Source organism: Onychomys torridus, chromosome 3 (genome assembly GCF_903995425.1).
Source record: "Onychomys torridus chromosome 3, mOncTor1.1, whole genome shotgun sequence".
In the NCBI taxonomy this organism is placed as follows: domain Eukaryota; kingdom Metazoa; phylum Chordata; class Mammalia; order Rodentia; family Cricetidae; genus Onychomys; species Onychomys torridus.
The window spans coordinates 125,822,081-125,966,259 of NC_050445.1; the positions used below are offsets into that span (position 1 = coordinate 125,822,081).

Here is a 144,179-nt window from a genome sequence, read left to right on the forward strand (position 1 = left end):
AAAAATTAATAATAATAAAATAAAATAAAAAATTAAAAAAAAACTATTTCTATTTTATTTTCTTACTCTTTTAAAAATTGTGCATGTATTTATTTATGGGACAGGGTGACTCGAACACAGGATGCCATGCATGTAGACGTCAGAGGTCACCTTGCAGCAGTCCCTTCTTCTACCACGTGAGTCCTGGAGACTAAACTTAGGTCATCAGACTTGGCAGCAGCGAGTGCCTTTACCACCTGAGCCATCTCAGGCCCATTTTCCTGCCTCAGTTGATCCAATAGCTAATTGTCCAAAGTCATAATAACAACAATATCAACAGTCCAACAATGCATCTGTCAGCTACCGTGCATGGTAAGTGAAGTAAAGGATGCTAACGTTTATAAAAAGGCGCCAAGTCCCCATTAACACATGGGGAGGTGATAGCAGCTGTCAAAAACCAAAATGTCTCGTCTTGGCTTCCAAATCAAACATGATGCTGAATCTGTCTAGGTAAGGTTTTCTCTTTGGGAAGTAGAGGGGGAATGTCAGAGAGTTAGGGGAGAGAGATCTGAGGAGGAACTGGGCAGCTAGAAAAGTCAAGATATGGTTGGGGATTTAGCTCAGCGGTAGAGCAAGGCCCTGGGTTTGAGCCTCAGCTCCAAAAAAAAGAAAGAAAGGAAAGGAAAGTCAAGATATGGCCGAGCAGTGGTGGCGCATGCCTTTAATCCCAGCACTCAGGAGGCAGAGCCAGGCAGATCCCTGTGAGTTCGAGGCCAGCCTGGTCTACAAAGCGAGTTCCAGGGAAGGCGCAAAACTATACAGAGAAATCCTGTCTCGGAAAATAAAATAAAATAAAATAAAAAATAAAGGTATGTCCCAAGCTACAGAAGTGTTGGGAACACAGATGGCAACCTGGAGGCTCACATGAGCTGGGACCAGTGTGGGCCAAGGACCAGCCAGATTTCTCCCATTGGAAAGGAGCCACAGAATAGCAAAGCCACTGGGAACCATGACAATGCATCCAGTTAGAAGTTGCCGTGGCGACCAGGCTGTCCTTGAACTCAGAGGTCTACCGGCCTCTGCCTCCCAACTGCTGGGATTATATGTATGTGCCACCACAGCTGGCCTCTTGAAGCATCCTCTTTGGAGATAAGGAGACTGGGCTAATCAGACACCACCCGATGGGAAGCTTTCCGGTGTGTTTATTTCTGCCAGCCATGCCATTCCAAGCATGCCTTTACTGACTGGCAATAGAGAAGCACCTACATTATCACGCTTTTCTTATCCTGTATAGAGGATAAGCTGTGCGTGTGTGTGTGCGTGTGTGTGTGTGTGTGTGTGTGTGTGTGTGTGTGTGTGAGAGAGAGAGAGAGGAGAGAGAGAGAGAGAGAGAGAGAGAGAGAGAGAAGCACTCTACTAACTGAGCTAGCAATGGGAAGTTTTTCTCATTGCTCAGTTCCCACCGCTGACAACAATAACCAGCACATAGTAGGTGCTTAGTATATATTTGCTGACTACGAAGTCTTTCTGCAGGTATAACTGCAAAATTAAATAGCATTATGTGTATGAAAACCTGTGTGTGTGTTATAATGTATACACACACACACATGCAAGTGCATCAGGTGTCCTGCTCTACCACTCTCTGACCTGTTCCACGAGCTAGCTTTTTTTGTCAACTGGACACAGTCTTGAGTCATCTGGGAAGACATGTCCTCAATTGAGGAAAGATCCCATCAGATTCCTGTAGGAAAGTCTGTGGGTTATTTTCTTGATTGATATTGATGTGGGAGGACCCAGCCAACTCGGGGCAGTTTTAGGAGGTATTAGAATGCAAACTGAGAAAGCCATTGAGAGCAAGCCGGTAAGCAGCACTCCTCCACTGCCTCTCTTTAGTTCCTGCCTCCAGGTTCCTGCCTTGAGTTTCTGCGCTGACTTTTCTCAGTGATGGACCTGAGGTGGAAGTGTAAGATGAAATAACCCTTTCCTCCCCTGAGTTGTTTTTAGTCACACTAGGACACTCCCTTATAGATGAGGGGAGGCAGTGGGGTGTACATCTACAATTTCAACCTCATTTTGTTTCAGGAAGGGTTTAAGGTGCTTTGTAGGTTGGGGAATTTTGTTAGTGGTTGCTTGGTTGGTTTGGGGGTAGGGAATCTAACTCAGGCTCCCACACACATCAGGAGAACATTCTACTGCTAAGCTATGTCTTCACCCTGAAAGTATACTGCAGCAAGGGCTGTGAATGTGGCTCCATTGGTAGAGTGCTTGCCTAGCATGCACAAGGCAGTGGGTTGGATCTCCAGCACTAAATAAATCTATCACGGTCATGCGTACCTGTAATCCCAACACTGGGGAAATGGAGGGAGGGGGGTCAGAAGTTCAATGACATCCTTCATGACATAGTTCTAGTTTCCGGTCCAGCTGCTGGGATAAAATGCAGGACGAAAAGCAACTTAAGCGAGAAAGGATTTCTGGGTAGCCCACCGCTGTGGGGAAGCCAAGGCCAGAGCTTAAGGAAATGAAGATAGTCACATCACATTCACGGAGAGGGGATGGACGCACGCATGCCTCTCGCTTGGCTGGCCTTTTTTAAAAAACTCTTATACAGTTTAAGACCTTGCCCATGCATGACCCCACCCATATTCAGGATGGGTCTTCCCACCTCATTAAACCCAGTGAAGAGCAGTCCCTACAGACATGCCCACAGGCCAACCTGACCTAGACAATCCCCTCACTGAGACTCCCTTCTCAGGCGATTCTAGACTGTGTTCCTTATGCTCAGATCTCGGAGACCCCTAAAAGACCACCACAGAGACTGAATCCAGTATGTAAAGAGCCTTTATTTTTCAAGTGCCAAGCTTAGTCCCTCTGTCTGTCAGCAGTGAGAGCAGAGAGCCCTGAGCTCAGATGGGGATTTTATCATAGCAGAGGTTGGGGTGAGGGGATTTCCAGGGTTCAGGACCCTGATTGGCTGACTTCTGTACAGGGAATGTTTGGAATGTCAGATATTTTCCTCTTAGATGCAGGCCCCACTGGGTGGGGTCAGCTCACAGCTTTTCCTGGGTCCAGGTGTTGCCTGCCAGAAGCTGTCTGGGCCTCTAAGCCTGTCATGGCAGCTGTGTGGTCAAGCTGTTTTAGTCTCCCCCCTCCCCCCTTCCACTTCCCCTCCACGGTGTCAAGCTGACAGTTAAAGCAAACCATCATCCACAGTAAATTGATGACTGGCCTGGGGTCCACGAGACACTGTCTCAAATAAACAAAATACAAATAAACAAAAAAAGCCAAGAAAACCTCAAATTCCTTTGCAATGTCAGCGCTGTAGTCCATGAGGTTAATCGGAGTTGTGATTATTGATAATGGAAAACTTTCTCAATGAGCCCTTCCCCCACCCTGTGAGGATTTGAAATATGGTCAGAACTGGCAGCTTTTTAGTCGCCATGGAGAGAGAAATGGTGGTGGTGCTGGGCCCTGAGATGGGAGGCTGGGAATTGCTGTTTAGGGGGATTCGGTTGTTTGGTGTGTTTTGTTGTTGTTGTTGTTGTTGATTTGTTTGTTTTTTGTTTTTAGAGACAGGGTTTCTCTGTGTAGCTCTGGTTGTCCAGGAGTCAGGACCAACTTGCCTATGTCCCTGTGAACAGGGTCAGTGATACTGTACTGCCAAGGTGAGGTGTAGGGCCGGCCCTCTTTCCTGAGGGCTTCAGCCAGTGAGGGCAGGGCCAACTCTGTGCAGCCCTAGCCTCTCTGCCTTCAACAGGGTCCCAGACCAAGTCATGGCACTTGGCATCAGCCCAGACCCAGACATCTGGCCCTGGTGGCTGCAGAGCATCTGCATCAGCCCATTCCTCATCTCCCTCACCTCTTCGAATCTGCCTCTCTTGCATGCACATAACTCTCTCTCTCTCTCTCTCTCTCTCTCTCTCTCTCTCTCTCTCTCTCTCTCTGTCTCCCCCTTCCTCCCCTCCCTTCCCCTTCCCCTGGACTAGAGTCTTCCTTGCCTCCCCCACCCCCCACGCCTGCCAATTACCTGACATGGCAGGGAGCTGGAGTCCCCAGATGGCTCCTGGTTGATTCCTGCCCCACCTTCGGCATGGCATGGCAGGGGTTGATGATCCTGGGTATCTTAGTAGTGGCTGACTACACCACTGAAGAAAATACCTCTCATCCTCTAGTAGCCACAAACTGCCTGTAGATTTCCAGGGAGAAATGGGGTCTCTCTCCCCTTTGCTTTGGATTTTTGAGAAAAAAACTTCATGGAGCCTGTTAAAAATTATAGCGGCGCTGGTTACCGTGCGGAAAGGCCATGAGGCACAAGTCACAACAAAACCCAATGTCAGAGCTTTATTGGGGGGAGCAAAAGAACCAGGCCTGGGGAAGAAGCACGTGCAGAGAAGAGAGAGAGAGAGAGAGAGAGAGAGAGAGAGAGAGAGAGAGAGTAGGGGAAAGAGAGAGCAGAGAGGAGGAGTCTGTGTCGGGCTTTTTAAGGATTCCCTGCACATGTGCAGGTGGGCTTATGGAGCTACGCCACACATGCACTGATTGTGTGACCACAGTGTGTACATTTGTGCAATCACACAGCACATGGATGATGTAAGCCAAAAGATCCCTTGCTCAGCTCCTGAACTGCGCATGTATGGTCATGCAGCTGGAGTGGTGGCAGGATCCTACAGAGACCAGGCGGTCACTGAACTTTAAAGTCCCTATCCCCACCTCCCAAGTGCTGGAATTACAAGGACATAGTGAATTTTGAAGTAGTAAAGGGCAGAGATGCTAATTAAATAGTAAAACAAGCAAAATAAATGCTGAAGCTCTCAAAATCCAGGACTGATCACACTGATCAAAGAGCCTTTGGGCTACACAAGTGTGAAGACTGCCTGGTACTAGCCCAAGGTCAAGAGCATGCAGCTGCCTTGAGGCAGCTCTGAAGGCTGGGGCTGCAGTGAGCCTGAGAAGTGCAGAGCTTCCCTGGGCGTGTGCACAGAAGGCCCACCCTGGATCTGGGTACTTACTACATTTCCATTTCCATAAGAATGGAGGGGTTGAGGAGGGGTTCGGTTCCAGCATGTGTGAGACCCTAGGTATGATCCTGTCTTAGTTAGGGGTTCTATTGCTGTGAAGAGACACCATGACCAAAGCAACTCATAAAGGAAAACATTTCATTGGGAGTAGTTTACAGTTCAGAGGTCCAGTCCATTATCATCATGGTGGGACATGGTGGCATGCAGGCAGACACGGTGCTGGAGAGGTAACTGGGAGTTCTACATCTTGTGCAATCAACAGGAAGTGGTCCTGGTGTCTCTTCACAACAATAGGAACCCGAACTAAGACAGAAGTTGGTACCAGGAGTGGGGTATTGTTGTGATAGGCTCAACCATGCTTTTATTTGGGACTATAAATTAGAAAAGCAGTTGGGGCAAGGCGGTACAACAAAGCACACCTCCCAATAGTGCCACTCCCCATGAGATTATGGGGGCCAACACATTCAAACTACTACACGAGTCTTGTGATATTTTAGTGAAGAGTGTGGCTGCCTTTTGCCCTTGTCTGAAGAGTCTGTCTGAGGCTAAAGTAAAGAGTTTTGGATTAATTCCATTGGCAGAGGAAATCTCAAAACAGCCCAGTATAGACTGTGATGTGGTTGTTAGTGTTAACTCTAATGAAGATTTATAATGAAAGGAGCAAGCTAAACAGGGTAAATTACAAAATGTAAAATCTGAGAAGAGCTGGTGAGAAGGCTCAGCAGTTAGGAGCACTGACTGATCTTCAAGAGGTCCTGAGTTCAATTCCCAGCAACCACATGGTGTCTCACAACCATCTGTAATGAGATCTGGTGCCCTCTTCTGGCCTGCAGGTATACATGCTGTATACATAATAAATAAATAAATCTTTAAAAAAAAAAAAAAGAAAAGAAAAGAAAAGAAAAGAATTCTAGAGGCTAAAGCAAGAGGAGTTTGTGTTTCAGACTACCAAGACCCTGTCTCAGGACTATAGCCAAGACCATGCATGGTAGCACACTTATAATCAGGAAGCAGAGGCAAGATCAAGAGTTCAAGGCCATCCCTGGCTACAAATGAATTTCGAGCTACCTGAGCGATTGGATACCGTTTCTGAAAACAGACACAAACACAGCCAAGTGTGATGGCAGCTGCCTGAAACCCGGGCACCAGGACACTAGGACTGTCAGGGGTCCTGGGCTGACCTGGGCTGCCTAGGAAAACCTTGTCTCAAAAAAATAAACAGCAGGGGCTGGGGAGACAGCTCAGGAAAATACTCAATACACAAGCATGACGTTCTGAGTTCAGGCTCAGCATCCACGTAAACACCAGGCAAGGCGGCACACTCTTGTAATCTCAGTGCTGGGGAGTCGGACACAGGTTGAGCCTGGGCTCACCGATCATCGAGCTTTGCCTACATGATGACGACAGGAACAAATAAAACCAGCAAGTACAGTTTCTCCAAAGAAAGGACACCCAAAGTTTACGTCTGACCTTCACGCATGCGCGCGCGCGCACACACACACACACACACACACACACACACACACTACCTCCTCTCCTCCCCTCCCCAAAACAAAACACAAAGAAACAAGGAAAACAGACAGAGGCTGGAGAGGGCAGCTGCCTGGTGAGTGGAAGCCAAGTTCTCATAGCTCTCACAGGACCCACCCGGCAGAAAGCTTTCCTTTCGCCTTACCTGCCTGGCTCATGCCTACCCTCTCTTGAGGTTTCCAAAGGAAATGGGGGCAATGCATCTGACTCACTTCCTTTGAGGGAGACAGGATCACCCGCTGGTCCCTTTCACCTTTGAATGTACTCTACAGTATTTGGCTAGATTTTAAATGTGAATGATAAAAAGAAAAGGGCTTGGAAGAGATAGAAAGGCAGAGGACAAAATTGCTCTATAGAGACAAAATTAATCCAGATTTTGATACTGCCAGAAGCTGGACTCCTTGAGTATCTATGGCCTTGAACTTCCCAGGACAGGGTTTAGAAGGAACTGGAACCCCGCAGTTGGTAGAGCTCCGACTTTGTGGCAGCCAGCCGTTAGACTCTGGTTTCAGTTTTAAACTTGTGGCTTTAAAGGGGACCCTCCTCCCCAAGCAGGAAATGCTGATGACGGGCAAAGCCTTGACCAGGCACCACACTTGCCAGAAAACACCTACATCTGGTGAGCCATATTGGCTGAGTCGATGGAGTAGCCACCCAGCTGCCAGCAGCTAGAGAAGCAGGCGACCCAAAAATCGGAGACCCAGGACCTTTTCAGGGGCAAGCCCTGAAGTTGTGACACCTTGAAGGCTCCCTTCTTTCTTAGGGAGAAGTAACGGGGAAATGAAAGCTGGAATGACGGTAAGCAGCTGTCAAAAAAATTTAAAAAAAAAAAAAAAAAAAACCAGAAAATTCATGCCGAGTCAACGTGAGGATAAAGGCCTGGCTAAGGCAGGGCATGGTGAGAGACACCTATAACCTCAGCACTCAATAGGCTGAGGCAGGATCAGTCTGGGCTACTAAGCAACAAAGCAACACCTTTCTCCAAAAAAAAAAAAAAAAAATCCAGACAACAAGGCAGAGCGCAGCACTGTGGTGTGTCCTGTGATCCCAGCAGTCAGAAGCTAAGATAGGCCAACCAATGAAACGGACACCAGACCACAGGAATAAAGCCATGGATTCACAGGAATGGCCTTGGGAGCCAGAGCTGGGTCCCTAAACCAGCTTGGTATGGGGTTCCTTTCTTGGTGGTGACCATTCCTGAATTTTAAAAGTCAAAGACCAAAAAAAAAAAAGCAGGACACCAGCACTTCAGAGGTAGAGAGAGGAGGATCAGGAGTTCAAGGTCATCCTTGGCTACATAGTAAGTTTCAAGCTAACCTGTCTGAGAGAGAGAGAGAGAGAGAGAGAGAGAGAGAGAGAGAGAGAGAGAGAGAGAGGGCGAGCCTGGTGGTAGCAAATGCCTTTAATCTTAGTGCTTGGGAGGCAGAGGCAGGCAGTTCTCTGTGAGTTCGAGGCCAGCCTGGTCTACAGAAGGAGTTCTAGTACAGCCAGGATTGTTACACAGAAAAATCTTGTCTCTAAGGAAAAGAGAGAGAGAGAGAGAGAGAGAGAGAGAGAGAGAGAGAGAGACCTAGTTTGAGGTCTGGCATACCTTCCCCCAAGTAATCCCCATCTAGAGAGAATAGACAGTGAGTTTGGGACCAGGGACTGTGATAGAGATTGAACCCAGGGCCCCATTCTAAACTACTGTGTTCTCTATACATACATTATACGTGCATGCGAAGAAGTTTCCTCTTTTTTCCTACAGTGTACTATGACATAGATCCTATCAGTGTGCCTGAGAGGATGTCCCATATTAGTTCATCACACGTCTCCTCGTTCCCACATCTGCACAGTGTTCTATGGACTGGTGGCACCATCCTCACTGTGTTGAGCGTTGGGCTTATTTCTGATCTCAGAGGTTACCGACACTGCTGTAGCAATAAACTGGGTGGGGCAGAGGAGGACTTTTCGTGAGAGAAGTGTAGTGTCTAGGATAAAAATAAATGGCGGCCTATCTTTACCAGTTGCTGCCAAATTGCCCTCCTTATAATTCCTGCGGGTTTCACTGTCCCACCTGGAGCGCTCCAGCTGCCAACGGAGCCATCCTGGCCCTTGTCTGGGAAAATAGCTTTGCAAAGGCTCCTGTGTAGCTGAGTTGGCTGCACAAGAGGGCGCAGTTCTGGTGGAAGAGGCACTTCCTCCAGCCAAAGCTCTTGCCGGTCAATGCCCTCTTACCATGGCCATTTGTGTGGTTAGCACATTCTAAGACATTCTCTTGATCAACGGTTGATGGAGGAGGTCCCCGTCCACAGCTGGTGGTGCCATCCCTGTGTTGTAAAAAAAAAGGTCCTGGGTTGTACAAGAAAGCAGGCTGAGCAAACTATGGGAGCAAGTCAGTAAGCAGCACTCCTCCACGGCCTTTGTTTCTGTCCCTGCCCCCAGGTTCCTTGGCTGCTTGAGTTCCTGCCTTGGCTTCCCTCCATCATACAGACTGTGATCAGGACATGGAAGACACAGACCCTTTCCTCTCTCTCCTAGTCTCCTCTGGTCATGATGTTTATCACAGCAATAGAAAGCAAAGGAAGACATGGGGGCTGGGAAGGGCGCTCAGTTGGTAGAGTGCATGCATGGCATACACAAAGCCCTGGGTCTGATCCCCAACATTTCACAAACCGGATGTGGAAGTGCACACCTGTGAGTCTATAAATCGAGCACTCCAGAGGTAGAGACAGGAAGACCAGAATTGGAGGTCAGAGGCTGGGCAGACAGCTCATTAGGTAAAGTGTTTGCCTCACAAGCATGAGGATCTAAGATAAGTGGGAGATGGTGATACACATAGAATGCTGGCACTGGGGAGGCAGAGATGGGAATGTCCTTGCTGTGCCGTGGCTGGCTAGCCTACCCTAGTCGGTAAGTTCCAGGTACCAGTGAGTGTCCTCGTCTCAAAAACTAGATGGATACCTTCTGAAGAAGTTGATTTCTGGACTCCATATATACACACATACAAATACAAATTCATATATACACACATAGATCATGCATAAATAAATGAACAATCACGTAAACAAATAAAAATAGATTACCCTACTAAAGGATGTGTCTTGGTGGCATATCTTTAACCTGAGCATTCAGGAAACAGAGGCAGGCAGAGTATGAGACATCCTGGTCTACAGAGTGAGTTCCAGATTAGTCAGGAAGTGGTGGCACATGCCTTTAATCCCAGCACTCAGGAGGCAGAGGCAGGTGGATCTCTGAGTTTGAGGCCACCAGCCTGGTCTACAGAGCAAGTTCCAGGACAGCCAGGACACACACACACACACACACACACACACACACACACACACACACACACACACGTGCGCGCGCTAACTAATTGTTTATCTGGAACCTCCAGCTTGCCCCTGCATGATCCAGAAAGCCTCATTCCTGTCTCTCTCCAAACCCTGCCCACTGCAGAGAGTCTCCAAACAAAGGACAGGCACCAGAGAGGCCAAATCCACCTCCTTGGCGGCTACTGCAGCTCCTCCCTTGAAGCTGCCAGCCGCCCAGGTCCCCACCTAAAGTGCTCAGCTTTTGACCATAGTTGGCCCCAAACCCAGCTTGTGACGGATACATCGTCACCTCTGGCCTACAAGCTATAAAGTTTCCCTCCTTTTCTTTGTGGATGAAGCTTCTCAAGCCTCAATCTCTGGATCTAGAGAACCCACCTGGGAGTTGCCTTGCTCAAATAAACCAGGTATTATTACACTTTTTAAATTTGGCTTGATCTAGCTTACTACATCAGTAGAGGAACTAATTATGTGGGGGGGTAGAGGGAGGAGAAAACCTATTACTAATAATTAAAATTTTAAGATAAAGTTTAAATTTAACAAAACAAAGAAGGGAGGAAGGAAGAAGTGAAGCAGCTGGGCCTCTAGGTTCCGCTGCACAAGAACCCAGGCTACCATAATCTGAAGCAGTCCTTAGACACTGCAACCTCACCATGCTGGGTTTTTTCCCCCTCCTCTACCCCACATTTCCCAAGAAAGATTACTTATTAACTATCTAAAACAAACCAGGCCTGTGCTTTGAAGGCATTCCCAGCATCTTGACTCAGCCACAGGCATTGATAGCTCCTTGTGCCCACGCCGACCTTGTCCCGGAACACAGCTCCTGTCTCTGCATGAAGGCTCAGCGGGGCCATATTGTCAGGTAACATGGAACTATTTCCCCCGGGGGCCGAGATGTGCCAGGCACTATGCTGGTATGTATGATTTCAGAGATATGAAAACACCCACACCCACCCATATTCCAGTAAAAGCCTATGACTTGCCTCTCTGCCCAACCCCAAAGCCTCCAGGTTCCTGAGCTCAGGGATCATTCAGGAACCAACAACTTTGGTCCTGGTCCCATCAGAGTGGTTCCAGAAACTATGCAGGCACTTGTGGGCAATGAATCTTCTCCGTGAGGCTTGACTTACCCATGGAAGGACCAAGAAGAGACTTTTGGCCACGTGGAAAGAATCTGGAGAACAGGAAGTGAGACAGGGTCACCAGGGGGTGACAGGAGGTCAGACACAGTGTGGACAAGCTGCACAGGTGGTGAGGGGAACTTTAGAGGAAGTGTTTAGGAAGCCCAAAGTACCAGAAAAATCTGCCACGGCTCTCACCAGCATCCAAAAGAAAGAAATAAAAGAAAAAAAGGAAAAGTTACACCTTGTTGAGTCAGGACTCAGAAAAACAGAGACACCCAGCTCCAAACTCAGGGCAACTCGTAGTTTTTTGCTGTTGTTTTAAAATTATATTTATGCTAGATATAGTGGCATTAAGCCTTTAATCCCAGCACTCAAGAGTCAGAGGCAGGCAGATTTCTGGGAGTTCAAAGCCAGCCACAGCTACACAATGAAACCTGTTTCAGAAGTAAATAAATAAATAAGAAACAATAAAATTAATTTATCTGTCTGTTTCGTGTGTGTGTACACTTGATGCAGAATAAGTGTGGCAGGCAGAGACAACACTCCCCTGTCCCCATGGAGGACCCAGAGGTTGAACTCAGGTCATCACACTTGGCAGCAAGCACCTTCCCTCACTGAGCCATCTGGACACAGGCAAGAACCTGTGAGAGATCTCTAGGTGCATTGATAGAACTCAGGTACTCTGAGAATGGAGTCCACCAAGACGCCTTGCCTGCTGCACAGATAAAGCAGATACATCAATATGTGGAAGACAGAGGTGATAGCCAGGGACAGCCAGGCCCTGGGAGTGCCTGGGGATTATCGACTGAGTTTGGTGTGGAGCAAAGAGTACTAACTGTCTTGTCTCCATGAGTTGTAATGAGTAGCTGCTGGCTTCTTGGACCATACACACTAGTTAGCTGAAATACTTATTACATATTGTATTTGTCTCTAGAGGAACAGAATTCATAGAATGCATATTTTAAAAATTCATTATGAATTCTACATAATTAATTGTATATAATTGGTAATATATATAATTTAAAACGAATTGTGTGTGAATATATATAATTTATAATGAATTGTGTATATATGTGTGTGTGTGTGTGTGTGTGTGTGTGTGTGTGTGTGTAAAGGAGATTGGTTAGGATTGCTTATGTGCTGTAGCTCAGCTAGCCCAACAGTGACTGGTCCAGGAATCCAGCAGTTGCTCAGTCCACAAGGCTGGATGTCTCAGCTGCTCTTCAGTCTATCCTGGAATCCGGAAGAAGTAGATGTCAATGTCAGTGAAGGAATGGACTTAGCAAGCGTTTAAGCAGGGGCGGGTGGGTCTCTGTGAGTTCGAGGCCAGGCTGGTCTCTAAATAGAGTTCCAGGAAAGGTGCAAAGCTACACAGAGAAACTCTGTCTGGGGGGGGGGTGGGTGGGGGGTTTGGGAGTGAAAGCAAGCAAAAAGAAAGCAAACTCCCTTCTTCCATGTCTCCATGTCCTTTATAGAGGCAGCCACCATAAGGTGTGGTCCAGATTAAAGATGGATCTTCCCACCTCAAAGATCCAGATTAGAAGTAGGTCTTCCCACATCAAATGATTTAATTAAGAAAAAAAATCCCTCACAGATGTGCCCAGTCATTTGTGATTTAGTTAATTCCAGATGTGGTCAAGTTGACAACCAATAGCCCTCCCAGGTATTTTTTTCTGTTTTTGTATCTGCCACCTTTTTTCCAATAACACCATCACCTGCTGTGAGAAAGATGGATGTGTCATTTGTCCTGACACACAGCTCCTAAAATCCTGGAAACCTCTGGAGTGATGAGTGACTTTTGCCTTTGAATGATGGATGGCTCTTGGATGGAGGCCCTAGGTAGTTTCAGGATGGAACAACAGCGAGGAGCTTGGCTCACACCTAAAATTCCAGTGCTTGGGAGGCTGCCACAGGAGGCAGGGGTAGGGAGTTGCAGAAGGTTTGGACTAGCCTGAGCTACTACTGTCTTCCTTAGAGTTCCTATGATAAAATAATATGGCCAAAAGCAATGTGGAGAGGAAAAGGTTTATTTTGCTTACACTTCCACATCACTCTTCATGGTTGAAGGAAGTCAGTGCAGGAACTCAAGCAGGGCAGGAACCTGGAGGCAGGAGCTGATGCAGAGGCCATGAAAAGGTGCTGCTTTATGGCTTGCTCAGCTTGCTTTCTTATAGAACATAGAACCACTAACCTAGGGTGGTAACACCCACAGTGGGCCAGGCCCTCCCACATCAATCACTAGTTAAGAAAATTCCCTACAGCCTTGCTGGCCAGCACCTTTACCTGCTAAGTCATCTTGTCCACCATGGTTTTTGTTTTGTTTTGTTTTTATTTTTATGAATATCCAAGGCTGTCTGGCTTCAAACGTACTGTGTAGCAGAGGCTGATCTTGAACTTCTTATCCTCCTGCCACGGCCTCCTGAGTGTGGAGATCCTGGACTTGCTGATGTATGTGACTCTGGGCTTCAGAACCTAGGGCTTTGCTACCTGACAGGTTTTTGTTTGTGACACAGTCTCACTTGGTAGCTCAGGCCAGTCTGAAATTTACTATGTAGCTGTGGTGACTGAATGAGAATGTTCCCCACAGTCTTAGGACATTCGAATGCTTGGTCCCCACTTGACACTGCTATCTGGGGGTGCTTAGGAGGTGTGGCCTTGTGAAGGAAACAGAACCCAAATAGTAGTTATAAAGCCAAAGAGATACACAGAAACAGACCCTGGAATGCATGATGGGGCTCCCCGAAACAGCTTGGGATGGGGCTGGGCTGGAATGTAGTGGATATTTTCTTGATAGTGGCCACTCCTAAATTTTAAAAGCCAAGGATGGAAAACTCAGGGCACCCCTTATAATCCCAGCACTTTAGAGGAGGAGGCTGGAGTATCAGAAGGTTAAGGATGAGGTTGGAGATTGGGGTCAGTGTTTAAGAGGCCAGCCTGGTTTACAGAGTAAGTTCTAGGACAACCAGGGCAACACAGAGAAACCCTGTCTACACACACACACACACACACACACACACACACACACACACACACACACCAAAGCCAGGGGCTGGGTCTAGTGGCACCTGCCTTCAATCCCAGCGCTCAGAGAGGCAAAGGCAAGTGGATCTTTGTGAGTTCAGGGCCAGCCTGGTCTATGTAGGAATTCCAGTCCAGCCAAAGCTACATAGTGAGACCCTGTCTCAAAAGAAATAAATGAAAGTAAATTTTAAAATGTAGTTAGGAAAAAAAAGCACTCTTTAGAAGACTTAATTTTTTTTTTAATTGGCCAGGCAGTGGTGGTGCACACCTTTGATCCCAGCACTCAGAAGGCAGAGACAGAAAGATCTTTTTGAGTTGGAGGTCAGCCTGGTCTACAGAGTGAGTTGCAGGACAGCCAGGGCTACACAAAGAAACCTGTTGTTTTTCTGCCAGCTTGGTGCCACACCTGAATCTACTGATATTTTCACTACTGCCTGGGGCTTTCTGCTCAGACCACGGCCTGGAGGGATTTCTGGTCCTGCTGGCACCAATTATCCTAGGCTGCCAAATGTAATTTTAACTAAGTCTCTATCATTCTATTTACCAATAAAGACCCGGGAGTCAGATGTTGGAGTGAAAACCTGCTAGCTCAGAGAGGCTGAGAGGCAACTAGCTGACCTTGCTTTTTGGTTGGAGACACAGCAAGAGAGCATCTCTCTACTCATCCCAAAGCAAAAAGACTGAGAATCTCTAAGTCTCTCTCTACTCCTCCCTGTGCATCCTGCTAGCCATCTTCCTGGATCCTCTATCCTCTCTATAGCTAATTCCTGTCAACTAGTTGCTGGCTCTGCCCACAGACCCAAGGTTAATTTTATTAACACAGTCTCAGAGTTTCACAGTCTGATCCGAACACAGAAGTCCTGTCTCAAAACACCAAAAAAATAAAAAATAATAATAAAACAAACAAACAACAACAACAAAATGTATTTGTATGTGTCTTGAGTGTGCACATGAGTGCATGCGATTGCTGAGACCAGAGGTGTCAGATCCTCCTGAGCTGGAGTTACAGGCAGTTGTAAGTAACCTGATGTGGGTTCTGGGAACTAAATTCAGATCCTCTATAATAGCAGTGTGGGCTCTTAACTGCTGCACCATCTGTATCCCCAAAGCATATTTTTTAAAGTCAAAGACCAAAGGAGAAGGTCAAGGAAGATGGTTCAGTTGATAAATTGTTAACCATGAAAATATGAGGGTTTTTTTCCCCTAAAAAAAAAACCTACATCGTTAAGCTGGGAGTGGTAGCACATCCCTTTAATCCCAGCACTTGGAAGACACAGAAAGAAGGGCAAGCAAATTCCTGTGAGGCCCAGGCTAGCCTGGTCTTCATAGGGAGTTCCTGGCCATGGCTACATAGTGAGACCCTGGCATTTAAAAAAAAAAAAAAAAAAAAAGCCATCATAGTGACGTGATCCCAGTATACATCCCCGGGGTTTGTGGAGTACCGGGTTGGGGTTGGGAAACCTTCAGGGGAGCCACTGGCCATACTAGGCATGGGAGGCTCCTTTGGGCATGAGCCAGTAAGGAGCCTGAGGTAGGTGTGCCTCACCTGTGCACTGTGGTCAGCACTCAGGCCTCCTTACTTCTCACCTGTTTCCAGGATCCTTAACTGCCGCCCCACCTCTCCTCCCGCCCTTTCACCAAAGAAAGCTCCCCAGAGCTCAGGTCTGACCTTCTGTCTCCGGCTTACACTGATGTTCTGATGGTTCCTCTCTCTGCTCCACAGCCTCCCCTTTGTTCCTAAACTTCTTAAGATCTGTGATCACGTTCACCAACCCCAGACCCTTATCCCTCCCTTTGGTAGGTCAGCCTGGAATTTCCTGTCCCACTGCCCTCCCTGCGGTGGACTCCATTCCTGTTTCTGAGTCACTCAGAGGTGACTCAAGGGTGACTCATGCGGCCGCGGGCGGACGGCCCCTCCCGCTGAGACCCACCTCTACTGGGTGTGGCTCCTGCCTATTCCGGTTTGTAGTCTCCCTTCTGCAACAACCCAGGAGAGATTCCTCCCTCCCCCATCATGGGGAGCTGGCCTGGAAGGGACCCTCAGCAAAAGAGAATCTAGTTAGTAGAGGCAGCTAGACCAGAGACGATCAATGTTTCCCAATGCTGGACAAGAGTTAGTTGGGCTGATTTCCCTGCCCTCACCCTCCTCAGACCCTGTCTCCAGTTACAATCTAGACTCATCTGGCTTCTCAGCAACCCACCTTTCTGTCTAAATACCTATTTACAGCCAGGAGCAACTGTGGGCCACAGACTGAGCTAACAGTGATTATGATCGGGAAGGTATTCAATTTTAATTAATATACAAATTTAGGTACCAGGAGGACTCGAAAACACAACTCTCTCTTGCTGTGTCTCCAGCCAAAAAGAAAGGGGATAAGAGTTTATTCTGGAGCCAAATCTGAGTGATCATGGCCCAGGAACACAAATTCCATGTTCCAATGTGGTAACAGTCGGGTGAGGTTTTTATAGTAACAGAACAAATAAAGTGTAAATCAAAGGATTTTTAAAATACATTGGGAGAAATATTAAGTGGATGACTAAGCAAAGCAGAGAAGTGTCAACTATAGGTTTAGGATGCTATCTGATGACTCTTAGGCTTTTGATTGGCAGAATCCAGAGTTCTAAAAGGTTTTTTGGTCTTTTGAGACATGGTCTCCCTGTATCCCTGACTGGCCTGGAACTTGCCATGTAGCCCATATTGACCTCAGACTTGAAGCAATCTCCTGCTTCTACATCTCACATGCTGGGATTACAGGGGTGAGCCACATCCAGTTTACTGGTTTTATTATTTTTTTTAATTATTATTTCTGATATATATATATATATATATATATATATATATATATATGTGTGTGTGTGTGTTTGTGTTTCGAGACAAGGTTTCCCTGTGTAGCTTTGCGCCTTTCCTGGAACTCACTTGGTAACCCAGGCTAGCCTCGAACTCACAGAGATCCGCCTAGCTCTGCCTCCCGAGTGCTGGGATTAAAGGCGTGTACCACCACCGCCTGAATTTACTGATTTTGTTTCTTGTTTTTTTGGGTGGTTTTTTTTTTTTTTTTTTTTTTTTGAGACAAGGTCTTGGTATTAGCCCAGGCTAGAACCACAGAGGAATGGCACTTACTGATTTATTTCCTGGCTTACTCTCTGATTGTCAGGCTCATACTTAGCCAACCTTCTTATAACAGCCCAGAACCACCTGCTTAAGGAATGGTCCCAACAACAGTGGGCTGGGCCCTCCCCACATCAATCATTAATCAAGACAATCTCCCACAGACATGCCCATAGGACGATCAGAACTAAGCAATTCCTCAGTTGAGACTCTCCTCTCAAATGACACCAGGCTGTGTAAAGTTTACAATTAAGGCTAGCCCGGACATTTTTCTCGGAGTTTGCACAGCAACAGAGCTGAGGTCATAGCCGAGAGGGCCACTATGATGAAAGAACTCACTGCTAGCTAGTCACCACAGGAAAAGGGTCCCACTGCAGTGGTTTGGACATACGTCCTCCAGGATTTGGGGATGTGCCAGCTGATAAAGAGCTTGTCTAGCATGTGAGAAAGCCCTGGGTTTGATCTTTAGCATCGCATACACCTCACTATCTGTGCACACCTGTAATCCCAGCCCTTGGAAAGCAGAGGCAGGAGGATTGAGGAGGTCAAGGTCCTCAACAATAACACGTCAGGTTTACAGACAGCCTGGGATACACAAGACCTTGCGTCAGGTGCAAGAAAACGGGGGTGGGGAGAGGGCCTGGAGAGATGTCTCAGTGGTGAAGGGCAGTCCCTTGCAAAGGGTCAGAGTTCACTGTACCCAGATAGGACAATTCACAGCTGCTTCAGTGGGCCCCGCACACATGTGGCAGACCACACATATGCATTTTTTTTTTAAAGCCCACTATGTTTTTTAAAGAAAGAAGAAAAGGCACCCCACCTGCTGCCTCTTGCTGTCTTCACTTCCCCTGTGTATGGACACTCAAACCAAGACAGAAGATAACATTTTTAACTCCTTCAACAGTTTCTTGAGCAGCTGGGGAGATAGCTGAGGGAGTTAAGTGCCTGTTCTGTAAGTGTCTGGACCTGGGTTTGGATCCCCAGCTGCCACTCAAGCCCCAGGAGCTCACTGGGGAGACAATCTGGGCGAGATGGAGGCTCCAGGCTCAACTCACTAAGAGAGACTCCGTCTCAAACATAAGGTGGAGAGAGAGAGGAACCTGACACCTGACATCTGTTTCTGGCCTCTGCATTCGCATAGGGAGCACACCTTCACATACAACACCACATTACAGCGGAGAGGAGGAAGGGGCGCGCGCGCACACACACACACACACACACACACACACACACACACACACACACACTTTTTGGTTTTCTGTCATGCTGGTTAGAATCTAGAATCTAAAGTCAGGTGTGGTGGCGCACACCTTTAGTCCCAGCACTCGGGAGGAGGCAGAGGCAGGCAGATCTTGGTGAGTTTGAAGCCAGCCTGGTCTACAGAATGAGTTCCAACACAGCCAGGGTTACACAGAGAAACCCTGTCTCAGAAAAAAAAAAATGAAAGAAAGAAAGGAAGGAAGGAAGGAAGAAGGAAAGAAAGAAAAAAATAATAATATAGGGTCCAGCTTATGCTAGGCAAGTAAGCATCAGTGTGCTACATCTGAGCCTTAAATTCTTAACAAGTATATAATTGTATATTTATAATAAGTACATGTAGTTACTACTTGTTAATAAGTAATATATTATATATAGTTATTATATAGTATATATAGTTATATATAACACATCATTATAATAGTGGTTTCATACCTAGTTATATAATATATAATAACTGTATATAGTTATTACTTGTTAATAAGTTATATATTTATTACATTATTTTATATATATACTTTTTTGTTTGCTTTTTTTTTTTTTTTTTTTTTTTTGGTTTTTTGAGACAGGCTTTCTCTGTGTAGCCCTGGCTGTCCTGGAACTCACTCTGTAGACACCAACCTACCCTTGAACTCAGAGATCTGCCTGCCTCTGCCTCCCAAGTACTGGGATTAAAGGCTCATGCCACCTCAACTGCTAAATAACTATGCATTTATATGTCACAGTGTGATGTTTTAATTTCGGTACATGAGTGCAATATTTACTGTTTCAATCAGGGAAGTTAGCTGCTCCATCACATCCTAGCCCAGGGTGGCCTTGAACATCTGATCTGGCTGCATCTCCTTTCTCAGTGCTGGAGATCAAACCCAGAGCACAGACTCTAGGTAAGCAAGCACTTTACCGCCTGAACTACACCCCCAGCCCCTTAGTGTATAGTATATTTGATTTTATCATGGTGCCAGAGATTGAACCCAGAACCCACTGCATGCTAGGTGTCTTAGTTACTGTTCTAATGCTGTGAGGAGACACAGTGAGTGAGGCAGATCATAGAAGAAAGCATTTAATTGGGGGTTGGCTTACAGTTTCAGAGGGTGAGTTCATTATCATTACGGTTGGGAACATGGCTGAACACAGGCAGGTGTGGTGCTGGAGAAGTAGCTGAGAGCTTTGCATCTTGATCCATAGGAAGCAAGCAGAGAGAGCACTGGGCCCAGCGTGGGCTTTTGAACCATCAAAGCGCCCCCACCCCACCCCTGCATTTGACACACCTCCTCCAACAAGGCATACTCATGCGACGCTTTGGAGCTATGGTGCCCACTCACTGACTGTCCCTGTGTAGCTGGCTCGTGGGACCTGATTATAAATCAGAGGATACAGAACAGCAGCCCAGAAACTGGGGAATCTCTTCTCCAGGTACTAGCTGAAGGAGCTGCAGGGCAGCATGCTGGAGAGGTGCGTGGGGGTAAGGCTACTACTGGTGAACCCCCAGGTGTGCTCCAAAGTGTCAGGCTGAAGTGGCTGGGCAGAAGCCAGAGGCAGGACCAGAACCACAGGTGTCTGGGCAGAGCACATGTGTTCAAAAGGAAAGGAGAGAAACCTGGGGAAACCTCTCTGAAATACTGATGTGCCATCTGGCATAGCTTTGGAGTTCCAATGAAGCTCAGTGTGAGGACATTTGCAGGTACTGCATGAGGCCCGGGGTTTGATCCCCAGCAGAACAGATAAAACAAAACCAAAAAAAAAAACCAAAAACAAAAACAAAAACAAACAAACAAACAAAAAAAAAAAACCAGGCTTTTATGCTCCTTCCCCAGAAAGGTACTAATAGAAACACCAGCACCAAGACAGAGGCAGCGCACGGATATGAAATGAGGGTCTCAGGAAAAAGCCTCACCTGTGCTAAAGAATCTAAGACTCATGAGAACTTGTTGTGGGGTTGGAATGCTGCAGGTTCAGAGTCAAGTTATCTTAGGCGTGTCCAGCCCCTTCCCAGTCCCTTTCACACCTCTGGGTCTGACCTAACATCCTTACTTATCATCTGGTAAAATCTTTTGAGCTGTACTGACAGGCCACCAACTCAAAGGCTAAAAATATCATCAGATAGCTCCTGAGGCCTCGCAGCTTTGCTGTTCGCCGCCATCTCCACTGATGTAGATTAAAAGTGCCTTGATTTATGACTTTCTCTGTTCTGTCCCTATAAAAGCTTGAGGAAATTGGGCTGCAGCCCAGCTGGTAGCATGCTTGCCCAGTGTTCACAAAGCGCTGGGTTCTCTCCCCAGCACCACATAAACTGAGCACGGTGGCACATGTCTGTGACTCTGGCACTGGGAAGGTGGAGGTAGGTAGTTCAAGGCCATCCTCAGGTACGTAGGGAGTTAGAGGCCAGCCAGGGCCTTGTGAGGCCCTGTCTCAATGAATGAATGAATGAATGAATGAATGAATGAATGAATGAAAGAAACCATTACCATCGTAACATAGTATTTGGGGTAACTTAAATTCAATCACTCGCACTTGTCTCCAGAATAAATTCTCTTTAGAAAATATTTATTAATTATTTATGTGCACGTGTGTGGGCCTGAGCTTATGTCTGTGTACACCTGAGTGCAGGAGCCCTTGGAGGACAGAAGAGGGTGTTGGATCTCCTGGAGCTGGAATTACAGGCAGTTGTGAGCTACCACGTGGGTGTCAAGAAGCAGAGCCAGGTCCTCTGCAAGGGCAGCCAGTGCTCTTCCCCGTTGCTCCATCTCTCCAGCCTCCAGAGTAAGTTAGTTGTCTTATTGCTTTGTAAGGAAGAACTGTTTTGTGTGGACACACATTATGCTTCTGCACTGGGCCCAGAAAGCAGCTGAGGGCCCTCCTACCCTGGCCAGGAGCAGCTCAAAGAATAACTTTAAATACAGTTTGTCTTCAAAGACTTCCCAGTCTTTCTTCTTCCACTAAATTCACCTTATACAACAACTTACCAGCCACATCTTCTGTAGCCACAAGCAAAATGTCTGCTAATAAGGCAATTAGGCGCGAGCCTATTACAAAGAAAAGAATAGTCTGGGTTTTTTCAATTAATTTTTCTTTTCTTTTCTTCTCTTTTCTAAGGCAGGGTTTCTCTGTGTAGCCCTGGCTGTCTTGGAACTCAGTCTGTAGACGAGGCTGGCCTTGAACTCACAGAGATACACCTGGCTCTGCCTCCAGAGTGCTGGAATTAAAAGTGTGTGCTTTTTTTCAGTTCTTGAAAGGAAGAAAAACACACATGCTCACTGAGCCCTCCAAGGCACATGGCACAGCAGCTTGCTTCTGACTGGCCCCTAGGTTGAAATGTCTTCCCTTGTGCTGGGTCTTGAACCTGCAGCCCTTGTGCTTGTAAGGTGAGCTCTCTACCATTAAGCCATACACTCAGCCTCTGTATTAGATGTATTTGAGCTTTTAAGCCACTGAGATAACTTCCCTGATATGTAACACTACAGATACAGATCAGGGGAAAAAATGCTTTGGGGACTGAGGCAGGAGGACAGACACAAGTGTGTGGTCAGGCTGAGATACTTATAGAGAATCTGTCTCAAAAATACCATACACAAGAGGCAAAGGATGTAGCTCAGTGGGTAGAGCATTTGCCTACCATGCATAAAGACCTGGGTTCAACTCCTAGTACCACGGGTCAAAAGAACAAAACCCCTGGTGTAATGGTCCGGTTGGGCCAGGTCACTCACTTGGCCAAGGGATCACGCCTAGGAAAGTGGGCTCATTATAAGCCATGCTGAAGAGATGGCTGTGGGGTGCTGTGTTTTTCCTTCCCAGAATCCCCTCCCCTATGCAGCTACACCTCTGCCCACTTTTCTGAATTGCTCAGGAAGGCATGCTTCCCCTTTTCTCCTTTCTCTCTCTCTTCTAACCGCCCTTCCCTAACTTAGGGCTTCCTTACTCTCTCTCTGAACCACCCCCACCATGTGGCGGCCAGCTTCAATAGGATAGCTCTCTCCCTCTCTCCATCCTTCTCCTGCAGGAGGCAACTGAAGTTCACAGCCTTCCTGCCCTGGGGTGTCCTTAACCCCTAACAAAACTGCCCTAATTAAACGGCACACACCTTTAATCCCAGCACTCTGGAGGCCTAGGTAGGCTGAGCTCTGTGAGTTCCAGGCCAGCCTGTTCTACAGAGCTAGTTCCAGGACAGCCAGGGATACACAATGAAACTCTACCTTGGAAAACAGAACAAACAAACAAGCAAAAACCTGCCCTTGGGCTTCCACTTGAGTCCATTCTTAAATTATTTTATTAATAAGACTAAGGACCCAAAAAATTCTAGTAACAGTGTAATACTGCCTGCCTGTAATCCTAGCACTCAGGAAGCAGAGGCAGGAGGGTCAGGAATCTTTGTTTGTTTGTTTGTTTGTTTGTGGGTTTTTGTTTTGTTTTGTTTTTTGAGCTGAGGATCGAACCCAGGGCCTTGTGCTTGCTAGGCAAGCGCTCTAACACTGAGCAGGAATCTTAAGTGATCATTCTTGGCACTTAACCAGTGTGAGAACAGCATGGACTATGTGAGACCATTGTAATGATACAGCATGTGAGACTTTGGCTGATTTGGAGCAAGGTGCCCCACGGTGGGTGAGGCACACCATGCAGGTGCTGCAGCGGGCCATGGCGTGGCGCAGTGGAAAATCACTCATACTGTGCAGACATACATCCACATGGAAAGTTTTATTAGGGAGAGGGGAGAGGGAATAGAGGGATGGAGAGAGAAAGAGGAAGAGGGAGAGAGAGAGAGAGAGAGAGAAGAGAAAGGAAAGTGGAGGGTAAGGTACGCCCAGCCTGGCGGAAAAGAGAGGGAAAGGGGAAGAAGGAGGGGAGGGGTTTTCCTCTTAAAAGAGACTTTACCTCAGGATGAAGGGCGGGTCCCCAAAGGGCGGGCCAGAATGCTAACAACCTTCTTTCAATTTTTTTTTTTAATTCTGAAAAAAGAGGTGAAGGAAGGAAGGAAGGAAGGAAGGAAGGAAGGAAGGAAGGAAGAAGGAAGGAGGGAAGTCTCCACAACAAGCTATCTAAAGCTGAAGAGGTTAGAGTTGTCATTGCAGAGGACCCTAGCTCTGTTCCTGGCATCCACACGGTGGCTCTCTATCATTTGTGACTCCAGATCCACAGGGTCTAAATCCCTCTTCTGACTTCTGATGGCACCAGGCATGCACATGGTGCACATATATACACTCAAGCAAAACATGCATACAAATAAAATAAAATAAATAAATCTAAAACAAATCAAAAGAACAAACAATCCAAAATCCCACCCTACAGCTCTTGAGAAGCCTGTATTCACCTCTTGAGCTTTCACCTTTGCCCTGAAATAAACTTCCTCCAGGTGCCTTTCTTTGTGTCCTCTGTGAATCCCTTCTACTGTGGAGATAAGGATGAGGGCACCCAGGGAGGAACATTCCAGTCTGCCGACTTTGAGATGTGCCAGCTCTCACACACTAGTGATATTCCTACCCCACCCTGTGTTCACTCTGCGGTCCACGACAGTCCATAGGGCTGGATGGTCCGGTCACATGTCTTGATCTGAAACTGAGTCCTCGACCCTTCCCTGAAATGTCCTTTTCTTTGCCCTGCTGCTCCAAATGACTCATCACAGCAAGCCTCCCCAAGCCCTTGCTCCAGACGTGTCTCAAGTAGCCCAAGCTACATTTAATTCTCATCAACCATCAGACACAGTGATCATATTGGCCACTTCCACTGGTTGGCAGGAGGCTCTTCCAACAGTGGCTCCCATGGCTTCCACTGGAGCATTTTCCTTGCCAGATTCAGCTCATTTTCAGCCTGAAGAATCTTCTACTTTACCGCCCTGAAGCAAGGTTTCTAATTTTTTAACATCTGGTTCTGCTTTGACCATATCCAGCTTCTCAGTGGTGATCTGTTCTGTGTATTTTCTGTAGGCTACATGTTTAGGGAACTGCTTCATAATATCAAGAATCTTTGTATACAACATTGTTAGCCTCTCATGTGGAGTGTTGCACACAGCCAACCCCACCAGGCCAGTGATCTTCTTCAACAAACCCGCCATGACAGCACAATACAAGCAACGAACAATACAGCCTGAAGGAAACCTTGGATTGATCCCCCAGCTTCTGCTTCCTGAGGTTGGACTTACAGATGTGTTCCAACATGTTCTAACTACAGACTTTAATGTGGGGAAGGAAGAGTATTGTTCATGAGTTAAGGTGGAAGAAAGAATTCCAAGAATGGGCGGGATTGTCCCAGAATGGGCCTTCCTCCACTTTTCTGTCCTTACATGGCATGTTCTCTCCTGGATGTGGCATGGCATCCTGGTGCATGATGGGAAGGGGCACTTTTGCAAGGTTAAGAATATGGAGCCACCATTAGAGTGAAGACAAGCCACAAGATTAAATCCTGAAAACTACACTAGTGAGGTAGTTCAGTAGGGCACACCTATAATCCCAGCATTTAGAAGACAGGCCAGCCTGGGCTACTGAGGGAAACTGTCTAAACCAATCACCACCCCCAAATACACAGAGTGTACTTAGTTGGTAGAGGCTTGCCTATCATGCATGAAGTCCTAGGCTCCATCCCCAGTATCACAGAAGCAGAGCATGATGTTACAGTAGGACCTGGAAGGCAAGGGGGTCCAGGAATCCAAAGCCATCCTTAGCTAGGTAGCATGTTTAAGGCCATGCCAGATGCATTAGACCCTGTCTCAAAAGAAAAGGAAAGGAAAGAAAGAGAAAAGGGGGTGGTGGTGAGATATTTGCTGCCAAGCCTAATGACCTGAATCAAGCTGGCCTAAGCTACTCTTTATTGAAAGCTACGATGAAAGAGATGCTTCATCGACTTTTCTCTTGGTCCTCATAGCAATCTTGCAGTAAGATGGTATTGGCTCCCTTTTACAGATTAGGAAACTGAGGCAGAGAGATATTAGGTCTTATGGATGGTATTCAGCAAAGCTGGGTTTCAAACTCAGGTTTAAGTCCTCCTCCTGCTAGACATGGTCAAGAAGAAGGGAGTGGGCAGGGATGTAGCTCCATGAACACCAGCCTAGCAAGTGGGATGCCCAGGATACGATCCCCAGCACTGGGAGAAAAGAAGAATTAGGAAGGGACGACAGAGGTCTCGGGACTTCATTATCTCAGAGAACTCACTCATAAACTCACCCACCTGTTCCTTCAACATTTTACTTATGTCACGCACGACAGTACTGATGAACAAGAGGTAGAAGTTGGATCAGGCAAGGCCCCAGTTCTGAGAAGGGCCTTGGCTGGAGGCAAGTGAGAAAGCTCGGCTCTTGTTCATGTTATCTCCTGGAAAAGCTCCTCTGCCTGGAGGAGGCTGTGCAAGAGAAAATGACGGAAACTGCCCCAGGGGCCTCTCATGGCCGGACCAACTGGACTGACCAGCCCATGCCCGTCCCTGAGCTCCTCTTCAAGCCCTAAGTCCTTCAAAAGGCTCCCGGAAGGGGAGCTCAGAGCTACCCTGGGGACAACCCCACCCCAACCCCACCCTAGGCCCCACTCCGGCTATCATGCAGGAGCTCTGCTCTCTTCCTAAACTCCCGCTTGTGAATCTGTAATCAGTTTAATACATTTCTCAAACTTGTCCTTTGTAGTCTATGAATTTCATCCTTTGAATTCTCTAGACAAGAACTCAAAATCCACTGTTTCAGGGCACTTTGGTGGCTTTGTAAATTTCAGGGACCACTCTTGCCCTCTTTCCCCCAAGCCTAGCTCATCAAGAGAAGGGCTCTCACTGTCTCTAAAGACTTTCTAGTATTTCCATATCAGCAATAAGGATTCAAATCCTTCAGCAGTTCAGAATTAGGCATGCAAATCTCTAAGTGCCAGCCTGGAACTCTCTATGTAGACCAGGCCGACCAGGAACTCAAAGAGATCCCCTTGTCTCTGTTTCTGCTGGAATTAAAGGTATGCGCCACCACACCCAGCTGTGAGCACTTGTTGCTCTTGAAGAAGACCCAGTTTCCAGCACATGGAGTCTCACAACCATCTGTAATTCCAGTTCCAGGGGATCTGACATCCTCTTCTGACCTCCAGGGACACCAGGCATGCACATGGTGCGAATATATACATGCAGACAAAATTCTCATGCTCATAAAATTGTTGTCTGTACCTTGTTCCTCCTTTTAGGCATCCAGACTGCACTCTGTGGGTCTTTGGAGAGATATTGTCAATGCTACAGGCAGGTCTTCTGTGAAACTATTGAAACTGTACTGTTGAGGAACATTGGTTTACACTGTGTGAAGATGAGTCACTGTGATTGGTTTAATAAAGAACAGAATGGCCAATAGCTAGGCAGGAGAGAATAGGCGGGACTTCCAGGAAGAGAGAGCGTGCTGCAAAGAGGAAAGGCAGGGGTGTGAGAGAGATGTGGAAGAGGTCAGACACAAGGCACAGAGTAGACATAACTGAGCCACCTGGCAGACCATAAATGAATAAAAACAGGTAATTTAAGTTATAAGAGCTGTGGGACAAGCCTAAGTCAACAGCCAAGCTTTCATAATTAATAATACGTTTCCATGTCGCTATTTGTGAGCTGGCAGTCCCAACAAAAAAGCTTGCTACACTCTAGCTTCACGATACTTCACTTACCAAAACAGGGTTTCAGAGGCCCTCCATCTATTTGCATTTTTCCCCCCGCTCAGGGTCATCAGTCTTGGGCCCAGAGATGGCTCAGTGGGAAAAGGCACTTGCCACCAAGTCTGATGGCCTGAGTTCAGTCTCCAAAACCTAGGGTGTAAGGAGAGAACCAGAAAGTGGTCCTCTGATCTCCACAACATGGCACGTGTCCCCAAACACACAGTAAATAAATGTAATTTAATTTTTTTAAAGGATCACTGGTCTCCATAGGTAAGCTTTGGGCTCTCAAACCTCAAGGCATTTGTACAGCAGGTCCTGGGGATACTGTTCCTGACCCTCAGGCATTTTTTTCCAGAGAAACTAAGAAGTTAGGACCGACCTCATAGTTCGTTACATGTTCAGCCAATTCCAAACTGATGTTCATCTGTCTCCTCTCCTCAACACAGCCCTATCTTCACTCCTCCTTTTAAAACAGAGCCCTGGGCTCTGCATCTTCTTCCGAAATGAGCTCTCTGCAGTGAGGATGCTCAGGCACCAGGGCTCTAAGAATCCTCTCGGCCACTTCCGGGGTAAGGAGCCATTCAAGTAGCAAAGAACACATACAATTTAAATGGAGTCGGGGCTGATGGAGGAGACACAGCCCTAATGGTGATGGAGGCCATGCACTAACTCGAAGCCTGATGAAGGCAGGGTGTTGGTTTGTGCAGCGAGGGAATGTCTTGTTGGCCATAGCAACTAGCCCAGCTTTTTACCCTGTGTCTAAGGAGTCCATCTCCAAGGAAACAAGCTGTAAATGATGCAAACTAGAATGTCATTAATGTGAGGACAGGAGGTCTGGCTGCAAAACAATTGGCTTTGCTTATTGGCTCAACACGCAGTGCCATGTCAGGCAAACCCACGAAGCATACAGAATTACAGGCTGGAAGTGAGCAAGAATAACCTTGTGATACCTCAAGAACAGGGTTTGTGCCTGTTTTTCATCTCTCAAACTGTTAGCTAGTTCAACAAATACATGGGACATAGGATAGTGTAAGCCAATAATCCCAATACCTAGGAGGTAGAGGCATGGAGGGATACCATATAATTGAGGCCAACTTGGTCTGTATAGCAAGTTCTAAGCTGTCCTAAGATACACATGAAGACCTTGTCTCAACCAACAGGGCTGGAGAGATGGTTAAGAAGTTAGTAGCAGTTGCTCCTCAATCATGAAGACGAGAGGTCAGATCCAGGCATCCATGGAACACACTGGGCATCCAGAGCATACCTCTAACACCACTTTCAACAGGGTCAGAGACTGGGGCTTGCTAGCTTCCAGCCTACCCAAGAGAATGCAAACCCCTGGGTTCAGGGAGAGACCCTGCCTCAAAGGAATAGGTGGAGAGTGATAGAAAACATCTGACCCACTCCTCTGGCATCTACATGCAACAGATACATACACAAACACATACATGATCATACACTCGACACAAATAGGTGATAGATAGATAGACAGATAAGATAGATAGATAGATAGATAGATAGATAGATAGATAGATCTATACAAACAACAAAAAGATTTAAATAATTAAAGAGATTAGTGTTGTGGGATATATGATCACACCATGTGAAGATGTGTCTCTGTCTTTCCTTACCTGCCTAAGGCACCTTCTGATTGGTTTAATAAAGAGCTGAAGGGCCAATAGCTAGGCAGGAGAGACTAGGTAAAACTTCTGAGGAGAGAAAAAGGAACTCAGGGAAAGAACCTGAGAGATGGGGGATTCGCCAGCCAGATGCGGAGGAAGTTGGACATATGGTACTAAGGAGAGGTAATGAGCCACGTGGCAGAAACTAGATTAATATAAATGGGTTAATTTAAGTTTTAAGAGCTAGTTTGGAACAAGCCTAAGCTAAGGCCAAGCTTTCCTAATTAATAAAAAGTCTCTGTGTCATTTTTCAGGAGCTGGCAGTCCAAAGAAAGTGGTCCTCTGATCTCCATGTGCACATCATGGCATGTGTCCCCTACCACCCATACACACAGTAAATAAATGTAATTTAAATTTTTTTCTATAGATTAGTTGCTCACAGAGGGAATACCTGTTTTTCCTAAAATGAGCCTGCACTCTTTTGGATGGGCTGTCTCTGAATAAATATAATGGCCAATAGTTTCAGTGCATCTTTAGAGTGTATGATGCTATCTAGGGATATGGATGTGGAGTTTACTGATTTTATGCGGCCACACCCGAAAACCTGGTGTAGTTCATTACCACCTTATTTATTGCTTCCTTCAGGAACCCTTTTCCACTGTTGTAACTTCATGGTTTTTGGCTATCACACTTAGAATAGACAAGAACTGCAGGAAAAGGTTTAGTTCATCAGTTTGCCTAAGTTTGAAAGGCCCCGCTTCAGCTTCCCAGTGACTGGAATCACAGGTGCTTGCCACTGCCCCACTGGCCCAGCTGTTTTGTGTGGCTTCTAGCCTTTCAATTATATGTTGATTTGGTTTGAGACAGAGCCACATGTATTGCAGACTTGCCTCAAACTCATTATGTAGTCAAGGCTGGTCTTCAAATCTTGATCCTCCTGCCTCTGTTACAATAACCTATATCAGAACTCTGCTGGACACCATAAGGGAAAGAAGGCTATTTCTTTCTAGTCAAAATAATCTATGTCTGGCCTGGGTGGAAACACAACATCCCAAGTTCCTCAGGACAGAAGGGTTAATTCAGTTGGGCCTATTGTTCTGTTTTTTGTTGGTTTGTTTTTTGACAACTTGACACAAGCCAGGGTCATTCGGGAAGAGTGAATCTCAAGGGAGCCAATGACTCCATCAGATTGCCTACAGGCAAATCTGTAAAGCATTTTCTTGTTTGATGACCAAAGTGGGAGGTTCTAGCCAACAAGGGGTGGTGTCACTCCTGGGTATGTGGTCCTGAGTTGTATAACTAAAAGCAGAGCAGTGGTGGCATAAGTCTTTAATCCCAGCACTCAGAGGCAGAGGCAGGTGAATCCCTGAGTTCTAAGCCAGTCTGGTCTACAGAGTGAGTTCCAGGACAGCCAGGGCTACATGGAGAAACTCTGCCTCAGAAAGAAAGAAAGAAGAGAGAGAGAGAGAGAGAGAGAGAGAGAGAGAGAGAGAGAGAGAGAGAGAAACAAAGAAACAATGAAAGAAACAAAAAACAAACAAAGAAACAAACAAACTAAGACACTTGCCAATCACCTGGTAGAGACCATGCCTCAGGAAGGCTGATTCACCTTAAGCCTTGCCAATAGATGAGAGGAATAATTATCCCTCTAGAGAGATAATGCACTTCTTTCCAGAAGGCCCAGCCCTGGTGCGGTCGCTACAGAGCTCGCCAGGAGGTGCCACAGCAAAGCTGTGGAGGTCAGAAGACAACTTTTGGGAGTTAATTCTCCCCCTCCAACATGTGGGTCCTGAGGTTTGAACTCAGCTCTTCAGGCTTGACTGCAGGTAGTTTTTACCCACTGAGCCATCTCACCAGCCCTTAAATTCTTTTGTTAACAATACTAAGGAATCCAAAGAGGAGCATCCCAATTTCCCAGTAGCCCCTCTATTTTCTAAGTGCTGAGATTGCACCACCTCACCTGGCTTCAAGCCCTTATGTTTTCTCATAACCTCATTTTTCTAACATCCCTTACAGTAGCCATACACAGTCCTGTTCCTCCAAGGATATGTGTAGATATGTAAGGGTTTTTAAATCGTGATTTTGAAGTCTCAGTTGAAATAGGAACTGGCTTCATGAAGAATTTGGCAGTTAATGAGACAGAGCAAAATGTTGGCATGGGGATAGGGACACCATCCTTCACTCATTTTACAAATCAGAGTTGAAGGGGCACTGTGAAAGTCAAGTGTAAGGTTGAATTGAAGTCTGTAAATGGTAAGTGTATAAATGGTACAGGGCAGCCTAGTGAGGGAAGGGACGGGAATACTGTGAAAGTGGTCTTGAGTGCTTAATGGGGAGTTGTTTTCAACTTATTGCATTATCAGGTTACAGGTGGGGATGTCCTTTCAATTGTGGGTCCTTGGGCCCCACCCTCAGAAAGTCTGATGGAGCTGATCTAAGTGTTCAGGGACATTCAATATTTACTTCCCGACCTCCTCCCTGCTCTAGGTCCTTCCTGAAGGTTATCCTGAAGGAAAAATTGATGAACACAGGAGATAGAAACTGGTCAAGCAGGGCAAGCACCCCAAGGAAGCAGTTCCAAGAATGTCCTTGCTAGAAGCCAGCAATGTCAGAAGAGTTCCAGTTCCTGTTTCCTCTTTATATCTTCATTTCTCCTCATGAGCACGCTGCTTAGGAGCTACACTTAGAAATACTGGAACTGAGAGGGGGCGCTGGACACCTCCTGTTGGCCAACTGGACTGACCAGCTCATTCCCCCATCCCATTCCTTGCCTCAGTTTCCTGGTGACCCCTTTAAAAAGTCTCTCCTCTCCCCCATGGTCAGGTGGGATGTTGTGTGTCCCAGCACTTGAGAGGCAGTTGCAGATAGATCTCTGTGAGTTAGAGGGCAGCCTGGTCTACACAATGAGTTCCAGGTCAGCCAGGGCTACATAATGAGGTCCTGGTGTGGTGTTGGGAGAAGCAAGCCAGTGTTCCTGTGTGGTTCTGCTTCAGTTCCTGCCTCCAAGTTCCTGCCCTGAGTTCCCTCAGTGGTGGACTGTGATGTGGAACTGTAGAACACACCCTTTCCTCTCTAAGTTGTTTCCAGTCATGGTGTTTCATCCTAGTGATAAAAAGCAAACCAAAACAGGTAGGTCATCAGGCTCCACCTGCTGAGCCATGCTGTCGGCCCATGAGTCTCTCTCTAGAATTAATGCAGAGCCTCACACATGTTGGGCAAGAGCTGTATGTCTGAGCTATACCCCCAGTCCTACAGCTTATTTTTCGTTCCTTCTCCTTTTCTGGTTTCTTTCTTTTTCTTTTTTTCATTATTATATTGAATTTAAATGATGTGTGAACTTAAATGTATGTGTGCTGGCACATATGTGTGTGTGTCCAGGCTCACTTCAATGTTGAGATCCTCTGGTGTCAGCTTCCCTGATACTAGAATTACAGGTGTAGCACCATGTTCAACCTTGTGTGTGTGTGTGTGTGTGTGTGTGTGTGTGTGTGTGTGTGTGTGTTGCTTAGTTTGAGACAGGGTCTCATCCCAGCCTTGAACTCCTATGTTCAAGGTGAGTTTTGCTGAGTGAAGGAAGTCAAAGACACCTGAAATGGCAGAACTAGCCTTGAACTCTGAAAAGATGGCCATGATACTACAAGTTCCTCCTCCACCAGACAGACCCTCCTCTCCACTAGCAATCATCCCTTTAACACCGAGAAGGGTGAGGAAGTATCTTCCCAGTGAAAGCTGACCTCTCTGCCTCTGTCACCCCGTCCCACCCCAGGCTCCTTGGTTTGTCTCCTCTCCTGGATCCTTCCGTTAAGCCTCTAAACACACTGGACTCAGCCCTCACTCTGAGCCCCTCTACTAACCACCTCTGGAGCCTATTGGTTTGTTCTTGCATCCTTCCTCCTCCTCTTCCTTCCTCCTCCTCTTTTTCTTTTAGACAGGCTCTGAACTCATGTAAACAAACCCATACATAGATACACATGTATACACATAATTAAAAATAAAACAAAATGCCCAGGAGGCACACACCTTTAATCCCAGCACTTAAGGGGCTGAGACAGGCAGAGCTCTGTGAGTATAGGCCAGCCTGGGCTACATTGTGAGTTCCAGGCAAACCAGAGATACAAGGGTGAAGTACTATTGCAAAAAATAATAATAAAGGGCTGGAAAGAAGGCTCACGAGTTAAGAGCACTGGCTGCTCCTCCAGAGCCAGGGTTTGATTCCCAACACCCATATGGTACCCCCACAAACTGTCTATAACTCCAGTTCTGATGGAACTGATGTCATTTTCTGGTCTCAGAAAGCACCGGGCACACAGATACCCACACAGGCAAAATGCCCCATACACATAAAATAAACTAAAAAGTTATAAATAATAATTAAATAAATCAGAAACGGAAAGCGAGAAGGAAAGAGAGACGGAGAACGTAGCTCAGTGGGTGAAGCGATTGCCCAGGAAACATGAAGAACTGAGTCACAGAGGTACGTAGTAGCCGGACACGTAGCATGTATCTGGAATCCAAGTGCTCTGTCTGTCCTTCCTAGGACAGAGACAGGAGAATTCCTGCAGAGGCTCAGATAACCTGGCATACACAAGAGTTATCAATGAGAAAACTTGTCTCAAATGTTGTGGAGGGTGAGGGCTGATACTCTAAGGTGTCTTATGACCTCCGCAGGAGTGCTGTGGTACACACATGCCTGCACTCACACACACAAACATGTGTGCACATACACAAACATTTAAAAATTTGTCTTATCACACCCTTCAGAGCCATATAAGTCTAACATTCATCCAGTCATTATGCATTTACTTTATTAGAAAAATAATTGTTTTTTGAGACAGGGTTTCTCTGTGTAGTCTTGGCTGTCCTGGAACTTGTTCCTTTTCTGGAACTCACTGGGTAGCCCAGGCTGGCCTCAAACTCACAGAGATCTGCCTGCCTCTGCCTCTGAAGTACTGGGATTAAAGGCGTGCATCCCCAGTGCCTGGCTTGGAAAGATTTTAACAGCTAGGCATGATGACTCATGCTTATCAATTCTAGCATGAGGAAAGCTGAGGCAAGAGTCCCTGAGTTCACAGAATCAGTCTTCACTAGCTTAGGCAACAAAGTGTGCCTCTAACTCAACAAAACAAAAAGGAAAAATGAAATTGTGTTAAAGTCTAGTACTGAGAGGGCATGGGCAAGGAGATTTTAAACTCAAGGTCAGCCTAGTCTACAGAGCAAGTTAGAAGGCCGCCTGGACTCAACGAAATGACTCAGATGCTGCTGAGGCTGAGGAGATGACTCAGTGAGTAAAGTACTTGCTTGCCGGGCGGTGGTGGTGCACGCCTTTAATCCCAGCACTTGGGAGGCAGAGCCAGACAGATCTCTGTGAGTTCGAGGCCAGCCTGGGCTACCAAGTGAGTTCCAGAAAAGGCGCAAAGCTACCCAGAGAAACCCTGTCTCGAAAAGCCAAAAAAAAAAAAAAAAAGTACTTGCTTTACAATCATGAGGAGCAAGTTCAAATCCCTGGCATACACATAAAAGGCTGGGCATGCCTGTATGTGCCTGTAATCCCAGCAGAAACAGATTCCAAGAGCTTTCTGGCCAGCTAGCCTAGCCAGACCATCCAACTTTTTGGCTCAGTGAGAGACAGTCTCAAGGCAATACGCATACCCACATACTCATGTAAACTACACCACACACACACACACACACATACATACATACCAAAAATAAAATAATAATTAAAATTTTAATATTATTTTTTTGAGACAGGGTCTCTATCTAGCTCTAACTGTCCTGGAACTCACTCTGTAGACCAGGCTGGCCTTAAATCCAGAGATCTGCCTGGCTCTGCCTCCTGAGTGCTGGGATTAAAGGTGTGCTCCACCACTCCTGGCAAAAGTTAAAAATTTTATAAACTCAAGAAAGTAGAAAAGGTCCTTGCCTTAAGAAATCTACATTGTTGTAGAGGGATCTAGAGAATAAATAATAAAGCACCAAATCAAAAATTACATCACAGTGTCAGAAAATAAGAAATTGGAGCTGGAGAGATGGCTTAAAGCTTAAGACAGGTTATTAGTCTTCCAGAGGACCTGACTTTGTTTCCTAGTATCCATCTTGGGTGGCTCACAACCTCCTATAACTCCAGCTCCAGGAGATCTGTCACCCTCTTGTGGCTTCCCCAGGTATCTGCATACAAAAATGCACACACACACACAGACACACACACACACACAGACACTCACACACGGGGACACACACACACACACAGACACACACACACACAGACACACACACACACACAGACACTCACACACACGCACACACACACAGACACACACACACACACACACACACACACACACACACACATACACACAGTCTAGTAAAACTTTTTGAGTAAAAGAAAAGAAGGACTGTCGAGTCAAGCCTGGGCCCTGTTCTCTCAGAGTACCTGCACTGGGTTCCCAGCACCCGAGTCAGCACCTCACAAGTGCCTGTAACTCCAGCTCTGGGAGACCAGGCAGCCTTTTCTAGATGAGTACCCACACTCATGTACCCACACAGACATATATACATACTGACAATTTTTTTAAATTGTTAATAAATTAATAAAATAGAAACAATTTTTGCATGTGGAGCCAGCAGGATGAGACCTGGGTAAGGGTACTTGCCTCCAAGTCTGATGGCATGAGTTTGATCACCAGGACCCACATTGTGGAAGGAGAGAATCAATTCCCAAGGGTTGTTCAGTGGCTTTCATACATACACTGTGGCACACATGCCCCCTTCCACACAAAGTAAATCAACATAAAAAAATTTTTTTAAAGGCAGCTGTAGGTATGGTGCCTTTGTATCTTCTTTTTGCTGACAAGGCAAGTGAGGCTCTCCAAGACTCACCACCCAGAGCCACAACGCCAGTCTGTGGTAAAGCCAGATCTGAGCCCTCCTGAACCTCAGAATCCCTGATTCTAACCAGATTAGAGCCTGGAAGGGTAAGAAAGGCATGTGCCATATGGTCACTAGATCAGCTATGCTCTCTCACCATGTTAGTTTCTTCTCGATTGCTGTGATAAAACACCATGACCAAGGCAAGAAGAAAGAGTTTATTTATTATTTGAGTGTATGCTTCAGAGGGATAAGAATCCATCACCATCATCGCAGGAAAGCATGGCAGCAGGCAGTCATGGTCGATAGAGCTGGAAGCTGAGAACACACATCTTGAACTGCAAGCAGGAAGCAGAAAGTGAACTGGAAATGTCATGTGGCTTTTAAACTTTCACAGCCTGCTCCACCCCCACCCCCATCACACACTTCCTCCAGCAAGGCCCTCTAAACCTACCCAAACAGTACCTCCAACTGGGGCTCAAGTATTCAAACATCTGAGCCTATGAGGAAAGTTTCCCATCCAAACCACCACATTCCCAATCTCACGCTACCTGCCCAAGAGTCATCAAGACCTCAGATCTTCTCCACAGTTTTCCACTCCAGACCCTGCTGAGTGACTTCATCCATCACCACGCAATGCCTTGATGTCTTCAAATCTATCTGCACTTCCACATCACCCACCTTCTGTGTTTTTTCTCTTGTAGCTATTTCTTGTTCTCTGTAACTAACCTCTCCCCCATGCGGGGGATGAAACCAGAGCTTTCTGTATGCTCAGCCTCTCTGCTGAGCTAAACAGTCCTAAATCTGTTGTCTTGCTTCCTGCAGAAGTCCTTGATGTCCCTTCTTGGCTTTATTTGTTTGTTTTCCTTTTCAACTTATATGTGCTCTGTGGTTGGTTTGGCTCCTTAGGCTCCTTATCCTCGTTGTACCACTCCAGTGGTTGAAAGGAAATGCCCCCAAAGGGAGTGGCACTATTAGGAGGTGTGGCCTTGTTGGATTGGATGTGGCCTTACTGAAGGAAGTCTGTCACTGTGGAGGTGGGCTTTTGTTGCCGTACTGGCTCTACTGACCCGGGTACCCTTGGGTGTAGGGGGTGAGGAGACACAGAGTCAAAGACACAGACTCCAGGAGTTGCAAACAAGCTCAGGGGGCCCCAAACATGGCAGCTGTGCCTGTCTTAGGTTGGTCCACCTAATGGACTCTTACCTGTCTTTAATTACCAGCTCTCAGAGGGTGGCGTGCCACAGGTGTGCTGGGCATATGACCTAAGTTAGATGCTGTAATTATGATCATCCCATCAAACCTATCCATATCACCCAGGGCACTCACAGGCTTTGAGCTCTTATATATGCTTATGATGATAATGGACTGAACCTCTGAGCTGTAAGCTGCAATCTCAACTAAATGTTTTCCTTTATAAAAATTGCCGTGGTCATGGTGTCTCTTCACAGCAATAGAAGCCTTAACTAAGACAACCACTTTAAAAAGGTTTCTGTCCTGGATTAACAGAATAGTAATTCCTCCTCAATATCACTTGACCATACACTGAAAATTGAAAGAGTACAGAATAGCCTGGTAGTGGTGGCACATGCCTTTAACCCCAGCACTCGGAAGGCAGAGCCAGGCGGATCTCTGTGAGTTTGAGGCCAGCCTGCCTGCTACCAAGTGAGTTCCAGGAAAGGAACTCAGAGTACACAGAGAAATCTTGTCTTAAAATGCAAAAACAAAACAAAACAAAACAAAAACAAAAACAAAAACAAAAGAAAGAAAAAAGAAAGAAAGGGTACAGAATAGATCAGCATGGCCACTGCAAGTATTTTGAACAGTGTTTATTTAGTATTTTGAACAGTGTTTCACGCAGCCTTAGGTTGGCTTCAAACTCACTATGCAGTGAAGATGATCTTGAACTGATCTTGCTTCTATCTCCAAAGTGCTGTGATTCTGGGCCTCTACCACACACAGCTTACAAAGCTCTTTTAAACACGGCTACCCTGATTCATAATTTGCTTGGAGTGTAGGGCATAGAAGTTTAAGTGATGGATGTGTAGTCTGTGACTTTTAGAAACATACTCAGAACCACTACTGTGTGTTTTTTGTCTTTGTTGGCCTGTTCTTAGATTTTTTTTTTCCTTCAAGAGAGGATTTCTCTGTATAGTTTTGGTGCCTGTTCTGGATCTCGCTCTGTAGACTAGGCAGGCCTCACACTCACAGAGATCTGTCTGCCTCTGCCTCCTGAGTGCTGGGATTAAAGGCATGTGCCACCACCACCCAGCCTGTTCTTGGATTTTTATTTAAGATTTTAAAAAAAATTATTTTATGTGTATGAGGGATGCTGCCATGTATATAACTGCACCACATGTGTGCAGTACGTACAGAGACCAAAATGGGTGCATGACATTCTCTGGAATTGGAGTAACAGGTGGTGGTGAGCTGCCACATGAGTACAAGAACTGAATACTAGTCCTCTGTGAAAGCAGTGAGTACTCTTATCTGTTAGGCATCTTATCAATCCTTGTTTAAGATTTTAAAAGTTTTACATGTATAAATGTTTTGCGTGAATGTATATATGTACACAACACGTGTGCCTAGTAGCCAGAAAGAGCACAAAAAAGGATGTCAGATCATCTGGAACTTACACAGACAATTGTGAGCTACTAAGTGGGTCTTGAGAATGGAATCCAGCTCCTCTGCAAGAGCAGCACATGCTTTAAACTACCTTTCCAGCCCCTTGGTTTTTTTGTTTGTTTGTTTTTGGATTTTCAAGACAGTGTCTCTGAGTAACAGCCTTGGCTGTCCTGGAACTCTTTGTAGACCAGGCTGACCTCCAACTCCCAAGTGCTGGGATTAAAGGCAGGCACCACCACACCTGGCCCAACCCCATGTTTTATTTTCTTATTAATTCTTTGAAAATTTCATACAAAATATTTTGATCATATTCATCCCCAGCTCCCCCTAGTTCCACCCTAGCCCCCCATCCCAAATATGTGTCTTCTATCATATTATTATTATTATTATTTTGGTTTTTTTCGAGACAGAGTTTCTTTGTGTAGCCCTGGCTGTCCTGGAACTCACTCTGTAACCCAGGCTGGCTTCAAACTCAGAGATCTGCCTGCATCTGCCTCCCAAGTGCTGGAATTAAAGGCATTCAACACCCCCACCCCCAGCTTTCTTTTGTAATTTTTAGTAATCCATCAGCTCCAGTTTGTGTTGCCCATATACTGCTGAGTGTGGGCCCCTCCATTGGAGCATGGTTGACCTACCAGGAGCCACACCCTTAAAGAAAACTGACTCGCCCTCCTGGAAAAGCCATCAACTGTCCTTAGCTCCTCAGTGAGAGGTGGAGCTCATGAATCTTTCTCTCCATGCTGGAATGATGCCTGGCTTGATCTTGGGCAGGCAACCACACCTGCTGGAGTTCTTGAGTACACTAGTACTGTCACACCTAGATCTCACTCCTGGCCTCCCTGACCTCTTGAATCTCAGGTAACTCAGCTGTCCTTTCAACTATAAAACTGAGGATGACCTTGAAATCCTGATCCTCCTGCCTCCACCTACCAAGTGTTGTTTACACTACACCTTGTTTATATGGCACATAGCACAGAGGATCAAACCCAGGACTTCCTGCATGCTAGGCAAGTATTTTATTAACTGAGCTACAATCTCAGCTCTGTTCTCAGATTATTTTAAAGACCTAATTGTGTGTGTGTGTGTGTGTGTGTGAGTTTTTTGGGTGCCCATAGAGGCCAGGAGTCAGAGATCCTAGAACTGGAGTTACAGTGGTTGTGAGCCACCCTAAATCGGAACTAAACTGGGTCCTCTGCAAAAGCAGTATACACTCTTCACCCTTGAGCCATCCCTTCAGTCCCTCTCAGATTATTATACGTGGGCTCAGGAAGATGACTCCGTGGGTGAACCACTTGCCATCAAGTGTGAGTGAGGGTCAGAGTTCCAATCTCCAGAAACTCGAAGGTGGAGATGGAAATCCCCAGAGCAAACTGACCAGCAAGAATAGCCATATTGGTGACGTCTGGGTTTGATGGAGACCTTGCCTCAATAAATCAGGTGGAAGTGCCATTGAAGATTCCTGACACTAACCTTTGGCCTCCACACACGTGTATCTGCAGCCATATCATACAAACATGCACGCACATATATATTTGTACCACAAACATATATGGAAAAAATAGAAAAATATTATAAACCTTGACCAATTATCTCCAGCTATTTACTCACCCACATCCCTAGGTGGTAAGAAAATGCAGCAAGCAAGAAGCTTCCAAATGGACTTGTCTTGCCATCTCATAGCCTCACTGAACCCCAGAATGGAGATGCCCCTTTCCCTGATTGTACCACCTATGACTGTGATCCCACTTCATCTGGGCTCTAAATGATTTGACCCCTCACTCATCACTATTATATCCTGGTGGTGGAAGGAGGTCCTGTGGTCCCTGCCCCCAGAGGAGTCTAGCAGGAAAATGAAAAACTTCACACACACACACACACACACACACACACACACACACACACACACAGAGCTAGAACAGGCACAAGCTGAGCAGACAGAAAAAACTAATGTACCGGGAATACAAACTTGAACTGGGGCTTTAATTATCTGATCTTCCAATAAACAGAACAGAGAGCAGGTGCAGTGGCCCAGAGGCAGGAATCAACGCCACACAAGCAGGCAAAGGGTCATGGCAGAAAGTCAGGATGCTGGAAAACACAGCCGGCCTCACACGGTTAGCTGCGGCCCATCCCAGTCAACAGGAGCTCCCTGTTTGGTTTTTTAAGTTTCACCTTATGTGTGTGTGTGTGTGTATTTCACAGGTGTTCAGGTGCTTGTGGAACCAGAAGAGGGAACAGATCCCAGGAACTGGAGTTGCAGGCATTTGTGAATGGCCAAACCTGGGTGCTGTGAACCGATCTTGGATTCTCTGGAAGACCAAGAACTCTTAACCACTGAGCCATCTCCCAGGCCCCTTGGTGCTTCTTTGTTGTTTTTGAGACAGGGCAGTTTATCTGGTTTTATCCTGACTCCATCTCCCGAGTTCTAGGACAGGCATGCATCACTACACCCAAACTCTTTCTTTTCTTCTTCTTCTTTTGTTTGTTTGTTTTTTGAGACAGGGTTTCTCTGTGTTGTTTTGGTCCCTGTCCTGGATCTCACTCTGTAGACCAGGCTGGCCTCGCCTGGCTCTGCCTCCCGAGTGCTGGGATTAAAGGTGTATACCACCACTGCTCAGCTTTCTTTTCTGATACCCCCTATGAGGCTGGCTGACCTGGAACTTGCTTAGTAGATCTTTTCTTCTTTAACAACCCAAACCTACAGGACTTAATTATTTATGTATGTACACCACACATGTGCAGGTGCCTATAGAGGTCAGAAGAGGTCACTAGATCCCCTGGAACTAAAGTTACAGGTGGTTGTAGGTCACCTGCTCTGGGTGCTCTTAACTGCTGAGCCATCTCTCGTCTTACTTTTGAGGCTAGATCTCCTATGTGGCCCTAGATAGTCTGGAACACGTGTAAACCTGGCTGGCCTTGAACCCACAACTGTGTTAATCCTGCCTCTTGGGTGTTGGAGTCATAGGCTGTACCACTATGCCCAAACACTATTGATTTTCTTGCTGAAGGAGTTTTATTTGGTATATAGTTCTGACTTCTGATAAGCATATCCAGCAGTGTAAAGAATTGTAATCACATAGAATATTCCCATTATCTCAGTTCTCCGTAGACAATGAGCAAGCTCCTCAGCCTCAGCTGCATCTAATTGCCTGTGAGATTTTTGCCCATATGATTTAATTTCATACTTTAAAGAACACTCTGTAGACCAGGCTGGCCTCAAACTCAGAGATGTCTGCCTCTGTCTCTCAAGTGCTGGGACTAAAGGTGTGCACCGCTAAGCCTGGCTCACTCTCCCGCAACCTTTACAGGAAAACACAGGCCAGAAAACTGACAACGGGAAGGAGTTATCTGCTGGACTACAGACTTCATTTGAATCTCATTAGAATTTATCTGGGCCACCCATGAACACAGGTTAGCTTGGTAGACACTTGTCACTTACAACTGGACTAGGAGAGACCAAAGAGGCACAGAGAGAGAGACTGGGCTGGGAGGAAACATTTCTAGGGTGGGAGAAGGGTCACCATTTGGACAGTGGGGACAGGAAGATCAGGAGAGTTCAAGGCCAACCTTGGGTACTAAGCAATGACAACATCTTGTGAGGGTTGAGCATCTGTGCCTGTAACCCTAAAATTTGGGAAGCTGAGGCAGAAGAATACTAAATTGGGAAAAAAAATTCATTTGATGAGCAATTTGGCATAAGGGTTTACTTTTTTTTCCTTTTCTTTTTTCTTTCTTTCTTTTGAGACATAGTAACATTCTGTAGCCCAGGCTGGCCTTGAATCCACAGCAATCTCCCTGTCTCTACCTCCTACATATACCACGGCAGGTGATTTTTTTTTTTCCTAATGACATTTCCCATATGGCAGCACGGCAAATAAATGATTGTACTTAAGTTGTTTTTTGAAGGCAGGGTCAGGTCTTAAATTTTGTGTCAGTGTTCTCTCCCTCACCATATGGATCCCAAGGACCGAATTCAACAGCAAACTCCTTCACAGTTACCCGGGCAGTCCAGGCCTTGAATTCCTCCTGCTTCCACTTTCTGAGCTGAACTTGCAGGAACTTACCCGCCACCCTCTGAGGAGGCTGGACTTTGGTTTCTTTTGAAATGAAAGCCCAACCCCTGAGTGAAGTAGATAAAACCTCATAACTATAGTTATGATCCAATCTAATCTTACTGGAAAAGGAAGAAGTTTTTTATGCTCATTTTCTTACTTTTGCCCAACTGGAAACAATGAAATCACCATCAGATAACTGGAGTCCCTCAGAGGTCAGACAAAGCAGCACATCTGTTCCCATGAACAAGACCAGCTAACCTTTCAGAAACACAACAAAACTTCCTTGTCCTTAGCAATATTCATGTTCACAATACTGAGTTTCCTCAGAACTTTTCTTATACCTGGAGCATACTCCACCTCCCTCCCTCTTCCTAAACAGTCTCCTCTTTTCATATCCAATTTTTCATACTTACTGGTATTTCTTTCTGGAGGTGTTGCTTTTGTGGGCCACCCTAACTATTCCAGCATTTTTACAGGACTGCTTAAAAACTTGGATACAAATGATGATTTTATAATCATCATTCACTCAATAGACAAGGTGTGTGTGTGTGTGTGTGTGTGTGTGTGTGTGTGTGTGTGTAAGAGCTGCTAACCTGACTTTCACAGCTCAAGAAGTTTAGAGACTGGACTGATACCCACAATCCCTTGCCAATAATTTAAAAAAGCTTAGAAAGGATCCTGCCCACTAACGGGGTGTCATTGTTAGGCAGGCCAACTACAAACCCTGCTCCATCTTTGTAACCTTACTTTTGGTTAGCTTGGATTTCCTCCTCACATCGGTGTGGTAATTCCATACACAAAACAGGAATATTTCTAGTAATTTAGTCCTCATTTAAACCCAAGTTAGGTGGGGGTGTGGTGGAAGAACTTGGTAGGGGAAGGCAGGAAGATCAGGAGTTCAAGGTCATCCTCAGCTACATAAGTGATTCATGGACAGGCGTGGCTGCATGAGGTTATGCCCCAAACAAAACAATCCCCAAATTGAAAAAAAAAACAAAGAAACCCCTGGTTTATTTCTCAGTGATTACAGCTATATACAGTTCCTTGAGTAGACAGGGGGGTGATCTACTATGTATTTCCTCAAATTAAACCTTCTAATTTTTTTTTTAAAAACAGGCATATCTTAAATCACATTCAGTAAAATATTGTAGCGAACAGTGTCCTTTCTCTGCTAGACAGTTTACACGCTAAATTTTGGTACTGTACCTCTTCTTCTGCATCTATTGGCATGCTCTTTTAGAAAGCCACAGAAGCCAAGGCAATCAACGCTTGAACGAGGCCACACAGTCAGGGGAGGGTGGGCAGATAAGGAAAATCGCCAAAGCAAGCAGTATTCTGGAACCCAATTTCAGTAAACTTAGCTGGGAACTTTGTCCAATTTCGAGTGGACAAGGACAAAATGAACTACCAAAAGCGAACAAGAGCGGAGGCTCAGCAAGGTTAAGTCACTTGTCCAAGGTTACATTGAACCTAGCAGAACCAGAATCCTAGGGCTGAACCCGTCTTAACTCCCGGGCGCGATCTGTGCTACCTACACCAGGCCACCACTGACACGTGGTCAGGAGTAGTCTCAAGTATTTGCTGAATTAGTAATGCCTAAAAAGAAAGTTGACTGTAAGGAGCCTGGGTGAGGTTGGGGGGAAAGGACATAGACACATACACACACCACACAGAAAAGCAGTCCACGAGCAAAAAGCAAACCAGCCCCGAAGCCCACCAAGATTTCCCGGCAGCGCCTCGGGGCGGGCAGCGGCCCCGCAACCCAGCCTTCGACCGAGGTGGCTGGCTAGGCCTCGGCCGCGGCCTCCCCGCGGGGCCTGGGGACACGCAAGCCCCGGAGGCCCGCCCGACTGTTTCCCTTCCGAGTCGGTCCCCCCACCCCGCCAAGCTTTAAAGAAGCACCGGGACACAAGTCCCCCAGCGGTCCGCGATGGCCCGGCAGCCGCGCGCCTGGGCGCTGGGGAGCCGCCTCCGGGGCGTTTCGCGTCCTCGTCCTCCCCACGCGCTGCGCGGCGGGCCGCGGCTGGGCTCGGGTGCTGCGGGACCGCGGCCGGGCCGCCGCCGAGCACGGTCGCCCGCCGGCCGCGGGGCCTCGGGTGGCGGCGAGAGGCGGGGCGGGCGGAAGGAGGCGGAAGAGGAGGAAGAGGAGGAGGAGGAGGAGGAGGAGGCGGCGGCCCGAGCCGGGAGACGGGCGGGGGGCGGGCCGGGGGAGGGGACGAGCGGGATTTGCGGACGCCGCGCCGCTGCCGGGAGCCGGCGGGGGCCCAAGAGTGACCGAGTCACGGCGGGCGCCGGCGGAGCCGCGGCCGCGTCGGACCCGCCTCCTGGAGGAGCTCAGCCCCGGCCAGGCCCGGCCCCATTCCCGCCCCGCGCCGCCTCCCCGCCGCCGCCGCCGCCGCCGCCGCCGCCGCCGCGGGAGCGCTCCCCTGCCCACCCCGCCCCCGCGGCCGAGCCCGGGAGTCGAGTGGGAGTCGGCCGGCTGGGCGCGGGCAGCGCCGGGAGCCCGCGGTGGGGGCACACTGCAGCCGGGAGCCCGGGAGGGGCCGCGCCGCCAGCGTCTGAACTAGGATGTCCCGACATGAAGGTGAGAGCCGAGCCCCCGCCCCCACCGCCTGGGCCTCGGCCTACCCCGCCCGGGGTCCGGGTGCTGCCGAGGGCAGCGGGGCACCGGCGGAGACGCGGGCCGGGCCCGAGTCGCGGGGCTGGGGGGGGGAGGGGGCCCGAGGCGACCGTGGCCCGAAGAGCGAGCGAGAGCGGGAGCGGTGGCCGCAACCGTGGCTTGCGGCGGCGGCCCTGAGCTGGGCCTGGAGCCGGAGGCGGGGCGGCCGGGCGGCCGGAGGCTTTGCACTGTCATGGGGCGGGAGAGGGGGAGGGGAGGCGGCGGGGCCCGTTACCGGCGGGAGCCTGGCTCTCGGGACGCATACCGGACGCCGAGGCCTGGGCAGCCGGGCCGAGAGAACCGCGGGGCCCCCGGCGCGGCCTAGCTGCGGCGGCTCCCGGAAGAGCTCGGCGCGGTGGCCGAGCCGGGTCGCGGGCGTGCGGCCGCGGCAGGGGAGCGGGGTCCGGGCCCGGCGGAGGCGTCCGATGTCCGGGAGACCACGGGCGAGCGGCGGCCCCTCCTGAGGGCCGCGGCCGTGCGGGCGGGAAGGCGCCGCGGCCCGGGCTCGGGCAGCCCTCGCTGACTGGAGCTCGCCCGGCCTCGCGGTAGGCCTCGGCGCGTCCCTGGGCTCGGGTAAGCCAAGTTCCCGGGGCGGGTCCAACCCCGACCGCGGCGAGCAAACTCCCTGCTCCGTCACCAGGTCGGAGCGGAACTCGCTCCCGGCCGGCCCCGGGCCCTCACCCGCGTGCGCTGCCCACCGAAGCAGGCTTACGGTCGGGGGGCGTTTGGACTTCCGCGGTGCCCTGTGAAAACACGCTAGGGTTCTGTGGCTACGAATCAGACCGCTCACGTCTCTGCCCCACCGCACAAAGGCACAAGTGTTTTTTAAGGCCGATGGATAGGCGATGAACGGGTGAAAAATAAGTTAACTTGGGTTTACCACCATATGGTTTAGGAAGGGGGGAGGGGGCTCTGTGATCTTTGTTTCACTACAGCAGGTTTTACATTCAAAAGTAGTCACTCGACTTAGTGGAAAGTTTATTTCGCTTAATGGAAGGTTGGAGCAGTGACTTCAAAGTATTATGTCCTGGATAGGTGTTTTGGGAGTGGAGAAAGTTTGTGGAGGATTCTAGGGTGTGCTTCACCGAGGGAAGGACATTCTTAGGGAAACAGACCATGGGTTTTCTAGGTTGTAAAACCCTGATTGATTAACATATATTTAGTGCAAGTTTCAGAATTTGCATTCCTAATGGCAAGATTGAGATTAGCTCTGAACATTTTGTGTTCACGAATTCTGTATTAAGAAAGAAAGAAAGAAAGAAACTAATAGGAAAGAGACTTCTTGGAGCATTTTTGATTACTAACTGTTCAAATGTTGGAATAGCAGGATAACTATTTTAGCCCCAGTCAGGAACAGAAATATTTGGAACTCTACCTGTTAACCCATCCTGTTGAAAAAAGTAGTAATTAAGGTAATAATCAATTGGAGATATTAAGGTTAGCTTTACATGGCAGTAGGTGTAGTGACCACCTTCAAGACAAAATGGAAGTGAGCATGGGCTGCGGGCTCTGCCTCAGGAACTAGATTAAATGACAGAAGAACAGCCTAGGGAGATGGGGGCTGAGATCTTTGCCCCTCACGTTAAGGAAGCAGCCAGATCTAGAATATTCTTACCGAGCAGTAGCCTGGAAAAAGTTGTTTTCCTTCAGATGGTGTGTTAGAGTAGTTAAAATGATTTAGGTAGATATAATATCCTTCAGTAACTCACACGCTGGTACTTTAAGCCTCTCTTTTCCTGTGTAGTCCTGGAAAGGGTGCTTTTATAAAACTTTTGCTGCTGCTTAGTTACTTGACATCTTCAAACTTGCAACATCTTTCTTGGCAACTTAATGCCAGATGTTTTCTAAATGAATGTGTAGAAGATACTGTGTAGTGTTTAACCAGTGGTTTTTATATTTCGATACATACATTAATTAAATTTATTATTTTATTTATTTACTTTGAGACAGGGTCTCACCAAGGAGCCCTGGCTGGTCTGGCCATGAATTCTGCCTGCCTCTGTCTCCCCCGAACTGTAATTAAAGTTATGTGTCAACAGGTAGAAATAGTTTAAGGGTCCAGTCTCTTGCCTAATGCAGGAATGATAGTTTCAGTATCACGTCTGTTGGAGAGAGATGTCTATGTTTTGTGTATTATTTCGGGCAGTAATTATTTTCATCAGGAGGGATCTGACACATCAGCAGATACAGGGTACAATCCCAGGTCTTTCTTACCTTTCGTTCCTTTGGGCCAGCTAATCCTTTCAGCTTTGTTTGTTTGCTTTTCCAGTGTAGCCCCAGCTGTCCTGGAAGTCGCTCTGTAGACCAGGCTGGCCTCAGACTCAGGGATCTGCCGACCCTGCCTCCTGAGTTCTGGGATGAAAGGTGTGGACCAGGCTGTCTGGCCTCAGCTTTGTTTTTGAGACAGGCTCACGGTACTTGGCTGGCCTGAACTCACTCCATGCTCTAGGCTGGCCTCACACTTGCAGCCACCCAGCCCATCTCCCTGCACCCCCTGTGACCCCGCCCCCCCAGCCTGGCAGTTTTTAGTGCTCTCCATCTTCTGTCCTCCACATTGTCTGCAGTTTCTCCTCAGGAGTGTGACCCAGAACTGGATGGAGTAGTCTAGTACAGGGTAGAGCGGGAGCCTGTGATGTTCTTGCTTTTCCAGGCTTCTGTGCACAAGGGACTTGTTACTTTGTCTTCTCCCAACTCTAGCCAGTTACTCTGTAGTGTGCAGATGATGGAACTTTGGACCACACAGCCCCAAGATGAATACCTGTCAAGCACTGGACTGCTCTGAGAAAAATGGATGCAGCCAAGGACACGAAGAAACGCTCTAGGCCAGGCTTAGCATACTTTCTCCTAAGTAAAGGGCCAGGTAGAAAATGTAGCAGGCTTAGCCAGCTGTAAGCTCTGTCACTACCACAGTTGTGATTTGAAAACCAGCTAATCGAGTGGTTGTGGCCATGTTCCAATTAAAACCTTATTTATGGACGCTGACATTTGAATTTCATATAATTTTCATGTGTCATGAAATATGATTCCTTGAAACGCTGCCACCACCACCATTTAAAAATGTAAAATCCATTCTTAGCTAGTGCGGCCAGTCAAGAGCTGGTGGTGGCCACAGTTCATCCAGGCCTTGTAGTTTGCCCGCCTCTGCCCTTCAGTAGAGGTTTAGAGTTGGGCTCCTGGAACTGGTGAGAGACCCCTTGGTATGCCAGAGTTTCCATTGGGTCGTGAGCAGGGACAGCCAACTCCAGAGTCTCCTGAGGCGGTACCACATAGATTGGGAAGGGCTGGGGAATAAGTGCTACCTCTTTGTGGAGGTGGCTCTGCTCCAAACAGTGAAGTTCCTATTTGCTGTGTGACTTGACTCAGGAGAATTGCAAGGCCTCTTTTCATTTTATTTTGAAATGTACTTGGCATGTTAGCAAACATTTCCCAGGTACTAGTACCCAGTCACTTTGTGTTCTGCTTCTTACACACCAAACCCAGTCATTTTCTGTTTTCTGTGTTTATTTTTTAAAATGTCTCCGGCTGGGGCTGTAACTCCGTTATGGAGTACATGCTTGCTGTTCTTCGGATTCTTGTTCTTTGGAGACAGGGTCTTAGGTATCTCTGGCTGGCCTTGATGACAGGGTGATCAAGAGTGACCTTGAGCTCTTGATTCCTTGATTTCCACTCCTGCTTACAAGGTTGCCTGATTTATGGAGTGTTGGGGCTTGACCTCAGGCCTTCCTTCATACATGCTGGGTAAATGTTTACCAGCTAAGCTGCATCCCTGACTTTGCGGTTAACCTGCATCATGAGGCTCTGGATTTCACCACCAAAAGAAAAGAAAGGGGGTTAGGTATGTTGTCACCTGGCTATTAGGTGGGGCTGCTCTTCCGGTAAGGATCCCTTGAGCCTAGGAATTTAATGCCAGCCCGTTTCTGTCAAAAGAAACAACAAAGCGTTCAGACTAGGACCTGTATTTCCAGCACCCTGTCAGGAAGTTGAGGCTGAAGGTTTTAGAGGTCCAGGCCATCCTGGGCTACAGCAAAATCCTGTATCTCTCTCACACACACCCCTTAATGTCATGTTTTGGTAAACAACATTTCAAATGTATGCGATTCTGAGTTTAAAAGTCAGGAAATGGCTTTGTAAATAAAGACCTGTCAGATCACTCAGCTCATTAGCTGTTCAGATTGTTCTGGTTGGTTATGTGGGCTAGCACAGATAGCTTTAAGTCCTTGGACTGTTTGTTACTATGTGAAGTGCACTGCGAGGTACCAAGGAATGTGGGAATAAGGAGGCACAGCCTGCTTTAAGCCTGCTAGGAGAGGGAGCACTGCCCAAAGGAAGAGAATAAGCGAGTGGGTGTCAAAGAGCTTCCCAACTTCATTTGTGCCTTTTCAGCCCAATTTTAATGTGTTTAGTGGACTTGAGTGAGCAGGGCTGTGTGTGAGCACTGTGTGTATATGAGTTGGGATGCCTTTGGAAGTCAGTTCTCTCAGACTCTGCTCACCATGCTTGGGTGGCAAATGCCTTTACTTCCTGAGACACCCTCCCCTGTTCTGCCCTCTCTTAGAGAGGGAATCTGTTTTGGTTTTCTATCTTGAGTGGTTTTTTTCTTCTTTTTTAGGGGAGAGGTGGGGGACAGGGCACAGGGTCCTTTATTGTGCAGGCTAGTCTTAAACTCATGTTCTTCTACCTCAAGTTTGGGGATTACAGGTGTGTTCATTACTGTATGTACCCACTTTCAAGTACTTTTTAAGCTTGTTCTCTGAAACTCATTAAAAGGATACTGCATGTATTTCTCCGTTCAGGAAGTGGGGTGGCGCATGCCTCAGTATATCTGGGGTAGTCAGTGGGTTCTCCTTTCACCTCCACAGGAGTCCTGGGCTTCGAACTTGGGTTGTCGGGTTTGGTACAAGCACTTTCCTTGACTCTGCTGCTGGCAGCCCTGCTGCTGTGAAGTTGTCTGAGACAGGGTCTGTCTGTGTCATCCTCACTGTGACTGGGGTGACTGGGAACGTGTGGTCTTCCTGCTTCCACCCGCTAAGGCTGGAGTTACAGGTGCACACCGCCAACCGTGTTTATGCGGTGCTGGGGAGCCAATGTGGAATCTCATGTGTGCCAGGCAAGCCATCTACCAAGAGAGCTGCAACCCAGCCCTTTCCTGTACTGCTTTTGGCAAGAGAGAAATTGTTTGGGATGTCAGGTAGAAATCTGTTCTTCATGTTTATTATATTTACTTGGTTGTTTTGCAGTGCTGAGAATGGAACCCAGAGCCCCTTCATGCTAGACAGGGGAATTACCACCAAACGAATACTTCAGCCTTTTTAAAATTCTGACACGGTCTTCCTTACTTTATGAATTTGCTGTGTCCCAGGCAGGCCTTGAACATGTGACCCTCCTGCTTCAGCTGGGCCCGCAGGCCTGTGCTGCAGGGCAGTCTTCATCTGACTCCTGCTCCACTAGCCATTTGAAGGGCTACTTGTGTAATGACAGACTGTTCTTTGTTTCTCAGAAACGTCCAATACTGTTGTTGGCTTGCAGAATCCGAAGTGCAGAGCTGTCTAGGCCAGCAGCAGTCTAGTTAGTATCCGTTCATGTTATCTTTTCGCAGCCCTGGGGATTGAACCAGAGACTGATGTACACATGCTGTACGGGCGCTGCCATGAAGCAACATCCCTGGCCTTCAGTTTTGGTTTTCTGAGGCAGGGTCTCATGTGGCCCTAACCAGCCTCAGACTTGAAGTGTAGCTGAAGATGACCTTGACCTCCTGATCTTCCTGCCTCTGCCTACCAAGTGCTGGGGTTACCACTATACCCAGCAACTTTTTTATCGACAAAGATTCTGTATTAACTTTTATCATGTATGACATGTTTAAATGTGTGGTGTGTTTGTGTGTGTGTGTTGTAGAGTATCAGCTATAACTTTTTGAAAGTTGTACCCATTTGTATATTTTCCTTTAAAAAAATATTCTAGCATTAAACACACATAAGGACATAGAGTGAATTGAATTTTTTTTTTCCAGAATTTGAATTTTGTGTTTAGAATTCTCAAGCCAGGCTTGATAATCGGCATGCAGTTTTACTTCTCACTGAAAAGGTCTGCACCATCATGTCTTGACTGTGTTCAAAGATCATGACCGTATTAAGAGAGTTCCTAAATCACGGGTCACAGTAACTTCAACTTTCTTCTTTTTTTGCTATGCGTATGTGTTTGGCCTGGAACTTATTTTGTAGCAAACGTTAACCTTGAACTTGTGATCCTCCTGTCTTTTCTGAGGGTTGGAATTGTAGGCATAAGCGATGATGCTCAGCTACTTTGACTTTCCGTAAACAATAGATAAGAACATAAATTTATGAAAAAACACATTTTTTTTTTTGCCTGAACATAAAAACAGGTTATAATTCCAAAATCCAGGCTTATTTTAAACAGTAAAACATTTTCACTGTAGAAAATAGTATAAATGATAACATTTCCCAATAAGCCCTTTTTAAGTCAAATGATAGCTGAATTATACATATAAATATTGATTAGGTTCTGGAATATAGAAGAGACCTATCTTCATCTGTTCAGAGAGCTATGCTTTACTTAAGTTGTGTAAGTGAGATTCCTATTCCTCTTCCCCTTCACAGTTTGATTTATGGCAGACAAATTGTATTTTAATTTATAGGTTCTTCATATGAGGTTCAACTTGAAATATATTTTTTTCCATGGGTTGGCATTTTGTATTTAGGTTCAAATTGTACTAAAATAGTACTTTCTTGTTTTAATCTTGGAATTTTACATTGCTTGGCATTAGGCTGTGTATGCAGGCGTGAGGCTGAGGCAGACAGATCAGGCAGTTCCTGGCCAACCTAGACTACATGAGACCCTGTCTTCAAAATAAAAAAAGCAAAAGAACCATAACTAAACGATCTCCACTGACTTTGTAACTAGAAAGGAAGTTCTGTCATAGTACCGGAACGTCCTGATCAAACAGATCCATTCATTTGGTTTGCATCCTTGTAGAAAGAAGCCCGTGCACTCATGAATTGTGACTTAGTTTTCAAAGCATTCACTTTATAGTATCTGTTGTGTGAAGGAAGGTACTTTATTGGGGTTTTGTTGGTTGGTTTTGGTTTTTTGAGATAGTTTCTTTGTATAACAGTCCTGACTGTCTTGGAACTTGCTTTGTTGACCATGCTGGCCTCAAACTCACAGAGATCCATCTGCCTCTGCCTGCCTAGAGTGCTGGGATTAAAGACGCTCCTCATCCCCACCCTGCCACTGTTTTTTAAAAGCATGCATGTCTGTGTATTACAGACTTAAGCCAGAAGAGGGCAGTGGTTCCCCTGGAACTGGAGTTAGAGGTGGTTGTGCTGTCAGGTGGTTGCTGGGAATCAAACTCAAGGTCCTCTGCAAGAACAGCCATCCTTTGGGGGGAGGGGGGGTTCTAAATAGTCTCATGTGACCCAGACTGGCCTCAAACAATGTGCCAAGGCTAACCTTGAACTCCTGACCCTTCTACCTCTATCTCCTGAGTGCTAGGATTTCAGGAGTGTGCTACCATGCCTTGGCTGCACAGGTTTTTCATGAAGGTTATTGAATTACCCCTGAAATGTTATTGCATAATTAATTATTACTGCTGTGAGGTTACTTTCTTGGATGTGCATTCGAAGGAAGCGTTTATACTTCAGAAAAGTAGAGTGTTATTTGTAATTTAAAAAAAAAATTGCAGGCAGTGGTGGTACATACCTTTAATCCCAGCACTTGGGAGGCCAAGGAAGGCAGATCTCTGATTTCGAGGCCAACCTGGTCTACATAGTGAGTTATAGGACAGCCAGAGCTGTTGCACAGAGAAATCCTATCTTGAAAAACCAAATAAATAAATACCTACACACATGCATGCAAAGTAGTAATTTCGTATTAATTTTAATGTCCTAAGGAATGTAAGCTTTTCCGTTTCCCTAAGTACTTTTTTCCTAAGTCACTGAAGTTATTCATTAAGGTTGAGGAAAGAGTCTATAAGTATACAGAGATCAGCAGTTTTTAAATGTGTTCACTGTTATGCATTGGCCATCTTCAGTACAATAAAATAAAATAAAGCGGACAGTTTCCAAGGCTTAGGTTCTACCTAGGAAAAACTACTTGGGAAGGATGTGAATGGTCAACACACACACACACACACACACACACACACACACACACTCGGTACTCTGGATTGTGAGGACAAGAGGCCAGACAGGTGTTGGCACAGGAGAGAGAGTGCGTATGAAACTCAGCAGTGATTATATAGCTGCAGTGTCAGAAACAGAAACCACCACTCAGGCCTGGTACAGTGTCCTGGGAAGCAGACTCCAGGAGGCTCAGTGTCCAGTGCACTTAGCAAGAGATGAATCGCTATGCCCAGCATCCTGTGTGGTGCATCTCTGCACGCTGGCTTGTAGCCCTCCTGGTGCTTCTTAGTGTTAGTCACCGCCTAGGGAGTTGTTTGAGTTTGAGCAGAGCAGAGCTGGGGGGTCCATCAGTCATGCAAAATTGTCTCATCTTGTCTCTGGCTCTGGTGCCAACCAGCAGTCCCCAACAAACTTTGCCAGTGGTCACGGAATGTGGGGAGAAAGTATGGATGGATATGGACCCTTGAAATTTATCATTGCCACTAGAGGGAAGTCCTGGAATGACAGAGTGGGCCAGGTATGTCACTTTGGACTAGGAGGAACAGAACAGTGAGTGAGTTCTTGACATTAGGCCTAATTAGGTTGCACGTTCTCTCTGTTGAATTGTATGTGTGCATGTGTGTAGTGGGTAGCCATCCCAGCATTGGCCTGGAAGTTCCAACCCCCATTGAGGCTTCGGTAATGATCACGCCCACAAGGCGGGGCTGAGGGAGGAAACGGAAGACCCAGGGTCAAGAGGAGAGCTCTCTCTTGGTTCTGGGACCCTAGACGCTGGAGGTGGACCAAGCAGAGTTCTCCAGAGAACATCGCCGGACTGCGCCATACCTTTGCCAGACCCTACAACCTATCCCTTCATTTGTAAAGTTACCCCACAAAATAAACCTCCCTTTTAACTACGAGGAGTGGCCTTAATAATTTCACCAATATCTGGCGCCCAACGTGGGGCTCGAACCCACGACCCTGAGATTAAGAATCTCATGCTCTACCGACTGAGCCATTGAGCTGGCATGAACTATACCCTTTTTCTGTAGCCGAAGAACTTTCATTTAGAAAATCACTTTTTATGTTTGTTGCTTTTGGGTTTGGTTTGCTTTGAGACAACATCCTTGCTTTGTAGCCTAGGCTGATCTAGACCTGACTATGGATGATGGCTCAGGCAGGCTTCAAATTCACAGTAGTCCTCCTGCCTCAGCCTTCCAAGTATTGGGATTACAGTCATGAGCCACTGGGCTTGACTGAGAATCTTTTTCAAGTGCTAAGTTGAGGCTGGGGAGCTGGTTCAGTGGCTAAAGCCCCTGCTGCCTAAGCATATGGCCTGAATTTAGATCCCCAATACCCCAGAAAGTCTGTAATTTACCTTTTGGTTATGACTTGTTTATTGTTCCTTAAAGACCAATATGATGGCATCTCTGCCTTCAAAGTTAAGCCCCCCCCCAACATCTCTCCGGATACTCTACACAGTATGTACCTTTGCCCTCCCTCCCTTTGCTAGGCAGGAATAGTACTATTGCCTGTGAGTTTTACCACCACCAGTGTCTGGCTACTGAGAGCCCTCTCTTTAAAACAACCAAGACTAGAAATCCTCCCCTGTTTTTATTGGGGGGTGCTGATTAACTAACAGGAAGGGGATTGTGGCAAAGAGGATCAATGAACACACTACACAGAGCAGAAACAGTCCAGGGAGCTGAGTCCCAGGGCCCAGCCTGGGATGGCACTGGGCAGTGTCTGCGCTGCCTCTGCTGTCAGGTTAACTCTTTGCTAATTGTACTGCATGTTGGAATTTGTTGGTCCATATATTGTTGGTTCGGTGAGTACTTATGGACTGCCTACCCTGGTGCCACTCAAAGGCATCCAGTGCTTGCCGTAACTTGTAGATTCCTTGCTAGAAGATGGTGCTATTCAGTGGGTCTGAAACACATGTTTGGAAATTAAATGCTTTCCTGTTGGGCTCTCTTCCAGTGTGCTGGAATTAATCTTGAAGTTTATGTTTTATGACAAGGTAGTTAAACCATGGAAGTATTTTAATATTTTGTCAACAGTTGCATGAGCCTTCCTCCTTAAGTTTATTTTTATTTACATTTCACAGTCTGATTCTGCCCAGTGGTTCATTTCTTTCTTTTTCAGTATTAAACCGTAGTGCCATTCTGAAGTCTCGGTGCACATCTGCATATGTAAAAGTATGTTAAGATAGATTATTCCTCATAGGTTTGTAATTATATTTGATGCTTAGTAAGAAAATAGCTCAAGGGATTCAATGTTTAATTTTGTGTTCAAAGCACTTAGTTTTTGCATTACAGGCTTTGTATAGCCCTGTTGCTTATGTAACTAACAACTGCTGGGCTGAGCAGCTAGACCCCCCTTCTGTCATCCTTGGCCCACCAGTGTCCCCTCCATGCATGTCTAGGCTTGGCAGTGCGGGCAGATGGGCTCTCTGAGGAGCTAAGGACACCGAAGGGAAGCAGGCACACACTGAGTAAGAGTTGTTGTGGACGTGCCATTTTCTGGCTTGATGGTGGATAGGAAGCAGGTGGTTTTCATAGTCAGGTACCCTGCTGATCGTCTGACCATTCCAGACTCTGATAGTTATTTGTAGGATCTTTGTGTGGCTGTAGTTATGGACAGACATAGTGGTGGCACAGGTCAGAAGAGGGACTGGGATATAGCTCAGTTGATAGCCTAAGTTGGCTTCAAACTTAGCAGCAATTCCCCTGCCTCAGCTTCCCAAGTGCTGGGATTATAGTTGTATATCACATGTGTACATAAATTCTCCAGTAGCTACATTAAAATGAGGTGCTATTAATTTTAATAAGTTAATAATGCCCTAATATTATAACATGCTACTTTTAACATTAGAATTCTTCAGTATTTTTGTTGTTTTTGTTTTAAGACCTGGTTTGTTGTGGGTGGAGAGATGGCGACTCCACAGTTAGGACAGACTCCTTGGGGACACCAGGAAGGCATGTGGTACACGTGTGTACTGCACATAAAACACTCGCACAACATAAAATAAAAATAAAGCGTTAGCTGGCAATAGAGGCGCACACCTTTAATCCTGGCACTTGGGAAGCAGAGGTAGACAATCTGAGTTCGAGACCATCCTGGTCTACAAAGTGAGTTCCAGGACAGCCAGGACTGTTACACAAAGAAACCCTGTTTCAAAAAAACCAAAATAAGTAAATAAATAAATCTTTAAACAAAAGACCCCAGTTTCATATCTTCCAGGCTAGTCTCAAATTCATTGGGTAGCCAGAGATGACCTTGAAAACTCTGGATTCTCCTGCATCCACACCCCAAAATTTGTGAGTGCATGTTTTATCACAATAGTCTTTTGGCTTGATTTGGTTTGTTGGTACTGCTGAGGAATTGAACTCAGAACTTCATGCAGGCCAGGCAATATTCTACCGCTGAATGACATCTTCAGCCCTTAATAAGATATTTTTCATTTGTTTATGCAGTCTTAAATCTGGTGGACATTTTATGTAGCATATTTTATTGCCACCTTTTCATCAGCAGTACTGGATCTCAGCTGAGTTTCATCTTTAGATTTGTGCGTAGATTTGTGAGTTCATCTTCTCATCATATCCGTAAGTGTACTTTTGTATAATACTGCCTTCTGCTCACTTGGCTATTGAGTAACATTCTGGATTCTTCTTTTCTAACCTACATTAGCAAACTATAACCATCTCGGCAATAGAAACGCACTTTATAAACAGCAACTAAATCTTTTAGTTTCTTGAGGCAGCCTTGTGTGAGCCTCTGCTGGCCTTGATTGAATTCACTGGCCCCTCCTACCTGAGCTCCAGGGGGGTTACAGGAAGAGCCACCCTGGCTAATGTACATCCTTTTTGCTGTTTCTTTGTTTTAATTATCAGTTGATCACCTAAGGTCAGGAGAGAGATAGGTTTGGAGTGCAGACCTTGTGGAATCGTTGCTACTCCATGACAAGTTCTAAAAGTAGTTCAGGGAACGGAGAGCTGTTTCTGATGGAGGGCGATTTTTCAGCCAGGACGACTGCTCTAGGTTTGCTCATTTATTGCAGATGCTTTTATTTTATTTTATTTTTTATTTTTTGTTTTTGGGTTTTTTTCCCCCTTTTGGAGACCGAGATCCACCTGTCCCTGGCTCCCCAGTGCTGGAACTAAAGCCACCTCACCCCTGGCTGCAGATTATTAACCTTATAAACAGATTTGATCTCAAGTAGCTGTCGTGTTGTTTGTTTGTTTTGTTTTTGTTTTCTTCTAACAAAGGCTTGCTTGCTATCAGTTACAGACCCTGCCTTAAAAATGCAGGTGCTGAGGATAGAGCTCAGTGGTAGAGCACATGCTGTGGAGCTTATCTGGAGGTCAGAGGCCTGCTCTCTGCTTTTACCATGTGGGTGCTGGGGATTGAACTCAGGACATCAGGCTTGGTGGCAAGTGTCTTAACACAGAGGCATCTCACTGTAAGAAACTCAGTGTTTTCTGCCCCGTCAGATGACAGGATCACCGCGTTTGTTACGTTTGTTTTCGGTAGTGTAAGATCCTACGAGTATAGTTTGCTGTGTTTTGTTGTTATTGTTTCTCTTTTTTCCTGCCTCACCCTTTAGCTGGGTACTTTTGTTTTGTTTCTTGAGACAAGATTTCTCTGTGTAGCCCTAGCTGTACTGGAACTCAAACTGTAGACCAGGCTAGCCTTGAACTCAGAAAGATGGCCTGTTGAAATTAAAGATATATACCACTATGCCCAGCTTCCAGTGGTTTTCCTTTTTTTTTTTTTTTTAATTTTTTTTTTCATGTGCAGTAGCATTTTGCCTGCATGCATTTCTGTGTGAGGGTGTCAGATCCCCTAGAAGTGGAGTTGCAGTTACAAGCTGCCATGTAGGTGCTGATAATTGAACCTCAGTCCTCTGGAAGAGCAGCCAGTGCTCTTAACCACTGAGCCATTGCTCTAGCCCCATCCAGTGGTTCTTTTATGTGTGGTCCAAGTACTACCAGTATGGACATCACTAAATGGGCATGTCATCTAAAAAATACACCCTCAGGAATCATGAAGTTGTTAAGCCTGGGGTAGTGGTGGTGGTGCACGCCTTTAATCCCAGCACTTGGGAAGCAGGCGCGCAGATCTACATATTTCAAGGCTAGCCTGCTCTACAGAGTCATTTTCAGGATAGCCAGGGAGATACATACATATATATACATAATACATACACACACACACACACACACACACCTTATCTCCCTCCCAATAATCATGCCATTAAGTTAAATAAAAACAAACAAAAGCCACCTGCCTACCCTTAGTGATTTTCTGTTAGGTTGGATTTGCAACTATCGGGGTAGTTGTGACCCTGAAATGCAAGGTGGATGCTTGGTTGTAGAACTTGCTGAAAAGTTAGATTCTTTGGCTCTACCTAGATCTGTTACTAGAGGAAAATTTGTAGAGTGGGCCCAGCAATCTGTATTTTAACAGGTTTCTACTTGGACCAAGAAAGGACCAAAGTATTGAAATGGGGCATGCTTATTGCTGGTGACAGACACACATGGTCTGGGGACCATTTGCCAAATAAAAATAAAGCTGCTGGCCCCGGTCTCACTCCTTTTGAGCCACTGTTGTATTGTCACCCGAGAAGGTGGGGAAGGTGTGGTTCACCACTGTCTGTCTGCCCATGCTGCAAGCAGTTACTGACTTCATGTTTGGTGTTAGTTTGTTCTGGCCACAGGGTATGACACTGAATGAAACAAAGATTTTCTTATAATCCCTATGACATTCAGACTGTGTTAAAAGTTCATGGGCCAGATGAGACCATTCTGGTTTTGTAAATAAAGTTTTATTGAGAAACAGTCACATCTGGTCATTTATATGTCATCCCAGCTACATTTGTACTGTAATAGAATTGTTGAGGAGTTCTGTCAAAACCACTGGAAATATTTACTGTCTGGTTCTTTACAGAAAAAAAATTGTAGGTTTCTGCAATAAACCATAACTTGGAACTTTTCTGGGGAGGCGGATAGAGGTGGATAAAGGGCGGTGGTTGGGATGGAAGGGGCGGGGGATGAGGTTGGCACAGTTGGCCACATCTTTTATACCCTTCTGTCATGTCCTGCCTGGGGACAGTTTAGTTGGGAGTGTTTTAGAAACACATTTCTGTAGCTCTGCAGCTGAAGGGGTCTTTGGATGGCAGAGGCTGGGGTTGTCCAGCGTTGTCCTTCACATAAGTATCTCCCAGAAACCTTTCTTTGTAAACTTCACCTACACATAAGTCAGTTTAAGTTTGGTTTTACTCAGCCCCAGTGTGTCTCTTTTTTGAGCTGAGGATCGAACCCAGGGCCTTGCGCTTGCTAGGCAAGCACTGAGCTAAATCCCCAACCCCCAGTATGTCTTATACTTAGGTGTCTTTTTTTCTAGAAGGTGGAGAGGTGTTGATGGAAAACAAATCTCCCCTACTTGAATGTTAAAACCTTGGGTCTAGAATTGGGTTGTTTTCATTAGCTTTCAAAAGGGAAACATTTTTATATTAAGAGCCTGTAGTCGTGGAATCCCATGCACTGGTCTGGACCAAGCAAGAACTTTGCAAAGTAGCACTTACCTACACTTTGAAAAATGCGTGGTGGGAAACATTATTGTGACCTTCTAGGATGATTTCCCATTCTCCTCAGGGGATGTGTCTTGCTAGTTGAGAACCTGCCCTCTTCTGCCTAGTCTCAAACATTGAGTCCTCAGATTGAAGCTCTGGTGATGGGCACTAGGTTACAGAGGAGGTTTTCCACTTGGGGTTGATGGGATAGCAGAAGCAAGAGAGGCCAGCTCTAAACTAGGACGGCTGAAGTCTGACTGGGATGATGGCAAGTGTCACATCTAAATGGCTACAAGCTCCATAGCTCTGGCAGGTGGACTACGGCCTTGTTCATCAGAGACTGTATTTCCCAAAGGGTATCATTTCAGTTCCAGACACAAATTCTGTGGTGGTTTTATTTATTTTATTTTTATTTGTTTTGGTTTTCAAGACAGGGTTTTTCTGTGTAGCCCTGATATCCTGGAACTCACTCTGAAGACTAGGCTGGCCTCAGAGATCCACTGCCTTCGCCTCCTGGGTGTTGGGATCAAAGGCCTGTGCCACCACCCCATCCCCACCTCCTGCTTGAAATTCTGTGTTTATAGGAAGAGTTGGGAGGTGGTAACAAAGTAAGAGAATTGTAGGAGGCAAAATACAGAGCTACAAAAAGAGGAGCTAGGTTGAAGTCAATGAGAGCAGCTTCTCAAACTGAATACCTCTGTGTAAGTAGGAGTGAAGTGTCTTACAGACATTGACTGACTTGCCTAAGGTTCCAAAGGGGAAGTGGAACAAGGACTCCCTTATTCAGACTTCCGGTTCTCTTCTGTAAAGAGGGATGGTAGTGCAGCCTCTCTGAGGGTTGCTTGCTGTGAGATGAAATGGTGATGTGTGTAAGGTTTGTGAGTTAGAGAACGCAGCAGGAATGAAAGGTGGCACTGTTTTTATCATGAGAGAAACGGAGGTTGCAGCAAGGGAGGCCCAAGGGCAGATGTCAGTGGCCACGGAAGGACAGTTTATCACTGTCAATACAGATTGCGGGATGGAGGGGGGACTGTGCCTCAGGAGTTAATAAACTGACATGGTGACACACATCTGTAATCCCAGAACTCGGGGAGGTTGAAGCAGGAGGATTGAGAGTTCCAAGTCAGCCTGGGCTACTTGAAACTGTCTTAAAAACTACACCGAGAAAGGGTCTGAAGAAAAGTGGCGAGTTTAGAAAGATTCGTGGGCTAGTGTGAGCAGGCTCAATTAGTGCCTTTGACAAGGGGACTGCATAAAGGCTCTTTGCTCAAATGAGCTTGAAATAAGAAGACCTGTATTGATCAGTAGCAGTCGGAACAGAAGGGAAAAAGGTGACGGATTGAGTGTCATTGTAAGAGAGCAGGGGACAGGCAGGGTGCTGGAAGAACAGCAGCCTCCTCTAGCAAATTGGGAGCATAAGATCGGGTGGGAGTGTGGGGTGGGGAGGACCATCTTCAGCTTTTGACATTTTGAAGTAAAGGTGGTAGTGGTCCATCCAATAAAAATCAGAGCTTAGGACATCCACACCCTGCTCAGGAGAGAGAAATCCAGGCTGAAGGTTAGCATTTTTATAGCCTTCTTCACAGAAGCCTGGAGAGTGGCGCTTTCTCAGGAAGAAAGCACAGGAAACAGAGAAGGGATTCCGTAGTTAGCAGCAAGTGACAGGGGGCTCAGGGTAGATGGTACAGAGCTCAAAGACAAAGGGATTAGTTTGGAAGGTGACTTGTGTGGTATTGCCTGTCATTCAAGTATTGATGGCCTTGCCCGTTTTCTGTACACACAGGGTTCTTGGCAGCGGCATGGGAGGCAGGAAAGGGAGAAACTGACAATCACCAAGTATCTGTTAGAGTCCGAGAATTTCATATGACCCAGTTAATTGTCACATCAGTCATATGATATACCTTTTTTTTTTTTTTTTACGATTTTATTTGTGTGTGGGTACATGGCACAGCACATGTATGGATTGCAAACCTGCACTCATGCAGAATTACATCAATAAAGCCAAAATAACTCAGCAAAGTCTGTGTTATAGATTAGAAAGTTGAAGGCTTATTTGTCCTAGGTCACACAAATTAAAAAAAATGCTAAAAAGTTAGTCAGAATTTTGGAGCAAATTCTATCAGAAACCAAAGCCAATGTCCATTTCTTTTTAATTTGGAGGTCAGCAAATTTTGTGTTTGGCCAGCTAGTGCATTTGGCTTTGTGGGCCCTAGAGTCTTGACTTACGACTGCCTTGCTCTAAAGCAACCACCGATGACAGAGAAACAGATGAACATGGCTGTGAGAGCCTGTCAGTCTTAGGGCACTGAAATACCAATTTCGTGTAAATTTCCAAGCACATTAAATGCCCTATTTGTTTATTTAGCCTGTCCTGTGGGTTAAACCCTGAGGCTGGAAATGGTAGGCAAGCCCTCTGTCACACCCTTAACCATAAATATTATTCTTTTAAAAGCTTCCCAGCCATTTAAAAGTATAAGTACTATTGTTAGCTAACAGGCCACGTTTAGTGCTCAGGCTGAAGTTGGATGGTCCTTGCTTTTTTATATGTATGAGTTGTTAGGTCTCAAACCCTGATGACCAGCTGAGGTGCCTGTTAACATCAAAGCTGACACTGGCTGCCAGCTTCTCCCTGTGTCCCTCAGTCCTGTTACAGGGTCCTCTTGGCTGGCATACCCCAACCCCTTCCCTGAACTTCTCCAGCCCCAGAATGGGCTGAGCTGCCCTTCCCTGTATAACCTAGCCATTTTGACTCCACTGGCCTTTTCTGGCCTTTGCAGCCGCTGTTCCGGGTTCCTCTCTCTTCCTCTCCTCTCTTGCCTCTGCTCACATGGCCCGGTTCAGTTGGCCGGTGGTGTTCACCCTGAACTCTTCAGATGCCTCCGTGTCTGGCCATGCTCACCCTCATATCTACTGTGCCCTCCTTTATGTCTATAAACCTCCTCCACCATAAGTAAGAGCAGTCTCATCCTCTTTTTATCTTTTTCATTCATGAGTGTTTGGCAAGATTATACATATGTATGCCATGTACATCCCTGGTGCCCATGGGGCTCAGAAGAGGATGTCAGAATCACTGGATTTGGAGTTATGGATGGTTATGAGCTACCATGAGGGTGTTAGGAACCGAGCCTGCGTGCTCTGTGAGAGCAGTGAGTGCTCTTAACCAGCCTACCAACTCTCTAGCACCCACCCACCCCTTTTTCTGAGACAAAGTCTTGTTAGGTAGCACAGACTAGCCTTGAACTTGAGATCATCCTGCCTCCCAAGCGCTCTGGGATTATGGCAGAAACCACCATGCCTGCCTCTGTTCACTCTGGAAATAGTCTAGGCTTTGGGGAGCTCCAGCCTTCTAAGTAATGCTGGGTAGCAAGAATCATGAGCTCTTGCCTAAATTTCATGGATGAGTGTCTGAGGGCATCCCATAAAGAACGGTGGCTGTCAGATTAGCAGGTCACGGAGCTGGGGAAGGTAATAGATAGGTTTGGAAATTGATGAGGCCTAGGGATTCTGGAAGGAGTTGAAAGGCGGGGTTTCTACCTTGATGAGTTAAGGTGCATCAAAGCATGGTTTGAAGGTGGGAGCAGTAAACCCTGAAAGGAGTGGCTCCTTTTAGCTCCGCAGCAGTGGCAGACCTTGTGGAGTGAGAGGGCAGTGAGACTGTGTCAATAAGCTCTGGCGAAGTCTCAAGACTGAAGGGCAGGATGGCAAATAGAATACCTGGGGAGAGCATGGTGCTGAGTAAGGAAGGGGGTTTTGTTAACTTGACACAAGCTACAGTCATTTGGGAAGAGGACCATTAATTGAGAAAATGCCTTCACCGGAGTGGCCTGTAGGCAAGCTTGTGGGGGCGTTCTCTTGATTAATGATTGATGTAGGAGGGCCTGGCAAACTCCACCCCTGGGCAGATAGTTTTGGACAGTATAAGATTGGTCTGTTATTGTTGTCCTTTGGTTTATTGTGGCCCAGTTTTCTAGGCCTTTTATTTAGGTGGCAGGGGGCCTCTGCAGAAGGCCATGTAGAGCCGTATAGGTTCAGCCTAGGATCTGGATATGGGAATTAGTTTATTTTAGTCCTTTTTGTAATCAAGTCAAAAGCAAGGTGGAGTAATGGATGGTTTGGTGTTACAGGAAGTCAGTTGTGGCTGCATGCTGTATCTGCTTCCCCTTGGCCACCTCCCCCTCCTTCAGCTGTGCTCCGTAAGGGCCGAATCACCACAAGTTAGTGACCAAGTAAGGCCTAGAATTCAGATCTCTGACTCAGCTCTAGGCAATATTCTCCTTCCGTGCTGCTGGCATGAGAGACCAGAAGAAATGCAGGCTTGGAGCTAATTTCCAGGTCATAGATGTCCCGAGGGAAGGCTGCCGCAGTGGGTAGAGCTTCCTGTTGAAGTTCCCTCAGCTCTGAACAGTGCCGTTCTCCCTGAGACTTGAATGACTGCCTGGCTTTCCATCCCACTTTGGCCACTGGCTGTGACCTAGGGTAAGTCCCTTAGGTCTCTGTGCATCATTTAGTGAAATAGGCATAGTTCTTAGCAGCCGTGGGGCATGGTTAGGTGTAGTGACTATTGTGGATTAATATTTAGAGCAGTACCTGCACAGAGTAGGCTGTTTTAGCTCCTAAGTATCATTTCCTTCCTGGATACAGAAAATAGCTTTGCAAATTGTTTTAAATTTCTGTTTTTAAATTGACTATATATATATATTTCCATGTATAACACATTTTAAGACGCATGTACATTTATGGGATGGTTCATCAAGCTAATTAATGCATATAGTACGCTTTACATATTTTTGTGGTAACTTTGCTCTTTATATTTATTAGTAGTATCTTCGTGTGCCAGAGGACAGCTTTAGGGAATGGCTTTTCTCCTTCCACTGTGGGATCTGGCAGTCAGACTTAGGCCGCTGGGCTTATAGAACAAGTGCTTCGCCCAGAGACATTTTGCTGGCCCTTTCACACAGTCTGACTAAGCTTGGCTGGTCTAGAGCTCTACTAGAAAGGTCTTGGGTTGTGGATTTAGCTCAGTGGTAACTAGCAATCACAAGGCCCTGGGTTCGATCCTCAGCTTAAAAAAAAAAAAAAGATGTGAAAGGTCTGGCCTTGAATTTGTACTTGTGAGCGATGAGATTCTAAGTGTGTCCCACAACACCCTTCATACACTTCCTGTGCTCCTGTAGAACTGGGAGGTAGTGGTCCAGGCCTTTAGTCCTAGCATTTGAGAAGCACAGGCAGATGGGTTTTTGAGTTCGAGACCAGTTTGCTCTACAGTGAGTTCCAAGACAGCCAAGAAGCCCTGTGGTGGGGTGGTGGGGTGGTGGTGGTGGTAATGTTCCTATCCCTGAGAGGTTTGCTTTCTAGTGGTCAACGAGTACAAGACACTCCTGGGTGTACCTTTGGGAGTTATGAATAGTCCTTTCTCTCTGGTGTGTGAATTCAGAATTGTTCTGGGTGAAGGCTGGGGGTTGCAAAGTGTTTGTAAAGGGCCCTGCCTGTGTAGAGAATAGAAGCAGATAAGGCTTTCCAGGCCTGGGAGCATGAGGAAACCAAGGCTGGAAGATGCAAGAGAACAATTATGCTAAGGAAGAAGAGTAGTGAGGTGCCGCCAGGGCTATGCCAGGCTTGCACACCAAATCGATGGCTTGCAGACCATCACTGTAGGCCTTGTCTTGCCCTTCACTGTGTGTGGTTTAAAGACTTCCTCGTGGACATAATAGGTTTGTCTGGATAGACCAGGCTGGCCTTGAACTCTCAGAGATCCGCCTACCCCTGCCTCCCTAGCACTGAGATTAAAGGTGTGCGCCACCACTGGCCTGCAATATAATCTTTGCTGTATCACACATCTTTAGCACGTCAGCAGTTCTTCCTTCTTCATGGTGAGGGCTTTGCAGTCCTAGGATAGAGTGGAAGCTGATGGACCTGGGGTCAATTCCAGCCCGAGGTATGAACTTGACAAACACACCCAGATCTTTTGCTACTACAAGTCTGTGGGTGTCATTCCATGGATACTTAATTTTGGAGACAGATTTTTCACTGACCCTGGAACTCACCAATTTGGCTAGAGTGGCTGGACAGCAGTTCTTTGGGGTAGTGTGTGTGTGTGTGTGTGTGTGTGTGTGTTGTTGTTGTTGCTGCTGCTGCTGCTGTTGTTTTGTTTTGTTGATTTTTGGGTGGTGTGGTTTGGCCTCCAGCTTGCTGCAATCCTCTTGCCTCTGCTTCCCAAGAGCTGGGATTACATGGTGAGACACTACTTACTAAATGAGTTCTTTGCTAGAGTTACACCCATTTGGGCTTGTATTGATGCATTCTTTCATCCTCCATATTTCTTTTAAATGGTACTCAGTTCCAGAGGCTTATTTTAGAAAGGATGTTATATAGGTGCTGAAGATTTTATGATACTTACTGTATCACACAAGAACCCCATACTGCCGGCTGCCTGAGTGGGCTCAGATGGCACACTGCCCTCCACTGGTGGTCACCTCTGTGAGCCTCTTGGAGTCATTCTTTCACAGTGATTCGAGATGTGGGGTTTCTTGTCACTTTTCTGTAACACATTTTCTGGAATTTTTCTTTAAATACATCTCTCTCTCTCTCTCTCTCTCTCTCTCTCTTTTAAATAAGAAATAACCAGAAACTGTACCATAAAAGAAAACTGAAATAATGTTTAATAAAGTTCTGGGCTAGAGAGGTGGCTGAGCTGTTGAAAGCACCTTCTGCTCTTCCCCGGGCCTTGCGTTCCCAGCACTCCTGTGAGGTAGCTTCAGGGAGTCCAGCGCCCTCTTGCTTCCTTCCACAGACACAAGTCAAAACAAAAACTATGTCTTTCATGATATTAATGCTCAGGGGCTGGGATGTAGTCAGAAGTAGGAAGAATACTTGCCAAACGTTGAAGAGGCCTTGGGTTTGGTCCTCAGATCCACCTACATACACTCCAAGGGGTAAGCGCTCTAGAATAAATAAGCGTTCTGTTAGCAGTCATGAGCTGTAGTAGTTGCTGTGGCATTGTTTGTATTGGCCAACTCAAGGGGTCACATTCCAAACTGTTGCTTCGGTGGTGATGTCATTGTGTGTTAAAACCTGCACAAGTACTTAGTGTCTGCATGTAAAATAGAGTTAGTGCTTGTGTTTTAAAAAAAATTACAGTTTTTGCCAGGCTGTGGTGGCACACACTTTTAATCCCTGCACTCATGAGGCAGAGTCAGGCAGATCTCTGTGAGTTCGAGGCCAGCCTGGGCTACAGAGAGAGATCCAGGACAGGTACCAAAACTACACAGAGAAACCCTGTCTCATAAAACCAAATACATAAATAAAAACAGTTTTTACCCTGTTGGTACATTTGGCAGTCATGTGACAGGTGGAAAGTTCACTAGTTGTCATCACATATCAGGTAGGAGACTACTGGCAACCACTTCCAAATACTAAGGCAAGAAGCACTGTGACCACCGTGCTTCCATAGCGCCCACACCAGTAACCACTGGTCAAGTGTGCATAGTAAATAGGAAATAGAGTGACTTTAAAGAAACATTAGTAGGAGCTAAAAATCATCTGTTTGGTACTATTATTTTATACCTTAAAATCCATGGGGTTCGGTCCTCAGCTCTGGGGGAAAAAAAAATCCTAAGAGACTCCTTAATTTTTAAACTAGATATGTGGGTTTTTATTTTTGGGGGTTTGTTTTGTTTACACGGAGTGGCACACATGGAGGTAGGTCAGAGGACAATATGGGGAAGTGGTTCTGCTGTGTGTGTGTGCATGTGTGCATGTGCGCGTGTGACAGTGGCACACGTGAAGATCGGAGAACAGCTTACATGTGTTGGTTCACTTTCCACCACAGGGGTCTCACATACTAACTCAGGCTGTCAGGCTCCTTTACTTGCTGAGCTATCTCACCAGACCCCAACTTTGCACTTCCTATTTTTTTGATATTTCTTTGTTTGTGTGTGTATATATGCATATGTGCATGGCACATGAGTCAAGATCAGTACAGCTTTCTAGGCATCCGTTCTTATGTTTCTGTCAGGCGGATCTGGAGATCACATTCAGGTCTTCGGAACTAATAAGTCCCTTTACCTGCCAGGCCACTTTGCCAGTTCTGGGGTTTGTTGTTTGGTCTGATTTTTGAGACGAGCTTTCATGTGGCCAAGGCTGGCCTGGAACTCTTGACCCTTCTGCTTTCCCTCCAGCCACTCCCCACCCCCCCACTGGGATTACACCATGCTCAGTTTTCTGTTAGGATGCCTAAAAAAGCCAGTGCCATGTTTGAGAGGTTTTGTTTTTGTTTTTTCATTTTGGTTTTTCAAGACAGGGTTTCTCTGTGTAGCCTTGGCTGTCCTGGAACTCACCCTGTAGACCGGACAGGCACCAAACTCAGGGATCCGCCTGCCTCTGCCCCCGAGTCCCGGGATTGAAGGCGTGCGCCCCTGGTGGTGGTTTGTTTTTAAGTAAGACAGAGAAGGAAGAGAGCGGCTGAGGGAAGGGCTTGCACAAGGCTATGTGTAGGAGGTGGGAAGATGGAAGTTATTAGAGGGAGGGTCTGAGTGTGGGGTGAGTTACAGGCTTGTACGAGACCCCTGTGCTGCAGGCAGAAGTTGGGGGACTTAGAGGAGGCTTGTTAACTGTGTGGTCTGTTCCCTGAAGAAAGCCTTTTGAGTTGGATGACACTTCAGTTTTAGTTTGCAGAATTACGTGACCTTGATCTATAGCATAAAATACATTTTATGGCACCTATAAAATAAACATAATAGAAATAAAAATCATAAAATAATAACCATATTTACATATGGTCTTAATATCTTCAATTCTATTCCATTTTAAAGAAGTTCTGATTCAGACCTGGCAAGGTAGTATGTTCCTTGAATCCCAGCAGAGGCAGGCAGATCTCTAAGTTCAAGGCCAGCTGGGTCCCTGTGATAAGTTCCAATTTAGCCAGAGCTACATAGTGAGACTCTGTCTCTAAATAAGTAAATAAAGTGCCACGTATACAGCTGTTAAGCAACACAAAGCAGGAAAACCATCTCTATTTCAGACTTTTTTAGTGCTGTTGCTGTCCACTAAACTAAGTTAGCAGTCCTTAATCTAGTTTGAAGCCAGTGCCTCATCTATTTTTACATTTTAGTACCTGTTGATTATCTGAAATAGTTAACTTCACCTCATTAACGTAATTTTTTGCTACCTTAGACATTACAGTGAAGTAGATAAGTATCTCCATCTAGTTAAACTACTTTGGATTTAAAAGAAATTGAAAAGTCATTCTGTTTTACAGAGTATGGGAATGAGCTCCCAAGGCTGAAGCATCTTGGAAATTCGGGCTAGGCTAGCTGGGCTACATAGTCAGAACCTATCTCTTAAAAATAAAAAATTTAAAAAAAATCAAAGAGCTGGGGGTGGGGGATTTAGCTCAATGGTAGAGCGCTTGCCTAGCAAGCGAAAGGCCCGGGTTCGATCCTCAGCTCAAAAAAAAAAAAAAACATAGCCAGGCGGTGGTGCACGCATTTAATCCCAACACTCGGGAGGCAGAGTCAGGTGGATCTTTGTGAGTTCAAGGCCAGCCTGGTCTACAGAGTGAGATCCAGGAAAGGCACAAAGCTACACAGAGAAACCCTGTCTCGAAAAACCAAAAAAAAAAAAAAAAAAAAAAAAAATCAAAGAGCTAAAGATTCATAAAGATACTAGAATGGAAACTTGGTAGAAAAATAAAACATTTGTAAATAGTAAATCTTTTACTGAGTAGGAGTGTCACTCAGTGGTGGAGCACTCCTCAGGAAATGGCTGAGTGGATGAAGTGATTGCCATGTAAGCATGGGGCCCTTGGTTAGTTCGCCAGTGCTCACATAAAAGCCAGATGCAACAGTGCACACCTGTAGCCTCAGCTTAGGGGTTATAGGGGTCAGTAGCCAGGCATATCCTGGGACCTTGCTAGCCTAGCCATATCAGTATGAACTCTAGATCCAGTGAGAGACTCCATCTCAAAAATTAGGTGGAATATACCTTTAGTTCCAACACATGGGAGGGAAGAGATGGGGAGATCTCTGAGTTTGAGGTCAGCCTGGTCTACACAGTGAGTTCTATGATAGGGCTACATAGAGAGTGTAGCTAGAGTGCTTCAATCCCGGTCCCGCCAAGCCCCTGCAGTCCCACAGCCCACTTAAAAAATTATCACTCAGACACTTATATTATTTATAAACTGTATGGCCATGGCTCAGGCTTCTTGCTCTCTAGTTCTTCTATCTTAAATTAACCCATTTCTATAAATCTATACCTTGCCACGTGGCTCGTGGCTTGCCAGTACTTTACATCCTGCTCCCTCCTGGCTGACAGCGTCCCCTGACTCAGCCTTCCACTTCCCTGCCTTCTCCTCTCCTTTGTCCCGCCTATACTTCCTGCCTGGCTACTGGCCAATCAGCACTTTATTAACTAATCAGAGCAACACATTCGGAGCATACAGAACATCCCACAGCAAGAGAGACTGTCTCCAAAACAAACAAACGAGATGAGCTAGGCAGTGGTGGTATACACCTTTAATCCCAGCACTCCAGAGGCAGAGGCAGGCAGATGTTGGTGAGTTTGAGACCAGCCTGGTCTACAAAGTGAGTTTCAGGACAGCTAGAGTTGTAACACCAAGAAACCCTGTCTTGAAAAATCAAAATGAATGAGTAAATGAATGAATGAGGTAGTAAGTAACTGAGGATAATTAGCATTGATCTCTGGCCTCCACTTGTGTACATACATGGGTAAACATACCCATACATGCATACAGAGAGACACACCCATCTTCATTGTCATATGAGAAAAATACCCAGTTTTTTGGGTATACGCTAATCCATCCAAGCTTACCTGTGAAATTAACCATCACAGTGGAATATCTGAAAATAAATAATTGCCAAAACTGGAAAAATGCTTTGTGTTTCTATAAGAAATAGAAATGGGTGTTATATTTAGATAATTTATTTAAAGTTTTTTATGTGTATGTATGTGTGTGTACCTGTGAGCTTATGTGCTCCACCTGTGTGCAAATGTCCAAGGATGCCAGAGGGTATGGGAATCCCCTTCCCCACCAAACTGGAGTTACCAGCAGCTGTGACCCTAGTTGTTAGCTGCTGCCTGACAGGAGAGGTAGAAGCAACCCCTGCTTCTCTGCACTCTGAACAGCTAGCCATCTCCGGCCCCTATGCTTAGACAGTTGTTGAAGTTTTAAGTTTGCTGTTATGTTTTTAGTCATCTTTTCCTCCTCCAGAGTAATTTTCTTTTATATGTATGAGTGTTTGCCCGAACATATATTTGGGTACCATGTGCATGCATGCCTGCTGTCCTGGGAAGAAGGCATCAGATCCCCTCAGAGCTGGAGTTAGGAGTGGTTGTAAATTACCATGTGGGTGCTGGGAGCTGAAACTGGGACCTCTATAATAGCAACAAGTGCTCCTAAATGTCGTTTAGGAGGTTTAGTCGCCAGTGGGATGCTAGACAATTCTTCATTCCATTTCTCATGCATTGCAAGGCAGCCACTTGGGCACTGTGCTCCACGGGTGCTAGGAAAGCCCCCACCCAATCACTAAGTATCTCCCGCAGTTCGGCAGTACCTGTTGAGAACCACAGTGACTAAGCTCATGTCAGTGGGCATTGTCTAGGACGCTCTGTGACTTTTGGAAGCTTTGTATCCTCCCGCAGCTGAGAGAACTGACTACAGAGTGTGACTCTCCTAGTACTGATGGTTTGCATCAGTTAGCAGTGTCCTGTTTCCAGATGATTCAGAGTTATTGACTGGTTAATCATGGGGCCTCTGATTTAGATGGTACCAGTCTCTCACTAAGTAATGCAGAACTTCCTTCAAAGCAAGTTTAAGTTTGTACAGGTTTGTACCCCCAAACCCCGTCTGTGTGGTAATGGGGATCAAACCCATGGCTTTGTGCACACTAGACAAGCATACTGCCTCACTCACCCTAGACACACACACACACAATTTTAGACAGGGCTTCTCTTTGTAGCCCTGGATCTCCTGGAACTAGCTCTGTAGACCAGGCTGGCCTCAAACTCAGAGATCTGCGCATGCCTCTAATTCCAGCACTCAGGAAGCAGAGGCAGGTGGATCTCTGTGAGTTGGAGGCCAGCCTGGTCTACAGAGCTAGTTCCAGGACAGCCAGCGGAAACCCTGTCTCCAAAAAACATTTTATATATAATTTGTATGGGTGTTGTGTGCCTGTGTGTGCACCGCAGGCCGGAAGCGGGCATCGGACCCCCTGGAACTAGGGTTGCACATGGTTGTAAGCCACCATGTTGGGTGCTGTTAACTATTGAGTCTTCTCCCCAGCCCTCATTTTGTTATTGTGGTTTTGGTTTTGATTTTGAGCTTGAGAACAATTCTAATTTAAGACATCACAATGCAGGTTAGGTGAAAATTCTGGCAGCTGCCAAGAGAAGAGGTGGAGGAAGTGCCATGCCTTTCAGGGTAGGCGTGGCATAGACTCGAGACAACTTCCTAAGGAAACAACGGTGGTGTTGGCACACGCCTTCAGTCCCAGCACTAGGGAGGTGGCTCTCCCATCCCCTCAGTACCGCTCCAGGCTCTCGTGCTGAACAAGCCATCAAGACATAGTTTCCGGGTCTGTCTTTTCAGGCAGTGTACAAGCTAGACTTGCTTCCCATTTTAAAACCAGGTAGAGCTACAGCAGCTCTTCTGTGCATGGTGTGGTGACAGTAGAATGTTCCTCTCTGGTGTAGTGTGTGCGCCTGTAATGTGGCCTGAGCTTGCTCCCTGGGTGGCTCTTGAGCAGCTTTCTTTCTGTTGTTTAGTGCGGTCATGCAGCTTGGGCTGGCCTCTGACTCATCATGTACCAAGGATGACCTGATGCTTCTGCCTCTGCTTCTCAAGTGCTGGAATTGCAGCCACAAAGCCTGGCTCCTTTCTTAACTTTCTTTTTAAAAACACATTTAAAATAATGTGATTCATTGTGATGCCTTCATGCACAAATATTGGATAACTGGATAATCTGTCTCCCTGCCACAGTTGCCCTTTCTTGCCTTTCTCTTTAACCCAAAGGTCTCACACATGCTAAACACTCTTTTGCCCACACACAGCTCTGGCTGATCTTACACACATGCTTATACAGTTGGCCCACTGTTCTCCCAACTGATTAAAATACTAAAATATACTAACATTAAAAAAAAAAGATGTATATGTGCTGAGCATATATGCCTCCTCTTCCCTTTTGGTGCAAGGGTTGAGCTAAATGATAACAGTATAACTACTGTCTACATCAGTTACAGTGTGTTCTAGGTGATCTATGGCATCAGGATATGCAAACACTGCATTTGATATGTCAGACTTGTACGTAGTGGGGTTTGGGCAGGGGTTCTCCTGGAACCAGTTCCCTGTTGAACTGGTTAGATGATTGGAGTTTTCTGTAAGTTTCTAAATCACTAGGGAGGCACATTTCAAGGGGGTAAATTTCCAGTGGGTTTCTTTAGGTGTGACACAGCATTCTGTGCCTGTTCCCCTATGCTTCTCCCACGTCAGTGTTTTCTAAGGTGGATTCTCAGAAGAGGCTGATGAGTTCACTTTATCCAGCTGTGATAATATTTCCAACTCAGAATGCCCAGTGTCGAAAGATCACTGAAACTGACTTAGAAAGAAACACAGAATCACTCAGTCTGGCTCAAGAAAGGAATCTGGAGCAGAAGACGGAGGAGTTCATGATGCTGCTCTCCAAACTTGAGAAGTATGGGAAGGGATCAGGGAGCTGATGCTAATTTAATTAGAATAATTTAATTGGAAGACTCTGGAGAGCTGTGAGGGGCCTCACTACATGGCCTTGGCTGGCCTGGAACTCACAGAAACCCACCTTAGCTGCTGCCTCTGAGGCTGGGATCACGGCATGTGCTGCCGCACACTAAAGAGAAATGCAGCGGACCAAAGAAGACCTGACAGCAGAGTAGCAAGACAAAGACTGAAGGCTACAGGACCCCCGGTCCCAGTGGGACTCCCCAGATTAAACAGACATTTGCCGGGGACCCCGTGTGAGGCTGGCCTTGCAGTTTGCTTTTCACCCTCCTGCTAGGTCCCTTTGCTCCCTGGGCAGCAAAAGAGACCAGTTGGCATGGTGGGGAAGGAGATACACTGTAGAAATAGTACTCCCTTATTCTGGACAGACACCTGGCCACTGCACAGATTTGCATTCCCACAGAGAACTCTAAAACATGCTCAGGAAGGGCTCTCTGAACTTCTCAGTCTTCAGAAGAGTTGGACCTTACAAATGAGGGGATCCCAAGGGGGGCAGTCTAGCATAGGACCTTGCCTTGGAGATGCCTGGGCAAGTGATACAATGTGGCAGACTTGTAGCCATGAGAAAGCTAAAAAGTTGTTGTTGGCTTATGGGGCAAGCCTACAATGTGGCTTTTAACCTGTGGGAGGTGACAAAAGGTATTTGCACGGGTAGGAGGGCCCTTTGGGGGGCAGGTAGGCAGAGAGTGTCGTAATCCAGCACAGATCAATTGAGATGCACAGGATCTGTAGTGCTGGTCCACTTTACTGTTCATGCCTGGCTGTCTATTGAGATTTTCATGAGCTTTGCTTGATCTTTTTACGAACAAAAGCAAATCCCAGAGGACTGTAGGAATCTGTCTCTTAATACCAAGGAGGCATTTGAATGCCTTCCTCTCATCTGCTTTGCTCTCATTGGTGGTTTCAGTTGTTTAAAAAGGCCTTGCCTTCCAAGGTGTAATAAAAATGCCCTCATAGATTTGATGAATTTTTTTGTTGTGAAAAATATATGACTAGCCAGCCTTTGTTTGTTTGTTTGTTTGTTTTTCCAGACAGGATTGCTCTGCGTCGTTTTTTTTTTGGTGCCTGTCCTGAATCTCGCTCTAGAGACCAGGCTGGCCTTGAACAGAGATCCGCCTGCCTCTGCCTCCCGAGTGCTGGGATTAAAGGTGTGTGCCACCACCGCCCGGCTTCTAGCCAGCCTTTTGAATGTAGCATTTATGTTTATATGTGAGAAATGTGTCTTGCATTGGAAAGAATATCTAGAGGGTATGTACTTAAAAAAGAATAAGCTGAGTATGGCAGTGGACCTCTTTGACTTGGAAGACAGCCTGGTCTACAGAGTGAGTTCCAGGCCAGACTCCGTCTTTAAAAAAAGAAAGAAAGAGAGAGAGAGAGAGAGAGAGAGAGAGAGAGAGAGAGAGAAAAGAAAGAGAGGAGGAGGAGGAGGAGGAGGAGGAGGAGGAGGAGGAGGAAGAAGAAGAAGAAGAAGAAGAAGAAGAAGAAGAAGAAGAAGAAGAAGTTGTTGTTGTTAAAAAGGGCAAAGGGCTAAAACCAACATCCATGTATCTAAGTGTTTCCATCAATAGATAGGCCCCTCTTATAAACATCTTTGCTGTCACAAACTTAAATACTTTGTCTTCAACAATTTCTTGCTTTCTGCAGCTTTACAGTATCTCTCTTCCCAGCTTAGCTACCATTGCTTGGTTGGGAAACTTGGAGCAGATAGCCCCCCCCCCCCCCCCAAAGAGAAAAGGGACAGTTACACTGTTAATGCCACTCCTGGGAGAAGGAAGCAGAGCAGTTTGCCCTCAGCCTCCCTGGGAGCTCTTACTCTTTGAAGTCCTTTTACAAGGACCTTGGAAGTTCAGGCCCCACACTAAGGGAGGAGGATTTGGTTGGACTGGAGTTTGGCTAGACTGTCATTGGTTGAATTTTTAGGCTGTAGTCAGAAGGTGGCTGGCTGTTCACTGTGGCCCACTTCCAGCTCCCAGGTCAAAGCAGGACACTTCCTTGGGGCAAACAGAGTCCTCTGTCTCCTAGAGGGAGCATGGGGACTTCATCAGTGAACAGGGGAGACCAGCCAAGTCCAGATAAGAAACTAGCCCTGTACCACATTCTCTGGGTTTCATTCTGAATTCCGGTTGAAGAGAAAATATATATTATATGTACACACACATACTGTATAGTCACTTTTTAAATTCTTTAAGTTAATTGTAATCATATGTAGTTATGAAAATAGTGCACAATATCTCCTAGTAACTGAACAGTAGTACAGTATTAAAACTATGATACAGCTGGGTGTGGCGGCTCACACCTTTAATCCCAGGAGGCAAAGTTTGAGGCCAGCCTGGTCTATAGAGTGAGTTCTAGGACAGTCAGGGCTACACAGAGAAACTCTGTCCCTAAAACCAAGACCAAAACAAAACCAAAAAAAAACTGTGACACGAGCACTGTTGCAGTGAAATGCAGAACGTTGCATAGCCGTGAGGGTCCTTGTGTGGACATGTGCCCTGCTGCAGTGAAATGCAGAACGCTGCATGGCCGTGAGGGTCCTTGTGTGGACACGTGCACTGCTGCAGTGAAATGCAGAACGCTGCATGGCCGTGAGGGTCCTTATGTGGACACGTGCACTGCTGCAGTGAAATGCAGAACGCTGCATGGCCGTGAGGGTCCTTATGTGGACACGTGCACTGCTGCAGTGAAATGCAGAACGTTGCATGGCTGTGGGGGTCCTTATGTAGCACACTCACCTCCCCTCCTCTTGGAACCCTTTCCCTGGTCACTTCATTTGTGATTATCTTGTATACATGGGGTTGACATGAACATTATATATAGACCCTCTGCTCCTAGATGAAATAAATACATTAGGATCCTAGAGGCCTCTGGTTAGAACCTTTGCATCAGGATTATTCTATAACTTTTTGTGTGTCAATTCTTGTTGGGATACAAGTAATTAAAATTACATATTATATAGATCATAATGAATAGACTGTCATCAGATTCACCAACATAAGTCAGCAGCACCATAATTCATGCCTGAACTGTTTTATACATGTGTTTGGAACACTGGCAACACTTCATCTTTGCTCATGGGGGCTGCTTTAGAATCACCAGTACAGAGCACAAATTTTTTTTTCATGTTTTTTCTTTTTCTTTCTTTCTTTCGTTTTGTTTTTTCAAGACAGGGTTTCTCTGTAGCTTGGAGCCTGTCTTGGAACTAGCTCTGTAGACCATGCTGGCCTCGAACTCTCAGAGATCCACCTGCCTCCAGGATTAAAGGTGTGTGCCACCGCCACCACCCGGCCACACAAGTGATTCTTTTCAAGAGAAATCATGGCACTGAATCGAGACCGGAAGGTCCCTGTGTGCAGTGTGAAAGGTGAGAACGAAAGGGCAGACATGGCTGGTTTGGGTTGAGCTGAGTTGGGTGCACTCTCACACAATCTTGTAAGCTACTCCAGTGTCCTGTGTCTTTACTGTGAAAGCAGTGCCAGTGATGATACATATTCATGCATGTCTGTTACGGAGTCTAGACCACTTGTTATTTCAGACATATTCACCAATGAAAATGAAGCTGCATTTCTGATTTGTGTCTGTTCATTCTTTACACCCTTGTGAAAGTCCTTTTGTCCCAATTCCATTACAAAATTTTTAAAGTTTCAAAAAGGAGCAAGGTAAGTTTTTGAGACTGAATTATGACTCACGGTCTCAGATACCATTGTCCAGCATTTCGGGTCTGAGGCAGTAGCCATAGTCCCATGAGTGTGTAAGTGTGTCGAGGGCCGTTGGGGAACTGAATTTCACTTGAGGGTTACCCGTCTAAGTAATGAGACGGGGCTAATGAAGCAGGCATTGGCCTCAGTTCCATCTACAATAAGGAAGTTTGTCGTGTTTCCTTCTCCCTATCGGCCTTTCCGCTTTTGTCAGTATGGACTCTTCCCCAATGTTGCTGCTACTTTTCGTTCTGATGCTCCAGTGTCTGGTTTCAGCTGGCCTGGAACTTGTTATGTAGACCAAGCAGGCTGGCCTGGATCCTCTTCCTGCCTCCTGAGAACCAGGACTATAGGCACACTCCACCACACCTGACTGTCTCCCCTGTCTCTTGTACATGCTCCCATCATTCTTTTCTGGGTCATTCACTATGGATCTGGGTATCCCCTGTACTTGTCCCCCAGTCCCTGGTGTGATCCGTGTCTTCAGGGAGCCCTGGGTCCTCCTGATGGAGGTGCTGTTCAAACACCAAGAGCTTTAGCTCGCCAGGTGAGCTCATTACTAGCTCTCACTAGGCCCGCCCATCCAGCTACCTACGGGTTCACATTGCTGTTATTACATAGGACAGTGGAGGGCCGCGGTTCTCAGTCTCCTTCCTAATGCTTCAACAGTTACTACAATTTCTCATTCCTCATATTGTGGTAACCCCCTCCATAAAATTATTTTCACTGCTACTTCATAACTGTGATTTTGCTACTGTTAGGAACCATAATGTAAATACCTGTGATTTCTGATGGTGACCCCTGTGAAGGGGTCATTTGATGCCCAAGGGGGTGTGACCCACAGGTTGAGAGTTAGTGGTGTAGAGGTTTCTGTCGTTGTGAAGAGGGGAATGTTGGCCTTACTTTTAGGTGAATGAGTTCAGAGTCCCCCTGGCCTGTTCCCACACAATTGTACTCTGCCTTCTGAGCTGGCTAGTCGTGAGAGTGCTGGGACCCCTCTGCTGCTGAAGGCATGCTCCCCTCTTCCTGCCTTTCTCCCCCTCCGGGCCTCCCATGGACGGGATAGAAATGAGAGAGCAGCAGCCTGAAGAGTCTGGATAACTATCCCAGCACAGGGTCCCTAACTTTGCTATCCTGGGCATTCTGAGCCTCCCTTCAATGAGGGGGAGGGTGTTTAGTAACAGTATCTGCCCATAGCTTTGCACCTACCCCATTGTTAAAATTGTGAATACCCTTACTTTGTCAGATGGTACCAGGGGATCCAGAAGGGTGGGTCGGCTTGGAGCTGAGAAATAGTCCTAACAGGAACTTGTACCTGTTTTACTTCAAATAAGCTTGAGGAAAGAGAGGAGACTCCTGATGTGCCTATGCCCGCCCTTCATTGTGAAGAGATTACTCCCTTGACTGTCCGACCCCATGTGCCGCAATTTTACAGATTTGTATCATAACACACTGCTTGTTTCCTTGTAGTTTTTGTATAACTAATTAATGAGGCAGTTCCACGTAATTTATCTGGTAATCAAGAGAGGTTTATTTCTGGGGTAACTTACAGCCAGTAAGGGTTAGTTACAGGATCAGGGAGAGATGAGGTACCATCTAACAGAGAACTCTGGCTTGGTCTCCATCCAGCTTCCAGGACTACGAGGTATCCAGAAGGGGCCAGCAAGCACACACCTTGAGTCTTTAGGGGTTCCCTCTCAACCACGCCCCAGGGGCAGGTCATAGGCAGGTGTGGCAGTTACCTGCTGTCATACTAGGGGCAGTGTTTCAAGGTCAAAGCTGGAACAACTACCCACTACAGTTTTTGGTTTGGTTTTAGAGACAGGGTTTCTCTGTAGCCTTGGCTGTTCTGGGACCAGGCTGGCCTCCAACTCACAGAAATCTGCCTGCCTCTGCCTCCTGAGTGCTGGATTAAAGGCGTGCACCACTGCCGCCCAACACCGCATGGTTTGTTTCTTCTTAATTGGTGTAGAAAGTGAAGATGAGCGAAGCGATTTTGTCGCGTCCTGATTATCAGCCTCTCCTAGTTATCTGCCATCGGTTCCTTCGGTCTGAACTCAGTGGGGAAATGAGCCAACAGTAGAATGTTGAGGGGGGGTTGGGGGACTTGTTAGATGGGTTAGCCTAGAAGAGGAGAAAGTGACTGACTTGGTGTGTGGTGGGTTTATAACTGTCGTGTGCGTGTGTGTGTGTGTGCGTGCGTGCGTGCGTGCGTGCGTGCGTGCGTGTAGAACATGGAGGAAAGGACCGTGGCATCATGTTTCAGTGTTTTGTGGAGAAGGTATTTAGGACTGCTTTGTACAGTCATGACAGAGTGGGTCAGCATGGAGTAAAATGTCTCCTAACACAAACACAGGGAAAACATTCTTCTAACACAGTAGAAGGAGCTGTCATTTGCCATGCTTGACGGGGATTGGTCATGAATGCATGTACAGACATTTTTAGCTCAAATAGCAGTAAAAGCATGATGCTATCAATGTATTTTCTGTGTCTTGCTTACATACCTTGTGTCAAGAACATGTAGAACGTCTGCTTTTCTTCATTTCCCCCGACACTTTATTTTTTAAATAAGCACAGTTTAAAGACACCCCAGTGAAGGGATCGAGGACCCAGACTGTGTTTCACCCTTCAGTTGTTGGACATTTTTAACTGGTGAAGAATGAATGAATGTACCAGCCTCTCAGGTGTAGGCTTGCTGCTGCTGCTTGTGTGCCTTGGGCCAGTGGAGCCGACGGCAGTTCCAACAGCTGCTGGACGCTGTGGTCAAACAGTCCACACTGTCTGGGATTCTTAGCAGACCTAGCTCATATGCATATGGGAGAGCTACTCAGTGACCTGGAAACTCAAATGGTTTCTACAAGAATTAGACAAGTTTGAGGTTCAGAATCCAATTCTGGGTACAAAAAAATGGGGGAGGGCACCATTTTATGATGAATTTGCTAGGTCATCTGTTTTACCCATTGATACCGTATTATAAAACAAGTCATTAGTGTCACCAAAAGTCATCTTTTGCTCTAGCTTGGACTTAGTCACCAGGTTCTATCCCCAGCACTACAGAAACAAAACTTCTCAACCAGTGTGGTGGTGCACTTAACCCCAGCACTTGGAGGCAGTGGCAGGAGGATCTCCATTAGTTCCCGGACAGCTAAGGCTACACAGAGAAACCCTGTCTCTAAAACCAAACCAACCAAAAGCTTCTTACAGGTTCCCCCAGACTGAGTGAGGCAGTGTGTCTCCCCCAGTGCATGGGCAGGCAGTGCTGTACACACAGCAGGTTGTACTTTGTGCCCTGTTTTGTTTTGTAGCACAGAAGATGGAACCTGGAGCCTGCAGCTTGCTGTTTTTGTTGTTGTTTTTGAGACAAGGTTTCTCTTTATAGAAATGGCTGTCTTGGAACTCACTCAGTAGCCCAGGCTGGCCTGGAACGCACAGAGATCCGCCTGCCTCTGCCTCCCGAGTGCTGGGATTAAAGGCGTGTGCCACCACGCCCGGCCCATGGTGTTGGGTTCTTGCCACACATACACTAATATGTTTTCCAGCTATGTATATGACCATACACAGCAATGTAGTGTTGCTGTATATTTTAAATATTACATGGTGGGGTGGGGGACAACTGAGAGAGGGCTCAGCTTTGGTAAAGTACCTGCCTGCCTTGCAGGCACAGGATCTGAGTTTGAATCACTCACACATGTAAAAATAATCCCAGGGCTGTGGTTAGGGTGAGAGAAAAACAGATACTGGTGGATCTCTAATTCAGTCTGGGTTCATTGAAAGACCTTGTCTCAAAAAGTAGGTGGGCTGGCCATTGGGGTAGGCCTCTGGTCCCCACGAGTCACATACATAATATATATACAGTATTTACTCTGTCTTTTTGTTTGTTTGGTTTGGGGGGGTGTTTTTAGTTCTTTAAGTTTGTTGGTTTTGTTTGTTTTTTGTTTTGTTTTGTTTTTAGGCAGAACCTTTATGTACCCTGGCTTAAAGACCAGGCTGGCCTTGAACTTTCCAGAGTTCTGGGATTAAAGGCATGCACCACTATAGCAGTCTTTTATATGATTATATGTGTCTTTTGCACCTTGGTTTTTTGTAGCAATTTCTGTGTTGATTTGAGTGTAGTACATTGAGGTATAATGTTTAAGAATTCAGCTATGTGCTAATGTCATGTGCCACAGGTTACTGGTTCTCATGCTAAACAGATCCTTACAGAGTTCTTTATATATTTGAGAAGACAGAAATTAAGAAGCTTATGTATTTGGAAATCATGTTGATTGTTACTATGCAGTGTTCTGAAGGGGGAAGGCCAGATGAGAAAGCTTTAGATAAGAAGATGGCAAAGCTCTGAAAGAATGGAATAGACGTCGGTTTGCAGACAGCTGAGGAAATCCCACCCTATTTGAACTGACAGTGCCGAGGAAGAGCTGGCCAGATTTGAGCAATTGTTATCCTGTGAAAAGACGTATGAATAAGCACGTCGTGCCTGGAGGAATTCTTAACCTGGACTGATGGCACAGGCCTTTAATCCCAGCTGTTCCAAAGGCTGAGGCAGGAGGATTTTGAGTTCATTGCCTACCTGGGTCAAAGTGTTTGTACATGATGTACTTTGATCATGTCCACCTCCCTCCCCTACTGCCTTCCCTGCCCCCATCTCTTCCTCTTCTCTAGTGCTGCTCTAAAGGGTTGTTTCTCAAGAAGTAGGCATGATGTAATAGAGCTCCTCCAAGAGCCAGCCTCCCCATTTCCGGTTCCTGTAGCTCCCTGATGCATGCACATAAATAAGTTAGTATTTTCAAAAATAGGACCCCTGAAATATTTTCTCCTTTTGTAAGACATTTTTACGTTTATTTTATTTTTATTCCAGTTTTTATTTCCTCTGATTCCTCAAGTAGAAATAGGGAAGCTTCCACTCTCAGCATGTAAGTGTTGTAAAAATGTTAACATTTAGCCGGGTGGTGGTGGCGCACACCTATAATCCCAGCACTTGGGAGGCAGAGGCAGGTGGATCTCTGTGAGTTCGAGGCTAGCCTGGGCTACCAAGTGAGTTCCAGGAAAAGCACAAAGCTACACAGAGAAACCCTGTCTCGAAAAACCAAAAAAAAAAAAAAAGTTAACATTTGTCTCAAATCCCATCTTCCTTAAGCAAAATAACCCTGATTTCTGCTCATTGCAAAGGCACTGTAATTTGTTTCCTGTTTATCTCAGGTCCTCTTCAAAGGACTGCATGTTTCTCTTTTATTTTAAAAATTCTGTGTGTGTGTACTCATGTGTGTGTACTCATGCGATGGGACTTGAGCCACAGCACATGTTGGAGGTCAGAGGACAGCTTTCAGAGATGATCCTCTCCACCGTAGGTCCCAGGGATCAAACTCAGGATGCCAGGCACACGTGGCATGCACTTTCACCTGTCAAGTCACCCCGGTCCGAGACTGGACTGTTTGTCAGTTGCCGAATGCACAGACCCTCTGAGGAACAGCTTTTGTCATTGTAGTGTAACTTTAGTAGTGCTTTTCTCAACGAGCTACACAATATTCAGCTTATTACATGGGGTAATAACTTCCTTTTCAGAAAAGTCCCACTTGGAAAGATGCATAGGCCTTGCAGAGATAATACTGATTATCAATGTGGAGCTTTGCACTTTAAAAAACTGTAAACAAAACCCTGTGACTCCAGCACTTGGTAGACAAAGGCCAACACAGTGTACATAGTAAGTTCTAGGACAGCCAGGGTTACATAATGAGAATCTGTCTCAAAAACAGACAAAGGAACTGCTGGAGAGATGATTGCTTAGCAGTTAAGAACTCTTGCTGTTCTTCCTGAGGACCTGAGTTTGATTCCCAGCACCCGTGTCAGGTGGCTCACAACCACCTCTTACTCTAACTCTGGGGGATCTGATATGTTCTCTTGACATTGGGTGTGCATGCACACACACATACACAGGATTAAAATAATGAAAATCTTGAAAACTAGGCTGGAGAAATGACTTAGAGGTTAAGAGCATTGAGTGCTCTTCCAGAGGTCCTGAGTTCAGTTCCCAGCAACCACATGGTGGCTCATAACCGACTATAATAAGATATGTGCATACACATAGGCAGACAGAGCACTGCATACCAAATAAATAAATAAATAAATATTTTTTTTTATCTTGAAAATGAAAATAACTGTAATCAATAAAAACCCCACAGTTTCATTTTCTTCTTGTGTCTTTAATATTTCTATGTGGGTATGTGTGTGCATGTGCCCACGGAGGCCAGAAAAAGGTTGGATCGCATAGAACAGAAGTCTCTGGAGCTGGTAAAAGACAGTTGTGAGCCACCTGTTGTGGATGCTGGGAAATGAACTTGGGGTTTCTTAAAGAACAAGAAGTACTCTTAACCACACTAAGCTATTTCTCCATTCTTGTTTCATTTTGTTAAATTGCAGTGTGCGTGTACGTGTGTGTGTGTGTGTGTGTGTGTGTGTGTGTGTGTGTGTCTGTGTCTGTGTCTGCCTGCCTGCCTGCCTGTATGTGCTAGTGCATGTGCTCGTGCATGCATGTGTGTACAAGTACATGTACACATTTGTATATGATGGGGTGTTTTTCACTGTTGTGCCCCCGGTACCTTGAACATACTCTTGTGACAAGTCACTGTGAGCAGCTACCTAATAGCAGCAGCTTGAGGGAAGTATGGTGGTGGAAATGAGAGCGGTCAGTCCCATAGGCTCCTGTCTGCTGAACTGCTTGGAAGGGTTAGGGGTGTTGCCTTACTGCAGAGGTGTGTCACTAGGGGTGGCCTTTGACGTTTCAAATGCCCACAGGCCCAGTGTCTCTCTTCCTGCCTGTCTACCTTCTTGGGGTCAGGGTAGCTCTCAGCTACTAGTCTCTAGCACCATAGATGCCGCCACAATAATGAACTAAGACTCTGAAACTATAAGCAAGCCCCCAGTTCAGTGCTTTTGTTTGTAAGATTGCCTTGGATGGTGGGTGATGGTGGTGCACCTCTTTAGTGCCAGCAGGGGCAGAGGCAGTTGTATCTCTGAGTTTGAGGCCAGCCAGGGCTACACAGAGAAACCCTGTCTTTGAGGGGAGACGTGGGGGTGCTGCCTTGGTCACGTGTCTCTTCACAGCACTAGAACAGGGACTGACTGGTTGTGTTGTTGTAAACACCTACCAATAAGGCCTGAGTTACTTCTGCAGCTCCTTGTCCCTCTAGCACTTCATAGCATAGAACTTTTGCTAGCTGTAAAATGATAGCTAGTGGTGGTTTTATTGTATTCGGTAACTGAGGAGATTAAGCCTCTCTTTCTGTAGTAGTTGGGTTTGTTGTCCCTTGTACTGCCCCTTGACAATGGTCCACTTTTCTGTTGGCTGTTGGTTACTTTTTTATTGATGAGTAAGAGTTCCTAACATATTCTAAATACCAAACTTTTATCTGTAACATTGTACATAACAAGTATGAGGCCTTTCATTCACTCTAGCATGTTAGAATATGAAGCAAAGGGTTGGTTTTGATGTAGCTGAATTTACCTGCTGTCCCATGTGTGGGAAAGATGGAGAGTTAACAGATAACTCCTCACTCTCCAGCTTGGCTTGGTGTCTGTCCCCTTGCAGTCCTCTTCTCGTGGCTGCCTTCCAGCCTCTGGTCCTGTAGTGCTTTCTTGGAGGAGGAAAACATTTCTCTCTCACAGTGATCTTTGAGCTGGCCCTTAGCTTCTCAGCCCTCGGTTGCTGTTCCTCCTCCCACTGCTCTGTACTGTAGTGACCTGGCCTCCATGGTGTACATGTATCCGTTATTGGACTTTCAGTTCCGTTCTGTGGCCTAGTTTGTCTATCCCTGCCCCCTTCCTTCCTGTGTATTTGTGTGGTTTATGTGTATGTATGTGATGGCATGTGTGCTGATGCTTATGCACATGTATGTGGAAACCAGAGGTCCACTTTGGACACCTTGGATAACTTCCCCACCTTATTTTTGAGTCAGGATCCTTCACTGAACCTGGAGCTTACTGATTGGCTATACTGGCTGTCTAGCAAATCCTAGGGATCCTAGGACTGAGTGGGCACTGCTGCACCCCCATTTTTACCTGGGTCCTCCTTCATACCTGTGCAGTCAGTACTTTACTTACTAAGCCAGCTCCCCAGCACCCACATTTTAAAATTGTATTTTAAATCTTTAATGCCTTTGAATACATTTTTGCTAATTTGCTTCATAAAGAGGCTCCTGTCTTTGACTAGATTTATTCATAGGTCTCCCACTCCCATGGTCTGCCTTATATTGTGACACTAAGTCCGTTCACATTGTTGTCTTGACCATTATCCGTCCCCAGAGTTTCCCCTCATCCCAAACTGGAGCTCTACTCAGTAGACAGACACTCCCTGTTGATAACCAGTATTCTACTTTCTCTGTGAACTTGACTAATCTAGGTAGAATCGTAAATTGCTTTTAAAAAATAGTGTGACTTTCTATTTTGGAATGAAGTAATACCATTGATATATTGTTAAACTGCCTTTTCTTTTTTGGTATTTCAAGACAGAGTTTCTCTGTGTAGTCCTGGAACTCTTTGTAGACCAGGCTGGCCTTGAACTCACAGAGATCCCCCTGCCTCTGCTGGGATCAAAGGTGTGCACCACCACCGCCAGACGTCTTTTCTTTTTCTTTTTTTGGTTTTTTCGAGACAGGGTTTCTCTGTGTAGCTTTGCACCTTTCCTGGAACTCGCTTTGTTAGACCAGGCTGGCTTGAACTCGCCTGCCTCTGCCTCCCAGTGCTAGGATTACAGGCGTGTGCCACCACCACCCAGCGTCTTTTCTTATCTAACACACTCATCTAGTATTTCATTTTGAGTACAGCTATATATGAGCTCTCTGCACAAACAAGTGTATCATATGTTAAATAAAAGGCATTTTCTACTGTTAAGCCTGCCTGTTGACTTTTCAATTTAAATTTTAAAACATTTGAACTCTAATCATTTGATTCATTCACAGATCTGCTATCTGCCTCTTGAAGCACCCCAACTCCCCTGCCTCCCTTTCTCTATTTAGGCAGGGTCTCACTGTGCAGCCCTGGCTGATCTGGAACTCACTATGGAGACCAGACTGACCTCAAACTCACAGAGGTCTTCGTGCCTGTTTCCAGAGTGCTTGCCACCTTGTTTATTCTAAATTTGAACGTGCTAACAGTTGTTGATGGCAGCCAGGTGGGGTGGCATATGCCCTTAATCCCAACACCTGGCGGCGGACCTGAGGCAGGAGGATCATGAATTCAAGGTCAGCTTGGGCTGCATAGTGAGGCATTATCTGAAAACCAGAAACTGAAGAATTAGTATTTAAGTGTTTGATAATCTGTTTCTGATATGAACTTAGAGTCTGATTATGGCATTTCTTTATGTGTGTTGTTATACCTGCCTGGTGTTTGGTGGCATTTTTGAGCCATTTGGCAAAAACTGGGCCATGACCCTATGGAAAGAATGTTTTGTAATTACACCTTTTCTGGTCACAAGGCACTTTATAGCAGGGGCTTTTACGTGTCTTGAAGTATTTGAAGCTTCTCCCAGGCAGTGTGTCACCGTGTGCCTGGCCTAAAGCCCCTGTGGATGAAGGCAGCCTGTTTGCTGCAGCCTCCTGCCTGCACACAACTCAGTGTTGTCGTCGTTAGGATGGTAACCTGACCTTCTGAGCGAGCACTTCACCCCACTGCGGGATGGCAGGGTTCCGCTGTGTTCTAGCTGCTAATTGAAGGTGCTTCTTCTTGTTTTATAGGTGTCAGCTGTGATGCATGTTTAAAGGGGAATTTCCGAGGTCGCAGATACAAGTGTTTGATTTGCTACGATTACGATCTTTGTGCGTCTTGTTATGAAAGCGGGACCACGACAACCAGGCACACGGCCGACCACCCGATGCAGTGCATATTAACGAGGGTAGATTTTGGTAAGTTCCCAACGCGAGGCTGCCACCTGAGGGCCTCGAGTGGGCATGAAGGAGCAAAACAGCCTGGGACGATCCCCATCAGCACATCCAGGTTCAGATCATTCCAGATAAAACTCTCTCCTCTGTCCTTCTTTCTCTTAGTTATAGTTTGCTTAAAAACCCTTTGAAAAAATCCACAGCTGGTGAGCAGTGAGCTAGAGTGTCCCTGGAAACCAGCGATGAAATCAGGCCGACTGCTGTTGCTGATAGCATGCGGGTGTTATTGAGAGTGCATTAGCAGTCGGGAAAAGCGGTCCATTTCACACTAGAACGCCTTAGCTAGCCAGCACACTTGTTACTGTCTTTGGATTATAGCTCTCTGATGGCATAAAACAGTATCTCAAGTGGTTTTGATTTCAGGTCTCTGATAGTTAATGATCTAAGCATTTTTTCTTACGCTTATTAGCCATTTGTATACATATTAGTTATATATATTAGATATATGTATATCATGTACATTAAATGCATATCTAGTGTGAGATATATATATATGATGCACACTCCTTTTCAGATGGGTGATTTGACTCCCGTTCCGATTGTTATCTTCTCACTTTCTAGGTGCTGTATTTTGAAGTACAGAAGTTTTATTTTAAAATGCCTAGTTTGTTCTTTTTCCTTGCTTTGTGTTTTGGTGTCATCTAAAGCCCATAGCCCATAGGTTGCTGGGATGTGTGTCTTCTGAGGGCTCCAGTTCTGTCAGCATTTAAACCTTTCATGCTCTTAGAATTGTTACTTTTTCCTTTGAAATGGGATTTCACTTGTAGCCAGATTGGCCTTAACTCACAGTGATTCTCCTGCCTCTCTCTGCCTCCCGAGTGCTAGGATTAGAATTAGTTTTTTTCACTTGGAGTTGAAGTAGAGAGTCTGCTCCATTTTATATGGGGATATCCAGTTTTCTGGGGTCATTGAACTATGCATTGTTTATTAATTAGTTTTCTTCAGAATAAGTTGACCATAACAAGGGCTTATTTTGACCCATTTATTTGTTTATTGTTAATTTTTTGGTTTTTCAAAATGGGGTTTCTCTGTAGACCTGGCTGTCCTGGAACTCACTCTGTAGACCAGGCTGGCCTCAAACTCAGAGATCTGCCTGCCTCTGCCTCCCAAGTGCTGGATTAAAGGAGTGTGCCACCACCCCCAGGCTTGGACTTAGTCTTTTCAGTTGATCTGAATCTCTGCTCAAGATAGCTCTGTGATGTTTGCATTTCCAAAGCTTTGTAGACAGTTGAAATTTCTGAGTCTTTGAGTTTATTCCTATTCAGACTTTTGAGCATTCTGGGTCCCTTGAGTTTCTCTGAGTTTTTGGGACACTGTCCAATTTTCTCAAACCAACTGGATTTTGATAGTGGTTATGTTGATTATAGATTTGTATGAAGAGTATTGTTACTTTGTTACTAAATCTGATCTGTGAACATAAAATATCTTTATCTTAGAGTTTTCATATCTTTCTATAGTTATCAGAATTTTATTTCTTTCATTAAATATACTTTTAACTATTCTTTGGCTCTTGTAAATGAAATTAAGTTGATTTTATCTTTGGATTATTTGTTGTAAATGTTATAGAAAAAACTTTATATATGAATTGTGTAGCTTGCTATGTTGCTACATTGGCTTATTAGTACTAATAATTTAAGATTAGTTCTAACCTAGTGGATTCTTAGGATCTTGGGTTTTTTTCTTCCTTTCCATTGGATACCTTTCATTTAGTGCTTTTAGATTTCGGGGGAAATACTGAATAGAAGTAGCAAGAATGGAGATGTCCTGGTCCTCATCTCAGGGAAAAGGCATTTAGTCTTTTACCAGAGATATCATGGTTGGGCGTTTGCCATTTAGTGGTTAAATAAATTATTTTTGGTACTTATTGTTATTTGCTTGGAGTTTTGTTTTGCTACCGGGTGTTTGTTTTTATGACAGGGTCTCACTATTCAATTTAAGCTGCCTGGATTTGCTTTGTGGCCTAGAACTCATGATTCTCCTGTCTCTGTCTGCCAGGGTGCTGAGATTTCAGGCACACACCACCATCCTTGTCTTTTTTTCTTTTGAATTCTTAACTACCACAAATCTACCTTGTTAGTCTTTTTTGTTTGTTTTTAGACAGGGTTTCTCTGTGTAGTTTTGGTGCCTATCCTGAATCTCACTCTGTAGACCAGGCTGGCCTTGAACTCATTGAGATCCGCCTGGCTCTGCTTCCCGAGTGCTGGGATTAAAGGCGTGCGCCATCACCGCCCGGCTATCTTATAAGTCTTAATGCAGACATAGAAACACATATACATGCACCTACACATACACATGTACACACACACACACACACACACACACACACACACACACACACACACGAGTGATATTTTTAAGACAGTTTAAATCTCTCTTAATTAATATTCTCCTTCTCCTCTCCCATCTCTCGTTTTGGGCAGGGTCTTGCTATCAGCCCAGAGTGGTCGTCCTTCTTCAGTCTCCGTGGTTCTAGGTTAGATTCACTTATGAGCCACCATCCCCAGCTCTTCACTCTCTCTTCTCACAGAGTAATCTTAGACTCTTAAAATTGAGCTTTCTCCCCCATGTTAAACAATGAAATACATCTTTGTAGTGAAGTAGTATAACGTGCTGAAGATGCTATGGTTTTCCTTCTAGGTTACCTGTGGAGATGATACTAATGATGCAGATAGGTTATTTCCACAGACTCTGGTTCATTCTTCAGAGAACTGTTTGGGCAGTGAATTGTGCTTATACCATATTCAACTTGGCATCCACCAGAACTGGATGCCTAGGGAGGCTTCCTGCTCTAAGGATGCCATATTCTGTAGATAGATAGTTGCAGCTAACAATTTGTATGTTGGTCTTGGTCATCTTTTCTTTCCTGAGTTCTTACATCCTTGTTCATGGTACATCTATCTTTCTGTTCTTTCTTCCAGTGTGTTACCGCTGTATATAAAGAAATAAGGAAGCCAGGTGGTAGTGGATCACGCCTTTAATTCTAGTATTTGAGCAGCAGAGGCGGGCAGATCTCTCTGAGTTCCAGGACAGCTAAAGCTACACAGAGAAAACCTTGTCTCAAAAAACCTAAGGGAGGGAGGAAAAGTAAGGAAAAAACAATGCAGTAAAATTATAATTAGATCTAGATGTAGACTAAGCAGCTTCAGATTTAAGTGTGTATAGAGGCAGGATGTTAGCCTTCCATCACTGTGATAAAATACCTGAGAGAATCGGTTTGAAAGATTGACTTCAGTTTCTGGCTTTTGAGGTTTTAGCCTGATTGTTGGCTTTGTGGCTCAGGGAGATGGTGGCATAATCCATTTTAACAGAAGCAGACGACAGAGACAGTCTCCTGACAGGTGGAGAACAAACCGAAGGGGCCTGGAGGCCCAGTGCTCTCTTGAAGGGCACATTCTCAGTGACTTAACCTTTCTTTTAACTGGTCTCTCTCCGTAAGGTTCTGCCTCTTCCCAGTAGTACCACAGGCTAGGGACCAAACCGGTATCCGTGGGCTTTTGGGAAACCCTGGAAACTATAGGTGAGGGGAAACTTGTTTGCTTTGTTTCCTCCTACTTGCTGTTTGGAGAAAAGATTTTGGAAGAGTATGCTGAGTCCCATGTGGAAATAAAGGTTTTATAAATATTAACAGAGTTATCTGAAGCCAGGCTTCCTTCTGTAATCTTATACTCTTAAATTGGTTTGGTTTGATTTGGTTTTTGCTTTGTTTTGTTTTTTAAACTCCTCATCTACACTCCTTTAAGCCCAGCAGAGGTAGGCAGATTGGTGAGTTCCAGGCCAGTCAGTGTTACACCATGAGATTCTGTCTCAAAAATTAATTTTAAAAAACAACCAAAACCTCACTAACCAAGAGAGTAGGGGCCGGGCGGTGGTGGCGCACACCTTTAATCCCAGCACTCGGGAGGTAGAGCCAGGTGGATCTCTGTGAGTTCAAGGCCAGCCTGGTCTACAAAGTGAGTTCCAGGAAAGGCACAAAGCTACACAGAGAAACCCTGTCTCGAAAAACCGAGAGAGAGAGAGAGAGAGAGAGAGAGAGAGAGAGAGAGAGAAGGGTTTTTGGTATTTCAGGCCACACCTTTTCCTTCACATTGTTGTGTAGTGTAATTGTATTTGTGTATTTGAGAAGAAGCATGGGTATTTCTCAGTCAAATTCCATTTTCTTTTTCAGATTTGTACTATGGTGGGGAAGCTTTCTCTGTAGAGCAGCCCCAGTCTTTTACTTGTCCCTATTGTGGAAAAATGGGCTACACGGAAACATCTCTTCAGGAACATGTGACTTCTGAACATGCAGAAACATCAACAGAAGTGGTAGGTGAAGCATCTTGATATAATGATGGACTGTGTTCCTCCTTGACATGGCTGAGCTAGGCACTGCCATCCACCTCCTGCTTAGTATAATGAACTTCTTGTCTAGTAATGAAAGTTACCTTCAACAGCAAATTTCAGAGCCCGCATTTCTTCAAGACACATGCAGGGATGCCTCGTCCAAGGCCATAGGAGAAGGTAGAAAGGGCCCAGCGAGCTTGCCTGTGTCTTTTAAGTACTTTGTTCTGTAAGGAATTTTTCTCGGGGAAACTCACTCTTTGGTTGTATCCGAAGCAGTGCTCCCTCTGCAGTCCAGAACACTGCAGCACCGGCCTGCCTTAGTTCACATCAGATCAGTCTCTGCTTCCAGGTCAAAACTCAGTGCCTCTTAGTTCTTCCTGCCTGCTTTTTTTCCCCAGTGACTAAAAGCAAAAATATGAAGTCTTAACTTGAAGACTTCCTAGGCTGTTTTTAACCTCACATCAGAGTCAGTATGCTTCTAACTGTAAGCAAAGATAAATACACCCACAAGAGCCTCTGCAGAAGTGAGTCTCATTCAAGATCCTGCTTCACAGGGAGAGCAACGGAAGTCAGGGAGGGAAGAGAGGGAGGAAGGGGAGGTATGGCTGCAGTGGGGAAGTGAGCTGGTCTTAACCCTCAGCTCTTCAGTCTTGCTGTTGGCAACAGTAGATAAAGTGAAGTGGCTGTGTGCAGCTGTAGCTCCTGATTGCCGAGAATCTGCATCCACATCAAATAGCAATTCTGTAGATGTGCTCAGAACAGATAAAGTTTAGAGACATGAAGTCGTATACTCAAGGGCACGCAGGTATTAAAACTTGACCAGAGGCCTCTGCTACAGGCTTCGTTCCCATGGACACTGCCAGTGTGTGCTTCTAATTCCTAAGGTTTGATTAACTTCACCTGGTCCTAAACCAGATTTCACTTGAGTACACCAAGGGGAACGCCAGAGCACTGTCGTCACAGTTTGTTCTGGTTGGTTCTTCTCTTGTGTCACCCTAGTCACAGCAGAAAGAGGCCGGACTCAGTCTGTCCCCATCCCAACTGCTGTAGAAAATGTGTCATTATTTTCCTATTGAGTTTAACTTAGCCTACAATGTTTTGTTGCAGCGAAGCAAACCCTTTGTTTTAATGTTTATTGATTGATTTGGGGGAAGGGTAGGAGCTGGTTCCCTCCATTGCTCTCTGTGCTCTGGGTATTGGATGGAGCTCAGGACTTTAGGCTCGGCGGCAAGGGCCTTGACTCACTAAGCCCCAAACCAGATGTTGTTAAATTAAATCATGAATTTCAAGAGTAAACCCCTTTGTTTTGATGGATAGTGTGAGCATTTTCCTTTTCTAACTGCCTAGTTTGTTGTTAAAGCATTAACAGCACATGTCCTCTAGGCCAATCACACGTCACTGTAGGATTTAGGAGCCATGCTTGCTAATAATCAGCATCCCTTTGGACCATTGTGGGGCAAGGGGCCCTGTCACTGTAAACAGTTGCTATAGTATATGCTCACAGTGAGTTGAAGTGGCTAGTGAGGGACTCTGATGAAGCCGGAATTTTATAGCAACTTAACCCCCCCCCTCCCTTCTTTTTCTGCCCTTTTTTTCCTCCAGTCTGTCTGGTACTCTATATTAAACAACAAAGATTCATTTTAAGATCATTCAAGAAAGCTTAATTTTGAGTGTACCGAAGAACCCTTTAAAAGCAAGTCCCTGCTTGGGGTATGGCTCTGTGGTCATACTCTTGCTTAGTAGGAAAGAGACTCTGGGTGCAGTCTCCAGAAATGCAAGAAAACCAGGAAACAAAACAGAAAAATATCATCTGACATAGATTGTGGTAAAATATTTATTTTGAGTTCTCATAATTCAGAATCAGATAAAAGAGAAATTTCGCTATTAGTATTCTAGTAGAAGTTTGCTTGATTTGCTATTATGGAGAAGGAAAGGATAAATTGAGGGTTTGAGATGGCTCAAAGGGTAAGGTGCTTTTTAAGATTGGGTCTCAATCTGTGATCAGACTGGCCTTGAACTCATAGAGATCTGCCTGTATCTACCTACCAACTCCTAGGATTTAAGACATGTGCCATGATGCCTAGTCCTCCTGTGCTTATAAAGTGGAAAGTTAGCTCTAAGCAGTTAAAGAGTGCTTAAAGAATTGGCTGATCCAGGTGATGGCACTGTACATGGTTTAAACAAATGGAAACGGCACTTGGCTTTCATAGCATGTGTTCTTTGACGGGAATGGTGACGGTAATTCACGTAGCAGCAAGAGGGACGTTTCTCTTGTCATAGTTGTAGGAGATGGCTCTATCTGAAGGCACATTCACAAGACTCGGATGCATGCTTTGCACTTCATTTGTGTGGGCTACAGACATATGTGGAGGGGGTAGCCCGGTTTTTAGAAAGCATGGCTTTGGTAAACACCCAGTTTTAGACTCAGTGCACAGTAAGCTCCAGTCAGCATGAGCTGTTAGGAAAGCCTGTTGAAACTTCTGCTCCAGACTTGGAGCAGTATCAGCAGTGAAGAGGGGAGCTTAGGGTTGCATTTTTATGATTGGGGAGATTCACAAAAATAGGCGGTTTCTCTAAGACAGCAGGGCTGTAGCAATGTGTGGGTTCTCTATTGTTTCTTAATTTTTGTAAAGATTTTTATTTGTATATATGTGTGCCTGCATGAGTTTATGCGTACCACATATGTGCAGATACCCTCAGAGAACAGAGGAGAGGGTGTTGGATCTCATGGAATTGTGTTATAGGTGGCTGTGAGGCACTCTGCATGAGTGCTGGGGACACAAATTTGGGTCCTCTGCAAGAGCAATAAGCACCCTCTTAGTTGGTAAACCATCATTCTAGCCCCTGTGTCTTAATTTTGCATCAAATCCTATTATTCCTCCAAAGAACACCCGTTTAAAAAGCATCCCAAGGCCAAGCATGGTGTGGCACTTAATCCCAGCACTCCAGAGGCAGGGGCAGGATGATCTACAGAGGGAATTCCAGGACAGCCAGGGCTACTCTGGCTTCAAAAAAAAAAAAAAAAAAATTCCAGACTTGATTAACATCAAGACCTACCTAAATTAACAGGAAATGAATCTTCAAGGTGCTGAACTGAAAGTAGAGAAGCACAGGAGAGTCAGAGCCAAGAATAGATAGCAAGTACGGGAGCCTGAGCTATTTGAAACTGAGTTGTTGGATGCAAAAGATGAAAAGTGTACAAGAGGAAGGGAGAGGAAAGTCTGTGGAGACTGAGGTGAAAGATCAAGTTCCTAGCCTGTTTGAGCCACATAGTGAGACCCTATCCCAGATAATTATACACATACATGTTGCTTTTTTTTTTTTTTTTTTTTAAGCACAGTCTCATGTAGCCGAGACTGGCCTTGAACTGATCCTCCAACACTATCTCTCAAGTGCTGGGATTGCTGTTGGCTACCAGCAAAGCTTGTTTGCAAAGGTTAATGATAGAAGAAACACTGCATAGATAATTCTTAGGGCTATTATCACCATTGCTAAATACAGGACAAAATATTCATAGCCTCTTAATGTCTTTTCAAGCAGTGCGTGTGTGCATGCATATGTGCATGTATGGTTTTGTTTTCTAAGGGGTTGTTTGGGGTTTTTTTGTTTGTTTGTTTGTTTGTTTTGAGGCAGGTCAGGCTGGCCTAAAACACTGTATAGACTAGGCTAGCCTTGAACTCATAGAGATCCACTTGCCTCTGCCTCCCATGCGCTACAATTAAAGGTCTGCACCATCATGCCTGGCTCAAGCTGAGGTTAAAAAACTCTTTGAGTTAAATATAATGGCTCTTCATGATAACTGATTTAACTCCTAGCTTCGGTACACACAGATATCATAGTGTGGGGCTCAGTACATTGTGAGCTCTCCAGTCAGCATGAGCTGTGAGGGAACCTGTACACACACAAATAATAACCTTTAAAAAAGAAAAGACATGAGGCTAGAGAGATGGCTTAGCACTTAAGAGTCCTGGCTGCTCATGCCGGGCAGTGGTGGCGCACCCCTTTAATCCCAGTAGAGCCAGGTGGATCTCTGTGAGTTCAAGGCCAGCCTGGTCTACAGAGTGAGTTTCAGGACAGGCACCAAAACTACACAAGAAACCCTGTCTGGAGGAGGAGGAGGTACTGGCTGCTCTTCCAGAGGACCCAGGTTGAATTACCAGCACCCACATAGTGGCTCACAACTGTCTGTGACTTAACACCTTCACACCAATGCACATAAAATAAATTTAAGTAAATTATTTCTTTTAAAGACACAGTAAAGAACACACACATTGCTATAGCCCTGTTGTCTAGAGAAACTGCCTATTTTTTCATTCCTTTGAATCTGCTCTCCCCAAACATAAACTATTTGACTCAGTGAGAGAAGCAGTCGGGGAGCTTTTGACTTAAGAGAGGCCTTGAAAATGTGATGTGGTTTTGAAAAGAATCGGAAGGAGACAGCATCATTCAGACACAGCCACGATGCATTGTTTGAGAAGGAAATAGCAGTGATACATTGCGCTGGGAAATAGAACTGGATCCTACAGTAAGACCAGACAACAGAGAACCTTCACAGCCAGGAAGCCCTCCCCTTACTATGGGGACATTTCAGCTCCTCGATAGAAAACTGGTATCGTCTCCATTTTCATGGCTCTATGCTTGTTCTGAGAAACAAGGAATGGTAGGTACTGGCTGTGTGACTTGGTGTTTCTTTTAAGTGTGACAGTTCTAGCCATGACGATTACATGGATGAATGTGAATCACGGGAAACACCCCAGCTTGGAAGCTGTTCCTTACAAGTTGATGGTTGCCGAGAATGGGTGTACACCAGACACTACACCAGACACTTAGTGGCAGGGGGAAGAAAACGATGTCAAGAAGTCATGTGCTTTTGAGAAAGCAGACATTCTCCTTGATCGAGGTTCAGAGGAGTTGATCTGCGGAGTTCAGTTCAGGTCTTTCTCAAGAGCTGCCCACTGCTGGAGCAGATGTTGACACATGTGCTTCTGGTACCAAGAAGAGCGGGCTCTGCTGCTGACTATGACTAAGTGGCCCCATGTCCCAAGTCCTGGGTTCAGTCACCACCAGAAAAGAAGCAGTAGCCTTTCCAAGAGTTCCAGTTTAGAGGCCATTTTCAGGTAGTCTGAGGATGGTAAGAGGGCGAAGGACATGCCCAGCTCCCCATCCAGCTGCAGCCTACTTCAGAGGAAGCTAGGTTTATGTGCATGTGTGTGTGCGCGACATGGAAAGGGGGTGTGCACCACAGTATGTTGTGTGGGGTCAGAAGTCAGCTTTGTGGAATTGGTTCTCTCTTTTCACATTTGTTCTGGGGTGCCAGTCTATGCAACACACACTTTACCTGCCGAGCTATCTCAGCAGCCCCAGAGTGGCAGTGTTTTTAATAGATTATCTGTACCTACAAATGAATAAAATGAGCAAAAAGTTTCCTTCCTTCCTTCCTCCCTCTCTCCCTTTGTTTGTTTGGTTTGGGTTTGTTTTTTCAAGACAGGGTTTCTCCATGTAACAGCCCTGGAACTCACTCTATAGATCAGGCTAGCCTACAGGGGTCCACCCGCCTCTGCCCCCCAGTGCTGGGACTAAGGGTGTGTGCCACCATGCTCTTGAAGAAAGTCCTTAAGGCTGAGAGAAGCACATTACACGCCAGAACTAACCCTCTCCTGTTGTCAAGCTGTGCACAATACACAGAGCAAACAGGGTTGTGTTCGCTGGAGGAGGAGGAGGAGAACAGGAAATCTGAACCTGTGGGAGATGGGAAGTAATTGTAGGAGAAACGGGGGGCTCCTGTGGAGAGCAAGAATGCTGCTGGCTGCCTTTAGAGGTCTCCTTTTTTTTTTTTTTTTTTTTTTTTTTTGAGAATAGGTTTCTTGCTACCTTGAACTCACACACAGGTAAACTAAGTAGCCAGTGAGCCCCAGAACTCCCGCTGTCTCCACCTCCCCAGCACTAGAATCACAAGCATGCACCACCATACCCGGCATGGGTTCTCAGGATTCAACTCAGACCCTGTGATCGGAAGACAAGCACTTTACTGACTTGAGCTGTCTTCTCAGGTTTCTACGGCACCTCAGGGGATTCCGGTGGGCAGCTAGCCTGTGTTGGGGGGAGGGTGTCCCTACATTCAGGATCTGCATGTGGAATGATGACTTCGAAAGGTACTTAGGTAACAGCGTGTGTTGAAATGGGCACCAATTGGTTGCTGGCTGGTAATCATGCCAGAGACCACACAGAAACAGCGCCGTCTTTGTGAGACCTCGCCCCTTTTGGTGAAGGCTCTCGGAGGGCTGCGGATAAAAAGCAGGACGGACCAGATCGCTGACAAGATGAACCAGAAGGAATAACGCAGCAATAGCAGGGATGTTTGGGATGAGAGTGGTTTGATTATATAAGTGACAATAGCATTTGGCTTTTTATTTAACAGGGGCAGAGGTTTTAAATACCACAGTTTCTGTCAGCTGGTATTTGCCAACTTACCCAGCCATAAGACCTGGGGTTCTTGTTCAGAAACGCAGGTCTCCACCTTCCCAATCTTTCTCAAAGGCCTAGGAGAAAGCACTTTTAACAGTACTCCAGATGATTTATATTCTTAGCCAAATTTAGGAAACACTGACATAAGCCAATTCAGTAAGCCTTATTGTTGACAAGTTGTTGTAATTTTAAACCAATGTGTTACGGAATTTTCAGGTATGAATAATAGAGAATACAGTGCTATGTGGTGATGGTAGTATGATAAATATTCATGTTGACAGGCTGTCACATTCTAGAATGAATGCCTTACCCTTTGTGTAGAATTTCCCCATATTGTGAAGGAATTGAGTACCACGGTGGAGAAGCCTGTTCAAAACCAGCAGCCTGTACCTCTGACAGCCAGCTCTGCTCCCTCGAGGGTCCCACCCCACCCCACCCCACTCCATTCCACCTCCTTCTTGTTTGCGTTTTCCTTTCTTCTCTTGTTTCCCCCTGTACTCCTCAGAAAATGCAGCCCTGCATGACTCTAAGGCCTCGGGCATGTTTAGAGTTTGCTAAGTGAAAATGCACAGCATAAAAGATAGTCAGGCCTCTGTTCCCAGTGGCCTGAAGCTTCCTTTTCTTTTCCAGGTTCTCACCTGTGTTAATTGTAATGGCCCAAACTTGACAGCATTTTCTACTAGGTTCTGAATCTGGGCTCTTGATTTTCTGTGCCAGCTTGCAAGCCAAATGACCCTTCCTAGTAAAGATTTCATCCTCAGTAACTCCTTACCCCTAGTCTTTGTGGAAGTTAGGTTGAATGTTTTCAGTTACCTCTCCATGAGTACCTTTAACCTTTAGCCCAGTGGCTCAGTGGAGTAGCTGCAGTGAACCCGGAGATTTAGCATAAAACTAAACACATACAGTTGTGGGGACCATGGTTTTCTTTGTTTTACATTCCCATCGCCAAGGCACCTTCCAGTTTGTAGATTGTCTGATGGGTGCACTCTTAGTACATTGAATATTTATGCTGCCATTCTGTCTTCCTTCTGGGAACGTTTATCTCCAGAGGAGCCTTCATCTAACACTACTTACATGTGCATCAGAGTCCTGAAGCTCTTCCGGCTCTCTTGGTGCAGTTCTGCCAGGGCTTTATCCAAGGCTGACCTAAAGGGAGCAACTGGAGGAGAAAGATGCTTTCCGCTTAATGGTTATTTTCTCACTAGATAAAAATGTTATACGGCCTTAGGCTGGGCTGTGGTGGCACCTGCCTTTAATCCTACACTTGAGGAGGCAGAGATAGGCGGATCATTTGAGTTTGGAACCAGGACTACACAGAGAAACCCCTCCCTCAAAACAACAAAAACAAATCTCATGGTATTAATGATCCTCTAAGAAAGTTGTACCTAATTCTGCTGCTAAATGAAGTTTCAAAATAGGCTTGTTTAATCTTTAAAAAACTAGAATGTGTTGGGGTTGGAGAAATGGCTTAATGGTTGAGTTCTTGCTCTTCCAGAGACCCCGGGTTCAGTTCCAGCACCCATGTGGCAACTCAGAAGCATCTCTAAATCCAGTTTCAGGATCTGGTGTCCTCTTCTGGCCTCTGCAAGTACCCACACAAGCAGGGGATACACACACATAAATATAAGTAGAAAATAAAATCTTAAAACCCCCAACTAGACTGCGATTCTCTTTCTCTAAACCTTGCTTTGCTTTTAAAATCTGGCCATGGTTTAAAAAACACAGACAAACCATTGTACACTTTCAAAAAGTTTATACTCTCAGAGCCAAGCATAGTAGCACACACTTGCAATTCAGAAGGCAGAGGCAAGAGAGTTACTGCAAGTTCAAGGCTAGGTAGACCACATATAAGATCTTGTCTCAAAAACCCCAAAAATTTAGGATCTAGCTAGGCAAGGCAGAAACTTAGAAAGTTGGAAGTTGAGTAAGTAGACCCCTGCCAGGAATACCAGAACCCGGGAATGGCACCAAGTGACCCGGATTTCTAGCGAAGGGTTCAGTTTGTAAATTTGAAAGTAGATACCGCAGCTTTCAGAGAGAAAAAAACAAAAAAACAAAAAAAATGCCTGAAGTCCACTGGCTTCTCTCACTTCCCCTGGGCATATTCCACCCTGGCCTTTCTAACTCTGCTTACAGGCCATCTGCTTCCTTGTGTCTTCTCACTGACATCTTTAGATTTTCTTAGTTCTTTTTCAGGCACGAGTTATAAAATCAATCAAACTCTGGGGGCTTTGGCTCTCTAGTCACAGAGGTGGGAAGTTGTGTTTGCTTGGGCTCTGAAAGTCAGATTGGTTGGTCTGTTCCATGACCCAGCATTGACTTCTGGGTCATCTTCCTAGTTTCCTCCTCCCATGCTACTGTGAATGAGCTGTGTAGTCACTGAGCCTGCGAGTTGCACTGGGCACGTGTGCTCGTGAGGTGACTGACAAGCAGTGGAGATGCACACCTCAACTTTGAGCTGCTGTCCTTGGTCCCTCTTTCTTTCTTGCCTCTTGTTAAGACTTGGAAACTTTCCCACTTCAGGGGTTGGAAACCACTGTTAGACCATGAGCTGGAAGAGGACAGCCTTTCCTCCAGTAGTTTCTTACTATCTTTTTTTCTTCCTACTCCTTAGTCACTACTTGTGATAAAGCTGTTTCAAAGTAGCTGTCCCAGGAACTGGTTACAGATCCTCCCCTGCTGGTCCTGTGCCCCTCTCTAAGTTAGCCCCAAAGCATAACCACTCCTTTCTAGGTCTCCCTTTCTAGCTCTTTGGATACTGGCCAATCCTAAGCATCCCTCCCCTGGCGCTCTTATCCTCACCCTTCTCTGCGTTCTCCACGCCGTGTGTAGCTGCTCCCGGACACCTGCTCAAAAGGCTTGACTTCCTCTCTTCCCTCTCTCCTCTCCATCGTCCCTCCTCATGCTGCCCAGCTCACCTGCTTCCTGCCCTGTGGTTTCTTTCTCAACTCTAAGGGAGGGAGGCTCCTCCCCAGTTCTCATCACCTCTGCCTGTGTGCACATTGCTTTATTGTCGCTGACTGTCGCTTGTGTCTCCTGCCGTAAGGCAGACACGGAAGGTAATTCCTCCTTGAACTTGGCCTGGTCACAGACTTGCCCACACTGCCCATCCTTCTTGGAAGTAAGTTCTAGGACAAGCTTCTCCCCCTTTGCCTTGAAGTTGTTTCAAAAATTGCACAATTGTGCATAATCCCATGGTCCATCTTACTCTACACATTGTATAGCTATTGCACACCTCCCTGGTTTTTCTAAGACAGGATGACTCATTGGCCTGGGACTTACTTGCTAGGTAGACCAGACTAGCTGTTCAGGGAACCCCAAGGATCCTTCTTTCTGCTCCCCAGCCCACAGCTACATTTTAGTTAAGCATTTGCTGCCCTACCTTGCTTTGAAGAAGCGGGCCTGAACTTATGTCTGATACTACCATTCAAGGCTGAATTTAGGAAAAAACATTTATTTTTAAAGTTTGAACAGAAACTGCTTGGCTAGACCATGCCTTTGTGGCTCGGCGCCACTGATAGAAGGTTCTTTCTGCCAGAAGTCAGATTGAACTCTTGAGACCAGCTGTGTTGTGACCCTGAGACGTGGCACTGCAGCTGAGGGACAGCATGGCTGCTCAGACCTGCAGTGGCTGTGCTGGGTTGAAACTTGATCCTGGCAGTGTCTCTCAGCAACTGCGTCCTGACCTCTCATTCCGTTTGCCTTGCAGATTTGTCCGATATGTGCGGCGTTACCTGGAGGCGATCCTAATCATGTCACAGATGACTTCGCAGCTCATCTGACACTTGAACACAGAGCCCCTAGAGATTTAATATCCTTCCAGGAGCAGCCTGCGGTGAGAGTGGTGTTCCCAGAGAGAAAGAAATAACCTCCAGATTATTTTTTTTTGCTTGACCTTTTCATAAAAGTCGACTTTATTGTTTTGTAGACTGATTATGCTGTGTTTAGGTTATAAATTGCCTTTCTAAATGTGGCGTATATATACAGTGGAGTACTGCTCAGCAGAGAAAAACAATGACAGCATGAAATTTGCAGGCAAATGTATGGGACTAGAAAATATCATCCTGAGTGAGGTAATCCAAACCCAGAAGGACAAACATGGTATGTACTCACTCATAAGTGGATACTAGATATAAAGCAAAGGACAATCAGACTGCAACCCACAGAACCAGGGAGGCTACATAGCAGGGGGGACCCTAGGAGGACTGTGGCTTATAATAAGTTTTGATTTTACTCAATTACCGGACAAGCCTCAATCAAACATTTTACTATTAGGATGAGAATTTATACTGTATCAAGCTGACAATAGAAAAATAAATTAATAATTTTAAAATTAAAAAAAAAAATAAAATAAATTGCCTTTCTAAATCTGTCATCCATTAGGAGTCTATCCATATGAAAGTTTAAGTCAGTTGGAAGTTCCTCAACCTTTCTGTCTGCCAGACTTCTCCATATTCCAGAACCCAAGCTTCGGTTTGTTGGGGACCAAACTGCTTGTTGTTTTTTTGGCCTGTAGCTCTGATCTTGCACTCACTAGTTTCCTAGTTGGAGATACAGCTTCTTAAGGGAAGGTGGACATAGATGGAAAGCTGAAGAAAGTGGAATAAACCTGAGAAATGAGAAACCTTAGAGGCTAGCAGTAAGTGGATGGCGGCAGAGCATCGAGACCTCCACTGTGTGCCGAGCGCAGCCAAAGCAGCATAAAGGAGACAGTGCTGGTTGGGTTTTTGTTTTGACTTGTCTTCAAATTGCAAAAACTAAAAATTAAGACCTCAGACTCACAGATCCACCTACCTCTGCTTCCTACAACTGGGATTAAAGGGATGTGCCACCACACCCAGCTGTTTTTTGAGTTTTGGGGTTTTGTTTGTTTGTTTGTTTTGGGTGGGGGTTGGTTTTTGGTTTGTTTGGTTTTTGTTTTTGTTTTAATAAAAGGATGAAAAAATTAGGACTGGACATATGACTCAGTGGTCAGGAGCACTAGCTGCTCTTAAAGGACCAAGGTTCAATTTCCAACATCCACATGGGAACTTCCAACCATCTGTTACTCCAGTTCTAGGGCTTCTGATACCTCTTCTGGCCTCCATGTCAAGAGACATGCACGTGGTGCACAGACATCTATGCAGACAAGATAGCCACACACACACACACTTTATATAATCTGTATTCCCCCTTCCCCACCCTCCAAAAAGACAGGGTTTCTCTGTGTAACAGCTCTGGCTGTCTTAAAGATGGAAAAAAATTAAGTGGGCTAAGGATACTTAGGCCTTTGAGTTACTGAGCATTCATAGGGGCACTACAAAGTAACAGAAAGTACATAATAACCTGAATTTATTTTTCAACAAATTCTGGGGCTTCTGGTGATACAGTGTACATTCAGTAAAGACTGTCCCACACATCATCTGGACCCATTTTGTAAGCCTTTTGTGAATGTCTTTGGTTACCAAGGAAAGATAATATTTTGAAAAGTACAGGAATATGAAAGGTACTTTACATGTTTTTTATTTTTTACCAAATTTTAAAAGACAAAATGCTGCAGAGGCAGATAGTAAAGGCATGAGGAGTTTTCAGATCCCTCTAGTGTTGTGGTGTCCTGATTTGTTAACACCAGTATCTAGTGTCTGCCTGTGGTCAGCGCTCATTCCTTCACTGTTGACGATGTCTACCAAAACTTGCTATTCTCACCCGGCTGCCTCTTAACACTCCTGATGACCTTCTGTAGACCCTAAACTCATCCCAAGCACTACCGTGAGACCCTGCTCATTGAACTGACTTCTTCAGGGCTGCTCACCCCGTCCTTAAAGACTCCAGAACTACCAGCTAAAACCAAGAAGCCAGCAAGAAAATTGCCGTCATAAAGTTGCTGTTTGCCTCTGGAAATACAAGGTTGTCTTTTCGATTTGTTTTTTTCAGATAGTTTCTCTGTGTAGCCCTGGCTATCCTGGAACTTGCTCTGTAGACAAGGCTGGCTCAAACTCAGAGATCCATCTGCCTCTGCCTCCCGAGTGCAGGGATTAAAGCCGTGCACCCCACCGCCCGGCGTATTTTCTGTTTAGCAACAACAGCACTGAAAATAAAACTTGAAAACAGAAATTAAAGCTAACTCAGAAACTAGCTGCATCTACAGAATTTAGATGATTCGGCTTGCTCTTTTTCACTTTAGAGGATACTGTGTCTCAGGAGCTGTTTATTGGTACATGAAATTCAATATTAAGATAACTTAGCTGTTTGACCAGGTAGCTCTTGACCTCATTCTGGCCATGTTCCAGGTCTAGAACCTGGAAGAAAGTTCTTGACTTTCAGCACCACACAAAATTCACTGTGTAGCCCAGGCTAGCTTCAAACTCCCCTGTCTTCTGGCCTTAGCCTCCTAAGAGTTAGGGTTGCAGTCATATACTATCGTGCCTCGTTTGTACCTGTTGCTTTATATTTGAGTATCTTTTTTAGGGTTATCAGTCCTTACAGAGTCGGAACATTTATATTCTACACTAAAGGTGCTATTTTAAGCTGCTTATAGTTTAGAAATTCCTAACTAGCAAGAGCTCCAGTGTGGTGGTGGTGGTGTTTCTTTCTGTAAACTGCTCAACCTTTCCTTGACTTTGGAGTCATGATGAATCGAGTGGTGTTCGACACGTCCGTAGAATGTTTCACCCTGGCCGGGGCTTAGGAGGGCCTCGTGCTCGTCGATCAAACATGCACTTTACTAGCAGTTCTACTGGCGGGCTCTCATCTTCGCAGAGTTCGTACTCTCCAAGCAGTAGGGAAGCCATGGATCCGATAGCTGGTAAGTGTTTCCACTTCCTAAGGGCATGGGCAAGGGATGGGGGCCCCTTTGAAGATGTTTCCTGTGGTCTGTGCTTTACTTCAGCATCTGGCACTGTGCTTGCAGAAGATTCCTCCAAATCTTCTCCAGATTATAGAAGGCTGACATTTGTAAATGGACAGTGTAAAGGAGTCCATGTGCTCCTGCATCTCTCTAAGGCATTAGGGAGAAGAAGGGCTTTAGGAAAGATTTCAGAGTGGAGAAGGCCTTCAGAATTCCATCTCAAGGACTAAGGAACTCAGTTGGCTCTTCTGGGGAGGAAGGTAGGGATGAGCGTGCTGGTTTGAGAACTGTGTTGTAGAATGTACTGAAGGACGATGTTACGACAACATGAACAACTCCACTAAAACAAGAGTGTGGGTTGTAATGGACCAGAGTCCAGCGCTGCGGCTGGGGAGGTGCGGCCTAGCAGAGCACTGCCCAGGACTCTGGAAGAGCAGTATCCAAAGATACTAGAGAGAAGGAAGCAGCGAGAATGTAAGGCCACACTTAGAAATGCTCCGGACTCTGGGATTTCATCCTGCTGATTCCTCTGATTAAATGATCAGAGATGAGAATGTTGATGTCTGGGTTGGGAATTTAGCTCAGTGGTAGAGCACTCGCCTAGCAAGCCCAAGGCCCTGGGTTCGATCCTCAGCTTTAAAAAAAAAAAAAGAATGTTGATGTCAGGGTGCCAGGCCCTGTTCTGAAAGCTAGAAATAAACAGTAGGCTTGACCCTGCCTTCATGCTGCTTCTATTAAGAGGGCTTGGGTATGATCCCACCTGTAGGTGAGTCTTCAATCTAAATAAGAAGTATAGGTGTATTATGGAATAATTTTCTCCGAAGTTCTGCCCGAGCAGGCACAGTTGTATGTAGGTTTGTGGTGGTGTTGGGTCCTTGGGTAACGAGTATGTTGCTTGAACTTCTCTGTTCACAGCACTAGATTTTCTCTGCTGAAAGAGTGATCCGTAGCACTTGGTTTTCCTGAGTTGATTGACTGTCTGCATTTCCATTGGCAGAGCTGTTATCTCAGTTATCAGGAGTGAGACGTTCTGCAGGAGGACAGCTTAACTCTTCAGGCCCTTCCGCTTCTCAGTTGCAACAGTTGCAGATGCAGCTGCAGCTTGAGCGGCAGCACGCGCAGGCAGCACGTCAACAACTGGAGACAGCTCGCAACGCAAGCCGGCGCACTAACACAAGCAGCGTCACCACTACAATCACACAGTCCACGGCCACAGCCAACACAGCCAACACAGAGAACAGCCAGCAGGCTCTCCAGAACTCCCAGTTCCTTTTAACAAGGTAGGATGCTTTGTTGACACTGGCCAGTCTAGTGAGCATTGCCTTTTGTAAATTCATCCACTTGAGAACTCTGCTTTTGATCAGACCCTTACAACTAACAGCCCTCCAGTTAAAATCACCTAGTTAATGTTTCCCCAGGAACATGAAAAATCATTGTTTCAGATAAAGTAAATACGTTGGTTTTTGTGTTCACAGGGTGTAGATCATCATTGAAACTATTTTCTTTTCCTATATTACACATAACACTTAAAACAGTGTCGTTTCATTTATGTGTTCTTTATCAGCTAAATTCATTTCACAATTGATGTTGTTTCTGATGTTCCATTAGAGTGCTGAGGTGCATTAGAAAGGACAAAAGAGGGCTTAGAGACGGCTCAGTGGGTAGAATGCTTGCTGCATCAGCCTGAGAACCTGAGTTGATCCCCAGCGTCCATAAAAAGTAGCATGTTTCCGTTATCCCTGAGAGGTAGAAACGAGAGGATGGGGGGGGGGGTCAGGCACTGACTGATGTAGCGTGAATTCTAATTGGCCTTAATAATAAAACCCTGAGTCAGATGTCGGGTAAATGCTGAAAAATCAGAGAAGCAAAGGATCTGGCCAAAGTCACCTTACCTCCAAAACTTCTCAGACCAAAAAAGGGTGAGCTCTGTCTCCGTTCCTCCTTGTCACTTCCTCCCTCTGCCATATCACTTCTTATCTGTTGTCTATACAGATCTCCAGACCTCTAATGGTTAGCTAATGGCTAGCTCCGCCCTCTGATCTTGAGGCAGGCTTTATGTGTTAGAGCACTGAGGACACATCACCACCCTGACCACCAGCCTAGCCAGTACCGGGGAGCTTCAAATCTAATGAGAAACTGCCTCTTGAGAGCTGAGATGGAGAGCAGTGGACACTCAGTGCCAGCCTCCAGCCTCCACAGACTGAAACAGACGCTCGTGTATCCACCACACACACTGATACGTCCCAGGACAAAAACTTTCATGAGTTTCCAAAGTTAGTACCCAAACTAAGTTCTTAGGATTAGTACCCAAAGTATCTTTATAAAATGCTTACCATGCTGTCAGTAATACTCAGTACATACAGTAAAAACTCAGCGCACTGGCTGAAGTTCTCATGTGCCTCTAAAGCTGCAATGGAGGGTTGGGGTGTGTCTGCTAGAGAGTGCTTGCCTAGCACGGACAGTGGTGCAGCCTGTAATGTCAGAAAGGCCAAGGCTATCCTCCCCAGAGTTCATGCTCAGCCTGGGACACCTGAGACACTATCAAAGGGCTAGAGGTGGCTGCTCTTTCTGAGGACTTGGCTATAAATCCTTTTACAGAATGGTAGCATGAAAATGAATATATAGAATACAACATGGGGGGCCCCAGCGGATAAGGTAGAGGCAGGAAGATCAGGAGTTCAAGGTCATCCTCAGCTATCTGATGAGCTTGAGGACCACCCTTGACTGCATGAGAATCAAGTCTGTAAACTATAATTTGTACGGTGCCTCTTCGGGACCTGAGAGGAAACTGCTGTAATTTCTACTACTCTTTCATCTCACACTGAGATCTCCGTGTGGTAGCTCACGTGCAGGGTAGGAACGCTAGGGTAGAATGAAAAGTGTTTGGGGACCCTTAGTTTAGAGCCCCAACTTTGCTACTTAATACATTTAGCCCTTAGACGGACCGCTGCCCCCTTCAAACTTTCAAACTTCAGCTCTGTCGTCAGGGTCCCCCAGGAATCCCCCATTTGTAAGAGGATTTTTAAAATACTGATCATTGTCATTTATTGTGGATTTAAGGAGACATTCTGTCTTTGCAGAGATGGCCCCCCCACCTTTTTTTTTTTTTTTTTTTTTTTTTTTTTTTTTTTTTTTTTTTTTTTTGCCTGTCCTGGATCTCGCTCTGTAGACCAGGCTGGCCTTGAACTCACAGAGACCTGACTCTGCTTCCCAAGTGCTGGGATTAAAGGTGTGTGCCACCGCCACCCAGCCCAGTTTGAAGACCTTAAGCTTCTTTTTGGGTCTGAAACAAAACTAACCCATGAACATTGAGCCCTTGTGTCAGATTTTACCTGCCCCTCAAGAATTAGGCATTTTTTAGCTACTTCCCTTAAAGTTAGAACAGTATTGAGTTTGAATCTTAACAGCAGGGGAAGCTGTCTCTTGATGTCTCTAGTTCATCTGATACTATGTTACAGATGGACTTCTGTCTAGATCCCTGTCCCACGTTGCCCAAAGGCCTTTGCCAAAGCTGAGCACATAGCAAACAATGAGCCGTTATAGCACTTTGATAGTTGGGTTGGGAATGTATAGCCATTACTCAGGCTCCAGTCTGTCACTACTCCCCGTGACATTCTTAAAGTACTCTTAACCACGGGTTCCCTTTCAGTGTGGTTTTCGTGGCGGTTGACTACCCCCATGTACTCTGCCCCCTTGGAGTTCTCTAGTTTAGCTCTTCCCGTGTCTGAGCCACAGATCTCATTATTCCCATGTGCTTTTTAACTGAGACTTTGAGCAAGTGAGCTAATCTCTGCTTGAGTTTCCTCTTCCTGTAAAATGGTCAGTCTCCACCGCTGGGCACAGAAGGGTGCACACAGAACAGTCAGCCCTGCTGTCAGCACAGCATGTGCATCCTCTGTGATTGGGGGGGGGGGGGGGCGGCCAGACAGCAGGAGCAGGTCCCAGGTGGTGAGCTGCCCAGTGGTCTGTATGCTCCCGCCATATGTGCCTCCTCCACAGCCCTCACTGCCCAATGCCCTCTGGTTTGCTCCTCTCCTGACCCAGAGCTACAGCTGCCTGCTTTGCCTGTCACTGAAATGGAAAAAGAGAAGATCAGTACTGACACCAAGCAGATTTTCCCCTAGTTGTTGGGGTTTTTGTTTGTTTTAAGAGTTATTTATCATGTACACAGTGTCCTGCCTGCATGTGTCCCTGCAGGCCAGAAGAGGGCACCAGATCTCATTACAGATGGTTGGGAGCCACCATATGGGTTGCTGGGAATTGAACTCAGAACCTCTGGAAGACCAACCAGTGCTCTTAATTTCTGTGCCATCTCTCCAGTTTTTGTTTTTCAAGACAGGGTTTCTCTGTGTAACAGCTCTGGCTGTCCTGGAACTCGCTTTGTAAACCAGGCTGACCTTGAACTCAGAGATCTGCCTGCCTCCCGGAGTGCTGGGATTAAAGGCATGTGGTTATGCCTAGCTGGTTTTGTTCTTTAATGGAAGAACTTGACCCATTTTAACAAGTTGATAACAACTAATAGTAATAGGTAATAAGTATGATTTTCAACTTTTTTTTTTTCTACCTTCCAAGTGCTGGGATTGGAGGTGTTCACCACCACAGCTGGCTGGGTTTCAAATTTTAACATCTGACCAGGTTGTGTGGGGCTGACCCATGGTTTCCCAGCCAGTGACTGTCATATCTATGTTACCAGACTCTGGTAGGAAAATGATATGATGGACTGATGAGGTAGCGTAGCAAATCCAGTAGTCTCTGAGTTCAATCCCCAGAGTCCATGTAGGGTAGAAGGAGAGAACTAACCCCACAAGTTGGCTTGAATTCATACATTCACCATGACACACCACACACATTTAAAAAGAGAAAGACGATGTGGTAGCATAAGCCTTAACTGTAGCACTGGAGAAACAAAAATGGATGGATCTCTAAGAGTTCAAGGCCAGTTTTCTTGTCCTACATAGCAATTTGCCAGCCATCCAGTAATAAATACCCTGACAGAAAGGAAAAATGTGGAGAAGAAGAAAAGGAAAATGGCATGGTGTGTGCCTTCTTGAGTTTTTGTGCATACCTTTATTTCATTAAAGTAAAGTAGAAAAGAGACGAGTCTGAAGTGGTTTAGGATTCAGTTTTTCAGCTGTACGTTCGGGTTGCTGTGGATTGGTTCTGTGAGCAGGGTCACGGCTGTGTGCACTTCACTCTCCACAGGTGAAATTCTGACTGGGGGCATCACTCTTCCCAGAACAGTCTTTTAGCAATGGCTTTGTTCAGTTGTTCAGAGAGCTTTCCTCCAGAGGAAGCACGCGTTTTGTTTCTGTATTTGCTTGTTTGTTTTGTTCTTTGTTGGTTGTTTTTTTTTTTTTCTTTTCCATATCATTGAATCTATTGAACACAGGTTTGTACTTCAGGAACATGACTTCTTCTACAGTGTGGGGATTTATTGATCTGCACATACCTGAGATCCTGACGCCACCAACCAGAATGTTTGCTTGTCCCATGCAGACTGTAAAGTTGGCCTCACCGTGCATTAGTCAATGACTTCTTACCCATACAGTCTTTTCTTACCTCTACAGGTTGAATGATCCCAAAATGTCTGAAGCAGAGCGCCAGTCCATGGAAAGCGAGCGTGCAGACCGCAGCCTGTTTGTCCAGGAGCTCCTTCTGTCCACATTAGTGCGCGAAGAGAGCTCGTCCTCAGATGAGGATGATCGGGGGGAGATGGCAGATTTTGGTGCTATGGGCTGTGTAGATATTATGCCTTTAGATGTTGCTCTAGAAACCCTAAATTTAAAAGAGAGTAATAAAGGAAAAGAGCCTCCACCACCTCCTCTTTGATGGCCCCCCCACTCGCAGACACTGTCCTCTGTGCTGCATTTGCCAATGAAAGTGGACAACAGCTATCCTGGGTTTGTTTGGTGATTGTAATTTCAGGTCTGTCACTCTTGTTACATTGTGTACATTCAAAAGGAAGAGAGAAAATATATACGATAATCATTTCCACTTAACTAATTTTTACTTCTGGCAGGTAAACGTAGGTAGCAGTGCAGGGTGACCTCTGCTTCCTGCACTTGACATGCAAAAGGCTCTCCTAATACTCCACATTCAAACTGAAGAGGAAAATTGAGATCTCTAATGAAGCTGCTGTGTGTATTTATGAATATTAATGAATAAAAACTGCTTGGATGGTTTACCTAACTACTGCATGAGGTTTTTTGCAGCGTGCATGAGTTTCAGTGACCTTGTTATTTAAGAAAAATTAAATACAAGGAGTAAAACTTTAAAAAATAAAATTAAAAAAAATAAAAACAAAATACAAAGCCCAAAGCTTTTCCAACATTATTCACTGGTTACAAGGCAGAGTAGCTTTTGAATAATGTCTGCCTGACTCACCCGTATCCGTGTGCCTCCTATGCACAAAGCCAGCTCTGCAGTGGAACCTGGGGATCCTAGCCAGGTGTGACACTCCGCTGTGTGACTGTCCTTTCTCCCTCTTAACCATCTCGCTCCTGCGGAGCCGGCCTGTCTAGCTCATCAGTACAAGACACACGGGAAAGGCGGATCTGCTGCAGGGGTCTCTGTGCCCTTTAAACAAATCTTGTTTGTGTTGTTGAAAGTTTTTCTTTTTTGTGGTTGTTTAAATTTTTTTGATTGTTAAATATGTTCATTCAGGTGTAGATGAATTTCATTTATTCACTGTTCAGCAAAGTTAACCTGAATTATGTTGTCTTGTTTTTAAGAATCTCACATTCTCAATCATACTTTGTGTTATTTATGTATTTGTAGTTTGCTGAGACAGATCAGTATCAGGGGAGCCCCTGAGGATTTGCCTTCCCAGATTTTGTCAACCAAATTCTTAATCTGATTTGAGCACCTTTATTTTATTGGGGGTTTCTCCCTGGCATACAAAGTAGTCTTTCAATTGAATCATGCCACCTATATGCCTATATTATTAATCCTGTGTATAAAAATAATAAAAAAAGTAGAGCTTCTTGGTCGGTAGGGGGTTTTGAGGATGAGTGCTTTTATGTTTCAGTTTTTCACACTAGCTCCAAGAAGGGCCAGTGGGTCTGGGGATGGGGCAGTTTTTGGAATGTAAACTTAGGACTTTGAAAAAAAGGTGCACAGCTTCTGATAAATTTCTAACTAGACTTAACCTAATCATGTCTGGCTCCAGTCCTCTTCCCTGTGAGCCCTCCTCACTGTTTGCTCTCCTCTCTCTCCACCATCCTGTCCTTTCCTCTCTGTTTCCTCATGACAAGCATACAGACTTGAACCCCCCGGGTGTTCTCAAGAACTGTGAAGTCCATGTTCATCCAAACGTACCAAAAACAGAAGTCACCTTACATGTCTACAAACTGTTGCTTCTCCTCGGGAACGTCAGACTCCACCAACTCCAGATACAGTAGCTGTTCCCTTGCTCTCTGTGATGGAAATGTTTTCAAGGGAACGCCTTTCACTGGGCTTCTGGTTGTACTAGAAGTCAAGTCTAGTAGAGATTTTTCTTTTTTAATCGGTTGTTGAGAAGTTTCAGAAGTCCATTTGCCAGCTGTGGTCGTTTCAGACACATCTGCACATAACTCACACATTTCAATAAAGCGTTTTCAAGACTGTTGGCCACTTGAATTTCTTTGGTGTTCAATTAACGTAATCGTTTTTTCAGATTTTTTTTTTTTTTTTTTACGTCTCTAATGCAGTATTTTTTGCTTTTTGTGCTAAACGTGGAGACACTGGTTTTGTGTGAATGTATAACTTTGGATGTGAGAAAGTAACTGCCAATTATGTACTTACCCTTTTCTGCACAAATTCTGGGTAAACCTAAAATCCTCCATTTTCAGCGTGGTTTTAGGGAACAGCGATAAGTCTTTTCAGGGCAGTTTAATTTAGAAGATGGATTTAACCCTTCAGAAGGCCTAGCGGTTCGTAAGAGTCCATCTCATGTAGAATATTGTATATTAATGATTTTTATCAGCTATTTTACAAATACCTCACCTCATCCTGTATGTAACCAATAATGTATTATTTTAGGGTAGAAAGACACAGATTATCAATATAAAATATATTTAAGCCCTTGGAATTCTTGTGTCCTTTTTCTTTAGTTCCCGAGCCATCGTGTTATTGGATGTACTTGACTGGACAGGTTGCATCAGTTCTGCAGGGAAGGACCAATCCTGATTTGAGAGCTCCACACTGTGAAGTTTGGAGTGTCCGTGAGATCAATGTAGGCCTACAGTTCTTGCCTTCTCTTCTTGTTTGGAGCTAATTGTGCTCAAGATGTTCTAGAAGGAGCTTAAGTTCATCATTCGTAGAAACCAAAACTATGTAGACTTCAGAGGGTGTCTGTGGTGTCCTTGTGGTTTGCAGAGAGGAATGTGTGGTGCATTAAGACTCCCAGTTGACCCTGGACCCCATGACCTTGTGAAGGGGCCCTGTGGGCACCATAGGGAACAGCAGAACTTGGAGCATAATGGAACAAGTTGACCCTCCCCACGGTTTCGGTTCTTTCATTGACTTTCTGTTCAACTCAACAGAGAATGAGTAGAAACCGTGAACAGTGGATTTCTTTGTTCACACTCAGAAGATGACATTTTGTGTGAAATGTGGTGTATCGAGGTGACATTGCTGTTTTGCTTCACTTTCATTCACAGAATTAGAGCGTAGACTCGCCAAACCAGATAGTCCGGTGGTGGTGGTGGTGGTGGCGGTTGGTTTTAGATTAGTTGGGTTGTTTCTGTTTGTTGGTGTGTACTTTGTTTTGTTTTGTTTGGAGCTAGGGTTAGATATAGCCCAGGCTGGCCTCCAACTCTCAAAGTAGAGGTGGACTTTGTTCTCCTAATCCTGTCTACTTCCTGAGTGCTGGGATTAGTCATGCACAAAGTAGTGGGGGTTTTGTTTTGTTTTTTAGTTTTCTCTGTGTAGACCAGGCTGGCCTCAAAGTCAGAGATCTGCTTGCCTTTGTCTCCACCTCCTGAATGCTGGGATTAAAGGTGTGCACCACCATACCTGGCCAAAGTCATGGATTCTTCTGTAGCAAATATCTGTGACCTCCAAATATAGTTTGGGGTGGCTTGTACCTTCCCGGCCCTCCATTTTCCTCTCTTGACATTTTTTTGAGCATAGTATTTTCTTTAGTACCCAATCGGTGTTTAAGGTCACCAAGCCCTCCCCCCCCCAGCTGAGGACTGAACCCAGAGCCTTGCGTGATCTACCACTGAGCTAAATCTCCAACCCCAAAGTCTGTGTGTGTGTGTGTGTGTGTGTGTGTGTGTGTGTGTGTGTGTGTGTGTGTGTGTTGTTTTTTCGACAGGGTTTCTCTGTAGCTTTGCGCCTTTCCTGGATCTTGCTCTGTAGACCAGGCTGGCCTCGAACTCACAAAGATCCACCTGCCTCTGCCTCCCGAGTGGCTGGGATTAAAGGTCTGTGCCACCATCACCCTCACCAAACCTCTTGTGTCTTCTAATCTGGGGGCTCCATCTTCAGACAAAGGAAAGGAAGAGTTGAGTTCTCTGCCTGAGTCCTAGCTCTCGTTCCCAGGAGAATGCTGTACCCCACAGCAGTGTCCACTCGCTGAGCGGTATTTAATTGCTGCTGAGCAAGGCGCAGACATCCTGTTCCTGCTTCAGGCAATAGGAAGTGGAAGGCGGGTGGGAACTGGGTGGCAGAGATAGAAGAGGGTAAAGTAGAAAAGGAGCCGTGGTAGACCATGTTGGAGATTGGAGTCTGGGGGCTTAGGGAGTGGATCCCTGCAACAAAGGGACTCACTCGTAAAGATGTCACCTGTGATTGGCATCTGATGAAGGTGTTCAGCTCTGCAGCTCAGCTGGGCATCAAGGCATCCAGAGCATGATGGAGAGCATCAGCCTTAATAGTTCCTAAACAGATATATCCACTCTATACAGGGAAAATCTAATAGTGATGTCAACTAATGCAACCTATTGGAGCTTTTCTCTCTCTCTCTCTCTTTTTTTTTTTTTTTTTTTTTTTTTTTTAGCTGAGGATCAAACCCAGGGCCTTGCCACTGAGCTAAATCCCCAAACCGGGGCTTTTCTTATAATCACAATTTGGGGGACACATACATACATTAATTTCATGTGCAATTTCTTATTGAAACTCTTTCAGCCTAGACTGGTTTTAACAAAACAACGCTGCCTGAGCCACCACATACACTTGCCTTGTTTAAATTCTTTTTTTTTTTTTTTTTTTTTTTTTTTTGAGACAGGCCCGCACAAAGTAAGTTGGGCTCACTCAGCCACCCAATTGCTGAGATAACAGCATACACTATACCCCACTTGGGAAAATTGTTAATGCTCGCAGAGGGTAATTAATGGTTGTACCTGTTCTTCATAGCTCAGCCTCATGCTCTAAGATAGGAGATGTGGGACATGCATGAACCAGCTCAGGAATGGCAGCCTTGTGTCCAGTTGAGTGGGGAGAAGTTAGGGTGGGACACAAGACTGCAGCCACACTTGGAAGACTGCAGGCATGCTAAGGTACCTTTCTTTGTCCTGAAGCTCTGGTCCCTCTAGTTCTAAAGCCTGTCAGTCCACAGCTCAGTTGCTCTTTAAGGAACCCTGCTGCAAACAGATGTGATGCTGCAATGGTGTAGATCACTGGTTCACCACTTAGTGTGAGGGAGAGCCTAGACTCCAGCACCAAGTAACAAATATTGTGGTGTTTATTGCCTCTTCAACTTCATCAGCAAATTCAGATTTCAAAAGATGATCTAGCCAGGCATAGTGGCTCATGCCTTTAATCACAGCGCTCAAGGCAGAGAGAGGCTGGCCTGGTCTATGTAGTTCAAGGCAGGTCAGGGCCACATAGTGAGGTGTTAGGTGATGAAACTTTTTTTAATAATCTGCCTCCCAGAAAGGCCTCTGAACATCAGGTATGTGGGTGGATAGTGCTTTGATTGGCTTTCACAACAGTGGTTTGGCTGGAAGGATACATTGAGTCTGACTGTGTGTCCCAGTGGCTCCCGGCTCTGCAGAATGTGGGCAAGTGTTACATGTCCCTGATTAGAAGCCCATGCTTAGTCATCTGCACATAATCGGGGCTTGCTTCCTTCAGGCCTGGATGGTAGTTTTTCTCGTCTAAGAGATACTTCTGGTTACCAGGAGCCTAGTCTCCAGACTCTTCTTAGCAGGTAATGGCATGGCTCCCCTGTGTACCTAATCCACCCTTAACCATTCACACTCCCATCATTCATGCCCTAGACAGCGGGGGGTGGGGGTGGGGGGGGGATGATATGATATAGTTCTGTGTACTGCCTACAGCAGCCTGGACCACTTAGTGGAACCTTCACTCTAGCTGAAGTCAAGTTTGTTTTGGTTTTTGTTGTTTTGGTTTTCTGATGGTTTTGTTTGTTTGTTTGTTCTGGTTGGTTGGTTGGTGGTTTTTTTGTTTTGTTTTTTTCTTTGAGACAAGGCTTCTCTGTGTAGCTTTGCACCTTTCCTGGAACTCACTCTGTAGACCAGGCTGGCCTCAAACTCACAGAGATCCGCCTGCCTCTGCCTCCCAAGGCGCTACCACCGCCCAGCAATTGGTTGGTTTGGTTTGTTTTCTCTAAACCCTGGCTGTCCTGAGACTTTTCCCTATAGACCAGCCTGGCCTCAACTGGGATACATGTAGCCTGTGCTGGTCCTCCTTCCTTTACCTCCTAAATGCACCACAGTGCCAGATGTCAGGTTTATGTGGTATTAGGGTTAAAACCCAGAGCTTCAGGCATACTGGGCAAGCATTCTACCAACTGAGCTACATCCCCACCCCTTCCATCACATTCTGTTACCTGTGACTATTCTGGACCTTGGAGTTTTCTTGAAGCAGGTTCAGAATTCTCCCAGAGGTAAGATTCTGCAGTCTTCCTAATGTGGAAGTGGACTGGACTGAGGAAGAAGTACGCCTATCCCAGGAAGTAAGTGAGGGCATGTGGGTTCTTAACCCTGTCACGTGAGTATCTGGCCAGTGCTGGGAGCCACTTTGCCTACGAGAGCCCTCAAGAAGGCAATATAACTTCATTGACAAAGGCCCCGATTCAGTTTTTGTTGTGATTGTTTTGAAACAGTCTTACAGTGTAGCAGAGTAGGGGTTCCCTTATGTTTCAGAAGAGGGGGTAGGTACCTTGCCACATAGTTGATAAGAAGTCCATAGCATGGGCTTATTTGTAGTTGAGCTGTTTCTTATTTCTAGGGGAAGGGGAGGGTCTTGCATTTTGAGGAAGGAATATGTGACCTTGAACATGTGAAGTGGAGAAGGGCTCGTGTAGTTCAAGTGTATCCATCACATGAGGTGTGTCACCAGTAGCGCCGATACCTTATGTCTGGGGGTCAGAGCCTGAACACAGAATCAGCCCTGGAGGAGGAAGGAGGCACAGCTGCGGAAGGCAGGGCCTGAGTAATAAACGGTCTGGGTTCTAGCAGAGTGATTTCCCACATGGTCACCATTCTGCGGCAGGCTTGTGGCCTATTCATCTGATTGGCCCAAATCCCACCTCACAGACTCACTAGGGTCCTTGTCCAGCAGCAACCTTGGGGCCAGTCTCTCCTTTCACACAATTTTTTTTTTTTTTTTTTTTTTAAATCTGGAGCTGAGGACCGAACCCAGGGCCTTGTACTTGCTAGGCAAGTGCTCTACCACTGTGCTAAATCCCCAACCCCTCACACAACTTTTTTAAGTTGCCCTCAGCCTATGGAACCTCAGACAGTGGTGGGCTGGGTTGAATGATGACTCCACTAATCCTATAATTTCTAGAACAGTATAGCAAATAATTGCTTTCCACGGCCTAGTGCACTGTTGGCAGGAGAATACTGTCAGCATAATTAACGGCCATTTGGGGCAGAATTCTAGGCACCATTTGGCGAAGTACTCAGCGTTTAGACGCATATCAATCCTGTGACCAGGTGCAACAGGTGGTGCTCTAGATGGAACTCAGCTGGAGAGGTTATGGAGAATGATGATGTCAACACACAAATGTGATCCTCAGCTGGGCAGTGGTGGCGCACGCCTTTAATCCCAGCACTGGGGAGGTAGAGGCAGGCAGATCGCTGAGTTCAAGCCAGCCTGGTCTACAACCTAAGTTAGGGGACCTCCTCTGGCATGTGTGGGGCAACTCCAAATGTCTCATGAGCAGAATCTGGCCATGGTCTGGTCTGTGAGTCTAGGCAGAGTAGCCCCTTCCCTGTGGAGAAGACAGTCTTGTTCCCTGAGGAGCTTCTCCACATCCCCTCATCCTGTGGGAACCTGCCTGAGGCCATTTCTCCCTCACCTCCCAGCCCCCCCCCCCATGACTGCAGCTCTCTGGGGTCTGTGATAAGCTGGCAGCGGAGGGTAGGATGTCAGCTTGCAGGCCTGGGGACACCAAGAGCTGGCACCATGCTGATTTTGCCTTTGTCATCTGCATACATCTGCCTGGTCTTCATACAGCCCCCTCTGGGAAAGTGTGAGCAGCCAGCCCACAGTGGCGCTGGTGTCCCCATGGCTCTGAGAGCCACCAGGCTGGTGACTTGGGAAGGCTTTACACTGAAATAAAAACAAGAAATAAACACCCCCAGATCTCGGGTTCCCAGGAAGTGTGACTCAGTCGACGGAACATGGAACCCAGAATAACAGCAGCAGTTCTAGAAAACAGGGATGTTCTGGCTTCTTCAAAATGCAATGTGTACGTGTGTCAATGTGTATTCGTGAATGTATATGTGTCTGTGTGCCTGCCTGTGTATATGTGTGTTTGTGTGCTTGTATGTGTGTGCATGTGTATATGTGTGTGTATCTGTGTGTTTATATTCATGCATGTATGTGCATATGTGTGTACATGACCACACACACAAGCATGTAGAGGCCAGAGGTCCACACAGTTTGTTTTGTTCTATATCTCTATCACCCTTTTTATTTATTTATTTAGAAGCAGTCTCACTGAACCTGGAGCTCATTCACTGATTTGTCTAGACAAGCTTTTTTCTTTTCCTTTTTTTTTTTTTTTTTTTTTTTGAGACAGGGTCTCTCTCTAGCCCTTGTTTGCCTGAAATTCCTTGTGTAGACCAGGCTGGCCTCAAATTCAGAGATCCAGCTACCTCTGCCTCTTGAGTGATGGTGTTAAAAGCTTGGTCCCATGCCAGTTTTTTATGTGGCTGATGGAGATCGAACACAGGTCCTCATGTTTGTACGGCAAACAATTTACTGAATAAGACATCTCCTCAGCCTGTCTTAAGGGCTTCAGGCCTTCCATTCAAAGTGGATCCGAGGGGCTGGAGAGACGGCTCAGTGGTTAAGAGCACTGGCCACTCTCACAGACCCAAGTTGAAGGATCCAGTACCCACCTGGTGGCTCACAACGGTCTGTAACTCCATTTCCAGAGATCCAATGCCTTCTTCCGGTCTCCTTGGGCACTAGGCATATACATAGTACACAGACATACATACAGGCAAAATGCCCACACACATAAATTAACTTTAAAAGGGGGAGAGGAGAGGGAGAGCTGAGCCTAGACAGAAAGCACCAAGCTATTCTAGCTCTCTCGACAAGGATGTGGCCTGCTGTTGAACTCCAGACCTTCTTACAGTTTGCTCAGTGCTGAGGCATGAGGACCAGGGAGGTTGCTTCATTCAGACAAGAGGGAATTAAGCACTGCATCTCCGACCAGAAATTAGGTTGCATTATTTCACTTCATACTTTCGATTAGCCTGGTATCACACCATTTTTGAAACAATGCAGCTGAGGTCCAAGAAGGTAAAAGAGTCTGTCCCAGGTTGTTGTCTGAGGCACGCAGGGCTGTTTCTCATCAGGGAAGGGAGGGAGGAGGGCTTCATGGTTTGGGAGATCAAACAGGGATGAAGTTTAAAGATGTGGCCACGTGGGGGCAATGTATCAACGTGAGATAGACAAGCATCCTTGCCCTGCCTCTGGCTTTGCCAGAACCTGCAGCAGGTGGGGCTTCCCATCTAAACCAGGTAACAGATTTCCCTGGATGTAGAGGAAGTTGGGTTTCTGCTGCAAACTACCTGGTTTTGATGCCACCTCTGTCATTTACTGGCTTGTGGTCTAGGGAAAGTACCCCTGCGTCTTTCTCTCTGACCTTGCTTTCTCATCCTCCAGGGAACCATTGCAGTGATCACCATGAGTAGCGAGTTAGAGCTCACAGGGTCCATCAGAATAGAATTTCAGATGGAGGTGGTTCATCGTAAATGATAAAAAACAGTTCACAAGGACTGGAAAGATGGCTCAGCAGTTAAGAGTACTGGCTGCTCTTTCAGAGAACCTGGGTCCCCAGCACCCACCTGGCCGTTCAGAGCTGTCTGTAACTCCAGTTACAAGGGATCCGACACCCTCACACAGACACAACACGTGCAGGTAGACACCAATGCACATAAAAAACAAAAATAAATCTTTAAAATAATTATTTAAATTAAAAAAACAACAGTTAACAAGCAATATTTCTACTCCAATGGAACTATCCAGAGAAATCGAGAGCGGATGGCGATAAACTGAGGACAGTAATCGACGTGAAGTCACACCAAGTTATAAAACACAGCTTACAGGAGAAAGGATGCTGCAGTGAGCAGCAGTTGCACTTGGCAATGAACCCATGACTATTTACATGGGCAATTACACTGGACACTGAGAACATAAACATCACAAAGCATTTTGAGGATGCTTGCACATAGGCTCCTAGTTGACATTGCTAATTAAAAACAGGAAGGGGACCTGGGGAGATGGCTCAGCAGACAAGAGGTATACTGCTATTCCAGAGGACCTAGCACCCACACACACAGGTTCACAACCACCTGTAACTGGAGCTCAGGGGAGTGTTACCTTCTGACTTCTTCAAACACTGCACTAATGTGTACTTATACACATAATTTAAAAAAAAAAAAAAAAAAGGTCAGGTATGGTGGTGCACACCTTTAATCCCAGTACTTGGGAATTAGTGAGTTCCAGGACAGCCAAAGCTATGCTGAGAGACCCTGTCTCAAGAAAGAGATAGATAGATGATAGATAGATAGATGATAGATAGATAGATGAGAGAGAGATAGATAGATAGATAGATAGATAGATAGATGAGAGAGAGAGAGAGAGAGAGAGAGAGAGAGAGAGAATGGGGCTGGAGAGCTAGCTCAGTGGTTAAAAGGACGGGCTGCTCTTGCACAGGACCCAGGTTCAATGCACACAGCAGCTTGTAACCGTAACTTCATTCCAAGGATCTGGGACCTTCGTCTGGCCTCTGTGGCCACTAGGCATGTATGGGGTATAAAGATATACATACAGGCAAAACACCCATACACACAAAATAAAATAACTCAAATTTAAGATATAAATAAATAATTTTTAAAATTATGCAAAGTTGGCGGGGTGCTGGGGATGGAGCTCACTTGGTAAAACGCTTCATCCAGCATGCAGGAAGCCCTCGGAGAGACTTCTGGAAGGAAGTTAGAGCAGCCACTGGGGAAATAGAAAGATTGGCCCACAACCAGCACAAACTGCCTTCACGGGGCTAGGGGTGAAGCGAGCGATCTTCCTACTACTGGAGAATCACCCTTAAAATTGCCACCTGTGGGATCTGCCTATTTACACAGGCATTTATACTGGACACTGGAAAGAGAAAGAGTTAACTAAAAACAACAACAGGGGCTGGAGAGATGGCTCAGAGGTTAAGAGCACTGACTGTTCTTCCAGAGGTCCTGAGTTCAATTCCCAGCAACCACATGGTGGCTCACAACCATCTGTAATGAGATCTGGCACCCTCTTCTGTATACATAATAAATAAATCTTTTTCAAAATTAAAAAAACAACAACAATTTAAAAAAGCTCTTTTAGGCAGAAGCAAACATACTTGGCTAGTGTGTGAGGTGTGAGGTTCACACTGGAGCACCACAAACAAGCAACAAAACCACATGTTCCTCCCTCCCTTCCCCTCAGCCCCTGGAGCGCACGTATGTATACATACATGCTTTGTTTCACTTTATCTTCTAATTATGTGCAAATGCGCTAGGGGGAAGTGGGTGTGCACGTGAGGGCAGTGCCTGTGGATGCCAGAAGAGGCCATCAGTTTACCTGGGACTGAAGTTACCGGAGCCTATGGGCACTGGGAACCACACTGGGGTCCCATGCAAGAAGAGTATTCAGTCTTCAACACAGAGCTCTCTGTTCAGCCCTGACTTGGCTTTGCAGTTCATGCTGTGCCTTACTCCCTCCTGGAAAGGAGAATAGGGCTGACCTGTACAGATTGCCCAGCCCAACAAAGCGGCAAGGTGGGCACTGGGTAGGAATGAAACCCAAAAACCTGAGGCTGACTGGGGTGACAGGTCCACGTAAGGGCACTTGCTGCACAAACATGAGGACCTGAGTTCGAATTCACAGACCTACGTTATAAGCTGTGCATGCTGTGTGCAGCCCCAGTGCTCGGAGGGGCGGGGACGAGGACTGTTGGTTGGCGCTTGCTGACTGCCAGCCTGGTCAGTGAGAGTGGCAGAGCAGGACACCTGATGTCTTCTTCTGACCTCCTCATACCTGTGCGCTCACACACACACACACACACACACACACACACACACACACACACACAGAGGGGAAGCCTAAGACTCCACATTAGGAAAATACAGCTGCTGTTGCCCACCAGACCCACCTCCTGCCTCCTGTGGATTTATAATCCCTCTGGTCAGTTTCTTAATCTAGGACTCAGTCAACCAATTAACAATCTTTTCAGGCCCGGTGGTGATGGCACACGCCTTTAATCTCAGCACTTGGGAGGCAGAGGCAGGTGGGTCTCTAAGTCTGAGGCCAGCCTGGTCTACAGAGTGAGTTCCAGGACAGCCAGGGTTATGTAGAGAGACCCTGTCTAAAAACAACAACAACAAAAATCTATCCAGGATGTGGGAACAGAGCCTCACAGCTCTGAACAGAGTAATCCCAGCTCTAGGGATAGAGAGGAGGGAAGATCATGAGGTCTAGACCAGCCTGGACTACGGAGTGAAAGCCTGTCTCAAAAACCCAAAAGAGTGGGGTGGGAGGCAGCTGAGCAGTGGTGGCACATACCTTTAAACTCAGAATAGGAGACAGCGACAGACAGATCTCTGTGAGTCTGAGGCTAGTCTGGTCTATATGAGTGTCCCCAGGCCGGTCCGGGCTACATGTCCTGTGGATAGCCACTTCATCCCCCATTTACACTACTCGGGTTCTGCCTACAGCCACCATCCCTGGGAACTTGTATGGTGGTCTGTGCATCCTGGACCTTCCCGAGTGACGAGTGCTCAGCCTTCCCAGATTTGTCCCTGTCCCAACAAAAGAAAAGCAGAGCTGAGGAAGGAGGGTAGAGAACAGGCCCTCAGGAGGGAGCTACTGACTTCATTGGCCAGAAGGGGCCTTTGAACCCGCCAGGTTGTGGGTGACTAAGACTGTCTTTAGACTCCAGAGAGGGGCTTGTGTAGTCAGTAGGGTGCATCCAGCTCTTGCAGAGGACCTCAGGTGCTTCATAAAAGCCTGTTTCTCCAGCTTCAGGGGATCCAGTGCCCTTTTCTGGCCCCTCTACCCACCTCTACTCAAGTGAACGTCTCCACATACTTTCAAATAATTAAAAACAAAACCCCACCGGGCGGTGGTGGCACACGCCTGTAATCCCAGCACTCGGGAGGCAGAGGCAGGTGGATCTCTGTGAGTTCAACGCCAGCCTGGTCTACAAAGCGAGTTCCAGGACAGCCTCCAAAGCTACAGAAAAACCCTGTCTCGAAAACAAAAAACAAAAACAAAACAAAAAACAAAACAAAACAAAAACAAAACAAAACCAAAAACCTGTCCCCTGATCATCTGGCCAACAACCAGTGCCCTCTTTCCTTCGCGGTGGAAAAATCTCTCTTTTCCCTTCTTTGTGGAGTAACAGTAGAGACATAAACATAGTTGAAGCAGACCTGCAGCAACAGCAGTTGTGATTCTCTCCAGTAGCCCGGCAGACAAAGCAATGGCTGCATCTGGGTCTTAATACCACACAGTCTAAGAAGCTTTTGGCAGGTTGAATTTGCAAATCAAAACCACGACTGCAGGTCCAGTGTGCTGCAAGACTGCAAGCTGTGGAGCGAGGTGCGGAGCTGAGGGCGGTGCTCTCCTAGTGGAAGGCAGGGAAGGGCACTCGCCAGGGGGACCGAGGAGCCCTGCAGGTGCTAGGGCAGGAGTCTCTGGAATTTATGAATATTCCAGGCTGACTGCCAGGCCTGCGGGAGCAGAACCTGATCCTCTACAGGGCACAGCTGGGGCCTCAAGCTGGTGGGGTGCAGAGGCCATCCAGACTGGGAGGTTGCAATCCACTCTTAGCTCAGTGCAAGGGGCCTGGGCCTGGCAAGGGAGGGCAGCAGCCCGAGACCCCAGACCCCACCCAGCTTCTCTTAATGAGCCCCAGTAGGAGCGCCAGCTGTCAATCATCCCTCCTGGCAGAGTCTGAGGAAAGGCTGATAGAAAATGAGGCCAGGCAGCAGCAGATCTGGCCTGACAGACCCCGGGGTGAGAGTCCTGAACTCCCAGGGGAGCTAGGATCCCTCAAGTTAGTTGTTTTCTCTCTCAGGAAGCCAAAGCCTGCCTCCCTCCTCAGGGCCCGCCCCCCCCCCCCCCCGCTCCGCCCCCCCCCCCCCCCCCCCCAGTATGAGCTTTCTGGAGGCTGGAAACAGACTGGAGGCTAAGAACACTGATATCACAAAAAGCAGAGAAGTCGGGGACAGCTTGTTGAGAAGTTGTAGTTGGACTGGGGCGGGGTGCAGAGCAGAGCAGGGTCTCAGAAGTCACCCCCAAATGATCCCGTCTCCCAGCCTTTGGCCTCTCCTTCTGTGTGTTAGCTCCTTCTGTCACTGCTGGGACCAAAACCCTGACAGAAGCTTAGTGGCGCAAACCTTCTAATTCCAGCACCTGGGAGGCAGAGGCTGGTGGAGCTCTGTGAGTTCGAGGCCAGCCAAGGCTACACAGGAAGGAGGGACTTTGTAGGCTCTTGGTTTGAGGGTCATGGAGGGAGGGCAGAGGTGGGTCTCTCGAGTTAGAGGTCATCTTGGTCTGCATAGCAAGTTCCAGGACAACCAGGGCTACATAGAGAGACCCTGCCTCAAAGAAACAAAAAGATACATGATGGAATACTGCATATGCTTCTCAATAAGTTGAACAAATAACATCTAACTCGTAGGCAGAGTTTTCCTGTCTCAACCACCTGCTCCCAAATAACAGGCAGCTGCTTCCCAAATAACTGACTTGGAGACAATATAAATTATAAACACTTGTCCAATAGCTCAGGCTTATTACTAACTAGCTCTTACATTTTAAGTTAACCCATATTCCTTATTTACACTTTGTCACATGGCAGTACCTTCATTAGCATGGCACATTCATCTCCTGCAGTCCAACAATTGCTAGTTGTGAATGTAAAGTCCAAGAATCTAGTAGCTGCTCAGTCCCACAAGGCTGGGTGTCTCAGCTGGTCTGCTGGGATTTTGAAGAAGGAACAGATGAGCTAACGGAAGTGAGGGCAAGCAGGCGAAAAACACTGTTATTTCTTCCATTGTCCTTCTATAGGCTTCCAACAGAAGGTGTGGCCCAGACTGAAGGTGTGCCTTCCAGCCTCCAGATCTGGATTAAAGGTGTGTGTCATCCAGCCTCAAGATCCGGATCACAAGTGTGATCCATTTCTGGATTTTAGTTTATTCCAGATATAGTCAAATTGAAACCAGGAATAGCCATCACAAGAATTATAGGAAATCATTTCTTCTGCCTCTAAATTACTGTCTTGGGTGTTGGATTATAGCAATATAAAAGAAAAGAAACATCTTTATACGTTAACACAGCTCCACTCAAATTCCCCAGCAGGAATGCTTCCCTCAAGTCACAGGCTCTTCCACACATGACTCTCAATAAGGGGTCACTCTGCCTTCCTACCATGACCCAATTTTCTTTTTGAATTCCGTGTGTCTGTGTGTGGGTATGTGCACGTGGGGATGCAAGTGCCTGAGTTTAGAAGAGGGTAACAGATACCCTGGAGCTGGAGTTGCAGGCAGCTGTGAGCCATCTGACCTGAGTGCTTGGAACAGTTGGAACTCTGGAAGAGCAATATGTGCTCTTAGCTGCGGAGACATCTCTACCCCTGAACAAGAGACTTTCAGGCGACTTCAGTGGCCAAGCTGTACCTCCCTCTTCTAGTACCTGTACTGTCAATACATCCTTTAATTCCATCTGCTTCTGTGACCCTAACTTTTGCAGCAGAGTGGTCCTTCCAGACCCTCTAAGGGAGACTCACTCCCCAGCTCACAACATGGGACATTCACAATTTGGCTACTAGAGTCATGTGGTTGTGCTCATTCACACTCAAGATTGTGTAGATACATTTTCACACCAATGAGTAGAATAGTTGGATCTTACTCTAAGGTTAAATTTTATTTATTTATTTATTTATTTATTTATTGGTTTTGTTTTTGTTTTTCGAGACAGGGTTTCTCTGTGTAGCTTTGAGCCTTTCCTGGAACTCACTCTGTAGACCAGGCTGGCCTCGAACTCACAGAGATCTGCCTGGCTCTGCCTCCCCAGTGCTGGGATTACAGGCGTGTGCCACCACCGCCTAGCTGAATTTTTAAGAATATTTATTTGTTTGTTTGTTTAGTGTGTGTGTGTGTGTGTGTGTGTGTGTGTGTGTGTGTGTGTGTGTGTTGGCACTCTCTCACACAGACCCCACAGCATCCATATGGCACATGGAGGTCAGAGAGTAGTAACTTTCAGGAATGAGTTCTTGTCTTCCATCTTCTTTCTTTCTTTTTCCTTTTTCCTTTTTTTTTTTTTTGCCTTGTTTTGTTTTGGTTTTACTTTTGTTTTTTTGAGACAGGGATTCTCTGTCTAGCCCTGGTGGTCCTGGAACTCGCTCTGTAGACCAGGCTGCCTCCGCATCCTGAGTACTGCAGATGCGCACCACACTGGCGCTCTATATGGGCGTTGTCCTCTTGTCACAGCTGGTGCCTTTGCCTGCCTGGTGAGCCAGCTCCAGGGCCCAGTTCCCGCTGTTGTCCTTCTGTCTGAGTACATCCCAATAGATGTGAGTGGTACTGCACTGTGAACTGATGCACATTTCTGTCATGAGTGCTGCTGCTGACCATTTTCTCAGACACACGATTAAAGTGCCTTCTGCCTGATCTTACATCCCCAGGTCTAGACTAGCCAGGGCTGAACAGTGAGACTCTGTCTTAAAAACATTAAATATGTAAATAAAGCATTCTTCCTTCTTTCTTTCTTTCTTCCTTTCTTTCTTTCTTTCTCTCTTTCTCTCTCTTTCTTTCTTCTTCTTCTTCTTCTTCTTCTTCTTCTTCTTCTTCTTCTTCTTCTTCTTCTCCTCCTCCTCCTCCTCCTCCTCCTCCTCCTCCTCCTCCTCCTTCTCCTCCTCCTTCTCCTCCTCCTCCTTTCTTCTTTGAGCCAGGGTCTCCTGCAGCCCAGGTTGACCTTAAAATTGATACGTAGTCAAGGATTGTTGTAGAATATTATTTCAAGATGTGTTGCTTTTGTTTATGCTCTGGAACGTTTGTTTAATGATGCAAAGATGTGTTTGATTAAATAAAATTCACCTGTGGTCAGGAGGCTGCAACAGCAACTAGCTGACAGGAAGTGGTAGGGTGGAGCGAGGTGAGAAAGGGTTTATAAGGAGGGGTGAGGAGCCGCTTAAGGGCTTTTTGGAGGACACAAGCAAGGAGCGTAGGTGAGCTATTTACTATTCAGCCTCTCTGGGGGACAGAATTCCATCTTAGCCTTTGAATCTTGAGTTCTAGAGAGAGAGAGAGAGCGGTTTAGTTAAGTTTGCTTCGTAGCTTTGTGAGAGTTGGAGCCAGAGGGAACAGATTTCCTCCTGAGACGGCCCTTGCAGCTTAACCGATGCTGGTAGCACCGGAGTTGCTGTTACTGATTCAGATAGCTGTCGCTTAAAAGGCAGCAACCATTTTTAAAAAGGATAATAAAGGATGACCTTGAACTCCTGATGCTCCTGTTTCCACCTCCCACAGTCTGGGATTACAGGACTGCACCCAGAGTACACCACACCCTGCTTATAGGGACGTCGCTAAGATGCTGTCTTAGGGTCACTCTCGCTATGATGAAACACCTGGCCAAAAGCAACTTGGGGAGGAAAGGGTTTATTTCACTCACAGTTTTGTATAATAGTTCATCATCAAAAGCCATGAAGGCGGGAACTCCAGCAGGGCAGGAACCTGGAGGCAGGCGCTGATGCAGAGGCCATGGAGGGATGGATGCTGGTTACTGGTTCGTTCCCCATGGCTTGCTCAGACTGTTTTCTTCTAGAACTCAGGACCACCAGCCCAGGGGTGGCCCCCCACTGGACTGGTCCTCCCCCGTCAATCACTTATTAAGAAATTCCTTACAGAGGCTTGCCTTGTAGCCCCATCTTATGGAGGCCATTTTCTTGGTGAAGGCTCCCTCCTCTCCAATGGCTCTACCTTGTGTCAATTTGACATAAAACCAGCCAGCACAGATGTTTTGTTAGCTGGATTTCTGTCACAGTGATAACAGTCGTTTTTGGTGTGGTTGCAGAGGTTTGAGTTTCTGGCCAGGTGATTGTGGCAGGAGATCCAGGAAGCAAAACTGCTTGCCTGGCAACTGCCGGGAAACAAAGACAGGAAGAGACTGAGCTCCCAATACCCACCTCAATGACCTAATTCCCCCCAACTAAGGAACAACTGATCTTTCACAGTGTAGGTTGCCAGTATTTGTGTGCTATTTTTAGTTATAGGTGTGCAACACATCACATGATGTACTCAGCACTTTCAGAGAAACCTGGTTTGGGGTCACATGACCTTGCCCATTTGTGGGCTAATATAAGCATTCAGGGCACGTTTAAGGCAGACCAGGCACTTTAGGCATATTAAATGCAACTCTTATAATATTTCAGCCTGCAAGGGATTATTGAGACAGAGCCCCATCAAAAGCCAAGGGGTCTCTGTACTGAACATCCAATACTGTAAACAGTGTCTAACTCCTGAGACCTTTATAGCAGAGTCAGCTACTATGGTTCCTATTGAATGGACAGGCTTCACTTCCCACCTCATGGCAGACTATGTGTACCTCCTATATTCCAGGCACTAAGAAAATCATCTGGGGTGCAAAAGAAAAGAACAGCCAGGCGTGGTGGCACATGGATGTATAGGAGGCTGAGGCAGGGGAATGGGAGGTTTGTTGTTTTGTTTTGTTTTTTAATTTTTTTCTCGTGTTTTTCATATCTTTTTTTTTAAGTTTATTTATTTATTATGTATACAGTGTTCTATCTGCACATATTCCTGCAGGCCAGATGAGGGCACCAGATCTCATTACAGATGGTTGGGAGCCATCATGTGGTTGCTGGGAATTGAACTCAGGACCTTTGGAAGAACAAGCAGTGCTCTTAACCTCTGAGCCATCTGTCCAGCCTGGGAATGGGAGTTTGAGGCCAACCTGTCTCCAAAAAAAAAAAAGACGGGCTGGAGAGATGATTCAGTGATTAAGAGTGCATATTGCTCTTGCAGAGAACCTGAGCTCAGTTCCCAGAACCTAGGGGGATCTGACGCCCCTCTTCTGGATTCCAGAGGTACGTGCACTCACACAAGCATACAACCCCCCCCCACATACACATAATTTTGAAAAAAATTGATTCATTTATTAATTTATTTGTATGACTGTTTTGTCTGTGTGATGGGCAACACATGCCTGCAGAAGTCTGAAGAAGCATCATCCTATCCTCTAGAGTCCTGGATGGTTGTGAGCGGCCATGTGATGGGAACCGGAGCTGGAACCTCTGCAAGAGCAGTAAGTGATGTTAACTGCTGAGCTGCCTCCCAGCCCAAAGAGGAGGACGAGAAAACAAGGAGGAGAGGAGAAGGAGGTGGGGAGAAAAGAAATGTGTAGGTTTATAGAACTCTAGATGAGTACTGCTTTATAAGAAATAATGGCGCCTACTGCCTTGGATTTTTAAAAACCCACATAAGGGCTAGAGAGACAGATCAGCGATTAAGAGCAGCTTACTGCTCTTCCAGAGCATCGGAATTGAGTTCCGAGCACCCACATAGACTGTAACTCCAGTTGCAGGGTATCAGACACTCTCTTCTGGCCTCTGCAGGAACTGCAGGTAGATGCCCAGCTGTATGTTGAGGCAAAACACCCATACACATTTCAAAACCAACACATAACTAAATGCTAAGGGCATGGAATCCTAAGGTAATAAATTTAGACTTCCTTAAGTGCATCTGGTAAACTACCAGAGGGAGCTACTTGGAAGAAAGCAAAGTGGGTGTATCTTCCACGCTGGAGGACAGAGACAGTGAAAAGAGAAAACAACACAAACCCAAAAAGGAAAGGCCACTTGTACTGGGGGTTTGTGTGTCAACTTGACACAAGTTAGAGTCATCAGAGAGGGAGGAGCCTCTGCTAAGGAAATGCCTCCTTGAGATCCAGCTGTACGGCATTTTCTCAACTAGTGATCAATGCAGGAGGACCCAGTCCATGGTGGGGGGGTGCCATCCCTGGGCTGCTGGTCCAGGGCCCTGTAAGAAGGTGGGCTGAGCAAGCCAGGGGAAGCAAGGCAGTAAGCAGCACCCCTCCATGGCCTGTGCATCAGCTCTTGCCTCCAGGTTCCCGCCCTGTGTGTGTTCCTGTTCTGACTTCCTCAGTGATGAACAGCAATGCTGAAGTGTTGATCAAATCCCTTTCCTCCCCAACCTGCTTTATGGTCATGGTATTTCATCTCAGCAATAGAAACCCTAACTAAAACACCACTTTCAATAGACTTTACTATTTTTTAAATTTCTTTTAATTTGTGTGTGTGTGTGTGTGTGTGTGTGTGTGTGTGTGTGTGTGTGTGTGTGTTTTGCCTACATGTATGTCTGTATACCACCTGCGTGCCTAGTGACCATGGAGGTCAAAGGAGGGCCTGGATCCTCTGGAACAGAAGTTATAGATGGTTGTGAGCCGGAGTAACCATGGGAGTGCTAGGATTTGAATCCTGTTCTCTGGAAGAGCAGAACTGTGCTCTTCACCACTGAGCCCTCTCTCTAGCCCCAAACGACTGTTTTAAAAGACCAAAAACAGAATGGTGACTCACTGTGCTTTTCTTTTCTTTCTTTCTTTCTTTCTTCCTTCCTTTCTTTTCTTTTTCTTTCTTTCTTCTTTTTTTTATTACACATGTGAAGATTAGAGAACTTGCTGGAGTCAGTTCTCTCCATCCACCTTGTGGGTCCTGGGAATTGCACTCAAGTCTTCTGGCTTGTCTCTAAGCCCCATCCCTGCTGACCCGTCCGGCTCTCCCTGGTTCATCTGGAAACTTCGTACACTAGTGAGTCATTCATACTCCTCCCTGATCATTTGTTTTGCTCGTATTTCTTTCGAGTTTAGGTTTCTCGCCTCTTACCCACCTGTGCGGTTCTCTTTTAGAAACCTTTTATTCTGGAGCTGGTGAGTTGGCTCAGCGGTTAGGAGCACTTGTTGAGTTTGATGTGGTGTGGTGTGGCTTTGATCCCAGCGCTCAGGAGGGAGAGGCAAGCAGATCTCTGTGAGTTCGAGGCCAGCCTGGTCTCTGTAGTGAGTTCCGGGACAGCCCGGGCTACATGATGAAACCCTGTCTGGAAACAAGAAAAAGTCCACTGGTGGCTGCAGGGGACTAATGAAGCTGTGACTGCCCCTTCTCCTCCCCGCCTCCTCCCCTCTCTCCGGAGGCCAGCAGTCATTGTGCTTATTTCTTCAATTACCATTCTTATTCTGTATTTTAAAATACCCAGTCTGCCATCTCTTGGTACTAGATCTTATTTATTATACATTCCTACTCATCAACTCCCCATGGATGAAAAGAACATTAGATCTTTCAAACCACTGTAGTAGGAAACTTAAAAGTTCTTATTAATGGGGGCAGGAGGGGGGAGGACAGGGGAACCCATGGCTGATGTATAAAATTAAAACACATAATAATAATAATAATAATAATAATAATAATAATAATAATAATAATTTCTTATTAATAAAACTCAAACCCGAAACCAGTTATTGGGGTGATTGCTGGAAGATCAGAGACACAGAACAAACCACAGCTATCTCACCTTGCCAGTTCCTCTTTTTTAACAGAACTTCTTGTGTTTATCCCTTTCTTCACTGTTTGTTTAGTTTTTACAGTCTCTAGCCAGGCCAGCCCCAATGTTTCCGTCACTCTATAGAAAGCTTTGCACCCTCCTGCCTGCATTCCCTAAGGGCTGCAGTTACAGGCACGTGCCACAATGCTTGGCGAACTGGTTAATAGCTATCTGTGACTCACCATCATTTCTGAGAAAGGATCTATGCTGCCGTTAGTTGGTTGGTTGGCTCACTTTTTTTTTTTTTTTTTTGCAATGTTTAACTATATTCTTAAGTTTTGTATTCACTTGGTTTTAGAGCTTGAGTGAGCGCTTAGATTAAAAAGCATCGTGGGGCTGGAGTGAGAGATAGTCCTGTCAGTAAAGTACTTACTGGACAAGCATGAGGGCCTGAGTTTCAATCCCCAGCACCTGCACTGAGAAGCCTGGAATCCCAGTGACAAGATCTCCAGAATTGCCAGCCAGTCCAGCTGACTTGATGAGGGAGAAAAAAAAAAAAAGGCTGGGCAGGGTGGCACCCTTTAAACTCAGTACTCAGGAGGCAGAGGCAGGTGGATCTTTGTGAGTTCGAGGCCAGCCTGGTCTACAGAGAGTTCCAGGACAGGCTCCAAAGCTACAGAGAAACCCTGTCTCAAAAAAACTTAAAAAAAAAAAAAAAAGCCTGATATTAATGTCTGGTCTTCACAAGCACACACATGTGCAAATATACCTATATATACATACAGATATACACACAAAATAATAAAATAAAATGTGAAAACATCATACATGAGGCTCTGAGTTACACCTCAGAAAAGAAAGAATCTAACACAGTCCGCAGAGTGCTCGCCTGCTGTCCCAAAGCCTGAGTCTGGTCCCCAGCACCTCAGAAAACAAAGCAAGACAAAAACAGATGTGGGGGTTAATGCCTGTAATCACATCGTGTGGAAGGCAGAGACAGGAGAATCAGGAGCACAAGACCATTATTGGCTACATAATGAGTTTAAGGCCAGCCAGGGCTAAATGAGAAAGCTGTGTCTTTTTTTTTTTTTTTTTTTTTAATTTTAAAGATTTATTTATTTACTATGTATACAGCATGTATGACTGCTGGCCAGAAGAGGGCGCCAGATCGGTTATGAACCACCATGTGGTTGCTGGGAATTGAACTCACAACCTCTGGAAGAACAGTCAGTGCTCTTAACCTCTGAGCCATCTCTCCAGCCCCTAAGAGCTGTGTATTATAAATAATTAGCAAGGTAGATGTGATGGTGTGTGCCCATGATCTAGTAATTGAGAGGCTAAAACAAGGGCATTGCTGTGAGTTCAAGGATAGCCTGAGCTAGAGAGTGAGACCCTGATTAAAACAAAAAACAAGCAAACACACAAAAAAAAGGAAGGAAAACCAACAACAAACCAAAATCAAACACCGTCCTCTTGTAACCTAATAAACACATTATTTATTTTTGAAACTGCTAATTACAATTTTATTGAGGTTTTTCTTCTCAGTCGTCTTGACCTTGGCATTTTTCTCCTTCCAAGATTAAAAGTAGACTTTAAGTCCGCATATTTCATAGTCACGTAGCTGTCAGGTCACTGCGGCAGTGACATGTGCAGTGGCCCTCAGACTTTAGTGACCATTTGTAAAAACCTGCATGTCCCAGCCACAGGAGCCGACATCCCACAGGGCTCCGCTAGGCTCCTCCCATCTCTAGGCTCCTCCCACCACAGGAGCTGATAGGCCGACAGGGCTCCGCTAGGCTCCTCCCATCTCCAGGCTCCTCCCACCACAGGAGCTGATAGGCCGACAGGGCTCCGCTAGGCTCCTCCCATCGCTAGGCTCCTCCCACCACAGGAGCCGATAGGCCGGCAGGGCTCCGCTAGGCTCCGCCCATCGCTAGGCTCCTCCCACCACAGGAGCCGATAGGCCGGCAGGGCTCCGCTAGGCTCCTCCCACCCTTCCGGCTTCTCTAAGAGGCGCCGTGGAACTGTGGGCAGTGGAAATCCAGTCACTTGTAACTTGTATTGGACTCAAGTCCCCTTTCCGCTTCAGGCCTCAGTTTCTTCCTTTCCTCCTTTTTTGTTTTGTTTCATTTACTTATTTGTTTGTTTATTTGTTTGTTTTCCGAGACAAGGTTTCTCTATATAACAGTCCTGACTGTCCTGGATCTCACTCCAAAGGCCAGGCTGGCCTCGAACTCTCAGAGATCCACCTGCCTCTGCCAATAAGTGCTGGGATTAAAGGTGTGTGCCACCACCGCTCAGCTTTTTTTTTTTTTTTTTTGGACAAGGTCTCCCTATGTAGCCCAGGCTGGCCTTCACCTTTTGTTAGAGCTCCTTACCCCTGCCTCCCAAGGGCTAGTGTTCAAAATGTGAGCCTAGCTGAAGAATATCTCACTAGCCTCTCCCCAATTCCATCCCTGTGTCCCGTGTCCTCATTGATAGGGTGACTGGGAAAGTCTGTGGAAGCCAGCTAGCCCTCTCAGAGCCAGAGAGGCCTCTAACAGTCCTCCTGGCATGGACTAGTAGAGGCGGTGTCGTTGGAATGAGAATCTAGGGCATTGATTGAGGAAGACTTGTGATATCAATGCCTGGCCTTCACATGCAGCCACACACATGTGTGAACATACCAAAACATACATCACTCCAGCAGCACCCTGGTGGTAGGGTGTGTTCCCACCTGAGGTCTGGATGGAAGGTCTACAATGTGCTGTGTGGTGCTTAGTTAGCTCCAGGGCTCAACTATCCTGACGATGCAATGCGGAGCTTGGGATCTGTGGTTGGTATGGAAAATGAATAAAGAAATTCTTAATTAAAAAAAAAGTGCTTCTTGGGCTGGAGAGATGGCTCAGCGGTTAGGAGTACTGGCTGGTCTTCCTAAAGGTCCTGAGTTCAATTCCCAGCAACCACATGGTGGCTCGCAACCATCTGTAATGAGATCTGGCGCCCTCTTCTGGAATGCAGGCAGAGCGCTGTATACATTAATAAATAAATTAATTAATTAAAAAATACTTCTCTGTTTCTGTCCCTGCCTCTGTCTCTCTGTTTCTCACACACACTTTCTCTATCTCTCTGTCTCTCTCTGTCTCCCTCCCCGCCCCCTCTCTCTAACAGGGTCTTATGTATCCCAGGCTAGCCTCAGACTCATTATGTACCAGAGGATGACCTTGAACTCTTGCCTCTGCCTCCTGAGTGTTGAGACTGCCAGTATGAACATCACTCCTAGTCTATGCTTTGCTGGCAGTGGAACCCAGGACTTTGTGCATGCAAGAAAAGCATGATGCTTACAGAGCTACATTCCACCCACCCCCTTAAAATGTGTCCTGAATGAGTCTCACATGCAGCCTAGACCAAACCACATGCTAGGTGATCTGGAAGCCCCCCGTCAATGCTAGGAATAGTCTATAGCCTGCTGGGCATTGCTAGACCATGGGCACAGATGGTGGCACCGGCTGGGCTGGGCCACTGTGGCAGTTCTGGGCTCCCATCTCCAGCAGGACCCTCTCCCCAGCCAGCCCAGGGACCCAACTGGCAGAGACAAGAGTGACTCAGACTATAGGGTCAAGGCTGTGCACCTGGCGGGGGCCACAGCACCACTCCACGCAGCCTTCTGAGACACTCAGTGGCTGCTACATGGTGGGGGCACGGATATCTAGTGGGGCAGCTTTGCACAGAGACATTTGCAAACCTAGGGGAATGAGGGCTTCTACTTGGGAAGAGCTGCATTTTCAAAAGTATGTTTTTGATTTTGTTTTTTTGCTGTGTGTGTGTGTGTGTGTGTGTGTGTGTGTGTGTGTGTGTGTGTGTGTTTTAAGGTTTAAACTTCTTTAAAAAATAATGCATGGCTGTTATAAAAACATGCAAAAGTACAGAGCAGGATAAGAAAAGGACAACAGAGAAGCACAAGCTATTTAGCATGCTGCAGTAATCCCTGTTGACACTGGAATGCCATCATGCATGGCTGATGCGGTGCATTCTGAGAAGGACATGGTTAGCAGATCTGATCACTGTGCAAACATCGTAGAGTGCCTTTGTACAAAGATGATTATGACATCTGCCACAAGGCAATGGTCTTATGGGACCACTGTCATACATACAGTCCACAGTGAATTGAAATGTCATTCTGTGGCCAATAATCATTTCCAAACGTGCATGTCCTGATCCTGGCAGCTGTCCAGAGCTTGTTTCTGGGCAGGTGAAAGCTGAATCCTGTATTTATCACTTCCTGGCATCCTCACAGAACACAGGGAGGTGAAGGATCTGATAGGAGCCCTGCCTACGGTCTCATGTTGAAGTCCCATCCCAAGTCTGTCTGGCTCTGATGTTGGACAACCAGCCACAAGAGTGGATATAACCCCTGTTTCAGAATTTATATTGCTACAACAAAACACCATGACCAATAACACATGTTGGGGAGGAAAGAGTTCACTTACACTTATCCTTGCTCATCACTAAAGGAAGTCAGGACAGGAGCTCACACAGGGCAGGAACCTGGAGGCAGGAGCTGATGCATAGGCCATGGAGGGATGCTGCTTACTGGCTTGCTTCTCCTGGCTTGCTCAGCCTGCTTTCTTACAGAACCCAGGACCTGCAGCTCAGGGATGGCACGACCCACCGTGGGCTGTGCCCTCCCCCATTGATCATCTGGATCTCAAGAAGGTATTTCCTCAACTGAGGCTTCTCCCTCCCTGATGACTCTAGCTTGTGTCAAGTTGACAAAACCAGCCAGTACACCTCCCCATGATAGGAACTGGCCCCAGAGAGAGTCCTTGGTCTTATTTCATGAAACCTCTCTCTCCCCTACCTCTCTCCTCCCTCTATATGTGAGAGTGTGTGTGTGTGTGTGTGTGTGTGTGTGTGTGTGTGTGTATATATATATATATATTTTAAATGTATGTGTGTTTTACTTGCATATATATATGTGTACCATGTGTGTAACCCAAGGAGGTTAAAAGAGGGTATCAAATCCCCTGGGACTCGAGTTACAAACAGTTGTGAGCCACCGGGTGGGTGCTGGGGATTGAACTTGGGTTCTCTGCAAGAGCAAAAAGTGCTATTAACCACTGAGCCAACTCTCCAGCCCCATGAAACATATCTTGACCTTTTCCAGAACACATTAAAGTGGACTCACCAGCAAAGCAGGAAGGAAACTTTTCTTTTACATCTGACATTTTAGAAACAATTATCATCTCAACGTTTTATTACATTTATCTACTCACCTGTCTATTTGTTATGTATTTATGCACCCATGTGTACATGCCACAGCCTGTATGGGAACCCAGAAGGCAGCCTTAGAGAGTCGGTCCTCTCCTTACACCAGGGGAGACCCAGGGATCACACTCAGGTCATCAGGCTTGACAGCAACTGCCTTTACCTGCTGAACTGTCTCACCAGCCTGCATGTGACATTTTAAGATAAAATGCTAATGGGTGACACAAGCCTACGGTTTCAGCATTCAGGAAAGGCCGGAGAATTTGTGAGTTGGAGATCAGTCTGGGATATGTTCTGAAACATTGTCTCCATCATTCAATCAATGAATCAATGTCAGAATACATACTTACAGGGATTTTTGAATGTTCAAATGCCTGGATTCAGTAATTGTTTTATTTTTTTGAGACAGGGTCTTACATATCTCAGGCTGGTCTCAAACCCCAAATTCACCTCTTAGCTGAGGAGGACCTTGAACCTTTGATCCTCCTGCTTCCACCTCCTGAACCTGGGGTTCTGGGCAGGCCCCACCACACCTGGTTTACATGGTACGAGAGTTGGAACCTAGGGTGCTCTGTGTGTTCAGCAACCACTCTACCAACAGAGCTACATTCAAGGCCCTCAGTGATCCCATTTGAAGGAGCCTGTCCTGAGCAGATAGGAATGTAGTGGGTTTGTTCATAAATATTCACTGTGACACTATTCTGGAGCACGACAATCACTGTGAAAACAACTTGTATGTACAGTGTTGACTTCAGAAACTTGATCAGATAAATATGTTACAGTATGTTTAGTGGCATACAAAAATATCTAATATACACATGTGTGTGTGTGTGTGTGTGTGTGTGTGTGTGTGTGTGTACCTACATAGCAAATAAAAGGCAGATATGAACTCATTTGGTAAAGATTGTGAAGTAAATCCATATAAAGAAACAAGTTGGCCAGGCAGTGCTGGGGCACGCCTTTAATCCCAGCACTCTTGAGGCAGAGGTTGGCAAGGATCTCTGAGTTTGAGGTCAGCTTGGTCTACAGATTGAGCTCCAGGACAGCCAGAGCTACACAGCGTGACCCTGTCTTGAAAAACAAAAACAAGAAATAAAAGAAACAAGTTGGTGGTGGCACACAACTTTAATCCCATCACTCAGGAGGCAGAGGCAGGCAGATCTCTGAGTTTAAGGCTAGCTTGGTCTACAGGGCAAGTTCCAGGACAGCCAGGGCTACACAGAGAAACCCTGTCTCAACAAAACAAAACACACATACACACATGCACATACTTGTACACACACACATATACCAACAAGCCTCACCCTAGGTTTGATCCTCAGCAGCAGCACAGACAGAAAGAAACAGAACAACATGTTCTCTTGTTACCTAACAGCAAGAGCAGGGGAGAGCTGAGTCTCTCTAGAATGGAGTGTATGTTTGGAAGGGCCTGAGTTCCCTCAGGGACTTGCTGTAGAGACAAATGAGCTATGCAAGTTATAGGAGAGGCCTGTGTGAGGGCCAGAAGGGACCTGTCTAAGTATTCAGGCTCTGAGTCAGGGTGAAAAACTGGCTGCTCAGATTCACAGTGCCAGGTCCAAACGGTGCATGGCACTTCTCCCAGGACTAACAGTGAGGTGTGGCTCCCTTGTGAGAACCACAGACCTCAGTCTGCTTACCAGCAATTAGTGACAGTCCTGAGCTATGCTGGGGAGATAGGGAACAGGGAGTGGAGGAAGAACAGCCGAGACCAAGGGCTACCAATGCCAACAGGCACAGCCTAGAGCAGTCCAGTGATGCCAGTTCTTGCCTGCAGTGCTTAAGACCGCCCAGATGATTTCCAGTTTCGTCTGTTTCTGTTGTTTAAAATATTGTTCATCCTGAACACATACTACTTTTAAAAATTATTCTTATTTTTGTTTTTTGTTTATTGTTAGTTAGTTTAGTTTTTGAGACAGGGTTTCTCTGTGTAGCCCTGGCTGTCCTGACACTAACTCTGTAGACCAGGCTGGCCTCGAACTCAGAGATCCACCTGCCTCTGCCTCTTGAGTGCTGGGATTAAAGGTAGGCACTACCACCACCCGACTACTTTTTTAAATTCTTAAGATAAAAATCAATATTGGTCTGGGCAGTGGTGGTGCAGGCCTTTAATCCCAGCACTTGGGGTGGCGGGCAGAGTCAGGCAGATCTCTGTGAGTTCAAGGCCAGCCTGGGCGACAGAGCGAGATCCAGGACAGGCACCAAAACTCCACAGAGAAAACCTGTCTCAAAAAACAAAAAACAAAAACAATAAAAAATCAATATTGGGCATGGTGGTGCACCCTTGTCATTCCAGCCCTCAGGAGGTGGAAGCAGGAGGACCAGAAGTTTAAAGTCATCTTCAGCTTTTAGTTTATAGCGAGCTGGAGACCAGCCCAGGCTCCATGAAACCCTGTATCAAAAAGGCAAAAAGATGCCCCTGAGGGTGCAGCTCAGTAGGTAGAGCATCTGTCCAGGGTACATGAAGTTTGGGGTTCCATCCCCTACACTGCATGAAACCCTGTCATCCCAGGGAGGAGGGAGCAGGAGGGTCAGAAGTTCAAGGTCAGCCTTGGTTTCATAGAATATGAAGGCAGCCTGGGATCCACGAGACCCCATCTAAAAAAACTAAAAAGCAAAGAGATTTTAAAAATGAGTCCAGCTTGGGGCTTTGGCTCCGATGGAAAGCATTTGCCCAGCATGTGCAGGCCCTGGGTTGGGTCCTCTAAACCACATGCAAAGCAAAGCAAACTTTAGAAGATCTTACACATGCAGAAAGCAGGAGGAATTCCAGGTGCCTCCTTCTGTGGAGTCACAGAAGGTACGTTGTTAATCATACAGTCAGTTTCCAAACAGCACGGAGGGGGTTTGAGCACTCTGGTTGTCCCAAGAAATGTGGCCATGAACTACCTCAGGAAAAAGCCACTTTTCCTATAGATTTTATTGTTCTTTTTTCTCTCTATTTTTTTTTTACCCCACAATGTTTTTTTTTCATAATTTATTTATTTTATTTTATTTGCATTGGTGTTTTGCTGCATGTATGTCTGTGCGAGGATGTCAGATCTTGAGTTACAGACAGTTGTGAGCTGCCATGTGGGTGCTGGGACTTGAACCTAGGTCCTCTGGAAGAGCAGTCAGTGCTCTTAATCACTGAACCATCTTTCCAGCCCAATTTTATTATTCTTTAATTGACTGGTTTGGGTGCTTTGAGACAAGGTCTCATGCTCTAGCCCAGGCTGGTCTGGAATTTGTGACAATTCTCCTGCCTCAACCTCCCAAATGCTGAGAGTACTGATATGAGTCATCACACCTGGCTCACTTTTAGGTTTCAGACATAAATCACTTATCACATCTCCTTATTTATAGTGCTGGGGTCCAATGCAGGCCTTCTGCATGAGGTACATGTTCAGCCTTTTGTTCCTTTTTCCTTTTTAAAAATATTTTCATTACATTTTATTCACCTGTCTAGTTGTGTATGTGTGTAGGCACGTTCATGCTACTGTGCCTATGGATGTCAAAGAATAAATTGCTGGAGTCGGTTTTCTCCTTCCACCATGTAGATTTCAGGAACTGAACTCAGGATGTTCAACTTGGCAGCAAGCACCTTTACCCATGAACCCATCCTGATGCCCCCCCCCTTTTTATTTTTAATTTATAGTGCTTTATTTGGATGAGTTGCATGGGCATGTGTGCACAGCAGGATGTGGAAGCCAGAGAGGACCACGTGGGGGTCGATGTTCTTCTTTCACCTTGTGGGTCCTGGGATCGAACTCAGGTTGTCAGGCTTGGCAGTAAGCACCTTTATCCACTGAGTAACCACCCCCACATCTTTTATTTTACTTTATTCCTGTTTTTACTGATTTGTTTTGGTTTTTCAAAACAGCATTTCTTCTGTGTAGCCCTGGCTGTCTTGGAACTTTCTCTGTAGACTATGCTACCCTCAAAGTCACAGAAATCCATTTGTCTCTGCCTCCTTAGTGTTGAGGTTAAAAGTGTGTGCCACCACCCCCCAGTAGTCTTTTAATAAGACTTTAATCTTACAATATAAAATAATCAAGTGTGCTGTTTCTTTTTTTTCTTTGTTTGTTTGTTTGTTTGTCTGTCTGTTTTGTTTTTTGAGACAGGGTTTCTCTGTGTAGCTTTGGAGCCTGTCCTGGAACTCACTCTGTAGCCCAGGCTGGCCTCGAACTTACAGAGACCCGCCTGCCTCTGCCTCCCGAGTGCTGGGATTAAAGGCCTGCACCGCCACCGCCCTGCATGTTCTGTTTCTTTGTTTGGAAAGGCTTGTCTGCAGCTCTGGCTTGTTTGGAACTGGCTATGTAGACCAGTCTGGCCTTGAGAACTTGCGGCAAGCCTCCTGCCTCTGCCCCCTAGTGCTGGGATTACACTTGTGAGTGACCATACCTGGCTGGATTTTTATTTGGTTGAGGGACTAAGGATTTCCTCGCCTAAAGTGCTGGCTTGTGTTCACACTCTCAGTGCATTGGAGGAACTGAGGGGAAGGAATGCTAATAAAGCCACGGACACCAGGAAACGGCTGTCTCCTTCGTAAGCAGCTGACATCTGCTGAGTGCAGCTGTCTTTTGTTTGTTGGTTGGTTGGTTGGTTTGTTTTTTTGTTTTTTCAAGACAGGGTTTCTCTGTAGCTTTGGAGCCTGTCCTGGACTAGCTCTGTAGACCAGTTCGTTCTGGCCTCGAACTCACAGAGACCCACCTGCCTCTGCCTCCCGAGTGCTGGGTTTACAGGCGTGCGCCGTCACTGCCCAGCGAGTGCGTCCGTCTTACTGTCATCTGAGACACTGTGAGCCGGGCTGCAGAGATGGCTCAGTGGTTAAGAGCACTGGTGGTTCTTGCAGAGGTACTGGGTTCAATTCAACTCCAGTTCCAGCCAACACCTTCTGGCTTACGTGGGCACATTTTATATATATGCAGGCAAAACACTCAAACACATAAAATAAAAGATACCATGAGCCATAAGTATAGTGTAGTGTTCATTCAGGAGCTCTCTGAGACCTAAAAGTTGATTTAGGGGTTTCTGTGGAAGGGCTGGAGAGATGGCTCAGTGGCTAAGAACATTTCCTCTGCAAGCCTGAGGTCCTAAAGTTTGAATCTCCATAGCTTACATAGAAAGTCAGGCTTGGCTTTAGTTCACTGAACCAGCAAGTCTCTGGTTCAATATAGACTGTCTCAAGTTAACAAGGCCGAGAGTGAGAGAGGAAAACAGTAGACATCCTGCTCTGGCCTGCTCATGCACACCCACACATATGCATGCACCACTCATACTACACACACACACACACACACACACACACACACACACACACACACACACACATTCCTGTTGAGTATAGATATTAGGAAATAGACTGTTAGGCTTTCTTTGTTTCTTTGTGCAGATAAGGTATACATTTTGTTTTTGTTTTTTTTTCCAAGACAGAGTTTCTCTCTGTAATAATCCTGGCTGTCCTGGAACTCACAGAGACCCACCTGCCTCTGCCTCCCAAGTGCTGGGATTAAAGGCGTGAGCCACCACCTCCCGGTTTACACTTTTTTGTTTTGTTTTGTTTTGTTTTGTTTTTGTTTTTGTTTTTTGAGACAAGGTTTCTCTGTGTAGCTTTGCGCCTTTCCTGGAACTCACTCTGTAGACCAGGCTGGCCTCAAACTCAGAGATCCGCCTGTCTCTGCCTTCCAATAGCTGGGATTAAAGTTGTTACACTCCACCACTGCCTGACCCTGCAATGACTTCTTGCTACCAGCTATATATAGCACACCAGTTCCCACGCTGCTTTTGGGTGGTTTGTAATCTTCTGTTGTCACAGGAAATGTGACCATGAATTGCCTGGGTTGTGGGCCGTTTGTTGGCTCTGCCAGTGACTCATGGGACAGATTCCTGGAAGCAATATTGCTGAGTAGAAGGGTAAAGGAAGGCAGGTTCAATTCTGGTGGCTAGTGCCAATTTCCTTCCAAAGAGATGATGTCATTTCGCACTCCATGAACAATGTATATGAGAGCCTGGAGTCCTCACAGTGCCTGGTGTCAACGTTTTGGAATTTTGCCTATCTGATAGTGGGATAAAATGTTATCTCTGTGTGATTTTAATTTGTACATCTTCTATTATGTCAAGAGTCAAGTATCTTTGCCATTTATCACCTACTATCTACGGTCAGATCATCAGTTTATATAAACATGAGGACCTGGGGCTGGGGAGATGGCTCAGTTGGTGAAATGCTTGGGCAAGAGCACGAGGACCTGAGTTTGGATCTGTAAGGGAGGAGACAGTCCGCTCACTGGAGCTTGCTAGTTGTAGCTTGCCACAGCAGCCTGCTTTCTTGGAAACTAAGGCTCAGCTCAATGGGACAGCACTTGCCTACATGCATGCGGTCTTAGGATTGCATACACTGTGTGTGTGTGTGTGTGTGTGTGTATGTGTGTATGTGTGTATGTGTGTGTATGTGTGTACTTAAGGAGCTAGAATGATTGATGGCTTGGCAGTTAAGAGCTCTTGCTACTCTTGTAGAAGACTAGGTTTGGTTCCCAGCACCCAGATGGTACCTCACAACTGTCTGTAACTCCAGTTCCAGGGGATTCAATACTTCCCTCTGGCTTTTGAGGGCAGTGCTTGCATGCACAGGGTACACACACACACACACACACACACACACACACACACACCTCTACAATAAGCAAAATACACATAAAATAAATAATAATTTTTTTAAAGTCAAGAAACAATCCTAGATTTCAATGTAACTTAGTTGGTAGAGTGCTTGCCTAGCATATTTGAAGCCCTGGGCTCAGTTTCTAACACCTCAAAAATAAATCAACAACAAACAAGCAAGGTAGTAGGTGGAGGCAAGGGAATCAGAAGTCCAATGTCATTTTCTGCTATATATGGAGACCAAGACCAGCCTAGGTTACAACTGGGGGAGGGGAGGGGGAGAAAGAGAGAAAGAGAGAGAGAGAGAGAGAGAGAACATTCATACACAGGAATAAAGGTAGCAGCTAACAGCTTAATTGGCTAAAGATGTAGAAGGAAGAACCAAAGGTCAGAGCAGCACGGGAAAGGAACACACTGACGTCCGCAAACTTTCTCTGTACACAGAGGGTGGGAGCAAACGTTTTCAGTCACAGGTCACAGGCTTTCTCTTGCAGCTCTGCTGCCACATAGAAGCCTTTACAGTCTGGGACAAAATAAATAAGCATGACTTGTGTTCTCATCTGCCTTCTGTTTCTGTGATCAGCACTATGACCAAAAGCAACTTGGGGAGGGAAGAGTCTATTTCTGCTTCTAGCCCATCATGAAGGGCAGTCAGGAGAGGAACTCAGAGCAGGAACCTGGAGGCAGGAACTGGAGAGAGGCCATGGAGGAACTCTGCTTATTGCTTGCCCCCCATGGCTCCCTCAGTCTACTTTCTTATCCACCCAGGACCTCCTGCCCAGGGGTGGCACCACCTACAGTG

The 144,179-nt window shown here is 46.0% G+C and overlaps 1 protein-coding gene and 1 pseudogene across 2 annotated transcripts; one reads left to right on the plus strand and one right to left on the minus strand.

Annotated features, from left to right (window-relative positions):
- Window positions 1-24,043: 24,043 nt before the first annotated feature.
- On the minus strand, window positions 24,044-24,389 carry LOC118579151 (annotated as a pseudogene).
- A 20,213-nt stretch (window positions 24,390-44,602) lies between these two features.
- Kcmf1 (potassium channel modulatory factor 1) lies at window positions 44,603-112,067 on the plus strand. Of its 2 annotated transcripts, none has more exons than XM_036181802.1 (7): window positions 44,603-44,684; window positions 86,639-86,806; window positions 91,008-91,147; window positions 101,340-101,441; window positions 104,240-104,414; window positions 105,454-105,736; window positions 110,024-112,067. In XM_036181802.1, exons 1-7 carry the CDS (start codon window positions 44,669-44,671, stop codon window positions 110,283-110,285), a joined length of 1,146 nt encoding a protein of 381 aa, XP_036037695.1. In that variant the 5' UTR covers window positions 44,603-44,668; the 3' UTR covers window positions 110,286-112,067. The 2 variants fall into 2 exon arrangements, with proteins under 2 accessions (XP_036037695.1, XP_036037696.1); XM_036181803.1 differs by lacking the exon at window positions 44,603-44,684 and adding an exon at window positions 45,236-45,332.
- The last annotated feature ends 32,112 nt before the right edge of the window (window positions 112,068-144,179 follow it).

Bases quoted from the DNA above. Each gene is read 5' to 3' on its own strand.
- Kcmf1 (XM_036181802.1), top strand. The intron at 86,807-91,007 runs GTAAGTTCCCAA...TTTCTTTTTCAG, and splicing joins ATTAACGAGGGTAGATTTTG to ATTTGTACTATGGTGGGGAA. The intron at 105,737-110,023 runs GTAGGATGCTTT...TTACCTCTACAG, and splicing joins TCCCAGTTCCTTTTAACAAG to GTTGAATGATCCCAAAATGT.